Genomic DNA, 128859 nt, shown 5'->3' with positions numbered 1-128859 from the left:
AGTGCAGTGTGCGATCTGGTTTTCTTTCTGTCTGTCGTTATACTTGCAGTTGAACACATTCATCGTATGACGTGTGAAGGGATACACCTTCGTCCTTCGTACGCAAGAGGAACCAAAAGCAAAACAAGTAAGTATAATGGAAGGTATGGTGCTTAAAACGCATTAGATCTCGACCGCAAGAAAGCGCTGACTATTTTTTTTGTGTGTGTGTGTGGCTAACAAATTGTTGGTAATTATAATGTGTGGCTTTACGTCGATAACACCATGCAGTCATCGTGAGCAGGTCCCTAAACTGATTAATTACGAGTAACCCAATTGCTGTTATAAATTACATTGCCAGCAATTCGTTACTTTCGACATTATGTAAGTGTAATTGTTATGCAGTTGTGTGTTGTAAAGTAAGTAAGGGTAATGTAAAGCAAGCTATATGTATGCGTATTGTAAAGGAACTGTAAGTGTAACTTGAGTTTCTTTTTTATTGACTATGTTTGGATTAATTATTTTTTCAATTAACATTTCTATATTTGTGCTACACGCCTCTGGGAAGACGAATAACGTTAACGGCATTAGCAATGCGTGTTGAAATGAATATAACCTGGCCTAACTCATTCCAGATGTAGCCGTAACTGTAATTAGGTTAAAACTGTCATTTTGTAATTGTAATTGTTTATTGTCGTAATTGTAGTTCAGTTACTTCTGAAAAGGAATTTTTATAGGTCTGATCATGAGTGACGTCACCGTGTTCGGTCCGTGAATTATTTTGTGCACCTTGTAGGTTCTTATAGGAGCTCTAGAGCAGAAGCAAGAGCAAAGGGCTCTACGACAAATACCATGCGTTCTTATAGATCAGCAATGATTTTTTTTTTCTTTTTTTTTGCTTCCGTGTTAGCGAACAACATGAAAAATGATCATGGGTGGCTACGCTGGTAACGCGCGAGTTTGATCCAGAGCATTGATCCCGGCGCGCTGTATAAACATCCTCACCACCACCAGAGAGCCAGTAAGAGAATGAGTGTAGTTGACGTCATTTCGCTTGATGCAGCTCTGACGTCGCACTGTGCGTCCTACGTCATGGCAACGGATCGGGTCGCGATTCGAAGTTCACGCCGCTCCGCACGAAAGCTTATTTTTGAGCAAATTGAATTACGCAGTGATAAGGCAAAAATCACGAAGTGATCACTGAAAATATACTGGGTGATCGGTCCTGGTAGAGTACGTCATGAATTAAACGGTCATTCGAGCAACACTAAATGCCGTTTCCTTGCACCTATCAGGATTCATGAATGCGATTTAATATAGTGACAAAATTCCCTAAATTTACTGTGCAGATCTCCTACGTAAGTGCAATGCATCCTGCTCCCAACACAATTTCTTCCTAAACCTATTTGTACAGGATATTGGCTGGCAGCTTTGACTGATAACTTGTTTAGGCCAATGCAGCCTTCGTATTGTAACGGTGCAGCATCGAAATGGTACGCTGCAGCCTATGGCGAAATAGGCTTGGATCAAACCAGAAACCGAAAATCCACAAACCTCGGAGCGTCTCGCGAGTCACAATGAGACGCGAAAAAAAGAAAAAGCGAACTGAAAGGAGTGAAAGAAAAGCAAGAAAAGGAAGACGAACGGAAATGAAAAACGCTCCTTTTTCAAAGTAGGGAGTCAGGACAGACCACGCACGAATCACAATTGCAGAGATCACACTACCGCGGGACGCCGTCTCTAGTTTTCAAATGTCACCAGTCTGGCACACCGCGTCGGATTTAATGGCGGAAGTAGGCGAATAGAGTCTGGTTTTAAAAGAAGAGGAAAAAAAAAACTCATAACGCGCGTGTAAGTTTGCGCAATTGCGGCTCGGTGCAAACGGGTCGGTGAAAGTCGGGAGCGGTAATCGAGGTTAAAAGTGTCACGCTAGAATATATTCCCTTCTGGTGGCTCGCCACGTAGGCATTATGAATGGGAAATGATCCTGACGGATTACTACACGCAGCCAAGAACAATGAATATCGAAGATCCGCAAGGAAATGCCTGTCCTGCGGGGAGAGAACGCATATAGTCCTCACGCGCGTGGGTGAACAGCAACGGAAGCACGTCTCTCAAGGTTGATGACAGTTATGCGGATGGGGCGATGACGCAGGGATATACTGCCGGCAAATATACGAAAAGTGTGCGACAATGGGTGGGACAATGCGGTAATAATGATAACGACTGGTGGCGCCGCGAGACAGCCGTGACAATGAGCGACGCCACAGCGAACGGTCTGTGGATAAACTTGGCGCGCCAGAGGGTTCCAAGCAGGTCCCCCAAACTCACCTCAGAAAAGCGTGCAACGAAGAAGGCCGCCACTAGATACCCCACTGTTGCCGTTCCGGATCACTTCAGCGCGCTAAGTTTAGCGGGAAAATATTTTTGTTGTTTCTGCGAATGAATCTAGTCTTTATACGTCCAAATAAAACGCGTATAACAACTTTCTGTGTCGTGTTTCACTTTTTGGTCCCGTTTTTAAACATGTTGAGCGATCGGAAGGATCTAGTGCACGGCTGCGTGCATCACATAGCGTACCTGTCGTACCAGGCGCCGCAGGCGCAGTCGTCCATTTCTCCTTCGGTGACTTGGCCTGGCTTGGATTGTGCTTCAACTGGATCTTTAGTGCGCTACAATCAAACGCAAGCCAACGTCTGGTAACAATGGGGTATCTAAGGGCGACCTCCGGCATTGCACGCATCGGGATAGGAACAAATACATGGGAAAATGGCGACCTTGGGGGACCTGGTTCCAAGAGCGCAATCCTTGCCATGTTCAACGTCCCTCGCGGCAGCCAGCGTGTCAAAGCAGCTCGCATTCTGACACCTAGTTTCCGGCGTTCGCGTCCTTCATCGAATCCGCGGTCTTGATATATGGTAACGTGGTAGTGTCGGCGCACTGCAGTACCAGAATAATGGTGCACGGAATTTTCCACGAACATGAGTGGCATTGCCATAGTTGAAGGAGCCTGCGCTTGGGCAGTAGGAAGAACGACGGGGGTTACTCGTTTAGATCCCCGTGTGTGTGTGTCCACCACACACCACACCGTGTGGTGGAATGTATCCACCAGCTTGCCTGCACTTATCTGTGAATGACATGCCTTCGTCTATAACAACCAGTTAGGCTGATTTGCACGACCTGTACAGTTAAAATGAGCTTCATTGGGGTAAGCGCAATCAGTGAAACGAGGTTTTAAAGATCATCACGTAATCAGCGCTAGAGTTGCGGAGACGTTGAGAGATAATGGTTCGAAGTCACTCTCTTTTTTTTTTTTTTTTTGCAATTAAAGGAACAGTTCAATACCACTATGTGCAACCAGCAGTGCAATACCATGAGACGAGACTTTCCTGCAGAAGGCTGCACCTCTTCAGGCCTGGATGTCTGGATGTTCATGAACAAAGAACCAAGAAACCCACAAAAGGAACGCCACTCAGGGAAGCCAGTGGCAACGCAAGGAGACATGGCCGCGGTGGACTGTACCTAATGTAGCGCCTCGACCAGTTGACGTCACCCTGTGACGCGCGTGGGAGAGCCAATCAGTTGGCTTGTGGCATGACGTCAACAGGCTCAGTAGAAGCGGCCGGAGGTCATGTGGCCAGCGCCGCGCATTTTCAATGGCAAATGAGAACTCCTCTCTCTTCGACGTCACAGCAGCAGGACCGCGCGGCGGCCACCCGATTTTGCTGCTTCGCTCAGTCGACCCTCTGTGATAGAGAGAGAGAGAGAGAGAGAAATGTCGAAAGAACTCATTAGTCCGTGTCTCAGTGTATATGTCACACTATCCACCGACCCTTCTATTAATGGTCAGTGGGAAACATATAAAGCACTTCACGTGGATGAAATACGAGACCGCGGTGTTAATAGTGCTCGATATCATATAGAAGCCATGGATAGAGGTTTCTTTTTAGCATCGTCTGCAGTGTCGACATTCTTGTTAACTTCCCCCAAGAACTTCTTTAATAGTTTATTCTTCAACAAATAGTTTTTTTTCCCCGCGGCTATTGTACTGCGTCACTACGACATCATCTTGAAAAGAGGAAAGTACGAAGATGCAGTGAAGGCAGATCGATGCAAAAGCCTCCTGCCGGGAACCGTCGATATCTCGAACAAAGACTTATCTTCTTGTTCTTCTTACCGGGTATCCGCACGAGCGACATGTCGGCCAAAGCGAGCGACGAGAAAAACGCGCGCCAAGAAGATATCGAGGAAGAAGTGCATTAGTGGAGTCCTCGGTGGAAGAGAAACGGTGGACAACGTGTTGGAGAACACCATGGGGCGCTCCGCAGGCGATGCCGCTAGCAGACGACACAAGCAGACGACACAAGCAGACGAGCAGCGGTAGAAGGGGACATTCTGTTGTCGACGCACAAAATCTCGCGAGAAGACGTGACGTCAGGCTCCGATGGTCCGAGGTGCAATCTCGTTTCTCTCTACGCCGACGTCTCGGTGAAGGAGAAGCCATACAAGATGTGATTTCCATGAATTTGCCATTAGCATTTCCCATGTGGTTATCAAGTGTTTTGCCGTGACCGGTTATGATCGAAGCTACGTTCAGATTCGTTGTGCCCTAATGATTCCCGTTGCTAGCGTTACCGTGGCCGTTCCCCATTCCTGCCTTGAACTGTATGACGAGAGCATCAGGACAGACCTTTGTTCCAAGAGCAACGACCATCTGATTGTCGGCTGCAAAGATGTTTTTCCGGCGCTGCGGCTTTACTTCTTTTTTGGTCCCTGAAAGAATGGAATTATGCCATGAGACGTTCGAGATGCCTATAGAGGTGAAAGGGAACTTCGGAATGAAGGGCATGATTTTAGCGTACCCGATCAACGGGGTATACGCCGAACACAAATGAAGGCAACTTGAAATAGGGTATGGTTTCCGCGCTGCAACCCAAGACACCTTGCGTTTGCAGGAGCATTAAGAGATAGCCGCGTTCTTCATTTTTGTGCACGAACCTTATTTAAATTCAAAGGTACACATTTTGGTCCAAAATATCGTCATTGAATTTGTGTTACAGTAAACAGTGTGTGTCTCTTTTACATCTTGTCGTGGCTCTAGCTCAATTTCACTTTGGGGCGAATTTTAAAGACAAAAATGTAGAGGGTCCCTTTGTCTGATAAGACAAACAGAACTTCTAAGAGCTGAGTTACATGAGTACTTATATGTTTAATCTCATTAAAACCTCGGGTGGTATTCCCGTGGTATCACAGCAGTGCATGCAGCTCAGAACTTCAGAAAACCAGATCAACCCAGCTTTTTAACACTGAGATTAAGGTATAGACAACTCGTCACTCTTTAAAGTACGACCATTACAAAGATCGCGAGAACAGTAAGCCTATCTTTTGACGCCGCCCACATTCCCTAGTGGGTAAATACCGCACAATCGGTGAAACACCCAGGGTTAAAAAAAAAAAAGAAAAAAAGAAAGAAAATCCGGATATTTTTAGAAATATCCTCTCCAGGGGGCTCTTTATTTATTAATTTTTCTAATGAAACCGTTGATATTTTCGGATATTTTTGGCGAATACAGACAAGCCTATAAATGTGACCCAGAGTAAAAACTGTGTTCTGTAAAGACACAGAGTAAAAACATCTGTTTTGCCGTTCTTCTTGATTTCGGGTGACCTCTCATAGTTTCCGTTTATGAGTCTGTGCCAGCCCTTATGTGCCAGTAATATCGAATGAGATTCCATTGTTTTCCGAAAGGTAGAATCCCATGCACGCATAGATGAATGGTGTAGACGCTACACGAGTGGACTAGGTGGCGTACCTCAGTTACAATGCTGATTGATTGATTGATTGAAAGAAAGAAAAAAATGGGGACAGTTACAATGGGCTTCCAGGAAGCAGAAGAAAGCCTCTTCCTGAATGCGCAGAAGTAGAAGAAACGTGCAGAAGTTAAATCTGAAAAGTTCAAAAAGTCAAGTTAAAAAGCTACAAAGATTAAAAAAACGTCAGAAATCAATGTAATTAACTTGGGCTTTTGTAAACAGCCAACAACTACAATAAAATACGTCTGGAGTTTTCCGTGTGACGTTGAATTAAGATTGTCTTTCACGCCGCATGTGAACAAAATCTTAAAAAACAACTGGATTAAATTGTGTGAATAAAATCAAAAAAATCCACCGGATAAAATGCATGTGGATTAAATCCAACCCTCCCATTCATGTAGTACTTGTTGTTGTTGTTGTTGCACGACAAAGAGTTTCGTATCTACATCGATTGCTTATTCAGTCCAACTGGCGTGGTGTATACTTGCCTCGACCGAATAATTTCTGGCTCCGCTACGCATATGTAGATGTAAATATTATGAAACGTGTACACAACTTGTGAATGGGTCAGCAGCTCTAACGGGAAAATAAAAAACAAACAAACAAAAAAAGAAGAAGCGTGGCGGTGCATGTACGATGGATGAGCATATCAACCTGTTGACGCAATCGCGGTCATCAGTTTCTCAAGCGGCTGCTTAGGTGTTACATGAGCAAGGTGAGTGGTATACGCGAATAATTCGTTTCCTGTGGCAATTCGTGACGTCTGACCTCCGTCTTCCTCCGAATGTCCTTGTTCGTGAGCATAACGGAGATATAAACACGGACGGCGCTTCTGCGTTAAAGGGACTAGCTGACATCTCAATACACTTACCCGCGGCGCGCGTATCAGACATGCATACATGTCTGCATGCAGACATAACGGAATATGTCTCGACGCTAAGAAAAGATTCACTCTCGCATAAAATATCCTGTCATGCGTGCGCATAATTTTCTCCTGTCAAGAAAACGCAAGGCGCGTAGGGGGGACGGATATGTGTAATGCTCTGGAGCGTGTAAATAATGAAAAATAAAAAGTAGAGGAAGAACGCATATACTCGTAAGACAACTATTTTCATCCAGATATGCCGGGGAAAGCAGTAAAGATAGGGGGGTCGTCGTTGGGTAAATGGATGATGTGTTTGTTTTTAATTTACTCCTATTCCTTCTAAATTGCATTTTGTGGTGGCTGATGAAGCTGCTCCGCGCTGTCGGAGTCTTATTTTTACTGGATGAAGCGTGCTTAAAATGGGAAGTGATATCAGTGTGACTGTCCGTCCATCCGTCCGTTGCGGTCTCCTGTAAAGCGTGCTTTCGCTGCGTTGGCATAATGTGCGCAGGTGAAGCAACGCTCCGGTTAGCTGCAGGAGCCGCAGACGGAAAAGTACACTCTAAGAAAATAAAGTAGAATTTCCAACCCAAGCTGGTAGAACGACAGTTTCTCCTCTGCAGTTATACCCAAAAGGTGAAATTGGTTTGAGTAGAAATGTGGTTGCAATGCAGCTCAACCGGGATGGGTTGGAAAATTCTACCTTTTTTCCTTAGAGTGTAGTAAAGTCCTGTACCAAATCCCTCTAAGTGCTCATTACTGAAAGGGTACTATCTTGACAGACAACTCACACTCTTCAGCGCAACACAGCAGCACGCCGCGCATCTACTAAATCTGTTCGGTTTCTCCGATCTAGGCATCTACGAAAAATGACTCAGGTGTACCCTGGGGTGTCTACTGTGCTAAGGACGAGTACATCGTGCATTGCGTTGAAGGCCATTCGTGTATGTAGTATACGGTCATTTGAAATATTGTCACTTTAACTGGACTCGTAGATGATGATGATGATGATGGTGGACCGAATGAAAAAAAAAAAAACTCATTCATTGGACTCATTCATTACACTGTAAAAAAACAGAAAGAAAAACTGTAACAAGTTGTTTGAAGTGCACACTGCACAACTCTCATAAGCGACAAGAAAGCCACTTACATTAAAGGGATATTCAGCTGTCAAAAACCCAGTCCGGAACTATGCAGTGTGCACTCCAAACGGATTTCGTGCAGCTTATAGGTTACGGCATATATGCCGCCAACAGAGTTAGCAGTAAGTTGTGCAGTAAAAGTACGTTTTGCTTTATTCTTTTTTATTTTTTTTGTTTGTTCAGTGTTGTTGGACCCTGCTTGTTCTTTGTTAAGTGTCTTGGTAGTCCTGGGGCTGCAGTTTGTTCTGTTTGTCTACTTTCCTTTCTATTCACGTGTTCTGGAGTAGACTGTACCCGAATTTGGTCAGTACTCACATCTTCGTTTTTTTTAAAATATTTTTCTGTTATTCAATCAGTATAAATAGTAGTTAAGTTAGATACCAAATAATGACATTTTAAAAATATTTCACGTGGTAGTAAGACACCAAGTTTTATCCAAAAGCATTCGAGATAGAGAAACTTAAGAGTATTTATGGTACGTGCAAGTCTGCTCTGAAGTGCATGCATTGCTCGTAATCGTTTGCGTTATACGATGTCTGGTAGAAAAAGATGCTATGTGTGTGTCCCGAGTACGTGTAAGGGGGTCATCATTGCAACAACGAAGTATTAGCGTGAGCGTTGCTGGAATTTTTACTAACCAAATAGTTTTACCCCTTTTGCCACGTTTTGGGAGCTCCTTTCTGAATTTCGAATTCAGTTTTAAATCATGACGAATATCAGTGACATAAATCGCGATCAAAATCCTTCCAGTTGTCGGGAATTCGCGTCACGACTCCTTCGGCGTCCAAAGTGCACGGAGAAGAGCTAGAAGACGCTTGCAAAAAAAAGAAATAGAAAGAAAAGAAAAATAAAGGGGGATGAGGCAGTTGAATTTTATGTAGATTGATTTTAGTCTTTCGCGGTTGAATATCTGAGTGAGGAGGAATACATTGCGCATAAGAAGATTTGGTGGGGACGTCCAGATGTCGTCGGAAAATTTTCCAGATATACGGTTTTTCCATTACGGTAAGCCTTTTTGGTCTTCTGCCTGTCTCGTTCCTGCGGCCACGTCGTCGTCTCGCTGCCACCGTTGTTTATTTACTTATTTACGATATACAACAGACTGTCTTTAGTAATCCAAGTAGGAAAAACATTCCATCACGTACACATAAGAGCTATTACGCAAACAAAAATGAAGGTACACTGCAAGAAGGGACATTTTGCTTCGAGAATTTTCAAGAAGAGGAACATTGTATCGCATGATCAAGTCCTCTTATCGGGATCATACAAGTCGCGTACGTGCAGAAAAAAAGAGTAAAAAAAAAAAGCAACAACAACGAACATGTTGCGTGGAAGTCCATAAAGGATTTACTGTGGTTGTGCCTGGGGAATCGCGCCGTTCTATAGACGATATGTAAAGCTCGGGCGGTATTGATAGCCCATTTATTTATAAGGAGGTAAGAAGTTTAAGTCGGAAATTTTTTGCTTTTCCTTTTTTCTTTTTGCGTGGGGAGTAAGATTCTAAGTTAACATTTAGGGCGGTGCGTTGCTGAGTCTCGGGAGTTGTACTGATTACAAATGAAACGAAGAAGAAGCATATATGAACAGATTCGGTTTCATAAATGTTTGAGTGTGCATGAAAGGGAGTCATTTACCACCCTCACGTACTTCTGAGATGGCGCGAATCTTGGACTTACTAGGAGTTAGCTTTACAGATGAATTTGGCGAAACGTAAGCAGGTTCGAAGCTCCCACAGCGTTCCTTGTGCCCTTCGAACAGTATAAAGCTGGTATGGTTATTCTAACGCGAATTGTCTTCCCTCTAACACGATGGATGACAAGAATGGAATAGACCCAATTACATGGATTTTTGTACGAGTCACTGTCATGCACTTACAGCTCTGTCGCACGGGCACGAGAAATGACATTAAGAGCTTGATGAGTTGTGATGTCATTTGTGCGGTGCCAGACGGACACTGTGCATGTTTTGGATTCGGCGCTGGGTTCGCAAGTGTACGTTGACTGGCCATGTTATTCAAACGCATTAGAACTGCTCCGCATGAAAACTCACTTGATATTATTTTATTTCAGAATTCTGCGTGTATTTGCAACATGTTTAGCTGGGCTGAATGCTTTCAAAGGAGCACAACTTATATTTTACTCAGTGAGTGGGCCGTATTGACATCGTGGCGTTAATGTGAATACGACTGGCGAAAATGACAGTGTGCCACGATATTCGGAATTAATGTCATTCGAGACCCGAATGCCATTAGTCGAAAATGCCATTTTTCGTGTCCGTGTTTCTATACAGTGAACCCTCGTTATTATGACCATGGTCGTTCCCGAAAATTTTGGTCATAATGCGGAATTGTCATATTAACGGGGGGGTCAGGTTATCGGGGGTCACATTAATGAGGGTTCACTTTACTTGTTGTCTGTAGTGTTGTGCGCGGCTCATGAAGATATCCGTGTTAGGGGTTCAGCTATTTTTTTAAAAATCGTAACATAAAAAGTATTTCCTGCGATATATGTAAGTTACGTGATTATTTCTGTCTCTTTAACTACTATCAATCTGAGGGTAAAAGGTCGAGCAAAAATAAAACCCGATGCATAAAGGAAATTGACGCAGTATCTCTAATTCGGCATACGTGGCGCTGTTAAGGGTCTTTTATTACCATTAGCTTGAAGCGGAGCGACTAATCTTTGAGGTAAGCACCTTACGCAACCACGCGACCCGACGGCTCTAACTTTGTGTCCTCGAATGATAACGGTGATGTCAACGATGAAACCGATCGCTTAAACTTGACTTTGTTATACAGAAATTATTGCCTTCCGTTTCGCAACACATATAGGGCATCATTAGTGTCTATAAGCTATTTTCTCGACGCATATAGCGCTTAACGGGATTGTCTCGCACGTGCGGGTCCCGATCTTCAACTTGTCGTTATCCCATAACGTGCGTTAAAACGCACCACTTCGGCCGTGATTCGCCCCGAGCTCTTGCGCGAGCCTATCAAAGCCGCTTTGGGGTGCGCGAACTTTATATATAACGATGACGATCGCTATATTGTGAAAGTTGAAGATCGGGCCCCGGGGATGGACGAGAGGAAATCCAGAACGGTCTTCTTTTTCTACGTGTTCTTCGGTATACCGTAAACGAATTGTCTCTATATATGGGATTGCTGTCTTTTCCCATACTTTCCTCTATGGTGATTTTTATCCGCGGCTTCAGAAAGACGTCGCTGGGAGAACTGGATGTTTATTACATTTGATTTGCGAATTTTAGGCGTTTTGTAGATAGATGATGTGATTTCGGTACTGCAGTTAGTATTTCGCATAAATGTCTGCCAGAAAGAAATCTCCTCCCGACAGGCGAAATGTTTACACCACCTTACACTTTATTAATCGCATAAGACTTAACCTCATTGGATCGGATTGAATTGGATCTTTGATACCATTAAAAGTCCTTAAAGTACTTAAGTGCCCTCTTTTTGTAGTAGAACTTATGCCTTCCCGGTCATTTATGCGATTGACACTTAAACGTATAGGCCTAAATTCATTAAGTTCGGCGATATATTGATTTAAATAATGAAATGAAACATTAAAATCGCGTCCCTGAAGTAAATTTTACTCCCAGAGCATTGCGGACCTCTTCATCGGAGAAAGCCCCGTGATTATTTACTTTTTATTTTCGTTTTGAAGGCGGGCGATAAATTATACCTCCGCTGGCAAATGTTTTCCAATCGTGAACATCGTTTGCGTAGTGAACACAAGGCTCTTATAATACCTAATATGAGAGCACCTGTATCGTGTATTGTACCACGGGGGACGCTAACGGCTTCCGTCACCTTGTATTCACGAATAATGACCGTAATGACAAATAATTACGCCTTAGAATTGATCCCCGCGCTCAAAGTACGGACTGCGTCGTAAATAGAGCAGTCGGACGTTACTGCACACTCTGCATACGGCATTCCGTGGCAACTTTCGCAATACGGGGCATCACGTTGCGTGGAAAGATGGCAAGGCGATGCGCCGCCGAGAGAGCGTATATGCACACATAGCCCATTGTTCCATGCAGAGCAGTGGATCCCGCTTCGGACGGTCTCTCAAGGCGAGCAACTCCTGGCCCGTGGTCATTCCAACGTGGAAGAATAGGCCGGCTGTCCTTCGGAGACTGGACAGCCGTGATGGGGAAGAATAACGGCTACGTTTTACTTTTATTCCTGTTTATATCGACGAAGCAATCGGTTTGACAGCAGCGTCGTATGGGGTGTTGGAATTAAGAACGATGAGATGTGCACAGCTGCGTTAAGTACGCGTAGCGATACTACTAGATCGATAAATGCCCGTTCTTCCCAAGTAATGGGAAGAGAATTTGTCAAGGGGGGGTGCTTTCCGGAAGTGCTGACACTATATACTGTCGCGGGAAGACATTTGCTGTATTTTTGTCCGTGTAGTGAGGAGAGTAAGTCTTGTTTATCCTTGTGGAAATCGTTAATGTGCTTCTAACCGCTCTTTTGTTGAACTGCGATGAACTTTGTAGCGCGGTAACGATTTTACGTTTTAACCTTAGTTTGAGGTTAGCTCGGTTAAATGTTCATCCATTGTGAAGTTCGTCTGAGCCTCCGCAAGCAGCACAGTGTACTGAAAATACGAGTGCATAGAGCTTTGCTGTGGCTGTATCCCAAAAACCCTCCCGTTTCGGTTTCGGTGATGCAAAACAAGTGAAAATAATCTAAGGCTAATAAAAGCAGTTTTGACATGCTCAGAGATGGGTACGATGACCCAGAAAGTGTTTTTTTTTTCAGCGTTTATTCCTGTCCCACTTTTGTCCCGATTTTAGTAATATTTTTGTTCCCGCGCTAATCCCAGCTCTACACATCACCACTCACTTCACAGATCACAGGCAGTACCCGTCAATCTAAAGTCCGTTCTCTAATTTTTTTTTTTTTTTCGCGGGCAGACCTCGGGGAGGTGGGTGGGGGCGACCCAATGAAGCGTCGCTCAGGTTGGTTGATTCGGTTTGGTGTAACGCCCCAGTCACACGGGGAGTCTTCCATGATCATTGCAACCAATGGCCATTGAACATGCGCGTAGCGCCATCTAGCGTGTAACGTGACCCCTTCTCAAAGAGCATTAAATCCAATGGCATCTGAGAAGTTGACACGTTGCCCGCTTGGTGGCGCAACGCACATGTTCATTGGCCATTGCTTGTAATGATAATTGAAGACTGCCGTGTGACAGAGGCATAAAATACCAAGACCCATCCATTCCCATGCACTTTAATTTTCGGTACACTGTTGAGTTTCGGTTATAGTATCTGAATCGATTCTGCTATTTTTGTGCGCGCTACCCCTTGTGTAAGGCTTTATATGTTCCAGCTTTGCGCTGTGCACTGTCAACACCACCTATATAGAGGAAGCCTGCTTACTCGTCGACGTGACGTAACAACTAAAAGTCAGCCAATCAGGATCGTGTTGGAGGCGGAGGTACGTTGTATAGAGACCGAAACGAAATGGATGGACACAACGAGCATCTTTCCTTGCTTGTTCCGTCTGGAAACAACAACTGGAATGGACCTCTTTCACATACGCGTCGTATCCTAGCGACTTTCCAACGAAACACACTCGGCGCGCGCCAAAACAAATCCACGTGCGTAGCCCAAAGGACCAAAACTGGTACGGAGTGGGACCGACGACCTCGCGCCGTTCGTGCGGTCTCCCCGCTGGTCCCCATTTCCGTCGTCCGCCTACTGCGCCATCTACTGAAGACGGAGATAACCCTCTCCTGCGCCTGCGCGTAGGCCCTTGTGAAAGAGGTCCATTCGCCGCGAATAACTTTCCGCTGCCACCGTTACCAGTCGTATTGCATTGCGTTGCATGCTACAGTTACGTGGGCGGGGGGGGGGGGGGGACTGTTAGGCCAATCAAAGTGTTGACACAGAAAACTTGCAGCAGAGTCGTACTGCAAAGTAACCCAAATTTCGTAGGCGTCACAATTCGCAAAACATTGACCCCCTGAGTAGCCCGCTGAACAGTGCTGCACACAATGATGAAGCAGGAGGTCAGCGTCGCACTCAAATTCTGGAGACATGTTTTGAACGTTTTGCGACAGGTGTACAATGTATAAAGACCAATAACGAGTGGGAATACCAAGACACACACACGGATATGTGCTGTACCTTAGTATTGTCAGGCAACTGAAGTACCACCTTTGTATTTCTCCATTCATCATAAATGCCCAGTACTAATTTTGGTGCACGAGAGAAAAGGTCACCAAGTAGCCACCCCCCGGAGTATTGGGGGTATTGCACAACTTGTCCTTGTGTTGCGCTGTACACTCTTAAAAAAAAGTAACTCCCTTTTGGGGAGTACACCCATTCCACATATATCAATCCCTTTGGAGTGTACAATTACTCTCCCGTAGGGAGTTAAAGGGTCCCCTCACTCTCTCTCAAAGGGTGTAGTGGTAGGAGAATAACATGTTCGCGCAAGCGGCACTGACATTGACAGGAGCCAGATGCGCCACGTGGACCAGTGTCTTCTCAAAGTAGAACCTTGTTGGAAACCAATTATGGGACGCTTGCCACGTTCTTGCCACTTAGCCCTGTTATATTGACTGCAGACCGTCGCTGACCGTAACTGTCCTGGCAGAATTTTATGAAGGGCACAGCCAATTTTTAGATCTACTTCCTTTCTTTCTCTTCTTTTCGGAACACCCAGTAATGTGATTTTACTGATGAAGTGAACTATAATGGCGTTGAAACGTCTCGGCCTGTTAGCTGAAGTGCATCCAGAAGTTGCTGGATGTAGCCTCTAGCGGTTTAACTGCGCTTTATCAACACAGGGCACGTATTCGGGGTGACGGCGACCTGACCTAGTGATGGCCAGAAAACGAAAGTAGTCAGTAACCTAGTGTGTGTAGTCAGCTAAAAAGGTTGTCCTTTGGCTGCAGCTTTGACGCTGCAGTTTTGGAGCAAAACAAATAAATGAACCAACCAAATACACCAACTTTCCCCACCCACTTTGTTTCTTTCTTTTTTTTTTCTGCAAGAGCAGTTAGGAGAAGTTTTAGATAATTATCAACATTTCTGTTGATTGAGATATTCCTTCGGGTGACCCGCTACACTACGTGCCCTGCAATCCGTAATATGTATTCGTAATGTGGCCACCGTTCATGTAGTGTACTTTGTCTGCTGAGAAGTCTGTTTTATAATTACAGTTGGGTCCTGAGCAGAAGCGAAGTTAGTCATACACGTTAGAAAGTTACAGTATATACACACCCCCTAAGATGACACATTGATTCGTGCTCAAGATCCACAGCGAGTTTCCTCCCTTCTGACCTGCATGATAGGTGCAAAGGTGTGGGCGTTATACTAGAGCCCAGCTGCTCTGAGTATTTAAGGAGTTTCACTCATGCCGATTAGCTTTCCTTACTGTTCGCATACTGACGTGTCTCCCATGTCGGTGCTATCGTGTCAAGGCTCTGCCACGATCAAAGTCACGAAGTCACTCTTCTTCTTTCTCTCCATTTTGTTTTTTACAACCGCTCTCATTTCTAGTGCAAATAGTTGATATTTTATTTGACTATGACCCGTACACAAACGGCGAATGCACGGCGAAAGCATGAAAAAAAAAGGGAGAGGGTGAGGAAGTCATAAGTTTGCAAGTGTGTGTTGATCTCTTGGTACTAGGTCGAGGAGCGCGGCCTCACGGGATGGACGTTCTCGTGTCCTTGCAAAACGGACCGTGTTGCCTGTGCGAGAAGTAGTGCGGGATCTTGAATTGAATTGAATTGAATTGTGTGAAAAGAAAAAAAAGTAAGAAAGAGAAGGTAATCGGGGTTGTCTCTCACATCTCTGGATATTTTCGTTGAACACGGCTGAATAGCCTATCGCCAGTGCGTACAACCAACAGGCGTACATCACAAGTCCACGAATTCGAACAAACGATGGCTGCGAGGAGGAGGAGGCCAAGAAAGCCAAAGGTCTGATCGTGTTGAACCCAACGTTTAAGCCCCGCCCTACGCTTTTCTCATTGGCTACAATAGCTAGCCGCATCACTCTACGTCGCGACAAGTAGTCCGCCGACACCTAAACTGCAGGCGGCACCAGGTGGCGCTGCAGTGTAATTTCTCCGGCGGAGTAACTCTGTTAGGGTCGGCGGACTACATTTCGTGCAGTTCTTAGCTATTTAAACTGGATAAACGTTACCACTGGGCACCGCAATGCATACAGCTCGCGCACGACTCGCGCACAGGGAACTGATCAACGCGTGTATATAGTTCGCGCGCCTCAATCCTGGTGACGTCGACTTTTGGAAAGGGTCTGTTCCCCTTGCCGAAAGCATGCTTTCTCTATCCCTGTGTGCAATAAATCCCTTTAACTATCCCTGTGTGCAATAAACATGCGTAATAAATACACTGGTCCAAAGGAAACCCTTTGGGGGAATTGTCGTCGTTGCCATGGCCTACAGAATTTCTCAGATATAACAAGACGTTTTATTGTTCTGGTTCGCCCGAAGAACGTGAATGGGATTTCATGTGAGCAGCAATGTTTTGAAAAATGCACGCACGGCTCACTGGATACCGAACTCAGTCAAGCGAAATTGTTTCTCTCTATCTTTCTAAAACCATGGAGGGACGAAATCGGAAACAAGGATTTTGTTGGTCCGCAGCTCTTGATTGTCCTTTCTCCCTCTCCGTTATGTTGTTCCGTGGCTCTCAGCTTTTGTTTTTGTTGTTGTCGTTGTTTTTTTTTTCTCTTTGTCTCTATGTGCACATTGCTGTGTCGTGGCAACCCTCTACTTGTGTAAAAATCAATATGTTTTCAGAAGCCACTGGCACGCCTACAGCCTTCGTTAATATCGTGTAAGAACAGATGCGAAGCAAACACATAGCAAAACTGCGTCCTTTGTTCGCTGCTCCGCTGTATCCTCCCTGATATAAAAAAGAAAAGGAAAAGAGAGAGAGAGAAAAAAAAAACGACGAATAAACGCGGATGGAAGCGAGCTAATGAGTGAAGGTTTGACAGCAAGCTGAGCACGGTGTGATAGATGAGCGTTCGGTGATCAGCGTTCCTGATCCCGTACCCAGATAATGAAATATTCGTGAACCGGGTTACACGTAATCGACTACTGTGGAGAGGAGGAATTAAGTTGCTCCGTCCGACGCCTGTTGTATAGTCGGGCCGTGCCTGGCCCATTTCTTTGAAGTCGAGCTGACACGGATGACGCCCCGGTGTGTCCCCCTGAAATCCTGTCGAAAATCCTTCACTTCCATCAATTCGCTCTGCCGGAAGCGCCTCGTGAAGGCTACTATGCGAGCCGGGATGGAAAAGAAAAAAAAAGAGGAACGAACTATTTTCGAAGTGAGTGATGATCGGAGCGATGCTCAGGCGTATAATCTGCGAGAAAAAGGTATCTGAGCAAGCCAGTTTGCACACCGTAGTGTCGGCAGGGTTTACTCAGAAGTGTGCGTTGGACTTCACTCTATTAGGATGGACTTCACTGGACTTCACTGTCCGGTAATTGACTACGTGAACCGGTGATTTTGGGTTTTGGCCGATAGTTATCGCGAAAGTGTGTGTGTGTGTGTGGGGGGGGTTCTCTTTTATATATATATATATATTTTTTTCACCTTTGAGGGAGGGTGGGGTCTGTTTTTGGGAGTAGCTGAAATTCTCGTGTGACGAATTCAACCTCTCCCTAGTATTTTTCTTCCATCAACATCAACAACATCGGCAGGGTGCTCTTCTAACATTAACACGTCACGTGATGTATTATTACTGTATGGGCCAAAACATTGATCGACCACCCGAACTTGGGAGTTGATATAAAGAACAGGACAAAAAGAACCGCCCGCAGTTCCGTTTGGATTCCTTCGGATTTCTTGCCATACGGATCTGTCATTCTGAGGCGTACCACTCTGCACCGATTCGCTATTGGCGTCGAATGCCATGAGTCTCCAGGCGTCCACGGGCGAAATATCTTGCGCTTCTTCAATCTTGAGCAAAACGTCAGAGGAACCTTGTTCTCCTCTGCATTTTTATTGTTCTGAACATTGCCGAATTGGAAAAGGGACTCAAAAGGGAAGAGAAAATTTGAAGAACTTTATGCAGTTGGGCACGAACAAGTGAAGAAAGTTGGACAGTCTTGTAATGGAATCGCCGCGAAAAGAGAGAGCAAATCGGAAGAAGAACAGCCTGCCTTTTATGTATACTTTTCTTTCTTTCTTTGTCTTTTGAAATGAATGGAAGGAACGCCAGCCTGGGGACGACATAGGATCTGTGCAATGTTCTCCTCTTTTGCGATTGCAAGATCCCGATGACAAAAGGAGCATAATAACTTTGCCCGCATTTGCATCGAAGTCTCATTGCCCTCGTGGATGTTTAAACTCAATCGCGCAATAACATTTCTCCGAACTTCCCCCAGTTAAGCTGCAATAGCTAGCCGTATCACTCTACGTCTCTACAATTAGTGCGCCGACACTGAAACTAAAACGATAGGAGTCTCAAGGGTGCATTTGGTGGCGCTGCAGTGTAATTTCTCTGGCGGAGCTACTCTGTTAGACTCTGATGGACTACATTTCATGCAGTTCTTAGGCTGAACACGAGAAAAGTAGTTCGCACTTGGCAACTGTTAAGAAACGACGCTCGTTATTTCATTCCCCACTTTCCCACCAGCAATGGGGTCGAGTATCGCCTGTGGCGATGAACCTCCCCACTCTCCAAAGCCAAAATAATGTTGTTGTTGTTGTTCAGAAACGAGCGAAACCCCCGCTTCAAGCTTGTAAATAATAAGGGACTCACGAAGCACTCGTGACCAGCCGGCATCGTAGTACTAATAAAAGGTACGCTTATGTATCCTTGTTACGTATGAATCGGTATTTGAAATTCCCTCTTGACGACAACAACAATAATTTACGCCATTGTTCGCGAGATGGGGTTGCGTTCGCGCAAGTCTGTCGGCGTCGCTGGGACGACGGCGCGCTCTGTATTCAGATGGAAGTACTTGTTCACGCGCGTGTTTCAAACGATTTAGCGCAGCACAATGACAGCACTTCTATAATTTATTGTTGGACGTTAGTGTAAAGAAATGCATCTTTTTCCTTGTATATATAAAATACCGCAAAACGATATGTCTGACAATACGAATGCACGAGGACCTGCCGGTTACATTCATTGCGTGATCGGAAACCAACCCTCACACAACCACGTTTGACGTCGCCCATTGACGAAAACTTTCATTCACCCTGAAGTCCCTGCTCGGAATCGGTGGATGCACGTCTTCTTCATGGGGTCCTCTGTACGCAATCGTGACTGGTGGGCCCCTTCTGCTTCCTTTTCCGTCCATAAGCGTTTTGACTTCTATCGGGGGCTTACCGAAGGTCACTGGTGGTACGTCTATCTCTATGTCCTCTTGGCTCCCTTGTGCTGCTGGTAAGGCGACTTCTTCGCGGCTGCTGCTCTGCCCTAGGATATTTGGATGCCCCCTGCCACGTCGTGCCTCCCTGTGCAGTGAATAGCTGCCCTTTCCAAGTTCATTCGCGTGCTTAAAACTTCCATGCGAACTGCCAACATCCTCTTCAGAACCGTAATGTCCTTCGTGCTTGTAGTTTTCCTTGGTACCGTGGTTGCTCTCGTCATCATTGCCTTCTCCGTGCTGATGAATTTGCTCGAACCGCTCCACAAGCCTGTGGTGCGTCTCTGTAAACCCTTTGCTTCCCATTTTTCCTGACGGCTTTCCTTTGCTGGATTTACGAAACTTGAGATCAATCACGTATTGGGAAGGCATGAAGTCCTGGTCGTCCTCGTAGCTGCCGCTCTTGTACCGCGTGTGCTTCAGTTTCGACGGTTTCACGTCCAGATCTTGTGTCGAGGTTTTTCGAGATTTATGCGCCGGGGGCTGAACCGAAAAAATTTTTTCCCGGTGTTGGTGCTCGTGATCCGGGATTTCGTGATCGTGAGGAACACGATGCGAGTAATGTCTCGGGCTCCCGGGCCTCTCAGAAATGGGATGCATTTGCAGAGGTACGCTTCCATACTGATCCATGAACGATTTGGCGAGCAAGCGTTTCGGAATTGTTCTCGGAACTTCCATCGATTCTCCTTCACTATATTTAGTACCACGTTCCCCTTCGTCTCCTGGCGGGTACTGTACTCGACTCTTACTAGTGTGCCGAATACCATTCGAGACGCTGTCGATTGGCACGCGTCGTGGTACGGGCCGTCGGCTGTTAATAAATCCCGGTGCACGCACTTTCATCGGCTGGGTTATTTGATAAAATATGCTCGGCTTTGTGGGGAGCCCGGGTACGGGTACCGGGCTTTCAAAATGCCTCGCCGCGTCTAACGCGTTGCTCTCTTCTTGGCTGTACGATTGGAAGACGTACTGCGGTCGAATGTTGGCGTTGAACCTTCTGTAGGTGTCGCTGTACGGGGCGCTGGAAAGCACAACAAGATCGTCCGGTCTTCTTGCAGGAACGTGGAAAACTGGCATAGTACCGAATAACAAAGCCGGAGGCCTCGGCGGTAAGTTCTCGTTGTTTCCGTGGTTTGTCCAGGTAAGAAATGAGTTGAAGTTTGGCACCGGTAGAGGTACGAAAGGGTTTGACCAGGTAAACGGCAAGTGGGTCGCGTTGAACGTGGGCTGGCTTGGTGAGAGCCTAAGGAACGGCAGTAGTTCCAAGGCATCCGCAGCGGCGAATTTCAGCAGGAGTGATGCCCTTATCAACTGAAAATAATAATAATAAATAAATAAATAAATAAATAAATAAATAAATAAATAAATAAATAAATAAATAAATAAATAAATAAATAAATAAATAAATAAATAAATAAATAAATAAATAAATAAATAAATAAATAAATAAATAAATAAATAAATAAATAAATAAAAATACACAATTCAATAAAAATGCACTCAATTTATTTATTTATTTAGTATTTTTGTTTAGAATACTTCTGACATTGAAAATGTCATAGAAGGGGTAGCATGCAAAGTATAGCAGGTAACACACTGAACCACTGAACAGTGAGACTACATAGTTGTAGTTGCAATTTGATTAGTAAAGTTATAAAAATTCGCGCACATCAAACAAAATTCAACACAAAACACTTTGAACAAGGTCAATAAATGATGCTAGTGAGTTACAATCAACAGCTTGCTGTGGCAAACAATTCCTGGTGGTGATCATAAGAGGGGGGGGGATATATTTATTAGACGAAAAGGAAAAAAAAAAACGGGGGAAAGGTCAACCAAACGAGACTTCGGCTTGCTATTCCAGAAATAAATAAATAAATAAAATTAAGAAATCCAAAATAAAGAGGAAAAAGCGAGTTCTTCGAATGAAAACGATAAGGCTCAATGAATATTTATTTATTTATTTATGATTGTACCTCAAGTGCCCTCGCGGGGCGTTACATGAGGGGGGAACAAACTCACACATGAACAAGCAAGAACATGCTAAATTTAGTGTGTGTGTCTCGAGAGCTTAGTCTATTCGTGATTCTATAGTGTATAAGGATGAATACCTCCTGACTGCCCTCCAAGTGCATTGCAATTGCGATGCGCGGTTATATGCAGTATTCAGTAGGTTAGCCCTGTGGACTTGCTAACGATACTTAACTTCAGTACTGGTGCGTTGCGCATTTCCCTTGTGACATTCAAGCGCTGCATCTCATTTCACGCAAGTTATCACAACCATCTGCACTTACGCAGCTCTGTTGAAATCACTTTCCCGCCTACGTTGCCCGTAAACAAACTGCGCTTGACGTTTCGTGGCATGTTTGTAGGTGTACCGCACGTCGCTGAAATTTATTCAACTGCAGAAGCGCGCGCACGGCGCATTTGGCAGCGCAACGTAATCTCGAACGCCATCCCCGATTGCAAATTTTAACCCAACATTTCTTATGTATATGTTACGATCTGGAACGAGTTCCGAGGGGGTTAAGTCACAAACACAGCTGTATTAGTAAGATGTAATTACGTTGGACGACTTACAGTTACCGAAAACGAAATGTGCTTTAGTTCAATTAAAAGCACTTGTGAAACGTAATTCAGTCACTCTTGAGTTGCTCCAGGCGATAAATTGACAACGGAATCGTTAAATTGTAGCGGAATGTAACTGCGTCTCGAATAAAGGTAAAATGTAAATAAATTACAGTTACAGTTGCGCAGTTTTGAAAGTATTTACATGCCGCAACTTAATTACTTGTAATTAGAAACCTCACAGCTCTGATTACGAATACGCTTCTAAATAGGACAGTAGGAATATTCGCTTCTTTCGAACATACCGAAACGAAGAACTGTATAATCAATCCGAATTCCGAATCGAATATCGATTTGTGTATTCGAATTTCGATCCGGAGCGGTGTCTCTTCGAAACCGAATATAGTCAAAGAGGTCCGAATAGTTCCTGTGCTCGTAGTCCTAACTATACCAGAAGAGCAGGTATAAAACGAAGTGAGTGCTGCAGCATACACGAATCCGTAGGCATATATACCGCTACGTATAACACATATCCGTATACGACCAACTCGGTTCGCTTATATAACCAATTCGCTAACTTGAGTTTTTAACTACGAGCTAAGTAAGCTACTACTAGCTCCTACTACTACTCACTACCGCTAGGTCCTACTACTACTACAACTTACTACTAGCTACTACTACTACTTACTGCTACTAGCTAAGTAAGTTACAAGTTAACTGTTCGCACATGCTTATACTAACATTCCTTCATTCACAAGAACAGTCATGCACAAGTGTCAAGTTCAACTCACAAGAGAAGCTGCGGCGTATCCGTGGTGCATTGCTCTGCTTCTGCTGCTCCTCTGTGCTGAGAGCGGGCATTATCTGTCCCTACGGGGTCGGGTTTGCGGTCCATTTAGCTCTTTTCGTTGCGCTTCGCATACGGCGAGGGTCGGCACGCTATTGTACTTTTTTTTAGCACCTAAGTTTTTCTTTGTCAAGCCAGCAGTTGTCACCTCCAATGCTGTTATGTTCTTTTGAAGAAGAGAACATCCCTCGACTCGAAAAGTGGTCCCTGCTGTAACGACGGGAATTGTCTCATTGTTTACTCCATTAACGCCGTTCCACTTCGGCGGTCCTTTCGTCTTGAATGCGTACTGAACCCTTCTCTGCTCCTCTGCTTATCATCATTGTTTCGCTATGTGATTTAATGCTCTTATCTGGAGCACTAAAATAGATAGATTAAATAAACAACAACAACAACAACATGAAAAAGGCAGTTGCACCGACGCTGTCAGAACTAAAATAGAAAATGGGGACTATAAATTTAATATGCGATGTTATCATATGGCGATGATGGGTTGCTTGTCGACGCTCAGCGTATAACGTGTTGTTTCTTTCAAGTAGTTTTGTGTTATATAAAAGTACGGAGGGGGATATGTAAAGTTTAAAAAAAAAGTGTCATTGTTAGTTAAAGTGTCCTGCGTAACTCTGTTGATAAATTCGACATAGTGTGCGACAGGCGTGTGTTATGGTGGCTGACTAACAGTAACGGCAAATAAAAATATATAATTTCGTACGCTCGCCAGTGGTATGGGGAGTAAGGCGAAACATGTTTCAAACGGCTTCGATACACTTTGTATCGTGCACCCACTAGGTGGCGAACGCAATGGTCTGGCGCCTGCTATCACTAGCCAAGGGCTTTGCACCGCCACAGGCAAGCGTTTTGTCACGGCAGTGTATTTTTAAAGACGACATCTACACAGTCTCAGTTTTCAGGATGCCCTAGACAGGGGTAACCTGGTGGACGACACCCATGAAGGCGGCATCCTGAGCTTGGGCGGCAAACACGGAAAAAGGACGACACTGATGAGAGCTCAAGCCGGCAAAATGATTTATTCAATAAGAAACACCAAGTTCATATAGCACACGAGCACCGTCAAAAAGACAGAGTTACAAGAACAAGGCACGAAAAGAAACGTTTTGACTCTTTCTTTCTCTTTTTCCTTTTTCTCTCTTTTTTTTATTACAAAAGCGCATGAGAAACAGGTCAACTCGAGTCTATACCAGACGCTTCAAGGGTGGCTGGTCCGTGTCGTCTTACTTCTGCTGTGTTTGCTGCCCAAACTCAGGCTGCTTTCGTCATAGAAAACAAGGAGATGATTTAGAAGCAATACATTTCGACCTGGCGCGAACCTGACACCACTCGGTCATAGCAGAATATTCGAAAGGGTGCAACAATAATATTAAGAGCCTGTGGTGATTCATGTCCGTAAGGTCACCAAAGCGGTGTCGGCAAACACGTAATGGCGAGCCGTGATGGTGGGTTTCGTTCGCTAGTTGATAGAGGACATCTGTTTTGACCCCAAGCTCCTGCAACGCTTAATAACGGCAGTCTCCAGAAAAGGGCGATGCACAAAAAGACAGCATCTTGTAGTTCCTTACTCAAGATAAAAAGCACGACGGAACGGCCACCTTAGAGTCCGAGGTATCTGTCTATAGGTGGAAGCCTCATGTGGTTCCACCAGTGAGCGTCGCATGCTAATTGTATTTCAGAATCTATACGCTCTTCACCGCATAAAACGTTGAGGCCAAGTACCATTCACGAGGAAGGCGAGCACCTTTCTTCTAACATTTCGCATGCACGCGAAGTGTTATATAAATGGGAGTACTCATCCTCTCTTCAGCGAATACGCAGAGGCAGAGATTTATATCATTCTGAATGCTGGCCGACTCTGAGCGTTTTATTCCATAGAGCTCCTGTGTTAGAGTACGAGGCGCTAGAGGGCGTACCCTTCCTTGGGTATATAGAAGTATACCTTGACAAAAAGGAATGGCTATCCGAAGACGTAAGATGCAGGCGGAATTCTGCATTCGCAAAAGAGAGAGAGAAAAAAAAAGAAATAAGCCCTCCTTTGAGGCAAGAGGTGCCGACGGCCATGGCCAAGACGTGTCACTTAGACGAACTGGATAAACCCTGTTACGTGCTCGCCGAAGCGTCACGACTCGCTCCGACCATGACAGCTACCAACCGACGAAGCATGACGCCGACAAGGCAATACCGTAGACCTGCGAAAGTTTTCTCCAACAGTGTGACCGCTAATGGCTTCTTCATGGGGTAACTCGGGCAATCATCTTGACGTGTACCGTGGTACGGAGAGCATCCCTACGAAGGCTACTGAGGAGAATGCTCGCATTTTCCCTGTGGCGGGTAATTCTGCAGGACTGCCCGAATCCCCGAGCAAGAGGGACTGAGCACCCCTCCCTCTGCTGTACCACCATCGTCTTTCCCCTCCCTCTTTTGCTCTCCCCTTTCCCCCCTTCTCCCCTTGGTGCACCGAGCCACCAGTTCAGAGCAGTCTGACCACATCTTCCCCATCATTTATTGTGAATGAGCGCCTATGGACGACACGGCACTGAGCAAAAGCAGGACGGCTTCTCGAAGTTTGACACATATACTTCGTGCTGAAGTTACTGTCTCTATAGTGCATTTGCTCCAGCGGCATGGCAAAGTGGATATAACATTCGCTCTTTCCACCAAGGCTATTCTGGAGTCTCGGAGGTGCTGGGTTCGAATCCTTGCACCGGTTGTACTGTCTCAGGTTCCCGACATGCTTTCTAGTCTGATACGGTTCCCCTTGAAGTCGTCCCAGGAAGCACGTGCACCTTTCCCTCTCCCATTCCTTCTTGCTGCCCTCTCTTAATCTGTTCATGTCTGTACGCTGCTCATAGCACAAGTTGCATCGCGGAGTCCGCACAGAACAAAAAAAAGTCCGTTTGTCAGGAACACTATGACATGCGTACGTCGTAGCCTGTACGCAGAAGCAACGTACACACAAGCACGTGTCTCGTCCGTCTCTCTTTCGGATTGGATTGGATTGGATATGAAAGAAAAATATGGAGAGGTCTCTCTTTTAGTTCCCCTGCACTGGGGTGCTTTATCGATTTTGATATGTCAGACCAAACAGCCCGATTTCTCAACCTTTTTAGCACTTGTGTCAGCACTTTGTTCCTTTGCACGGGCTACGCAAATTTCTTCTTTAAGATGGAGTCACTGCTCGAGGCATTCTGCCACGATCTCCTCAACGGCGTCGAACACTTCCGGCATTGAATTACTCGAAATGCGATGAGAAACGCCGCACGTGCGCTATTTTCGCAAGAGTGTAAGACGAGTCGTCCGCGAGTGCAAGCACGGGCTCTAAGTAGCCCGGAATTTGAGCGTGGCGAGGCTGGGAACGTACGAATGGTACCACAAAAGGAGAACGTTGGTCCCTACCGATGGTCCCTAGTCCTTTGGAAATCTCGTGCAAATATGTATAAGCAACGGTAGCTGTCTCATCAACCATTGACGACAACAACACCTATGCCACCCTCAGCAGCTCCCGCGAGCATCCGAACTACTTCCACGTGACCTTTACTTCAGTTCAGTAAAACGTTTACCACCAGGTCTGCAGTTTGTCTCGTCTGCCATAGCTCCTCATAATTAGTGACCCGATGACACGCAGCTATTTTTTCACATTAAGTCATACCATATTGACGTTGTGTTGCCTCGCATAATTTGGTGGAGGTGTTGTTGATCGGTCCCTCTCAATCCTCCTACAAGCCTTCTGAGTACAACATCTTTTGTATTACCGGTTGTATCCTCGGCTATTATTGAGTGTGTCTCACGGCCCCAACGCTGTCGCAACGGACGCCCTACTCGGCACACATGGCGGGGCAGCCGCTATAGACCTAACCTCTTCAGCCCTGTGGATAAACGGAGCCCCAGGACAGCAGCGTGCAGTGGCGTTCACAAACGGCATGGGTGATGAAGGGTGGAGATGCGTAGAGGGTGCGTGAGTCCGTCGGGAAGTGCAAAGTGTTAGAGGGGTCGTTGGGCAAAACCCGCCTCCTGCAGAAAGAGAACGAGGTTTTCCCTCCACAATCAGTACATCGTCCAATCGTTCGCCCTATACCATCCACGTGAGGTCACGTGGTGTTCGGGACGTCACGCGTTTAGAGGAGGGGGTAATTTAATATTGACGACGATGACGATGGTGGCGTGACACGCCTCTATCGCCATCGTGGGTTATTATTAGAATGTGGTGGGGTCTACAAGTGGACTGAAGTGGTCTAGTTGGTGCAGGTACATACTACAATTACCATTACATACAGAAATAATAAACTGCAGCAAAAAAATAGTACATGCGGGTTGAAGACTGCAATCGACAGACACAAACCTAAAAAAATTGAGGGTGATTAATTTAATTACTGCGATGACAGTGCATTAGCATTAGACGTTGCTTCTTATTACTATTACTATTCAGCTTCTAATTAACCTTTTAATTATCGAATTACTACTAGCATCACATATGCCTAATAATTAATTTTAGTTTACCTTGAATTCTTTTCATTTGGCTTCATTAGCCTTCCGACTGACTGATTGCTACTGCTTATTAACTGTAACTAACACTATTATCATTTACATATTACTGTTATATATTACATATACCTTAAGACTGTCCATCTACTACATATCCTCTTACACTCCTGTACACGGACACCATACACACCCGGCTTTACGACGCCGACTTTTCTTCACAATGGGGATTCAAATGCTAACACATTGGAATAGTGAATGGATAACACGACATCTGTGGGGCGTATTGTCTGTGCACAAAGTACATCATCGAACAATGTTTCCATCAGCTTTTATTGAACGCGACATAGAAATCCCAGAAAACTCTGTAGCTATGCATTCCAGTAAAGCGGAAGAGCAAGACAAATAAATAAATAACTAAAGTCGAGCATGGAAAAACGTATTCCAAACAGACAAAGGAAGCACGCTCTTACCAAGAAGTGGCATCGCTCTGCATAAAATACGGGCTTTAACTTTACCAACAGCCATGATGCCCGATGAGTAGAAAACATTGTAGACCGTCTATGTTTGCGTACGCCTGTGTCAGTCTAGCGCAGAATTCAGTGGTATAGGATCTTATCGGATTTTAGCCGACATCCAGCAACGCCATTGTACACCTCCAACAAGAGCTTGAATGCACGCCCATGACAAAGAAAGGGAAGTGCATGCAGCTCGCTTGTCTGATCTACACTCTAATGCGAATTCGATGTTTCAAAAACGCCGAAGGTTTGTAGTCAAGCTATATATACGAATGACATTTCAGGACATTTTCTCCTCTGATTCAGTTAATTAAAGCGCAGCGTCCCTCGTGTATTCTCATGAATGTAAGACTTGTAACGAAAGGAAAGTTAGGTAGCAAGCGAGCTGATGGTGAGACTTGTGTTGCAGCTCATTTTATTATTTCAGAATTCCATTAGGTGTCCGGGTTTTTTTTTCTTTTCTTTTTAATGCTCAGTTTCATTGGTATATGGTAATGAGATGCTTTACGGTTCATACGGGAACAAAAAAGCTCATAATAGCGCAGCCGTTTGAAGATTTATTACTACTAGCCTCACATGGTCAAATGAAGTTATATGCCTGCCATATTGCCGTGTATGTCAGCTTTACTCAGTAATAGACCTCTCCCTGTTTGTAAACAAATGACGTCATAGTGTTCGACAGCGCCACCTACGCTCGAAGCTAGAGGCGAACAAGGTCGCGCCCGAAAGCCACGGTCTTGAGGGGATTACGTTGATCCCTGAAAGGGACGTGACCTTCGGTCCTACTTTTCTTTCAATAAACCTCTACCCGAGAAACATCATCATGACGGTGGCAGACAGATTGAAACGGAAACAAATCGGAAGGGGGAGGGCTGGAAAAATAGAAAGAAGAAAAGTAGAAAGCTGAAAGAAGAAAAGTAGAAAGCTGAAAAGAAAAGTAGAACCAAACGTCTTGTTCCTTTCAGGGACCATCGTAATCCCCTCAGGACCATGGCCTTCGAGCGCGACCTTGTTCGCCTCTAGCTTCGAGCGTAGTTCAACTCTACCAAATTGGTGGCGCTGTCGAGCACTATGACGTCATTTGTTTACAAGCAGGGAGAGGTCCATAGGAGGCAGCGAGCAAGTGCCCATTCTTGGAACCCCGCACTCCCCTTCCGATTTGTTTCGGTTTCAGTCTGTCTACCAACGTCATGACGACGTTTCTCGGTTAGAGGTCTATTCAGCCGACTCGCATTTCAGCTTGGGAAGTGAATTTCAAACTGTATACTACATTCTTGCAAAATTATATACCAGATGACACTATATGGCAGTTAGAAACGTGCGATAGATTCTGGCGAATAGAGGATATAAAAAAGCGATGTCGAGTTACGTAGATGAGTTTTTATTAGTATATACGATATAGCCATCTTATGCACACAGTTTTCACCGACGAAGAGAGTTGCGCTGTGTGTTACGGGTGCAGACCACATTTCGGCATTATGAATCGTGTGACATGATACAATAAATAAGTACGCACGATTTATAAGATGCCACGAGTTGCGTAGTTGTATAGGGAGGAAGAGAAGAGAGTCTGGGACTCTGAAATGATCACTTGATTGACTTGATTGGGATTTAAGAACGGACCCTCTGTGCCCGCCTTCGAGGATGTCGCCACAGCGGTTGTACGTATGATAGCCGAAATTCAATAGGTGATAGCGAAATTCTACAATAACCGAAACCGTTTGATACTTGCTTGTCACATTTTGTTGTTGTCATAGAATTTTTTTTCTTCATGACAAGATACCACGACATGCGTACAAGGGCTTCGGCGGATCCTTCCACAGTAGCTTACCTTATTGATACCCGTTCCTCTGAATATGGAGTGGGCAGTGCTGCCAGGGTCGCAGCGTGACCTTTGACATGTAACCATGACCATGACCATGACATCACCATGAAATCATTCATGCGCTCGGCAGGTGCAGATTTCACTGAATAAATTTGTACGTTACGTAAAAGACGGATGAATATACAAACAAGCAAACATGTTACACCGCTCCAAATAGCTCTGAGCACACCCACTGCTCGCATTATCCGCCAACCCAACCAAAACCTGGCGGCCAGGAAGCATTACGATAATGTACGTGTGGAACATTCAATGTTCAATTCAATTCAATTCAATTCATGCTGTCGTCCATGACACCGTGTGCTGAAAATGCACGGAAGTGCACATGAACACGAGTAGTATAAAATTGTGTGTTTCTTTTTTTTTTTTTTTTTTCGTGTGAGTAAAATGAATCACCGTCACTTATGCACTTCAAGTGCACACCCTCGTGCACTTGAACTTTCAGCACATTCTGCTGTGTGATGCTGTTTGTCATTCTGACGGTGCGGAGCCTACTGTTTACTTAGTTCCACACTATCCATCAAGCTGGTCCACTGTTGCCGATCTATCGGCTGTTGCACGTTTCGTGTCACTTCGTTCTGATGTAGTCAATGATCGGATGATACGAAAAATTAATCTTCTTGGCGACGTCCCTCATCGTGGATGGCTCTTCCGTGGTGCTGCTGCCCGGAAAGTAGTTGGAGCCGTACGGTCTCTGTCGTAGCGTCTCAGAGAGCATAACGTCTTCCGGTGTTGATTCGTAGACGTCTGTCTCGTACTCTTCATCGCGTGTGGGCTTGCGCTTCTCAGCTTTGTGGCTCAAGCTGGCGTACCTTAGTGTGGGAAATGAATTCTGTAAGTGCACTTCATGCTCTAGTGTTGTTGATGCTTACACAGCTGAATATTTAAACATGACAGAAGTGAAGAAAGTACTGTATATAGGCGTAAGGCAGAATCCTTCACAATAGAGGTCTTCGTTTCGGCCGCGTTTGTCTGGTGCTCACATGCGCGTGCTGTAGAGCCCTCTCTGGTTTCTGACGTTTAGATGCTAGCACGATATGAGTGTTACGTTTACTACCTTTGACTAAACCTCACCCGTTGAGGTGGAAACAAAGAGCATGAGAGTCTCTTGACGACTTGCTCAAATTATGTTACGCGTCCTGCCTTTATGGTGTTGTAGTTCAGGCAGACTAACGTATGCTTCAACCAGCTCGTGTTCCAAATGCGGCATGGCGGCAAGCATTCATTACGTCCTCATCGACTGCCCTCTATACAGTTCGGAGAGAGCAATGCTCCAGTCCCAACTGACCCGTATAAACAACAAGTCGCTCAGCTCGCCGCAATCTTGGGTCCTTGTCCTAACCCTGTGCACCGTCAATGCCTGCACTCGTTCCATCTGTTCTCTTTCTAACTGTTCTTAACGTCTACTAGCCTGCTGACTCCTCTGACCTCATAGCTTTTACCATGAATGCGGTGATGTGATCTTCAGAGCACTACATCTCCTGTGGCGGAGCGGATGAACTACGATCACCATCAGTTACGACGCACCCGCGTGTGTCATATGTGTGTGTGGGAGTGTGTATGCCTCATCTTTTTTCATCGTCATCCCACTCATATATTAACCTACATGCACTGAGGTATGGTACCGCAATTGTTGTGGTGAATCACCCCATCCCATCGTCATTCGTGTAATTGTGTTGTTGCTGAGTACTATTCACACTTCTACTTCTGTGTACAGACGTAGCGTTGACCTAGCTACCGCACGAAACGCAGTTCAGGCGTATGCGTTCAGGGCACGGACGACGCTTGCGTTTGCGCTCATTGCCCTTTGTAATGAACGCTGTGCCAAGCACTCCGCGATTACAAGTAAGCTGGCCACTAGCACGCCTGCGCAAGGTAGCCTTGCTCATTGGTCAGCCGCATGGCTTAGTCTGCCCGACACCAGAAGGGGCTCGGTCGTTATACCAACTCGTGCGATCTCCTTGCGTAGCTATTCGCTACGGAGTACATAGTTGCATATGGCAGATGTAACGTCACATCCGTAACGCAAACCAGCGTGAACTAGGCATAAAACGTCTCCTTTCATGGTACATGAGCAGTGCGAACGAAATTTCTTGATGAAGCGCGCCATCCTCAGGGAGAACTTCATGATAACCTAGCCTAAGTACGGGCGCAGAAGAAAACAGCACAACACAACGAGCTCAAAACCTCCGTTTTCTTGTGTGTCCATGCTCAGTCTTGTTTGCCATGGAGTTCACCTACCAGCTAGCCTCCATTTACGCCATTTTATCTGTGCCTCAGGGAGATGTTTTTGTGTTAAGCCTAAACAGTCGAATACATTTATCGTCGTGTTTTATAGATACCTTAGACACCGTCGTATAGACACCGTATTTTATAGATCTGTAGTGAGCTATATTGTTTTCGTGCTCTATTGACTGAGTGCCTGTGAGAGTGTGAGGAATACCGCTGTGTTTTGTTTTGATTGCTGTGAGGATTTTGATTAAGAGGATGTAATAGTTATACAGCTCTTGCAATGGAGCAGGTAGCATCCATGGTGTGTTGCTGAAAGCTCCAAGGTTTACTTTATTTTACTAATTTACTAACTAACTAACTAACTGTCGTCGCGCCTTTATCAGCTTTATCAGCTTTTCAAAATGTGGAGCCCTATACCAAAAAGCGCGTCTGGGTGTCGCTAAATATGCTTCTCGCAATGTGCAAATAGCGGGGGATGACTCCCAAATCATGCCGTACCTTGAAATGAAGGCATCCTCTTCCGACGAATGATGCATAGGTAGATGGTTCATTGGTCGATGGTTGTCGTTTACGCCTTCTGCGAAATATTGTTCGGGAAGGCGGTCACGGTGGTACTGCTTCAAAGAAGAAGATCCGTGCGGCCGGTGATAGCCATTCGTCTCAAACTGAGTCCTGTAGTCCTCCAGGGAACTCTTGTCATTGAACTTCTCAGGAGGTTGAAGCCTGTTGGTCGTCGGGGATTGCGCCACTGTCTTCTTATCGTTTTTTCGTTCCATGCCAGTGAGAAGCTCCTTCAGCACCTCCTCCGGGTTTCCTTGAAGATCCAGCTGTGGGTGTTGCTGCACGTGTTGCAGCAGTTTCTCCTGGATTGTGAAACAGTTATTTGCTTTCATTCTTCACACATGCCCGTTTATAGTGATACGTTAATTAAAACCATCACTGCGTTAATCATGTTGGTTGACGCTGCAATGTACAAGGCGTACAGCGAGCGTGTCTTGCAGGTTTTAACGTGAGATCCAAAAAGCGTCATGGGACATTTGTTTGTGTCGTGTTCAGCATCCAAACAGAAACGGAGAAAATCGGTTTTCGGAGAGGCCTTGGAACTTTTCAACATTATTGGATATATTCAGTTTATTTTTCGTCAGACTAGTAGGACTGCATGGCCTAGATAGCCAACGGCTTTGTATCACGCACAGCGGGAAACATAAACACGATGGAAAGTAACCAAGCTGAAGTTAGCATACGAAATGGAATTTTGGAAGCACTCTATGCAAGTAAGTCGGCGTTTCGCGCAGCCCCTTAGCTTTCGCCACGTCAGTTTTCCCCTTTCCCTCGTGCGGGTAGAACGCCCTTATTGGATCGCTTTCAAATAAGGTACCAAGATAACCACACGTGAGGTCCACGGCTGCTGTCTGGGTAGACAGCCTGAAAAAAGAAAAAGCCTGAGTAGCCCAGTCGGTAACGTGTTGGCTTGCTGAGCTCAATGCAGGTTCAATCACAGCCGAAGACGGTAGCAATTGCTTTTTTTTTTTTGTCGGGGGGGGGGGGGGGAGGGGTAAACATTGCTTCCAGCACCGTGTGTCGGAGATTTCCGGTGCACGTCAGTGGAACCCCCAAGGTGGTAGAGATTATCCGAAGTACACACTACGCTTCGAAAGGCTCAAGATGAGATGCGAACCTTAGTAATTGGGTCCATGTCCTTGCGACTGGCTAATATGGCCCACAGTGTCTTGCTGATGTTGCTGTTACGGATGCGCATGTCATGTTCTTCAGGTATCCTGTGGTTCCTGTTGGCCAGGTAGTTATGGCTGGAGGCAGACTGCACAGGTCCTGATGAGTACTGCGCGACACCTTTAAGGTGGCACGAGCAGCCCGATGGGATCTTGAAGATGTCGACGTGCAGACCTTTGCCCTTTTCGAATGTTAGAAGACGTTGGTAACTGAAGACTTGATGACAGGTGCTGATGATTTTATCTTGGACGTACGTGCACGGACTGTTCGGGCTCCTGCACAAAACAGCACACTGTTATTCACGTTCCTGTGTCGACCATTGGAACACTAGATTTGGCAGAGCTGCATAGAGAAGAGAAGTCTTCTAAGACCTCTCCAACCAGATTGTTTCGTTGCACTGTGCTGCTTGTTCTATAGCAAGCTACTTTACGACAGTATCTTGCAGCTAATAACCAATGAGATAGAGATACATAGAGCTAGCAACCGCTCGGCGTTTCCCTTTGAACTTTGAAGCTTTAAGGAGACCTCTCGCTCTCCTTCGTTCAAGGCAAAAACGACCGAAGAGCGAACCGAAGGACCAATGAAACGCGAGTGCGCAACGGACGCTGAGTTGAAGCAGCCGTGGGACATGCACACTCGAGCCAGTGCAAATTTTTCTGCACGAAGACAGTAAGCTGAATTCGCCATACTGAAGCCGGTTCCTTAAATTGTTGGCGGCATTACGAAACCAATAAATGCCACGAAATTTTGGAAGAGTACGTGCGCAAAGACGCTCACCGCATGAGTCCCTAATGTCCGCCATTTTGGGGCAAGGCAAGGTGAGGTCAACATGGCGCCATCCAGAGTGGCTTCGAATATGGCTGCCGGTTTATCCCTCTGTTTCCCTCTCTATCTCGCTGCTAATAACTTGGAATCTTGAGCTAATGCCGAAATATATTTCACTTTATCTTAGAACTTGGTACATTTATCTTTTGATATGATTTATCTAATTGATGACATGATCTAGGGTTTACACGTGCAATACAGGAACACCGGCTATAGAGGTCAACAGTGTGACACAGGTTTACAATGAGAGCTCATGCAATAATTATGTACACAAGGAGAAATTGGCGAGATACACGCATCTTGATCGTGGGACGCAAGGCTCAGCAGAGAGGCTCGATTTCTGAATAAACACAGCATATGCACAGCATGGGTATGTCGCTACTCCATCAACCCATCTGCCTTGGTTCCTGCAACTGTGACTCCTGACAAGCAATGTGTATCGTTCCTGCAGTATTTCAGTACTTACAAACATTTCTCCAGGCGTATTGTTTGTTTGAACTCTCCGACGTTCACAATAACCTTCCAATCGCCTTTGTTGTTTCTGGCTCTTCTTGGCTTCCCGTAATGGATTTCCGATGGGCACATGAAGCCGCTCTCGCGACCGTAGTCTCTAGGAGGACTGGTCGGGTCCTTTCTCAAGCCAAAATAGTGTCGCATATCGTAAGATTCTTCCTCGCTTCTTGTCACCCCATCCACTTGGGAGGTCCTGTCCGTGACCTCTGCGTACATTGTGTCGAACTTGTGGCGCTGTCGGTAAATGGTATCCAATATGGCAGCCCTGAAAATAAGAAAGGGACATCACATTTAAAAAAAAGGGTGGGCAATAGAACACTTATCCTGTTGTAGGATATGCAATGTATCGAAACTCTTGTTTATTGTATGAACATTGCATCACGCCCGTCCCTTGCCGTTCCTTGCAGGTTGTATCTGAGCCGATTTAGGCTGGCAGGTGTCAAAGATAATATTGAAAGGTGAAAGCTCTGGGAAAACGCTGTTCTGTTCTATTTGTTAAGGTATAAACCCTTTGAGAAAGTAGTGGCGGAAAGTTAACAGTAATGTTTACATCGCGGTGGAAGCTCCGCCTTCTTGAACACGATGACAATGGTTTACAAGGCCTCTTAAATATTGTCACAGCGGCAACATTTAAAAGCGCCTGTGAACCATGATATCGTCCTTTGTCTTCTCTATATTTGTCACCAAGCTCATTTCCTACACTAACAGGCGGGAAAGAACTGAAATCCTAGCTACACGGCTGGGCTGCGACGATTTTTCTGTCCTGTAGGGGCGAGCTCGGTCTACGGCACGGCTTTGCAAACATAGAAATCTGTTATGAAGTATACGCTATGTGCACTGTCCTCAGACGGCTATATCGATCTCTGCACGGAAATGACGAACGGTCTACATTCACTTGTTTAAGTTGAGCAAGACCAACATGAAGGAACTCAATGTAGTGTACAGCTGTCTGTAGGGCCATCTGTGTTTTCTTACGCGGGGTACTCGAAGTCGTCTAGGCAAATATCCTCCGAGAAACGATCACACCGTGGTTCGTCGTGTTTGCCTCGAACCGGGAGCGGGTTGCCCTTCACGAACGGTTGAGTAAAAGGAGGTGGGATCGGTCTTCGGATGTGTTGTTGAATGTTGGCGGGAGCTGTGTGATAGGGTAGTTCCCATTTCGGTGGATGTCTTGGTAACGGTGGCCGGATGGGTACTGGAATTGGTGGACGGAAATGAATTGCGGAATGTCTGTCTCCTTCTTCCTGAGTGCTGTCCTCATAGGAAGTGAATCGTGGAGGCAACACTGGGAATGACGGAAAGAATCCTGAAAGAGAAGACGATAGATGAAAGCAGAGTAACCAACAAAGAAGCTAGCTGGACATTTCAAAGTAATTTCATCCGGGAATTTAGTAATTCGCATCAGTAATTTGTCGCCGCATGCAGAACAATGACACGTCCTAGGAAAACGATACGAAAAGTAGCCTGGACACGGAATCGCCAAGTTGCTCCATTACTTCGTTTTGTTTTTGTTCTTTCTTACTCATCGCTATCTGACCGAGAACCGGTCTGCAGCTTCGCCCTTGTTTGAAATCTGTCCATTCTTTCGGCATGGGCACATAACGGTTATGCAACTGTTAATAACCACGGAAAGGCCATCGCAGGGGGAGCAAACCCCTCAATTATTACTGCATTACGGAGACTGTATATTCTCTTGTCTGGGACGCCTATATGAAATTCAAGCTGTATAAGAGTCTCCGATAATAACGAGTTTTAGGAAAACGGAGAATTTTCACGATAACGTTTCTGAAAACATAATGAGCCAATCGCCAGATTCCGTTGAAGTGTCTGACGTCACGCTAGTGACATCCGATTGACGATTCTCTAAAACTCACGAATACTGAAAGATTAAAGAACGAAGTCATCATTTCCATCACTAATTTACTGGCAATCGTTGATTACTTACGCCTGTGAGGGACAAAAGCACCGTACCATCCCCCCGGTAGGCCTGTAAAGTCTGCACGCCTTGAAGCCACGCTTTTTACGCTGAGTGGTGCTGGGATAAGCCTTATTGCTGCCCTGGCTTCGTAGGAGTCCTCATTTCTGGCCTCTGGTTTTGGCACCTCAGCGTTATCAGAGTTTACAGCGCGCTTTTTGTCAATATGCGCAACTTTTCTCACATCGTGTCCCCCTGTCATATTTAGATTGTGTGCTGGGAGCACCATCAGCGTTTCCTTATCTGAACCTTGTGCAACGAGGTCGACCGTATGTATGTCACGCCTTAGTTGCAGGTGCGGCTTCCTTCGACGCTTCTTATTTAGTCCATTCGTTTTCCTTTCGTTCGGCACCACAGCTGGAGGCAAGTCTGTTGTGACAGGCTTCGTGGTCGTCGCAACAAGAGGTATCGTACGGTGAGATTGCTTTCGCTCGCCGAATCGGGGTGGCCTTGAAGCTGTCGATGTGGTCATGGGCGCTGACGTTGTAGTCGTGAACGTGACGGAAGCCGGGGCTACGGTAACGAAGTCTGTCTTTTGCGGTCGGGACTGTCTCTGAATTGGCCTCCGACGCCTGGCTCCATTCTCAGATTGATGATGTCTCGGTGGTTCGGTATTCTGAGCGTTTACTCTTACAAGCCGCACAGGTTGCTGATGTGTAGCCGGACGATCGTGGTGATCCGCTTCATCATTACGTCGAATAAACTTTTGTGTCTGGATCGACTCAGTCGGCCCTATGGACTCGTCTGGCTTGTGATACCTACTTCTATTTTCCACATCGTCTTTTCTTTGTGGCCCTGTTAGCCTTTGACGTCCTTCTGTACCTCCGGGACGTGTTCGTTGGTATGACGGCTGTTTAGATACGTGAGTGCTGTCTTCATGCGTTGATTGTGGATCCCTAAGGAGGTCTATAGAATCCATGCGCCTGATTGGTTCGGGAGGTAGATGATGTCTTCCTGGTGGTATGCCTTGGTGACGAATAGCTGGCCCGCCTGTGTTCATGTTTGAAAATGTTGCTATCTTCTCTGGCCTCCTTTCAGGGTCGTCTTGCATGGGTCGGCCAAATGAGTCTCTGTGAGGATTCCACCTCACTGGTACTGCGTCCGGAGCTTGCATTAGCCTGTGTGGTGGAGATAGACGTCTGGCGGGCCCTGTCTGCCCTGCATACCTCTGTGGTTCGATCTTCTGAAGTCGCATATCTGGCTCCTCGTGTTTAAGAAGTATTTGTTGTTGACGACGCCTCGGAGCATCTGAAGGATTACGGCGTGTTGCTGAACGCGTAGGGGAAGTATGCCTCATCAACGGTCCGCCTGGCTGAGGATACCTTTCCGGCTCCATGGTGTGAAGAGCGGTAGGTAGCGCTGCAGAGTTTGGCACAGCATGAGGCTGATGTTGCGGACGTCTTAAAAACCGTACAAAAGGTGGACGGTCTTCATGTCGTTGTCGAAGTCTCTTCACTGGCTCGCCGAGGTCATCGTGTCTCTCGGTTTCAGCACTTTTTAGTCGCTGTGGCGCTTCTAGAGGATAACGTTGTACTTGAGGCTGTGGTCGCCTTCCAACTTCAGCTGATCGTGTTGGGTTGGCTTGATTATGAGGCAGTAGTCGTCTCCTGGGAGTGACTGGTTGAGGACGGCTCTCCAGTTCGCTATTCCGAATTTGCGGCGCAGGCTCCTGCCCTTGAGGTCGTAGTTGATCTTGCCGATTTTGTTGAGTGCGTTTCCCAAACGCTACAGGCTGCCGAGGTTCTGTTTGAGGCGCTGGCAATGGGTGTTTTAATGGTTCGCCGTGTTGAGGATGATACCTCTCGGGCTCATCCTCCCGATGGCCCGCTGGCAGTTCATCTGTTTTGGGGAGGGTGTGCTGCTCAGACTGGTGATGCCTTATAGGCCGACCAGTTGTATAAGCCTTCGTATAAGTGGCAGGATCGAGATGCCTAACTGGCTTAGAAGACTGTCTCTGCGGGCTATGTGTGCGGTGTGGCGACACAGGCTTCACTGTACTCGAAGATCTTTGCGTCTGAGGTCGTCGTCGCCTCTTCGGCGTATGCGTTTGAGGCTGCTTTGTTGCAATGCGATGCCTGTCAAGCTCGGGTCGCTGAGTGGCATTCTGTTCTTCATTGTTGCTCGCTTGTACCACGGGCTCCCCCTCTTTAAGGCGCTCCTCTCGCTTAGGGAGAGGTCGAGGTTTTGGAACAAACGGCTTGCGACGTTTTGCTGTCTCCTTGAGTTGAGGAATTCTTACTCTGTTTTGGTGTGAGGGTCGCTGAAGGGGCCGCTCTGTACCTGTATCTACTGCGTCACTTGCTGTGTGGTAATCTAATTTCTCATGGATAGCAACTTCAGGCAATTCTGAGTTAGAGTCATTCTCTGGACGTTGCTTTCTCCGTGGTTTATTCTGACCGCGCCGTCCTTCCGGGCTGGCTGTTACGGCTTTTGTCGTTGGCGGAACTGTGGACGTGGTCCTGCTTCGTACTTCTGGCTTTTGCAATCTTCTGTGCCCTATCGGTTTTCGCACCGGTGGTGATGTGGGCTTTCTGAATACAGCCGTCGATTTAACTGCCGTTGGCAGCACTTTATTGAACGCTGCAGGACGCCTTCTGGTTGTTGTGGTAAGCCTTTCTGTGGTAGGTTGTGGCTTCAACGTCGTAGTACTTTGTGTGGTTGTCGTCGGGGCAAGGGTAGTTGTTGTAGTTGGCTTAGGCGTCGTCGTAGTCGTGGTGGATGTTGTGGTGGTGGTTGTTGTAGTAGTTGTGGTGGTGGTTGTAGGTGTGTTGAATGAAACAGATTGGGAAACGGAGTTGTCGTGTGGCTCCCATCCAGCAGGGCCCATAGGGTTTATGACACGTATAAAAGCGGGTGGAAGAACAGAGTCAGCGATATTTGACAAGTCCATAGGTGGTGCCTTCGTGCGTACGGCCACAGCACTTGATTCGCTTCTGTCAAGGACAACAGCCGCACCGTTGTGGGCACCGAGGTATTGCGGTTCTTCCGTCGGTGTGCTCCGTCCTAACCATGGGTTCGGTCTTGATCCATCCCAGTGGTACCCTTCGCCTGCCACTCTGGTGGTGAGTGCATACTGCAGCACGACCACTGTAATGAGTGAGACACCAGATGGTCGCGCCACCTAAAAGTTGAAAAGTAATTAATTTAGCAAGTACATAATTTTCGAAAAACAGCGTTACGCCAACAATGTAATCAATGTAACCATGTAATCATTGTTCAGTTATTATAGGTTAAAGGGCTGTCTTCCCGCAGCGCTATAACAGCCGTTCCGTTCGCGGAAACAGAACCAGAAGCGTAACGGAAACGAAATCGAAAGGCTGCGGTGTCAGTAACGGATAACGGAAATATTGCAGTAACGGAATTGGAAACTGAAACGACAATACGCCCGTTACCCTTCCATGGCCTTTAACATCTGCCACATCTTGTGCATTGTAAAGATGAGCATGGTGTCATATACAGCGTGCGTCATTAAAAAACTGAACATAATTTTTAAAAATACAAGCCGCAATTTTTCCTGCCCAAATTGTGGCGCCTGTATCTATTTCTTGCATGGCTTACTCAAAAATAGTTTTAATTGGGCTCATAGTGCCGTCATTAATGAGTTACCGTAATTAATTAGCTTAATTAATGGGAATTGGTGCCTCGTGTAAATTACAGAGTTGCAGTGCATAGTCGTTCGATGTGCTTTCCATCAAAGTTCAACTTCCAGATACGTTCTGTAAGGCAATAAAAATTATTGAAAAAAAAAAAAAAAACGAGCGCGCCGCATAATTTCGTATGACGTGAGCCCGCTTTTTTTGGGTTTCCCCTAGCACTGCTACCTCTCTCAGTGCTCCTGGCTGGCCGTGCCAAAATACGTGACCAGCCAGGCACCAATTCCCATTAATGAAGCTAATTAATTACGGTAACTCATTAATGGCGCTCACTATGAGCCGGATTAAAACTATTTATAGTACGCCATGCAAGAAATAGATACAGGCACCACAATTTGCGCAGGAAACAGTGCGGCTTGTACTTAAAAAATAAAAAATAAAACTGGTCAGTTTTTAATGCCGCACCCTGTATACTGGGTGTTTCACGAAGATCCCCAGACGAATAATTCTTAAACAGGTGATACTGCCGCAAAGCTTCCTTGAGACATCGTTCAAGAGCCGAGCAGTCAGCGGCTCATTTGCATACGCTCATTAACTAAATTAATGAAACTTCTCACTTTTAAATTTTACTTCGGACGCTTTCCGAACCGCTGTCTTTAGGGGACCTTCAGCGAAAAATATTCCCCGGAAAAACCCGCCTTCTCTGCCTTCTCAGCACAGTACAGCGCCTAAGCCATATTGTTCGCACGCACCCGTTCTTTCCGCGTCCTTTGATTCATACTTAACTGCATTACACGCCGAATGTCCCTGCACCGTTGTTCGGACTAAACTGCCCTTGTGACGCTGAGCTATATCCTTTAGCGATGTCACGCGTTTCTTTAAAAATTCCGAACAATGTGTTGAAAGTGTCATTGCTCCTTATCAACGAAGCGCCGTTCTCAGCGCGCCTGTCTTTCTGGACGTGCGAGCCGCGCTCCAGTGAGCTTTAGAAGCTTCCGCCTTACAAAAGGAACGGCGCTCCCACTCGCTGCTGAACAATTCCCTTGGGACCTTTCCGCGAGTTGTCGTTATTCAGATGAGTGCCTCGACTGCCAACTCCTATTTGTGAGCGTAGTCTTCTCCTCTGACGCTCTTTTGTCCGATTAGTGAAGGCTTCCAGTCGACAACGCCGTTGACATTCACACTATAATGACTTTGTAACGCTTTTGTTTGTCAGAAGCGATCCTGGAAGGTGTCCCGTTACGGGACCCTGCAGTCGTGCGTTTGAGGCTCGTTGAGTTGTGTCCCTTGCGGCAAGGTTACAGCAAGTACATGAGTTTGAAAGTGCTACTTGGTCCTTGGGCTAACTCATCGTTGCAGCGCTTGGCCGTCGAAGCTCGTTGGGCATTTGGTTACGAACAGAGGCTGATCTCTCGCGTCATATCGAGTGTACGTGCTGGTGCGGGGCATGTTGGTGAATTGCATCAACTAGGCGCCCCTGCTTTCATTTTTGGACATGGATTTTTCGTACACCTTTCGGATCGTCTACGTGTTCGTGGAACGTCTTGGCGTTACGATTTGGAGTATCTGCTTAAATTGGTACAATTCATTTAATTTTTGATTATTAGTCAGAAGAGTAATCGTTGACAATTTACATCATTGAAATTAATTGACGGAATTAAATTAAATTAAAAGTCACCCAAGTAAATTTTTCTCGCCCAAAACCTCACGGATTTCACGAACGAAGAGCGCCCCCGAAATTTTTGTACCACCTGGCTCACTTGTTAGCAGCCAACTACTCGCGAATGCCGAGCGGCAGGTCCTAATTTTTCGTGACCGATCTCTCTATTTTACACTTTCTTACGTGCGCCCCCCTGCTCGAGTTGTATTACTCTCATTACAAACACCAGGTACAAAGGAAGTAATGTCAAAATTACGGTTGAAATATGGCAAATGTTGCCAAGAGTGGCGCAACGCCGGCAATGGAGCTGGGCGTCTCTTCCGGACTGTATAGCAAGTGGGAATGCACGTCAAGCATTAATACGCGACTGTACGTTGCCCATCAACACCCCGTACGTGCTTTTCCCACGGTCATTTGTTCGCTCACTCTCCCCCGTTCTCTCAGTTTCCCGGTATGGATACGGAAGCCAACTCACGGTGCAACGTCCTGCCGTGTTGACTCGGACCTTCTTAACGTAGCACGGCGGCACGACGTGACTTCAAATGACTCCTGTAGTGTTTCTTCTGATCCATTGACCAGCTGTTTCTGACGAGGGTTCTCCAGCCAGAATACGTCTCGAGGGGCCAGCAATTATATTCTTGCAGACAGCGTCGGTCTTAGAAGGCCTTTCTCAAGTTAGAATGGGAGCCGTGCTTATGGACACCGCATATTCCTCTCACGACCGCGTTAGAGCAGGGAGACCTAATGTCCAACCTTATCAGCTCCAGACAGCAGGTCCCAGGAGATGATGAGGTTGGCCGATAAAGGGAGGGCTGAGTGAATTTTATCGATATAGTTTAGAATGGAGGATTTCAATGACACTTTTAATGACTTTTTTTTTCTATATAGCTTCGAGTCGCTGAACATTTATGCAATGAATGACTCATTATATGTATATGGCGTTTGAAAATATAAAGACCATCTGTGTAAATTCTCCGCCTCAAACGCCGGGGGCGGGCTATCTTTTCTCGTTTATATTTTGTATACGTTTTATATACCGTATATTATATATATATATATAAAAGTGAAATAATAAGACTTGGACTACAGATTACAGGAACGTTAACAAAAACTAATTTATTTAATGGGCAATTTAACATATAGATTAAAAAAAGAATGGTCGACGTTTCGACAGTGGCACTGTCTTCGTCAGGACACAAAGTCCTTTTGAAAGACTTTTGTCCTGACGAAGACAGTGCCACTGTCGAAACGTCGACCATTCTTTTTTTAATCTATGTGTTAAATTGCCCATTAAATAAATTAGTTTTGTTTAACGTTCCTCTAATCTGTAGTCCAAGTCTTATTATTTCACTTTTATTCAACTTCGTAGCCGTCTGATATATTAGCCTATTTGTTCTATATATATATATGCATTTATATCTAATACGTTTTATATATCGTAGATACATATGTTTTATCTCTAATACGTTTATCCTGCCGCAGATGGAATTTGGCCCGGCTCATTTCATCTGATGTTATTATGTTTACCTTCTTTTTTCTCTCCTTTCATTTCACTAAATTAAAAAGTCTCAAGCCGAGAAAGCGATAATTCAGAGAGGAAAAAAAAAAAAAAAAGAAAGAGGCTCTGATTGTTGGACTGTTTCACAGTAGATCGCATGAAAACTTCGGTAATTTTACTTCACAAAGTAGAAGTGATTTGAAATCGTTCAGGAAATGACCTCCATTTTTCGGCCTAGATCACTGGAACCGTTCGGTGTCGCACGTCAATCAATGGGAGTGACATATTATTGCACATTGACCTTACGACGTGGTTTCTTTGAAACGGCTAATGGGAGCGGCGATGTCAACAACAAACCTTGTTAAGGTTCATAGTCTCGTCCAACTTCTTTATCTTTTTTCTTGCTCCTCTAAGCGAGTGTGTTGAAACAACCCGCCCTCTCCACAAGAAGCAAATATCTCGTTCTATTCTGTATACGCGAAAGAAAAAAGAAAAAAAAAGAAAAGAAATGAAGGCGATATAAAAAAGATACACAACGGGAAAAGCAAACGTTTCTTTCTGCAAACTGTTTTACTGCGTTCCCTTCAGTCGCTGATTACAACATCTTCCATCCACCGTCTGCTGCTTATCATGCGAAGTTGTTTCTTATTTGCACATGCCCTTGATAAGTGGTTCGTTGCTAGAAAGTAGGCTAAGTCCTTGCCACTGAATGCGGGAGAGTTTCGTGAAAGCAACAGATGCAGAAGGCCTGCAGCCATCAGCGCATATGCGTAGTTAAGTATGCGCGCACACCCAACGTTGACGCTGCGTATTGGAGCGTATTGGACGTGATGAATATTCAGATAAATACGGGGAGATAAGAAAATTTGCACCCCTGGTGGCGGTACGCGAAGTTTCGAAGACCTTGCAGGCCACTGCCGTGCGCTCTGGTCAGACTGTTTTGAGGTTGGCGCTACAGATAAGGGACAACTGGCTTTGCGTTTGGCAGCCTTGTAGACAATACAACTTGAAAGTTGAAACACGTCCATTTCTTTGTTCTTCTGGAGTAAATTTGCATGAATGTTTCAGATTTAGACGGAAGTATTGAGTATTGCAAGTGCGGAAACTAAGCCGCATAAAAGTCCTACGATGTGCCATTTTTCTTTTCTTTTTCTTTTTCACTCACTCACGATGTGCAGTACTGTGTGCATATACAGAATGTGATATGGAGTGTGCTGACACGCAAAAAACTTGTAAAAACATAAAAAAAAACTGCAGTGACGAGAATCCCAAGTGAGTGACGACAATTCCAAAGGGTTTGCATTGCTTGAAAGATGCATAGTAATCGACTTATCAAACGAGATAGCTCAGTGAACTGAAACACAAAAAGCAACAGTCATGCTCGCACTAACAACTGTGGGGGGGGGGGGGGGGGGGGGGGCTCCTTCCGCGCAACCTGCACTTCTTGACGCTCTACAAAAGCGAAATTTTACCTTTCGTTTCTGAAGTATGAAAGCGCGTGTATACAACTGCGCATAGATGCTACGTAAATAGAGCAAAAATAAAGGGACGACATCCGAGGTGAAAAAAACCCAAATAACGGACTGTTGAGAATACGAGAATATGCACTCACGCACATCGATGAAACTAAAAGCATCGATGCCTTCAACGCATGAAGGTGCGCGGATTTATTTGGGTACCTGAACAACTCAAAGTTCAATGACATTACTGTATTTGTGTTGGCGAACAACAGAGTAAATAGTATTTTGGGCCGATTGGTGCACACTTTCCTTCATTTTGTTCAATCACGCATATTCCTTTTTTGCAATCTACATGACGGTGAAACGATGCTGTCGTTTTCCTCGTTTCACCACTGCGCGCCGTATTAAAACGGTTAAGGGAAGGAAGTGTGAGAAGGGGGACAGTGGAGAGATTATAGATTGACTCCCATTCGAAGGAAAATATGACGTTTAGATAACTGTGTAGGGCCGAAGCTGGTTCGTGCGCCTTCCGGGCGCTACCGAAGTGAAACGCGAAGGAAGCACAGCAACTCGTGAATTCGATTTGTACTAGCTCCCGTGACGTAGTGGTTAGGATGATCGCTTGCCACGCCGAGACTGGGAGGTGACACGGGTTCGAATCCTGTCACCAGCTGTGCTGTCTGAGGTTTTCCCTGGGTTTTCCGAACACTTTGCAGACGAATGTCGGCACAGTTCCCCCTGAAGTCGGCCCAGGACGCATACTAATCCCCCCGTCCCAAACTCCTTCCTACTGTCATCTCTCTATCTGTCCACGTCTGTATGCTGCTCATAGCCACAGTTGCTTCGCGGCGTTAACATGGAATTTAAAAAAAATTGATTTGAAAACATTGTTTGAGGTAAAGAAGCGCGCGATTTACAGCGGCGTACTTAGAGCTAATGCAAGAGTCTGGGCATCATCCTTGCCATACAGCAGGTTCCAGACACCCGGAAGAGGACCAAACAAGTCAATCGGGTCTTACTCAAAGGAGTGACGAGCAGATTTCATTGCATAGACCAAGGCTAGAGGGAACGGCTGGGTTTCTCTGCTGATACTTCAAGCAAGACTAACTACGGGAGAAGAAGCACCATACCGGTGACGAACCCGGTCGTAAACCTGCAGATGATGCGCGGGATGCGTTGGAGGTAATGCAGTGGAGGTCACATGATGGCGTACATACATAGGTACAGGACGCTGGCCATCAGCACAATTATCCTTTCTATACAAAACGCGTTCCCGATTTTCTGGCTTGCCGCCTTGAAACTATAGAAGTAGTAGCCTAGACATAGTTGCTGAATCTAGCAGTAGTCCTTGCGGAAAGCCGGACGCCTACTGTCGACATGGGATATCAAGGTAGAGAAGTGATGATCCTCCATCAGCGCGAGGCAGAGAGCAGATCCGAGGTCGTTAGTGGACAAATTAAATCCACGGGGACACCGTGTACTTCAGACATTAGGCAAATATCGCATTGAAGAAGTGGTACCCCTGACAGCGTAGCTGGAGTCACACATCGTGGCGCTTCGTTTTTTTTCTGCGACAGTGTCGGACCTGCTACTCCTATAGCCCTACATTTAGGTCCCCCCATTTCACCCTTGACTGATTGATTTGTAAAAGAAAAAAATGGAGACGTTAGTCCCGAGCCACTCGGGACTGGCTCCTCCAGGACGCGTTACTCAGAAAAGGAAGGGAAACTACAGAAATCTTACCCTTATTTTGCTATAATCATTATCGTTTTCTGGTCCCACCAATACGTACGAATATCCTTGACGCTGTATTATCTGATCTACAACATACTATACGCCAAGGGCTTTCAGTCCTCTTCTGTCTCTCACATAGCCGTTTTGCCTTGACGAAAAAAAAATGCAGTACCAACCAATCATGCAACATATACATTAGTAGCGTCCCGCGTCGACAATTATGAAAAGCCTTGTAGCATGCCATCAATGCTCCAGATAAAGAGGCGGAGGTCAGCGACAACACGGCGGCCTCATCTCTTGCCATTGAATTATCGGATCGTTACGTGTACCGCGACACTCCGTCGGCGACCAGAACTAGCTAGTGTCCAAGGGCTGCGCGCGACCAAGCGAGAGACGACACTCCGGGACAATGGATTATGCACTGGGCCAACGACACATGTGGCTACGCGTCCTCTAACATTGTGTATATCGCATTCACTGTGCCAATGACTTACTCCGCGCGTCTCACCCATGGGATTTCACGCGTCACTCGTGACGCGCTGAAGTAGGACTGTTCCTACGTGATTGTACTTGGATGAATGAAGCTCATCTAATGCGGCACCATGTAGTTTCCTAACGGTCTGCAACAAAAGATTTTTTTTTTCTTATAAGACGCAGTGAATATAACGTCTCCTCGCTTTTTCCGTTCGCGAGTGACATATTTTTTTCCTCCTCGGCCCATAACTGGACATGATGATGAACGCAAGGAAAAGGGATGAAACAACAGTTATCGCCAACGCGCTCTTCTCGTTTTATCGTTATACGACGCGGAGGCAGGACTTGAAAGAGACATGCAAACTAAGATCGCGGAGTGAAATGGATGAAGATTTTTTGCGGGTATCCGGAGATTGCGCATAATGTACACTCTAAGAAGAAGAAGAAGAAGAAGAAAATTAAAGTAAACTATAGAGAGCAAACAACGATTGTGTTATAAAAGATACTATAATGGTGCATCGCCCTGTGGAGTAAATCATATTTTCTGTATATGCCACCATCTTCTGACAAAATACCCGACTTTCTGGCTCAACTTCGTGGTCTAATCTAGAAATAGCAGAACTAGGAAGAGTGTAACTAACAACCTGAGGGAGCACATAGGCCTCAACATTCTAATTACTCTCCATTTTAGTCTCACGGCCCAGAAAATTTACTCCTCAGCACTACAAATAATCCCTAAACTTCCAATAAGCATTCGTGCACTTGGTCCAGAAAGGGAGTAATGGTTGTGGCAATATATCTCGGAAAGAAAGAAAGCCGAAAGCCGGAGTTTGAGTACCATGCGTGCGCAATCTCTTTGCGCACGCAAAGAAATATAGGATATATATATATAGCGAATGCATATACTCCGCACGCGCCGAACGTTGCTTCGCGCGGAGCGCGTGCGCAGAGTGAACACGCTATCTCCTTGTGTACGCAAAGCGACCGCGTACACTACAACTGTCTCAATACTGTCATTTTAGCAAAACGCGATATATCTACACTGGCCTTCAGAACGTAAAACGTTCAGCCTTCAGCCTTGTGTGCGACGATAAAACCTATGCAAACGCCAGCAGGCTTCGGAGGGCGAGATCCATTTTAATTTAGACAACCCGAGGGGGCTCTAAGTGGCACAGGAGAGGTTTACTTCTCTGGTATGTAACACGTCTAAACCTAAATGGCATATTTATTTATTGTGGTGCTCCAAGGGCCTTGCGGCATTACATGGAGAACGCATAACAGAAATGAAAATAATTACAAAACAGTAAAAAAAGGGGGGGGGGCACAAAATGAATTAACACTGGAAAAGTAGTACAGTGTCTCAAACAACTAGATATATGGTCAACAGCATATGGTCATGTCTCGCCCAATAGTCACGTTCTTAATATTCGCGTGCATTTCCGTGAACCATACGACAAATGATGAAAGATGAAAGTCACTGAAAAGGTTAGCCAGCTGTAGGGATCGAACCCACATCTTCTGGATTGCCGGTCCAGGGCTCTACCAATTGAGCTAAGCTAACACGCCTCTCCAGCGACTTTCGGGGTGCGTCATCTGAGGATGTATCTGTCCCTTCTATGTTGTTCCAACCTCAGAACATCAGTTTATCTCTTGTTCATACGACAAATGTCACGCGAAACGAGCCATGATTACTAATCGGCGTGATACAGTCATTAAGAGTCACGCCAATGACAGTGATGCTTTCGGTGGCCATTGTGTCATAGGAACGAGACGTCGTAAGCCATGGGCTGACGCTCGAAGCCACAGGCTTTATGTACTTCGAATCGTCTGCGACGCTTGGTTGTAGCGGACGACGGAGCACCTCTGATATCTACGTAGTGAAGGAAGGAGAGGTGGCCTTCTTTAGTGTATCAGGCCAGGAGGGGGAGAGGGGGGGGTGCATTGGTTTTTTACAAGTAACCTCCGAAGGATAAAAAAGAAGTAATTTGGGGAGTAAATACAGTTCCAGTTATTACAGCTAATTATAGCTAATTACAGTAGCTACTATACAGAATAATTACAGCTTCCAGTCCCCAAGATTGCAATTACTCACAATTTTAGCCTCATGAAATTTGCTCGCTCCCCCGCACTTCAAATATACGTATAGTTCCTAAACTTCTCATGAACTCTCGTGCATCTATTCCGGAAAGGCGAAATGTCCCACTTAGTCCCATTTACTCCTCTTTTTCCTCCTGTAGTTATGACAGCTGATGTGTTTAGTCCATTTTTCTTGCCACACCGATAATAGGTCGTTTTTTTTTGTTTTTTTTTTTATCGGACCACAGTGTACGGTAACTTGCTGTATAACAAATTGTCGAGTTCCAGTTCAGCAAACGCGACGCCGAGCCACTTCAAAGGAATAGCTTCGTCTAGCTTATCGTGTTTTCAAAACCCACCTCGCTAATGGCATGAAGAAGACCGAGACACGGACACAGAAGACGACACACGCAAGTTCTCTTCTATGTCCGTGTCTCTGGGTAGTCTTCGTGGATCTACACCACAGCTCCACAGCTAACCTGCACCCTTTTCCTTGTCTCACTCGCTAATAGCGTTTCCACTTTGCCAATCAACGCAAGCGAAAACATTAACCCTTCAGTGACGTCATAGAAACAGCGAACCATCGTAGACACATTGAATGGAACGGCTTTCGGCACAAAGCTTCATTTTAATGGTTGCTCTGCTTCCCAAGGCCGTCAAATTGAGCGTTTCCCCTGTGGGAGTTCTTTTTCATGGACGTGCAACCGTAGACGGCTGTCTGTTCACCTGCATACTTCTAATGACGCAATTTACAGTGCAGCGAACTTACGTAAGGGTGCTCGAGATTGAAAAGTGCACGCGATATAAGTATATTTTCCTGTTGCATCTATCTCAAGTGAGGGACATCGTCAGTTTTGTGCGGTGACTGGAAACGTTGCGTAATTTGTGCACTGTTGCTTGTAGCCGGCACTGGTGTACAGACTTGTTCATGTATGAGGCTGAAGACCGTTGAGAGCTGGACGGGTTGTTGAGAATATTAAAAATCGTTGAAAATCCCGTGCTATAGTGTACATGAAAGAGACACGGTGTGTGCGTTTCGTGCTTTCGTGTAGCACAGCGTGCAGTTTCTAGCGCTTTTAACATATAAGCTGACCTAACTGAGAGGACGTCGGCTAGCTGGTGAAGATTCATAGTGCAAGAAAACATTGAGCTTGAGGAACGTAAAAGGCGGCACACACACACACTTCCTTCGAGTGCCTTCGTGTGTGTATCGCCTTTTACATTCCTCAAGCTCCAGGTTTTCTTGCACTAAGGATTAAAATATGAAATATGAACGCTTCAAACCGAGTGTGGTGCTCTACCAGTTAGTAATATGCTGTTGTGCTAGTTGTAGGAAAATTCATATAGATAAAACGCACTCTCAAAGTCTAATCTCACACAATTCGCATATCGCTCATCTAATGTCTCAAGTCACATGTGACTGGTTAGGGTACTGCTCCTCAGTGGTGAGACATGGAATGTCATCATCATTGTCTAGATGATGATCTTGTTGAAAGGAAGACTGTGTGAAAACCAGGGACCGACTGGGATGAAAAATTTTAGATGAAAAAATGAAACTTCAGACTAGTCAACGGGGAAGGAGATCGGGTACCGTTCCGGCGTGGCCCGAGAACTTCTCAGTATGGCCTAGCGATGAAACTGCTCCCGATGAAAACTCATTGTTACGAAAGGAAAACTTTCATATTGTTCACATTTGTTTGACGAGGGTAATTGTGCGAGATTGTAATTAAACCAGTCACGACAAAGAACGTTGTCATGCACGGGAGAGCAGCTGATGTGTCACACACGGAGTACCAAAGTGCACAGTATTATCCGAGAACAGCAGTCGCCTTCAAGCGTTCTCAGGCTGTGAGATTATGCCATGACTCAATCCTTCCCCTTTTCCAGGGCGTCGCTCCATCTTTTACCTCGCGCCAGTGATTTTGATATTATTGTCGAACCTCGTTTTAGTGTAGCGAGTTACGTTTTAGTGGGAAAAAAGCTTTCAGCTAAGTGCGTTTCGGGAAGAACGCCGCTCTAACGAAATATTACGTTTTGGGTTCTAATGCAAAAGAGTTCTAGCAGTATGAAGCTGCGAACCGCCACGAAGGAAATAAAATAAAATATTACATTTTTTAATATAAGCATAAAGCAGACGGAGAACCACGCGTCACCTAAAAGAAAATAAGAGAAGAGCACCTTGACTTGACATTTACGTCAATACACTCGTCAATACAGGTAGTTGGGCATGTTGTCAGACATCATACGAACGAAGGCGCGCGGTAAACAGGATGCCGGACAGAAAAGCTTGTGCTTGTCGTCTCTTCGTTATCCCATGTTTTCTACCCCGCTATTCGTTCTAATGATGTCTTAACATTTAATGGTGCTTTATACCTGCATTCGGACGCGTTGTGAATGCGGAACAGAATCGAGTTAAAACAGAGGGAGGGAGAGAAAGAAAAATGTTGTGTATCGTTCGACTGAACACTACCCAGAAATAAAAAGGGCAGCAAACGTGCTCCTCTTCATCAGTCGGATACTCAAGCGCACTGGTAACACGGAGCTTCAACCGAATAACTATACTTCCGTTACATAAACTGATCAAAAAAAGCATATTCCGATCACCGAGTGAACCAGACCGCCGGAGGGAGAAACTACCACTCACCTCATTAAACATCTCGTATCCCGATATTGTGTGTCGCACGTGATCAATATCCAAGGGTCTGCCCTGCCATAAGAGGCATCATCTGCGATGTTTCCCAGGCACTCGCATGGCGGTGGTCTTCTTCGCTTTCTCCCAGAGAGTCTCAGTCGGCTGCTTATTGATATCTATAGCGACGCATGCACAGGAACACTTTCCAACGTTTATTTCCGCCTGGTTTAGCCGCGGTCCGCGTTTGACCCGATGAGCGGGACCTTCCTTACTGGAGTGGCTCAATCCGGTGGAACTTCGTGCGGCCAAAGACGTTCGCTCCTCCGCGCTGACTGACCCTCTTCTGGTAAGAATTGCGGGTGCGCTCAGCCGTGACACTGAAAACGGGACTTTGTGTCTCCTCCTCGCCGGCTCTTGCTTGCCGTGTAAGCAGTGTTACGTCTAACGCGCCTTCCACCTTTTCTATGTATTTGGTGCGCGATAGAATCTCTGAAAAATCACGTTTCCTCTTCGCGGCGTCCTGTTAGGCGACGGCGGTGAAGGGAGATTGTAGACTGTAGAAAAGAGAGAGAGAGGTCTCTTAAGATCCGTTCGCCCTGCCGGTGGTCATTGTTGTATGGACGTGCCCTGCTTTTCTCATTCAAACAAAAGCAAACAAACAAGATTTTGATGTACGTGCACGCTTAAAACAGAAATTTACTACACCGCGCTCTCAAAGACGACCGATTGTTCGCAATGGTACCGTTCGCCCCCCCCCCCCCCCCCCCCGGTTTTGCGGAAAGCGCCGCGCGTACGCAGTCTTGTGACAATTGCTGTGTATTCACATCCTAAAGGAAGATTCTAGTGGAAGATTCTAGTAGTTCCGTCCCGTGCTATGTCCAGCATTCGCACGGTGCGCGAATGTCAGGACTGGCGTACTGCGCACTTAGCAGACGACACTTAGCAGACGACACCGCCAGCGTCTTTCCCTGTTGTCAGCTACGGAACACCTTGTGGTTGTGTCGCAGGATATTCCCCACGTTTAGCAGTGTACCTGAAGACACAGCTTTGTGCGCTTGTGCTCACGTGACAGCAGAAAGCTATGACGTTTTTCGCATCGTCCGCTGACGTATTCTGGGGAATGGCCCTCGTGTGAATATACGGTTAATGTAATTGTATATGTGTCACAAGAAGATGTTGGCCTCCTGTTTTCAACAGATCAGAAGCAGGGACGGGATGATTGTTGATAGGCAGCATGTTATGTGGGGAAGTTCTGTGTTAAGAGAGTCATTTGCTTCGCGAAAAGAAAGAAAATTGCGTTTCAAAAAAGTCTTATAGTGCGCACCACGGTTGTAGCCAGCACTTTGGTTGGTGTTTCTTTTTGTCACTTAAAAGCTGCTGATCTCGGTCAAATGGGGCTTGAAAGGATGTGCTTTGCTATTCCATAGCCTGACCACTCACTACCATACCGTCATAATTTTCGTCTCAATTGCACTCATAGTTTTTAGAAAATTTAAATTGAACATCACGGGCAACACTGTGTCGAAGTAGTCGCCATCTGCGCGTTGCTTGGCAGAAAACTACATTGCATGCGGACAACACTGGGACCAAAACAAAAGATGTTGGCTACGTGTCAGCTACGTAGCCATGAGGACCGGCAAGTCAGTTGTTGTTGTTGACCGGCATTGACCGCGGATACACCTCAGGGAACGCACTGTTTTGAAGCATTCTTGACGCCTTTCCATCGCGATCTTGAAACTGCTAGAGTAGTTTAAAGATCCATGCATCTGATAATCAGGGTAAATTCTTACCTTTAATTCTCGAGAGAAGCTATGATCGTGAGTGACTGATGAGGGTTAATTTTGCACACCAGAGGGTTGTTTAACATCTGTCGAAATATGCCACACATCATATTCCAAAATAACAAAGACGTGTTTCGTGCAGCCTACTGCTCGAAAGTCTTGTTTTTTAATGTATATAGTAAATAGTTGATGCTCTTAACCGTCTTTGTTATTTTTGATTCTACATCGCCGGAAACTTGTACATTGTTTTTCTTCACGCTCTATCATATTCCAACAGAGAGAGAATATTTTTCGCATTATTGCCCGAGCCGTAAAAGCGTGGTAAACTGCTCCCATTTAGGGTCCTGCGCTTTCTCTATGGGTAATTGTTATTTCGTCACAAAATTGAGTTTAATTCAAAATAGAGCGTGCGTACAGTCCATCGAGCACACTTTACATTACAATCTCACATGTGCGAAGTGTATTTTATGGCATGAATAAAACAGCCACTCATTATCACCAGAATAAGGTTGCCGTTGTTGTAACATAGTTACTGTGTTCCCTCACTTCGTTCGAATAATGCGCTCGCCAGTAATCGCCGAACTAATCACTAATTGAGTGTGCTTAAACGTATTCCGTTACGTTCTTTCTACCTTCTGCCCATCGCATTTACCTCCGGGCTAGATCCACGTGGGCTGAAATAACCAGCCAGTGAACCTGCAAATGCGAGGAAAATAAACTTAATAAAAAAAAGAAAAAAAGAAACTACAGCCGCTGTAGCAGAAGCGGGAGCCGCTAATGAGCCAGGACAAACCGTGTATATAAGGAACCACCAGTAATCAGATTTGGTATGTCCATGCCACATCGTTGTATCCTATCCTCAAACGCTCGATCTGCTGTCCATGTTCTTTTTTCTTTGTTTTGTTTTTCTTCTCTTCTTATAACGGGATTGCGCGCAATGCAAGCGTTTACCGCCTATAGTGTTTACTTTGTTTTTTTAGCGCTCGGTGTTTGCTTTCGCGAGCGTAGTTACCACATTGAATGCAGGAATTCGCCGCGAGTTCCGCGTTATTTACGAGAGTAATATTAAAAAGGACGAACGGGCCTTCGCGTGCCCTCATTCTCGTCCACTTTGGAGTCCACTTAGAAAGGCAAAGGCAAACGTTAAAATTGATGCTAGCGTCGATTAGAAAGCAGGGAGTGGCCACCGTGTTTGTTCAGCGAAGTAAAAAAGTAAAATGAACACAGAAAAAAAAAAGCGTTATACAAAGAAAAAAAAAACGTGTTAAGGAGGCCTTTCTGCAACGACACGTTAATCGAAATCTTGACATAATGCGGTTGGGATACCTCGAAGCCAAGGTGAAGCATTCGACAAATTCTTTAGATTCGTTCGCGAGATGTTGAAAAGAAAGAAAAAAAAAGAGTATCTAGGAGCGGGAGAAGTTGATGTCGAAGAAGAAGAAGATGTCGTGGAAACATTCGAGTCCTCTATATGCGCATCGGGAAATTGTTGACATTCTTCGTCGTTGTCGTGTACGTTAGGAAGCTTGTCAGGCTTCCAATTTGAGCTCCTCTGAATGGCTGTTGACGTCTTCGTAAATGCTGCCTTTGTTGCACTTAGATTTGAGATTCTCGGGCGTCTGAAAGAAGTCTTCGATTGCTTTCAAAGAATGTTTTCTATGCTAGGAAAACGGGCTACGTGCTTGTTACGGTATCTTCCGTGCGATCACGCTGCATTGACCTAGATGTATTTGTCGATTTCTCTCTTCTTTTTTTTTTTTTTGCAGTAGTTAGTTAGTTAGTAAAGTAGTAAAATAAAGTAAACCTTGGAGCTATCAGCAGCCCACCATGGGTGCTACCTGCTCCATTGCAAGAGCTGTATAGCTATTACACACTCTGACTCAAAATACTCACAGCAATCAAAACAAATCACAGCGGGATCCCTCAAATATTCACAGACACTCCGTTTTTTTGTAGTGAGTAGAAATTTGTCGAGTAGGTCGGTTTTTTTTACCCTATCAACGTGTATCGCGTGTCAAATTTACTCAGGTCCATGATAATTGACACGGATATTGAGGACCTGTCCCATCCGAGAAAACACGTTGGAGCGTCCAGGACCTAAAGCTCGAGGAGTTTTCGTTTGTTTTGAGGTTTTGTTGCTTGAGGAGTTTTGAGGAGACTCGTTGTTAGTCCGATGAAAGACCAAACTCGGCCCACACTGTAATAGCAGAAAGAGATAAGACAGGCATGGCTTATCGCATCCGTCTGCCGCTGGGGTCATACGTTCCTTCTCCCAATTTCAAGAAGTGTCACTTTTTCTATTATCCCTCTGTGGTCTGGGTTTCCGACCTCATGACGCAAAGTATCTGCACTGTGGCTGGAACATACAAATGCAACTTCCTTTCGTCCGACTGACAACGATTGCGCTCAAAAAGTCGTCGAGCGCTATGCTCTTGGCGCTTCGAAAAGCATGACGTTCGGCGTTTTTTTTTTTTTTTTCGTTTTTTTTTTTTCGATGGGATAGTTCCTCAATATCCCTGTGAACGATCATGAACTTCTATAAATTCGACACGACTTTCATTTTGGGGGGTGAAAAAGCGACGTTTATTTGACAAATTTTCGAGTTCAGTTCGTAAGTATTGAGGTGGCAAAAACCAAGTAAAAACAATAGCCGTTGACCGCATGACTCGGGGTAGTCCTTTTATTGTTATTCAATGACACATTTTCTGGGATACCCCGTATAGGGCAAATTTACAGACAGAAAGGAAAAAAGCGTAGGATACTTCGCGACAGAACCCTGAAATGCAAAACAGAACTGACCTCAACAGCCACTGGGTATTCGTAATGTACTACCGTTATCTTGCCTCGAATAAAAGTGATACTTAAGATCGCCAGTCGTATTATAACCGTGGACGCCGACGTTTTCAAGATACGTCTTCTTCCTTAACAGCAGTTAAGGTAACCGTCAGACACTGAACAGAACTAAACAGGAATTGGGGTCCATTAAACTGTTTCAATAATAATCATAATAACAATAATAACAATACGAATATAATAATAATAACAAAACTGAGTTTCCCAGTTTTGCCATGCATGAGAGTCTTTCCTGGGAACCTGTTCTCGTAGGTCGGTGACCTCCGCTATACTGTCACTGAAGATTAATATGGTATTCCCGATATATAGCGCATATGAATAGGACGAACTAAACCCAAACATGCTTGCAAAAAGATATACGATGGCGCGTTCTATACTCCGCAGCTGTCACGCGGGAACCTCACCTCTTGCTAACGATTCGCGTTCGCCTGACGTTGCTTTCCAATGACGTTTGAAGGCTTGACCAGAGATACATAACGGGGCCGTGTATAAAAATAAACCCGGACTTTTGTGGAACATTCAATGTTTGCGTCTCCTAAATTCGTTTGGCAGCTCTTGAAACGCCTCGAGGGCTTTCATGCACTTCACGATTTTGGACGTGTCACCAAGCCACCTTGTTTGCCTTTGTCACAAAAGCGGGTGAAAGCTTGCGCTGCTATGGAAGCACTCGACGCGTATGATGCTCGGAATCACCGTGCGAAATATTTCAATAGACCTCTCCCTGTCTGTAAACAAATGACGTCATAGTGTTCAGCAGCGCCACTAGGGTGGTAGAGTTGAACTATATGCTCGAAGCTTGGGTCGCCCCCGAAAGCCATGGTCTCGAGGGGATTACGATGGACCCTGTGAGGGACGCGACCTTCGGTCCTACTTTCCTTTCAATAGACCTCTACCCGAGAAACGTCATCATGACGTTGGTAGACAGATTGAAACCGAGACAAATCGGAAGGGTAGGGTTGGGTTCCACGAATGGGCACTTGTTCGCTGCCTCCTATTGCAATAAAAGTAGGACTGAGGGTCACGTCCCTTTCAGGGACCACCGTAATCCCCTCAAGCCCGTGGCTTTCGGGCGACACCTTGTTCCCCTTTAGCTTCGAGCGTAGTTCAAATTTACCAAATGGGTGGGGCTATCAAACACTATGACGTCATTTGTTTACAAACAGAGTGAGGTCTATAAGAGGCAGCGAACAAGTGGCCATTCGTCGAACCCAGCTCTCCCCTTCCGATTTGTTTCGGTTTCATTCTGTCTACCAACGTCACGATGACGTTTGTCGGGTAGAGGTTTATTGAATTTACATCGAATTATTTAGAATTTTATCAGCCACTGCTTTCGCTACCAAGGCATCATTGTGAGTATAATATCGGTTTCCGCTCTGCCAAGCAATCAAGCCACTGATTCGAGACGCCGATATGCTTGCTGATTATTCTCAAAATAGGTCCGCGTTAGATAGATATCGTGTTTGAAAAAAAAAGACGGATCGAAATGAGCGGATAGTTACATGTAGCCTGTATCGTGAATCCTCACACATTCACTAGGGAAATCTGGTAATATAAGCCCCATATTCGCTTCCTCCTTCTTTTATTCACTCTTTTTTTTTTCTTTGTGGAATAGCAAGCCGGCGTCCCGTTTGGCTGACATTTTTTTTTTCCTTTTTGTTTCCCTTTGTTCTAATAAATCTAACACTTCGGAATTTCCTGTGCCGAGTTGGGTGTTTTGTAACATTCTTGATGCTGGCTGTCATATTTTCGTTATCTAATATGCTCAGTTTCTCGATAGAGGTTATTTCGTCTTGTCTTTATTCCCGTATAATATCCACAGGGATCTTTGGGGGGGGGGGGGGGATTTTTTGGCAGAAAAACAAAAAAAAAAGGAAAAGGGGGAGGGTCAGCCATCCAGCACGCCGGCTTGCTATTCCCTAAAGAAACAAAAAAGATAAAAGAGGAAGGAAACATAACTAAGCGCCAAATAAAGAAAGAAAAACAAGAAAAAATGAGAAAGAAACTCGGTTCTTTGGGGTACAACAACAACAACAACATAGATGAATGGATGATGATGATGTGGGATGTTTCCCTGCGTTGGGTGCAGGACCCTACCCCATTCCAAAGAGGTTCATATGAGAGGATGACGAGGAAGGGGGAAATCCCTACAGTTCGTGAAGGAGGCCGGTGGCCCTCAGAAAGGAAAGAAAAGGGCCAAGTGCACGGCACTGATGTCCAGGGTACGTTCACTACATAGTTCATTAAAAGGTAAGCTTTCAACCGCATTTAGGTCTGGTGCACTGCTGACGCTTGTGACGAGGTAGATCACGTCTCCGCAAAACAAAACAGGACGTGGAGCATATACTGTCCGTTTTTCTTCTGTATTTCAAAAACTACGGGGCAGCGTTGTTCTTTAGTTGAATTTTCGTTGTTTTTTTTGTGTGTGTGTGTTCTTGTTAACCAACAATCGAACTGCGGTCTTAACCAACTGTAATCTTAAAATAAGTCGACGGCCCGAGACTGTTCCTTTACAACGTGCCCACAAATGCGAAAATTTCTCGTCCCGGAATGAAATATTCTGTTACCTTGAGAGTAGTGCAAAAGGAACGGGATTCATGGGACGGAACGCTTTGTTTACGCTTTCCTTCATCTCTTTTTCTTCAAAACACGCGACGATATGCAGCCCCGTGCCATTGGTCACCTCAAACTATTTGTCCAATCATCGCGGGGGATCGTTCGTGGGGACCAGCGGGAGCCCGTAAGAGGGAAAGCATAACTGAACGGTTTCGTGCACGCATCAATTCCGAACGACGCAACCGATGGATCCCGTTCCTTTTATATTGCTGTCAACGTAACGTCATCATTCCAAGACGATCAACCTATGTCTACCGAATGTGCTATGTTTCTATGTTCACATCCAATCTAATCCAATGTTTCTCCATTTCTTGGTGCGCCGCTGTGGTATTCCTCATTAGTGCCTCGTTAGTCCTAGTGAGCGCTGCAGAGACGAATACAAATGGAGAGCACAGCAGGAAAGTAGGGCACAGGAACATGGGCCCGAACAAGACTCCAGTACAAACCACCCAATATCCGTGCAGAAATTCCGCCCGAAGGCCCTCGGAGAAATCATTAGACAATATATAGTGTCTGGCAGATCAATTTGCGCGCTTGACGTCTCGGCTTGCGGCGGGCACTGCAGTCAGCAGATCGCCTGCTTGGTGTGGGCGAAACACCAATCAACTGGAGTGATTGGAGTGATCGTTTTCACGCAATGTAGGCATGCCGCAAAGCCGTGTATCCTTCGGGAACACAACTCGATGGGGAAAAGCTGGCGAAATCACTGTTCGTTAATTTCCGCGCAACGTAGGACGAGGAAATCGTTTGATTGTCGGAACCGTTTGTGTGTGTGTTTGAACCGTTTTGGTCAGTTAAACGGAAAGATTCCCTGGCATCGTCTTTGTGAGATTCCCTGTGACGAAATGACGCTAACATGAATCGCTGGACGGTAGCCAATCAGCGCTGTCTTTCTGAGACCTCCCGATCAAACAGCGTTCGCCTAAGATGAAGTAATTGTGTGCTTCCTAGGGCTTGTACGCTTACACAGTATCAGCGGTCAACTGGCTCGGCGAAAATATTAGATAAACCACAATGCGACTGTGATCGGCGGCATGTTTTATGGCCTGTTTTCGATGTACAGCGCACAGGGATCGTCATTCTGTATAGCGTTCATCACAAACTTCGTCTTGTAGCGACACTTGTCACATTCCTTCGGAGCTCTAAATTATGGTATTGTAGACACAGTCAAGAGCGGTGTAGCAGTGCAACACAACCGATGTCGCACTTGCGGAAAGCACACGCGCGGCTGTGTTCATTATGTTTTGTCCATAGATTGAGAAGTTACCCTTCAAAAAGAACTCGTTACAAGTTAAGTTACCACGTGCAAAATGTAACTAAGCTAATAACGAAGTTCGTTATTAGCTTAGCGTTCGTTAAGTTGCGTTAATCAATACCAGACACTGGTAAGAATAAGGAACTAAATTTTTTGTCCGCTATGGTTACGAGGCAAAGACCGCCAGGATCTCGATTGCGTGTGATCCCACTCGCATGCGAGCAGCTTGAGTACCCGATATCAAAAACAACAACAACTTTACTTTGGCTTTGGAGAGTGGGGAGCTTCATTGCCAGTTCCCATGCCATGGTCAGCATCAACAATCATCATCATCAACATCATCAAATCCGCATCAACAATGCGGACATCTGTCCCAAGTTCGCGAACGCGGGATTACCCACTTGAGAGAAAGCTTGCAAAGTCGCAGCGCTGTCTATAGTTGGTTTATTCCTTCTGCCTCGGGTTATCGGCGGAGTGGGTTATTGACGTGTGAACGACACACTCGCCGAACCTTAGTAATACTCAACGTAACCGTTACGTCTATGATTGTCTGAACACGATATTTTCTTATAATTCACCACTTAAATGGCCAACTCGATCAGTCCCTGACCAGTGGTTTTAGGTGTACACATGGGTCCCAGGTGTGAAGTGCGGACGGCAAGGATCCCTCAAACGGGGTTGCGGTGATCATGATTGATCACCGATCTACATAGCATGCCCGACACTGCGTTTGGGGTGTCAGATTTGGGTTTCATGCGTAACGTAGTTAAATAATAGGTTTTCCCCATAACAAGGTAGCAGCATAATCCCCCTGTGAAGTGTGGTTGGAGAGTGCACGACGAGCTTAATGGGCGGAGGTTGATGCGGAGGATCGCCGTGGCTTATCTCATGCTTGGTTGCATCCCGTGGGAGTGACGGCCTTGAAACCTTTGATCCGTAACGGAATCGACGGACAATGATCGATTCACGCCCGTCAACTGAACTGCGCAAGTGGCTTCTGTTATGCCTCGAAGAAAAAAAAAAGAAGCTTCAGCTATGGTCGCTTTCGTAACAAATGCACACTATTGGGACTTGGCTGTACCGCCGTTGGCTATCGTCTTGCCTATCACTCCCTATCACGGCCACGACATGAAGGTGCTGTGCATAGTTGCGAGCCTAAAACAAGAACATAAAAGGACAATCTTCGCAATACATCCCAGGCGGCACGCCAGTATTGGTCCCAGATTGGCAGTTAGGGATACTAATATTGACCCAATTTTGTAAACGCAACGGGGCCCAATATTGGATCATTGTTGGCATGCCAATATTGCACTCCCATATTTCCTGTATTGGTAAGCTCATTTTGCCCATATTGTGCCAATTGTTCAATGATCGTGCCAACGATGTGTCGATGTAATAACGAAGTATTATCCGGTGTAATATCCACCCCCAAAACTGACATCAACAACAACAACAACTTTATTAGGAGATGATGGATCTCACCAAAAGTGAGATTACTGATTTCCTTTATTTCCTGTTTCTTTTTTTCTTTTTTTTTTTCTGCAGACCTTCTAATGGATCCATGTTCGCGTTACAGAAACAATGCTGCGTCGCCCTAAAAATGCCCGTTTATAGCCAACATAGGCCGGTAATTGGCAATGTTGGTCTAATATTTCTATGCTGATGCCATTATAAGCTGGTCAAATATTGGACTACTCCTTCCAATGGCCCAGTGCTGCCTGCAATTGTTCGTTATAAGTTTAGGTCAATAAAGTTCGTTATAAGTTTAGGTCGTTTAGGGGGGTATATTTATTAGACGAAAAGGAAGAAAAAACGGGGGAAAGATCAGCCAAACGAGACGTCGGCTGGCGCACAGATTCTGTGTGGAAAATATTGTTGAATGAAGCCGTGCAATTTTCTAGAAAATCGAACCAGATATTGACTTCCACTGTTGCTTTTGGTTTGGTGTGTGTGAGATTTTGGAGCGGGCGTCATTTTTCTTCCAGATGGACTTATCACCGATCGATGAAGATATCAATCAATTCACTGGAAAACCTAGGCAAAATCGATGCCTGCTTTTCGCGTAACAACACGAATGTGCACATCAGATCCCCATCATAACTTTATGACGTCAATGCCACGCCCACTTGCTTGTATAGCGTAAGGTATGGTTGGACGTGTAGAGCTTAATTGTTACTGGGCGGTCTTGAAGATGTTTTCGCAGATTGAGCGGAAATTCCAGCTAATAATTTATATTGCAGTATCGTTAAATCAGGCAATCTAAGCGGGGGTTTAAAACATTGTTTAAACCGACCCCAGCCTGTATTTAAACCATGAGTCGTGCCTATACTTATACCCCAGAGTACACGTTGACCGTTCAACGAGTTAAGCACAAATCGTAAGATAGCACAGCCAGATGTCATCACTAAAACACACTAATACAAAACATTTAAACGTTTCTTTATGCGATGAGCCATTCATTAAATGGAATGCCTGTTTCTTCTTACCTCAGTCTTCTTGTGCCTCTGTCATGGATGTTAGACACCATCATCCTCTTCTCTGTGGAGAGGAGTTGACGGCTCGCGACAGCTTGCGTGATTGTGTGTTTGGTTTCCACAAAAAAATAACTGCGTAATATAGCGTGCGATAGTCGACGGTTTAGGACAGCTTTATTTAGCCATTTCGTAGCGAGCTCCTGGCAGTATAGTGCTTAGAGTGCTTAGTGCTTAATGCTTAGAGTGCGTATTTAAAATCGCAAAATTTAAAACACAAAAGAAGTTGTGATCGTGTTATCGAACAGACAGTTGTCGTCGTATTCTATTGAGTTCGTCTCTCATCTTTATCCCCGCACTGACGGTTTTATGGATTTTACTGATGAGTCATCAGCACGCAAATGTTTTAACTCTTTTTCACTTTGAGTTTTTGTTTTTGGTCGCTTTCTCTTTTCAGACCAAAGTACTGCACGTGGGAAGGAATTGTGTACGTCAGTGGTGTCGCAAAGAAACCCTAAAATAAAATAAAAAAATACCACGTCATGCCCACTGTTCTGGGTTACCAGGAAGCCTCTGGCAGCTGACCCGAGGTTTCCCATAAATGCGCTTGCATGCGGGGTGAGCGATGTTTTCGATGCATCACACAGCCTCGCTTTCACGCGTGCTTTCACTTGTGCAGAGGACCAAAATCTACTACGTGAGGTCCACTCTACTACAACGAAATACCAGAGCGTCTGCGTCTATGGCGGCATGCACGGACGCCCCGCCTCCACGGTGCACCACGCGCAGTGGCAACACCACGTACCTATAGATAGAGAAGGCCTGCATACTCGTTGCCGTGACGTAACAACTAAGGATCGTCAGGATCGCCAATGAGGATCGCGTTTTCAACGGCTGTAGCCAATCGCGAGCGTTCTTTCGTCGATAGTAGCCATAGAGACGCGCCACAATCAGCTGGATTTGCAGCCACTGTCGCCTGCGAGTAATGAACGTCCCCGCGTACTAAATGAGAAAACAAAATAAAGAGCAAAATGGTCCCATATTTTTCTCAAGACTGATTTTCCATAAAGTGTGTTTCACTTTCAGTGTATAGGTATGAATTGGCGAAGCTAGCTTCAATCATTTGCGAGTCCTTGAACTGACAGAATGGCGAATCGCTGTAGCAGACGAATTCTGACTATATGTGCCCACGTAGGGAAGGAAAGAAAGGAGGCCTTCTGTGTCTAGGTGGCGTTGGCAGTGCGTGGGCGTCTTCTGGAATTAGAGCGGAGGCCAAAAACCGAAGAAAGCCGTTTCGCGTGCGTTATCGGTTAGCGAAGCGTGCAGTTGTGCAAGACTTTTTGGCCCACAGAACTCGCTCTGAGTGCAATAAAATGTCAGTGGATCGTTTTGGCTAACGTTCATACGCTGAGATCGGACCGTGTCGGGTGAAATCGGTGGGGCTACATTTTTATAGGCCGCGGGGCTGCGAGGTTTGGGAACTACTAGTCTACCTGCAACAGTGGAGTCACGTCTATGGGTACATGGAAGAATAAGTGCTAATAGAATATGAAATCTTTATCTTTCACCTCGTCCTATTGCAGGAGTATATTTGGGAGAGGTACGTTACCTTGCGCGGTTTTGGCTAATATCCTGTTAAATACAAGGCCTCTCATTCTTAAGAGCACGCAACCTTGTCCAGTTCCACGCCCCTGGAAATGATGGGTGTTTTGTCGCCCATTGTTGTGATATCGTACGACATGTCGTGAGGAAGCATCACCTCGGCGTGCTCTCTGACAAGACGTGAAAGTGGAAAAACGTGCTTTCGAGCGTATATTAGTGAGCCATTGTAGCAGAGGGCACGCATGATCATTAACTTGCATGCCACAAGCTACCGACTGAGCCTGTGTGCCATGGTTACAACGTTCTTACTCGAAACTACGGAAAGCGCGTAAGAATTACATTCTTGAGGTCGCAGACTGGTAAGGATAAAAGAGGTGATTGGGAGGTGGCGAGGGTGGTGTCCCTGCAATGACGCACATCGTTTGAATCTTTCATTTTGAGAACATTAACATACGTGAAGGGTGAACCGATCAGTTCCAGTAGCAATATTTTAGTCTCGCTTCCAACTTCATTTAATCGCTTCCTTCCCATTCTCATTTATGTGCGCGCGTCTACAAGAAGCTGAAGAACGCTGCAGTTACTCCACAGATTGTAATCTTACAGAACAGCAGTCTACGAACCCACGTGGCCAGAAGGTCAGGATTTCACTTGGGGTCGGTCTTTACTTCCCACTGTTGGTTTCCCAATTCTCGTAATGGCCCTCGAGAATGAACAGACCCAGTTGTCTTTAGCGCCTGTTCCAACGCCACCGCATGCCTTGACTCTCTACATGCACTTCGAACATTAAAAAAAAGAAGAAGAAGAAAAGCAGAAACTCGAGTGAAGTAGATTGGATTAATACGCAGTCTTACTCGTGATACCAGGAATCGTGATTGCTACTGCCGCTATAGAATAATGGTCAGCAGCATCGTATATACGTGGAAACAAGCGGCACATAAATCCATTACGTTCTCTTTAGCCGGGTGTATAGTTATCAACGAAAATATGGCAGCTTTTTGCGATTCTTAACAAAGCGTTATTACGCCATAGCAACCCAAGGGCAGGGATTCGCGGTGCACGACAGTGTTTTTCAGACTAGGTTTTCTATTTCTCTCTTTCCCTTTGTTTTCTCTCTTTTTCTCTGTTCTTTCTGTTTATCCCACTGATAATCATTCACGGAAATTCTACTCCAAGTCTCATTTATCACACACACACACACACACACACACACACACACACACACACACACGCGCGCGCGCACATAATGGGGAGGTGACGTGGTGGTTCATTCACCGAGGGTCATATATCACAATTGAATGTGCTGACAGGAAATACGGCAGTATTGTTTGAGTAATTTGACGACTATTTGCGTAAGACTTGCAACGATGGTAAATGGACGAGGAGCACCTTCCACCAAGAGCTTATGTAACGTTAGATATGTGCAGTAGCGTGCAACACGAGAACATGTCCCTGCTAGTTGCCGAATTAGCCTTGCTAGCAAAGACCTCGAGAAATAGTCCTTGATGGAAGACAAATATGACAATTGTTTCTCATAATTAAGTAGTTACACATATCGTGATGGCCATCTGATACGCCATCTATCTGTTTAAACGACGCCTTTCTTGCTTTTATAACCGCTTGAACTGATGGTGAACTAGTCCTCTAGTGAAGCAGTCTGTGGTGCATTACTTTTTTAATTTTTTAAAAAATTTTGTTGCTAATATAGGGATAATTTGCGTACTGATATACATGTGCGACTGCGGTCCTTATTGTTTAAACATCTGACATTCATGATAACGATGCTTGCCTTGACCGCAACCTGAGAGGTTTTTCTTCCAATCACCAACTGTTCCGTCAAAAATAAAACAAGGAAGTCACAGCATCCGGAACTATATACGTATGTGGCACATATAACACAGATCAATGAAATAGTTTATATTTCTTTTCGCATAATGTAATATTGTAGACATCGTGAATTGAAACCTATCAGCAAGTTGGACACCAATATAGAAACGCTGATAAATACATTGAACCTATCAGTTGCGCAGTATGTCAGGTAAGGTTCTCTTTCAATTTTACACACAAAAGTAGGCACCACAGCTTCATCCTCGTTCTTTACTCAGGTGCATCCTCAGAGAGGTCTGTGTGGCCATGGATGTTGGGAAATATGCGCTGTCTTCGAGTCTTCTCTTCAGGAAACACCTTACTCTCGACTTGAATTCAGCGCTGAACTTTTCCTGTAAAGGTATATCAACTATATCAATACCTGCACAGCGTCTAAACCCTACGAGAATAATATGGAGCTTCGCACTGAAACAAGTAAGCCACTAAGTTTTCTAAAAGTCTTATCGCCGCGCACACCTTTTCTGCATTTCCATAGCTAATGTGATCATAATACGCGCAAATATGGTTCCATGGCCTGCTTGATACTGCATAATAAATATACGGAATAACTAAGGAGGTCTTAAGCTAATTCCGCTACGTGTGGAGGGTACATTTCCTCTGCACGTAATTGAATAACGTGATTTACCGTGGATACTCATAATCAGTTGTGCTTGCCTGTGGAGGGTATACAGCTTTAGTCGTTTTAGATGTTCATTCGCTTGCGCTGTATTCTGTGCCGTTAAGGCCAACTTTATTGACCAATCAGTTTTATTGCCGCATTATCGACTGGTGTGCGTACAATGTTCCTTGTAGGTAAGGTTGTCGCAGCTAATTAAAGAGCAAGCCCGACGCACGGAATCATGGGCCTAGATGTGTATACAACTTCATACCATCCCTGCAAATGGATAAGTGGTCCCTGTCGTAAAAAGAAGAAGAAAGAAAAAACTCTCTGTAAGAAATACACGAGAGAGCCACCAACTTGCGACCTCGCGCTTGCTTTATGAGCTTGCCCGAATGCAGTTTTTACATATCTTTGTCTCACCGTGTCGCGCGTTGCTTTTATTCCCGTAATTTCGAAGGCACGCTGGTCTTTACACTCTTTAGTATAGAGCTGCAACTCGTACTGTGACTTCTATGCCTACGCACATTTACATTTTCTACCCATGAGGGCCCTATGCCATATCAAGGTGTCAGGGCAGGAACGGGGTAGTACCACTATTCTCTTCACCCATCGCCTCGCACTGGATAAACGTTCCTTTAACACTATGACGGCTTTGGGGACTCTTCTGCCCCCACTGCATAGACGAGGGGCGTGCTTGACCAGCAACGACAGCAACAACAACTTTATTTTATGATAAATTCGTTAGAGACCTTCATTTAAAAAAAAAATGCTATGAGAGCAGCAGAAATGACGTTTTTGTTGGTGGGTTATACGGCTATAGCTGGAGGGTATTCTCTCGAAGAGAATATGTACCTCCTACAGAAGACTAATTACCTGGAAATCGTTAAATTTTTAATTAGGGGCTTTCGAGCGAAAGTGAGCGGAACGGGAGACAATCCTTGTTGAAAGCCATTATATTTTTAGCTTCCAAAGTAATTAAAAGAAATGTATGTGGCAGGAGCCGGGTGACCCCAGACTATACTCTGAGCGTTTCTTCCCTCAATCTCAAGGAATATCATCATCTCCAGGTTATCCGCTTGCATCCTGCTTTTATGTTCGACAGTATCTTTGCTCTTGGAGTCATTTTGTCTCCACGGCCATCTTTCTACGCTTATTTATTATTTCGTTATTCCTCATTATACCTTTCATTTCTTAAGCGTCAGCCGCATCAACCATCCGAAAGACATACAAAAACAAACAAGACAACATACGTCAAAACCCCAAGACCAGGGAGCGTAGAAAGAACACACCGTGTTTTCTTTCTGCGTTCTCAGGTTTAGTATTATTTTTTCTTTTTGTCACGAATGTCATGTATTTTTTGTTGATGTTGTATATTTGTCGAAACATTTCTCTCGGCAACAAGACTTTACCAGACGAACAGTGTCAACCTTGAGTGGGGACTATACGATGTCGTTTGTGCGACGACGACACAATCATCAGGTCGCGGAAGCCGGAAGGTTCCCGTCCTTTGAGGAAAAGGACGGGTGTCATGTGAAAAGCGCCGCTGCACCCCTGCGTAATAACCCGAAACTTTTCTTTCGAGGATATCACGAGGAGGATGGGGTTATGATGATGGCGCAGCCCCAAAAATGTGTTCTTCTCTGCTCGCTGCTCGTCGTGCTCTCTGAAGCGTTAAAAGAAGACGGAGAGTTGGGGGGGTCACATCTCACGCGCTTCGAGGGTAATCAAAGTTGGCTTCCTTCCGTCAAGTTGTCTGTACGTAGTTTGCTCAAATGTGTCCCGGGAGAATGGAATGAAGCGTCCCGAAGGTTCGGCCTTAAAATGAGGAAGCGGCCGCCGAGAAAGACGTCGAGAATAGAAGATGGGCTACTAACCCGTCAACGCTACCGCGTTGAGGTCGTGCTCGCCGGTTCGTAATATTCGAGGTGCCAGGGTGATAGATGACTTTATGTTTACGAGCAATTGAAACGGGTTTACTGCCGCGCCGGGGCTACTTAAACGTGTTGCGGCACTTTGGGAGATGTGCTTCATTACATCATGTACGGTCGCGGTGAAGCGCAAAAGGACGTAATTCGTTGGTGTAATTCATTCGTGTAAGAATACAATTCATTGCTGGATAAGGCTGTGGAAGAGCGTCCTCTTGCGTTTCACTGCGACCAGTCACGAACAAAAACATGTAAACCGAAACCAATTAGAGCAACAAATGATCCGCTTCGGTGGCAGATTTTTCTCTAAAAGGTGTCCACTGAAGGTCCCAAAAGGGGTAGTACCCATTTTAATGCCGACAGCGCCCTGCTTTAGAAGTTACTATTTATTTTACGAACCCCATTTGAATTTTTATTTAAATAATAAGCCCCCCTCATTCACACGGTGCGCAGCTTGTATCGGACAGATACTTGTTAAAAAGAAAGTTCGTCGATTGGTGCACGTGTTTGCGAATTATTTAGCCCGGGGATTTAACTGAAACACCCAGTATAGCTTAGATACAGCATACAGGTGAGCGTTGCAGCTTGCAAATCCGATATGAACACTCAGACAAGTTCCCGTGACAACGGTTACGACCAGCAAAGTTGACACACTTACACTGTAGATGGCGTAGATGAATGGATTGTAACACGAATTGCTCATGGCTAGCCAGTGGCAGGAAAACCAAATAACATTGATGTACCGGTACCTAAAAAGAGAATAATAAGCAGATATGTACAACAGATTACGTTCTATTGATGTTTGGACGGGAAGATTAGCACGGACTAGAGAAATGCACAGCTGCAGTAAAGTCGACCTTAAGTTGTTTCTTCTGAAATATCCCATTCCCATACTTGCCATAAGCGAAGCGTACATTAAGGACGACTTTAGACTCAGCGGGTACAACGTATTTACATCTGGCAGCCAAGGCGTATCAAGGACTGTGCTTTGTGTCCGGAAGGACCTAACGGCTGCCCAATTACAGGAGCCGCATATTTCTTCCGCTGACCAAGTGAGATGCAAGGTTCGACTGGGCAACATTGTACTTACTGTTGTAAGTTTGTATCTCCCGCCCTCTATTACCTTGTCGCAGCAGAGCATACGGGACATATTTCTTGGGCTACCACCGCCGTTCCTGGTAGTGGGGGACATCAATGCCCACCATCCACGGTGGGGAAGTGCACGTACAGACAGGAGGGGTATAAGATGGGTTGACGTCATCGACGAAATGGACCTGTGTCTGCTCAATGATGGTTCACCAACGTTCCTGCGTCGAGATTTCTCAACTGACGTCCTGGACGTGTCCATCTGCTCAAAAGATGTTTCCAGGAGTCTCTCGTGGTCGACTGATGTCGATGGGAAAGGAAGTGACCATTTGCCCATCTACATTTCATGCGACAGGTATACTGGCCAACCCAGGACCAAATTTGTTAGGTTAATTAACTGGAAGGACTTTCGAACGTCTTGTTCAGAATTGGCGCAGCCGAACATGTCAGCAGAGCAGCTAACCGAAACGCTGACTACTTCTCTTCGATGCTGTTCGCGAACCGTAAAGGTCGCGACAGGACATATGGGAACAAATCCTCGCGTGGAACAACTACGAGCGCAAAGGCGGAGAGCTGAACGAAAGGCTAGACGATCGGGGCTGTTTCAAGACATCATAGAAGCCCGGCATACTGCCAGGGTAGTACAGAAGGAACTAAAGAATGTTGACAGAGAGCGCTGGCGTCAATTCTGCGCAACGCTGTCGCCTTTTACTCGCGCTGCCAGAGTGTGGAGCGTGGCCCGGAGTCTGAGAGAGACCCTCCCGCCCAAAAATCCTTTGGGAGTGCTAGCGCTTTCTCTCATGCGGTCCGAGAACTCTGTTGCGCTGGACTTCTGCAAGATTATATCCGCAAATTCGCAAGCTTCAAACACTGACGTATTCCGCGCTTCCACTTCCGAGATACAGGAGGCGATCTCACGAAGAGAACCAGTGGTGAACGAACAGATGGATATGGACTTCACATTGGGTGAATTCAGAGCCGCGGTGTGCCTGTCACGAGTACAATCGACGCCAGGTGGAGACGGAATCTCCTATCGAGCCATCCGAAACCTTAGCGACGGCTGTGTTTCCTGTGTGATCCATGTCTTCAATACATCATGGAGAAGCGGTGAAGTGCCGCAGTCTTGGAAAGATGCCGTAGTAGTCCCGCTGTTAAAGCCTGGCAAGCACCCATCTGACCTGTCATCCTTTCGTCCAGTTAGCCTGACGAGTTGTCTTGGTAAAGTCTTGGAGCGAATGGTCTTGCATAGACTGGAGTGGTGGCTTGAGGGTCATCGTACCTTCCCCGAAGACATGGCAGGCTTCCGTCGGAATCGTAGCTCCATAGACTCTGTTCTCGATCTCGTCACCACCGTCGAGCAAGCGAGGAGCCAGAAGAAAATAGTCATGGCAGTGTTCCTGGACGTCAAGAGAGCCTACGACACCGTCAGTCATGCCAACGTTCTGCATCTTTTGTTGCAAGCAGGCGTTCCCGACAGAATGTTCTTCTGGCTGGCTGATTTTTTGCGCCATAGAACACTCTCTGTTCGCACAAAAGAAGGAGTCACTTCGAAAGTTGTCTTGACTCAGGGCGTACCACAAGGCAGCGTTTTAAGTCCTATCCTTTTCAACCTTGTAATGGCAGGCCTAAAGTCCTGTATCGCCCCTAAAGTCAATATATCTATCTATGCTGATGACGTCTGCATTTGGACTGTTGGGAAATCGAGGCCTGCAATCCTACGCCGTCTTCAGCATTCCCTGGATAACATCTTGCGGTACCTAACGGAGGCAGGCATGGATATATCAACTGAGAAAACAGCAGTCATGGCTTTTACTCGGAAGCATATGCATCGGTATCAGCTCTTCCTTGGCGACACGCCTCTTAGGCTGGTAGCACACCATAGATTCCTGGGTGTCATCCTAGACTCCAACTTGTCCTGGAAGAAACACATCGATCACCTGGACACAAAGGCACACCGGTGGATTTCCGTCATTCGCCACTTTGCTGGGCCGAAGTGGGGAATGAATGAGAAGTCTCTTCTGGCCATCCACAAAGCCCTAGTCCGAGGAACTCTGCTATATAGCCTACCAGTCTTGCACGGAATTTCACAGACGCAAGAACATCGACTGCGGTGTATTCTAGCACGGAGCTTAAGGGTATGTCTTGGCGTCCCGAGAGCCGCGGAAACGCGGATGGTGATAGCAGAAGCCCGCGAAATACCCATTGAAGTCTTACGGCAGAGGGAGACCATTCGCCATTACTTGCGCCTCAGAGCACACCACCGCCGCCATCCATTAATAGCAAAAGTTTGTCGCCGGAAGCAATGTAACGCATACAACTGTTTCATGGAAGTGAAACCTAAGGTTCCCCCGTTTTCTGCAAGATCACTGGTGCCCACGACGCCTCCGTGGTCGCTTCCAGTACCATCGATCGCACTGTCAATTCCTGGTCTTAATGTCAAACGAAACCAAGTGCCTACATCAGTTCTGAAACAGCTTGCAGCGGATATGATGCACAATCGCTATTCTGACCACACTGCAGTTTTCACTGACGGATCCTCCAGTCATGAATGTTCATCGTCTGCATTTGTTATTCCAACTGACGGTGTGTCACATGGATACCGTCTCTCACACCGCACATCATCAACGTCGGCTGAGTTATATGCTATCCTGTTGTTTCTACGTAAGACGCCCTGTGACGATCCGCGGGCCTGGGTCATCTACTCAGATTCAAAGGCTGCTCTTCAATGCATAGCCAACATGGGAATACGTGGATCGCTCGCCCCAGTTGTCACTGATATCCTCCATCAGGTTCAGCTTCTAAGCGATCACGGTCATCATATATCCCTGCAGTGGGTCCCGGGTCACTGTGGTTTGAGCGGAAACGAAGAAGCCGACAGAGCGGCAACGGCTGCCCAACAGTCTCCGGCTGTTGTACCAACGGTGTTATCAAGAGGAGACAGGAGATCACTTCTGAATGAGCTCATTCAGCCACTAGCTCGCCAGCAGTGGAGTCGGGACATCACTGACAGGTCTCTCATGTATTCTGTGGATCCCACTATGTCCTTCTCAGTTCCTGACCGTTTACCACGCTATTTCACGTCCCTCCTGCACAGGCTTCGTCTCAACGTTGCCTTCACTCCCCAATTCAAGTGCCGAATCGGATACTGTGACAGCTGCCTATGCTCCAAATGTGGCGTTGAAGCGAACATTGAGCACGTCCTAATAGAATGTAAGCTCTACGAAACGGAGAGGCGGCAACTCTGTGCTCAGCTGAGTGGTGCTAGCCGACAGACGTTCAACCTGGCTGCAATTCTTGGCCCATGTCAGAGCCATGTCCAACACCGTCGAGGACTTCTGATGTTCTTGGAGTTCCTCTTGGCTACCGGCTTGCTCCAGACGCTGTAGGGTCCACCCCTGCATCTCAAGGACCATTGGCGCTTCTTTCATGTGCTTCTTCCTTTTGTGCGACGTATAGCGTTGCGCAACCAGACGACGGGAGTTCGAGTTGGACTTGCACATAACTTCATTTTCATATTTCACATCTCATGCTTCTCGTGTAATGGGGTAGGGTACTGCTCTCAAGCGGTGAATCACCCCAGGCCATAGTCATGATTTAGTTGTTGTTGTTGTTGTTTGCAGTAAAGTGTGGGGGGGGGGGGGATAAAAACTTGATCATTCAGAAGCCACAAATATTCCGCTACTGCATTCGGGTGCACTTGTCTTGTGCTCTGTCCTGGTTATCCTGGACACTAGCTAGGTGTTTCACATTTTGGTTTAGTTCGATCAAGCGTTAATGTCATAGTGGAGGTGGGAAGAATGAACACTAATAAAGTACTACTGAACGTTCTAGGACCTTCGTTCTAGGACCTAGCTAAACCTATCGAGCGATTATAGGATCTCCAGAAATATCATCTACCATGTCTACTAAGAAGACAAAATTCATATTTTTGAGCGAAAAATTCGACGTGAGGAGGTCGGAATGAAAGCGTGATCAAGGTGTCATTCAATGCGCCGTCTTCTTAGCAAGACGTAGCAAAAAAATCTCGGAGGTACTTTTTGTTAAACTCAAATAATATTTTTTTTTAACTTGAACGTAATTTCGCAAACGTGTATGCGCGCTGCGGCGCATCATAGCGAAGGAACAACTGGAGCGGATAAGTCACAAAACACTAGATGGAACAACAACAACAACAATAAAAAATAAAGAAGATGTGATGATGACATGAGATGTTTCCCCGTGGTCGCCACAGGACCATGCCCCACTTCACAGCGGCTAAAATGCGAGGATGAATTATGATGAAAACAGTTAGCAGTCGCATTATTGAACAGCAAATAACGATTGCAAGCACGTGTTTCCCTTCTTCGATACCCGACGGTTGTGCAGTGAGCGCTCATCAATCATCTTGTGCACCACGACGAAGCAAACTTCTAGGCAATTTGCGGTGCTGATAACTGACAGATAATGAAAGACAAGGGGGGGAGGGGGAGATAGGGTGTCAACTCAGGCTTTATCCGGCATCCGTCAGTCGAGTCGTTGACATGAGTTGAGTAATCACGACATGAACAGTGCTCCAGCACTACGTGCACCGAACACAAGCCGTGTACGCTTTTACTCAGTAGGTTCCTGGGACGTTCTTTGTTTCATGCTTTTTTCATGTGTGTGTTAGTGTTGTTTGAGAAAATTTATTAGACGACTCATACTATAGAGCACACTACGAGTACTAATACTATTATTGTTAATTACACACTACTACTACAATACAATACTATTAATATTAATACACACTAATACACTAGTTAGTGTTAGTGTTGCCTTCTCATGTGTGTGTGTGTGTGTGTTAACAAGAGGAGTGAGCTGCTAAAACGATGCTAATCTATCTCTAATGCAGGAATTAGTTAACACACACAATCGAAAAAAAAAAAGGGGGGGAAAGAAAGAATGGGCCACCCCAGGAACTTACTGAGTGAAAAGCATTCTCCGCTTGTGCCGCAATCTTGGATCTCTGTTCTAACTCTGTGCAGCACCGTCAATGCCTGCACTCATTCTTTCTGTTCTTGACGTCTGCTAGCCTGCTTGAACTCCTCTGGCCTCAGAGCTTTTGCCATGAACGCGGTGATGTGATCTTCACAGCACTGCATCTCCGGTGGCCGACCCGATGAATTTCTATCCCCATCAGTTACGACACACCCGCGCGTCTGATATCTCATTTGCGTGTGTCATGTGTGTGTGTGTGTGTGTGTTTGCCTCATCTTTTTCATCATTACCCCACTCATATATTATTCCACACGCACTCAGGTATGGTACCGCAATTGTTGCGGTGAAGCACGTCATCCCATCGCCATTCGTGTAGTCGTTGTTGTTTCCGCTGTGCTCGGTGCAGGTAATATACTTGATCACTGTTCATGTCGTGATTACTTTACTCACGTCAACGAGTCGGCTGACGGATGAAAGCAACCATATGCCACCATAAAGCCTGAATGGACTCCCTATCACTACCAGTACCCCTATTACCAGCAACGCGAGCTGGTTTTAAATATGAAAGATGGAAGTCACTGAAAAGGTTAGCCAGCTGTAGGTCTTGAGCTCACGTAGTCTGGATTACCGGTCCATGGCTCCACCAATTGAGCTGAGCTAACGCAGCTCCCCAGCGACTTCCAAGGGCGCGTCATCGGAAGGGACACATCGACCACTCTCTCTCACTCCCCCTCCCCCCTTTCACTCTTACATTTTTCTCACTCATACACACAATCATGCGACGGGACTGACGCAAGCGGCAACTGTGGAACATGAGAGAGTCCTAGAGAGAGAGAGAGAGTTTCTATGTTGTTCGAGCCTCAGAACATTTTGTGAGACTGTCTGATCCCTTGTTTGTGACAGGTGTTCCACTGTATAGTTCGGGATGTTTTTCTCCCGGCCCCCCAATTACTGGGTTTTCTTCTCCTTTTTATTTATTTCGACTAACTGCGGCTAAGTGGTCTGGGGTTTGAGTATGACTTTGACTTTAGGGTTTGGGGTCTGACTGGGGTTTGACAGTCTGACTTTGTCGCGACTGAAATCCCCCCTTTTTTTTACTTCTTTTTCTATCACAACACATCACAACATCAGTTGTCTCTGGTTTTAAAGTTTCATCGTAGTGCACAAGATGGCCAAATTGACGAGCGCTCACTGCGCAGCCGTCGGGTCTCGAAGGAGGGAAATACGTGTTTGCAATCTTTAATCGCTGTTCAACAATGAGACTGCGTAGTGCCTTATTTTCGTCGAGTGTTTCGTGTCTTCTCTGCTCCCGTTGTCTCTTCGCTACTATATGCACGGCGGCGCGCATACACGTTTGCGAAGTTACCTTGAACTTAAAAAAAATAAAATAAAAAAATAAAGTGAGTTAGTAAGTAAAAAGTACCTCCGGGATTTTATTTTTTGCTACGTCTTGCAAAGAAGATGGTGTATCGAATGAGATCTTGATGGTGCTTCTATTCCGACCTCCTCACACCGAATTTTTCTGTTAACCATGCGCATTTTGTGAATTTTTTTTTCATTCCTCATCTTAAAAATAGTCGTTTTTATTATTGTTGTCGAATCTTCACAAATTCCCTGATTTTTCACGACGACTTACAGTGCACCTGCGGGACTGAATTTTTTTGGTGCAAACTAGGATCGATATTCACCGAAAATTTCTTAGGAAAAAATTCCAGAATTTTACATTGCAAAAACAAATCGTAAGCTTACACAAACTTTGCAAAGTTCGTGCATGCCACAAGCGTCGAACCCGTTGAGCGCGATGGTGAAAATTGCTGAAATACGGTAAAATGGATTATCCCTTATCAAATAAGACGCTTTCTAACATGCTCTCTGCTTTACCGTGGTCGTAATCTCTGCTCAAACCGACATCGATTTTCTCAGAGCACTGCATCTTTGAGAGGCTCTGCATCCCATAAAGTTCAATTTCGTTACAAAAGAGAAATGTTTTGTTCCTTTCCCAGTCATAGGGAATCACCAAAAAAAGTTCACATAAAACTCTCGAGGGAGATCGAGCAGCATTTCTGGATCATTTGGCATGGGCCCACCAGTAAGACTAGCTTGATACATTTCTGATGAGAATATATTTAACATGCATTCATATTGGTCCACATGGCGTACCACGCGTATGTATATATGTACATATAATGCAAGTTTAAAGTATCTGAAAGCCGGGAGTTAATATTGTAGCGACCGGTGGCCAACGTCCACAAGACCATCGTCCTCTAGAATATAAAATAATCAATAAGTGAGCCAGAGACGGAAGTTTCATGAAAGGCAGTAAAACAGTTAGTAGTTTAATGCAATAATGAACATAAATATTTAGCTCTTAGATTTAAAACGTTACAAAAGCGCAGATAATCGACGTTTCGGAGGAAGCTCCTCCTGAAGAAGGAGGAGCGTGGTAGTAGGAGTACAGCTGCGAGTATTTTTCATTGTGTCTAATTAGTTAATCAGATCCAATATATAGTTAATCCAATCAGTTAAGGTTAATTAGATATCTTAAAATGCTATTAGTATATAGGGGCGGAGGTGTACATTGCAAAACTGCAGGGTGCGTACGAGAAACCCCCGACCTAGGTGTTTTCAACAAGGTATACAGTTTGTGTGAATTTGCGAAAAAGACACGTGACAAGGCCCTGTAATCTCATGATCTCGCGCATGATCACGTGCTATGCGCGACGAGGATACTACGACTCCTAAGAACATTCAGTTTACCTCATTCGCTGATAGCATTCCGTTTATAGTTGGGAAAACCTGCATGTAAAAGCACACGCATCACTCGGGCTGAGCACCGTTCGAAACATTAACAGCATAATAATAACAAAAGTAATAACAATAGCACGAACTCTGAGCTATGAGTAAACGGTGAAGAGTAATTTCAAAGCTCCGACCCTGTCGCTGCCTCGCGGGGAAGCAAATGACAGGGGAAGGACGCAGTGCCGACGCTAAGTGAAATATATCTGGTGGACCAACGACATGACCTCCGCGTATAATTAATTGACTTCGTCATTAATTGGATTTGCTTGTGGAGAGACGAGACGAGGGGACACAGATCCTTACTTATGATGGTAATCAAGTGAAGGTGAGGGGGGTTGACGTTCTGGAAAAGCTGAGGTGATGTCTGCCTGCTCAGAGTAGGTGAAGGTGAATGTGTTGCGGAAAGTGACCACTTGAGGGCGGTTACAAGGCAGCTGCTAGGCTGGGAGAAAGGGAGTGTTGGAATCCAGCGCCGATTTCGGCGGCGCTGGAATCTTAACCGGTCGTTTCCACTGCGAATTCGCGTTAATTCTTGCTAAGTAGTTATAGTCTGGATAACCAGCTTTAAGGCGTTAAATCTTGCTTATTTACTGTCGGAGAGGAGGGCTATACCAACTACGGACGTATCTACAGATCAGGTTTGTTTTCCCTTCCCATTCATCAGCCCTAGAAGAGTCATCATATAAGAAAACCTGGTCATGGTTCATTTGTGAACATGTAGATGGCGCTTCAAGGACGGTGGTCTGTAACGGTGGTCATTCCACTAGCTTTGTTCTAAGAAACATTACGACGCCTAACTACTAATTTGGACAGTTGCAGCTGGAAATAATAATACCTGTTCTACCTAATGAGGCAGTGATTTATTGTAGTATGCTATAATGAATTATGCAGTGCTGCTTGATGCACTAACAAGAGCAGCAATTTCTTTCCACTTCCAATTAGGAGTTCTAGAGTAGCCGGCAATCTTTTAGCTGCGCACCCTCAATTTTACCTTCGACCAAGCCAAATGGACCAGCTGCATAGAACGAGCAACGTGAATGGCGGAAGGCATCTACTGTAGGATAAAACGACGGGCTCGAACTGCGCAATGGACTCCAACAACGAAAAACAGGTTGCAAAGTATGCAAGCTGCGCCATGCGTGAAAGAAAAAAGCAAAATGGGAAATTTGAAAGTTCAGTGTTATCCATTAAGTCTAGGCTCTGAGCGAGGTTTGGTCTCTGTGTGCGAAACACCGCACAACATCGTCATCCCGCGTTTGTTGTTGGCCTTTATATGTTCCATTTGTTAACTGTACATCTGTTAACGCGCGTTGACTACGCTACTATTGTGCCGCTTCCCCGACAACACAGAATGTCCTCTGGATGTACGAACAATCATCTATCCCACACCTATCATGTGTACCTAAAGCTCAAAATAAAAATATTTTGATTTGATTTGATTTGATTTAACGAATTCGTACGTTCGATGGATATCCTCAGAATATCAGTCGGACTTACTCCTCCTACAGCGACAGCTCCTACAGCGACGGGCTCCTACAGCGACATTTTCCCTCATGCACATCACCGCTTTAAAAAAAATCAGTTTTAAATTGGAGTATATTGAGACATGCACTGGCGTATACCAACACGTGCCCGGCTGGTTTCGAGAGTTTCGTTTTCTTTCTTCGTTACGAGTCTGTATTCAGCCCGCCTGCCACCGCTCATCCTGTAGGATTAATCTTAAAACCCATCACATGAAGGTGCTGTAAACATTGCTTCCAGCACCGTGTCTGGGATATTTCCCGGCGCACGGTAAATGATTCCAGGTGGTCGATGTCATTCGCAGTCCATGTTTGTAGTGAGACGGTTTCAATAAATCCCGGTGCTCCTCGCGCACGCGTTGCATCCTGGGGGATTACTGTCAGGGAAAACGAAGAACAGTCCTTCATGTCTGGGATTTTCTGAAGTCCTCTACCGCGCGACACGTGCAGCATGTAGCTGCGCAAGTGTAGGGGGATTCAGCTTACGATCCACTCCGAATTGTGTACATGACATGTCTCTGATTGGACCGAACTGTCGCTAACACGGAATCGAATTGAATGGTCGCAGTTGAAATAAATAAATAAATAAAACAACGACAGCAACGTTAAGGAAGCGAAGCCGCCGCACGAGCCAACCAGATGTGTGTGTGTCGTCTCTGATTGGTCTATATTCTGATTCTACAGTACCAAACGTTTCTGCTCGTTGGCGAAGTACTACAGTTACGAGCCCTTTCATTAAAAAAATATTTCGTTAGGCGATTTGATCACCTATACCTCTTTGGCCTTTTACGCTCGTTGGAAACCTCAGGCTTTTGAATACGTCAGCGCAGCTGTATTTTGTGCACGTCTCTCCCGAAGCATATGCTAAAGCACGCTCATCTGTGCGACTTCTCAACAAGCAGGGTGCACTGAATGTCAGGGCGCATACTAACCCCTCTCTCCCCCACTCCTTCCTGCTGTCCTCTCTCCTAACTAAACACTGTACAAGCTAAAAGATAAAGCTACAAGAAGCTTAGCGTCAAGCATAATTATCTATGACACTTGAGAGCAAATAAATAATGCAAATTTTAAGCCCCAGTCCCTTTTTGTTTGCCATGACGAATATGATACGACTGTTTTAAAGCTTGGCTTCAGTACATTGGGCTACTTGGGTCGGTACAAAGAGTGCAAACTGACAAATATCTTATCTTTCTTTACTTTTTTTTTTACAATCAAAGTAAACTAAACACTGGAAACTAACAGGCAAAAATGGGAGAACTATAGCACTCGCGAGTGAATAAAATAAGTATTTAAAGAGATTGAAACAATTATTTTACTGAAAAACAAGCTTTCGAACGGAGTCCGTCCTTGATCAGGTGAGATTTTCGGACGGAAAGCTTGTTTTTCAGTAAAATAAATGTTTCAATCTCTTTAAATACTTATTTTAAACTAAACTCTGCTGCAACGGAAAATAGAAAGCTACAAGAAGCTTATAGCGTGAAGCTGAATTATCTAGACACGTGAGAGCAAATAAATAATACAAATTTTAAGTCCCAGTCCCTTTTTGTTTGCCATGGCGAATATGATACGACTGTTTTAAAGCTTGGCCGGTCGTGCCAGCTGAAAAGGCTTTGCGCTGTGTTTTGCCCAAGAGTAAACAGTGGGGCACACGTGCTGGGTAATTAGGGTTGGTTCGTTGGTTAGTCGGTTGGTGGCGTCGCAATTTCGTCGACGAAAAATTCTTGCTGGCATTTCTTGAGAGCGCCGCGGCTCGTTAGGCAGAGTCACAAACTTTAATGGAAGTTCTCCGCGCTGCCGGGTCTGAGCTCGTTGAGCCGTTTTCTGGTGGAGAAATAAATTTGACACTTTTCAGACCCCGTACAAGTGCGTTAAAATATTGCTCTGCTCGTTTTTCGTGTCTTGCGGGCGCGGAAGCTGTGGATTTTGGGGGTTCCGGCCGGACTTGTACGTAACGCGTTACAAGTAATTGCGTTACTTGTAATCAATTACTTTTAGAATAATTTTTCGAGTAATCAGTTACATTTTTGAACAAGTAATTTTTCAAGTAGTTGGATTACAATTTTGAGTAATCAATTGCTTTTGAAGCAGAGTCTGACTCAAAATAACAATGCTCTGTGACAAATTTCCTGTGTCTTTGTTGGGCTATTCAACTGTTGTAAGCGGAAAACTATTATTGCTACTCCTTACGCGCGGGTCTTTCGCGCTATTTTAGCTGCCCCAGTCACTTGGGAGTTCGGATCTTCATTTTTTTTTTTTCGAAGCACGTCGGGGCGGAAATTTTTGCATGAATTCAAAGTAACGGCCCGACTAACGCGTTACTTTTATACTCGTTACTCAATTAAATTTTGAGTCGAGTAATTTGTAACGGTAATCAATTACTTTAGCTAGAAGAGTAACGGTAATCAATTACTTTTTTTGAGTAACGGGCTGGTCTGGTGCCGGCTCGTGGTGACAAAAATTACTGGCGAAACGAAAAGTATCGAATAACAAACGGTGTTGGGCGATTGCGTGTAATCGTAAATCAATCCCCCGTCTTTTACGTTACCTACATATTTTATCATACATGTAGATTTTTGATGTTCGCGAGATAACCGGTGTACTTCGCTTGGAACGGATTCTTCGCTTGGAAGTCTGAGAGTCATGTAGAGTGTCTCTCTCTTGTTTTGTGATGTGGAGCAAGGTAAAAGGTCCTTCACAAAGCATTCGAGCGCGGCCTTCCTGTGTATCTACGAATGAAACAATGCCTGGAGACAATGAAAGTGCGCTGGCTTCAGTTAATTTTCCTGGGTATTGTGTCTAGATTGCAGAAATAAAATTCGCACCTGGTTGCCAAGACGTTTGCGGTGGCTGTAACAACAGCATCGTCGGGATGTGCACCGATAGTCAGCAGCAATCGACCGAAATCTCCCTGTACAAATTTCAAGACGTACTGTGCACAGTGAAATGCTCTAACACCTTTCGATGTGTAGAAGGAGAGTTCTGTAAACAAATGCCGTTTTTTTTTATTCCGCAGGTTCATTTGAAAGGTGTAATAAAATTGTCTTGATAAAGGTGTTTCGCAAACACCCATCTGAAACAGTGTTTTCAATCGAACAGACACTCCTGCACTGCACTATTTAATATTACAAAACAATTTAGAATTTCAATACATTATTTAGAAGTGTGTTTTACAAAACACGCTTCTGTATATAGTGTGAAACGGACATAGCTGTGTGCCATACGACAAGGCATTTACGAGCAACTTTCAGTACGAGAGCAACTTTTATGGTGAATACCAGTCAGCGACATGTGGTGAACGAACAACAACAACAAACAGATAAATTAATGGTGATGATGGTGAACGAAGATGCGACTGGGCTCTTAGGTAAAGAGGGCTTTCCAAAGCAACTGTAACTATAGACAGCTTTTCGTGTGAATCCCTAACCTCTACTTGTCACTTAAAACTGCCTTTTAGGCCTCTTGGTACATCATCGATATGGTTAAAAGCGCTACAAGAGAGGAAAGGGCTAACCGCAAAGACCGAGCGCCGCACTCTCTAACACTCAACTTGTCGCCTACTGGTTGGTTCTCATCGTGAAAGTTGCTATCTGAGGAAGTATGATTACTTACAGTTACTGGTCAATTGCTCATCAAGGGATTATATATATACGAATTCAAACAACTCTGGGAAAAAGAGCTGCTAACGCCAGGAATCGAACCTGGGTCTTCTGGTCTCCTCTTTTCCCTGAGTTGTGTGAATTCGTTAATTTCTGGGCGTTTGAGGCTTACGTGTCTGTGTCGATCGTCCTTAATTGTGGTCTGTCTCGGCTAACTCTCGTTGTCTACGTCAATTATACACAGGGCGTTTATTTTTATTCGTTACAGAATTTTTATTTAAAAAATCTAGCAGAGAAAAAAATTGATGCCGTTTTTGCAGTTGGGTTCTGCGGCCACGCTGCCATCCCGTCGAAGAGAGTATGCAACTACAAGATGACTAATTACCTAAACTTCATTAATTAACTCTTTAATTAGGGGATTTCGGGCAAAAGCGGGAGATCAGAATGAGAGACCATCCTAGTTGAAAGCCATTCCACGTTTTAGAAACATCCTGAAACAGGCACCTGCGTTAAGATATCCATCCCCGAATTTTGATGTGCAAATGAGTCGAAACTGAAAAAGCGCGCCTGAGAAGCACATCACCTTCGTTGATGGAGGCTTATCTGGGCGGGAAAGCGGTTTATCTGGCCCGCAGGTCGGCTCCTACTCCAATCATCTCCATCGCTCCAAATCACGTGGCCCTCTGATGCGAAACGAGGGCTGTACCCCCGCGTTCCAGGTCTCCGCAGTTTCAGTTTCAGGACTTTTAAAACGTGGAATGGCTTTCAACTAGGATGGTCTCTCATTCTGATCTCCCGCTTTTGCTCGAAATCTTCTAATTAAAGAGTTAATAAATGAGTTTTAGGTAATTAGTCATCTTGTGTAGTTGTATACTTTCTTCGAGGGGATGTCAGCCTGGCCTTAGAGCTCGACCGCATCATGTTCTGCTAGTTTTTAATAAAAATTCCGTAACGAATAAAAATAAACACCGTGTATATAGTTGTAGATGAGTTTCTTCCCAAGACAGCTGTGTACCAATGCTGGCGGCATTGATAATGAACGCAAACATTTTGCCGTTTTCGTGGCGAATCATTAATCAAATAATTAGATCTGTTCGCAGTGGAGGAATCGGTTGAAATTATTAGGAAGTGCCTTCCAAAAAATGGTTGCAACAACACGTTATCCTTTTCTGCCGGCTTAATTCTTGTTCGGTGTGAACCTGAAGAACGGTCTGGCGTAAATACTGTAAAAGCACAAATTTTCGCGAGTACTTAATTTTCGCGAATTTCGCGATCGAACTTTTTTCTTTTTTTTTTTGCGAAATTAAGGTTCCGCGAAATATAGGTGGTGGGGATGAAAAAGTATGCGCACTGGAATTCGCGACGATATGAGCTCCACCAAGACAAATCGACTTTTATTCTCACACTTTGTTCTGGTCAGACATTTCTATAATTGAAACGCCACATCAACATCAGTAGTTTTTCTCATAGTGTATCACTTGGCATTGCAGATACCTGCTTTCACAAAACCAGCACGTATGTCATTGTTACGGGATTCAAGGAGCTCACGGTAAGCCACTATAAGCCATCCGGCATGAAGAGGCTGGCATGTATAGAGGCCGACTAATTCTCGTTGTTTGCTGTCGGCAGTGTCATGAACCACCCTGATCCCGCGACTTCCGCTTCCGTCCGCTTCCTCTCGAGTTCGCGAAATTAAGGTCCGGCGAAATATTCCCGAAATGCACTCCCGCAAGAATTCGCCAATTAGTAAGGCCGCGAAATTAACCATTTTTACAGTAGACGGGCGACGTGGCCGAACGGACACTTGCCCGGAACAGACATTCCTTTCCCATATGAACTCAGCCACCAAGCGGCCAAATAAAGGGGGACGTGACAGCTACCATTGTTACAGGGAAGAGGGCGTCGCTTCCTTCAAATAGCTCTTTGCCATCTCAGAGCGCAGTGTGTGCTCAAGACGCTTTCTGCATCCGCCTGAAGGCAGGAGATACCGCAAACACGTCCATTCACGCTGACATTCAAATGATCCTATAGTTCAGTTGTTCAGTGTACTCTTCTTCGGTGATCACTGCAATTTTGAGGGCGTTTCTCACGGTCGTTCCAACCCGATCGTTACACAAAAGGACGCCCCCAGGATTTAGGGTTATGTATGCCTTTGTGCGTCGCGCGTCCTCCCTTCCTACATCTTCGTTGTTTTTCATTAACTGCTCCGCGAACTTATATGGGAAGTTGCGATCATATATCGTATATTGTCCGCTAAATGACCTGCCTCGGTCGTGGATCGAATGAAGTCCGTAATTCCTTCCGCTTAATCAAGGGCCCCCGTGTATTGACATTGAGTCTGAATTGCTGCGGATGTGACTTGGGTTTACGCAACTCCGGTTGCTTGAGCAAAGTCGGGGTCAGGCAGTCAAATAATGATGTGGCACACGTGTTTAATGGAGGAGACTAGAGCAACGGAGGCCAATTGCTGATATCGCTTGTGGCAGGTTATTACGCCAGAGGAATGTGGAAGAATAGCGATGTGGATTTGGAGATGAGTTCCCGAAAGTGGTGACATATAGAAACCTACTCACGTGTTGATTTCTGGATACAGATCACTGAGCAAGTTGTAAGATTGGTACGGTAGCCAGCACATGGCGAACGTGGTTACAAGCACAGCCATCATCTTGATAACCTGCGATGTGATAGAAATGAAAGAGGTTATATAGGAAATATAGATACGGCGCAGCATGTTGGATGCATCACAAAACAAAGCACCTATATTACTTCACTCTCGAACGCTGTACAAAGTGTACCAGGATAAAGTACCAGGTTTGCAATGGAAATGAAATGCAAAAAGAAAAAAAAGAGAAAAGAAGGAGCGAGGTAAATTATGCGTTAGAGAACGTAATGTGCGCTAAAATTTCGTATAAAAGTTCCTACGTGGTCCATTTCTTTGCTGATAAATTGTGCAAATTAAAAAAAAAAAAGAAAAGAAAGTGCCGCGCCCTCGTAACATATTCTTTTGGCCTGCTCTAAACTGTGTTTCGTCTCAGATGGTGGCATGATCGGATTCGGCGTTGGATTACAACGTGAATCCGATGCATATATCCTCACGTATGGTTCATATTATGCTATTTTTCTTTTTCGCAATTGAACTCCAATTTCATTTCACAGATTCTGGGAAGGGACGGTTTTATGTTTATCTCGCTCTACGTTCTGTCTTGTCGAATTTTTATGCGTGATAAGCGAGCACAACGGAGACTGGACAACACGGCACAGAAGACGCACTCACTTCCAACTGACGTTTTAATCCCGACGCAACGCCCGCTTACACAGACCGCGCACGGGCGTGTAGTGCAGGGCTGTTGAAACTTAACCTTTTAAAGTTTTACGCAGCACAGAGAGACAGAGAGGAAGAACCAGAGTGGAAGGAACTGATATATGACTTACTTATGACTTAAGGATATGACTTACCAACTAACCCGTTTCTCTACCTGTTGAAACTGTTTTGGATATGAGATTCGTTCGTTTCGCATTATAATTTATAACTTTGCACCGCCATGCTCAGTGACTTTGACATTTACCATCACTCTTAAAAAAAGGGTGTACTTTAACTCCTTTCCTTGCCACATATATAACACCCTTTTGGAGAGTACAATTACTCCCAAAACGGTGTCTCCTCACTCCCCTCAAGGGAGTAGCATAACACCTTTCTCCCTACTGGAGAGTAATATTATATAATAATATATAACTCCATTGAGGGAGTGAGGGGACACCCTTTTGAGAGTAATTGTACTCTCCAAAAGGGTGTTATATATGTGGCAAGAAAATCAGTTGAAGTGCACCCTTTTTTTTTTAAGAGTGGCAGGACCAGCGGCATGGCCGAGTGGATTAAGGCGTCCTGTTCGTTGCTGGTATATAGCCAAGGTCGTGCCGAAGACTGGGAGGTGCGGGGTTCGAATCCTACCACCGCGGCTGTGTTGTCTGAGGTTTTCCCTAGGTTTTCCGAAGACTTTCCAGACCCAATGTCGGCACAGTTCCCCCTGAAGTCGGCCCAGGACGCATACTAACCCCCCTGTTCCCCACTCCTTCCTACTGTCCTCTCTCCACTTGTCCACACCCGTATACGGCGCTCATAGTCACAGTTGCTTCGCGGCGCTAACACGGAGTAAATAAATAAATAAATAAACAAATTTGCCACGATTGAATGCCCTTCAGAACTTTTTTATGTAGAAAACCTGCATAGGGAGATTGCCGAACATGACATGCAGGCGCGTGAAGTCTTTTATAGACTAATACCCCTGTCACACAGGCAGTCTTCAATTATCATTGAAACCAATGGCAATTGAGCATGCGCTTAGCGCCACCAGGCGGGTAACTTGTTAACGTCTCAAACAGCGTTGCATCCAATGCTACTTGACAGGTTGACAGGTTACCCACTTGGTGGCGCTAAGCATATTTTCAATTGCCATTGGTTTCAATTATAATTGAAGACTGTCCGTGTGACAGGGATATAACACACTGTACATCCGCGAGTGACATTTTATAGGTTGTAGCCATTGTTGTTGTTGTAAAGGAGCTGTCTTTTTCTGTCTTTCTTAATTTTCTGTGTCGCTGTTTCTGCATCTTACTTTTTGTGCTTTTGGGAATAGCAAGCCTACATCATGGCTAACCTTTCCCTTCTTTTTCTTTCTATCAGCATTAATCATATCCCCCATTCTTTAGTGTTTGCTTTTGGGAATAGCAAGCCTACATCATGGCTAACCTTTCCCTTCTGTTTTTCCCTATCAGCATTAATCATATCCCCAATTCTTTGTGTTTGCTTTTGGGAATAGCAAGCCTACATCATGGCTAACCTTTCCCTTCTTTTTCTTTCTATCAGCATTAATCATATCCCCCCATTCTTTGTGTTTGCTTTTGGGAATAGCAAGCCTACATCATGGCTAACCTTTCCCTTCTGTTTCCCCCTATCTGCATTAATCATATCCCCCATTCTTTGTGTTTGCTTTTGGGAATAGCAAGCCTACATCATGGCTAACCTTTCCCTTCTTTTTTTTTTCTATCAGCATTAAACATACCCCCCACCCCTCATTCACTTCTCAAATACAACTTGGGTTGTGTTTCTGGACAAGGCCCCCCAGTGCCCCCACACAGTCCCTCTAAATCATCAGATGAGTAGTCATATATGATAAGGATCAATCATCGCAGGTAACGACACTAAATGATGGAGAAGCGATGATAATGTGGGATCATCGCAGATAAGATTGTCAAACGAGTGCTGTATCGCTGAACTCATTCGTGCTGACATGTGTGTTGTTGTTGCCGTCATCATTAGTGAGCCTCTCTAAAGGCTAAATAGCGTGAGAAAGTGCTATGACGTCTATTCTGGTGGAAGCACCCTGTTTACTCGGCAGTCGCCCTGAGGACGTTCAGGGGACCTGCAATTGCTGGATGATGTGAGCTACGGGCATTACTTATACTTTTGCTGTGCGCCCGAACACCGTGTATAAGCGAGCAGCGCTTAAGTTTTTTCTTAGTCGTTTTTAAGTTGTTACAAATGTTAGGATCGCGCAGACAGCGCACACGCTGAAATGTTGCATATTTTGCTGGGCTTCTCTTGCGTGCTCCGTTAAGAGATCCAAGACACGACACATATAGAAAGAAAGATTGTTCATGCGTTCGCCCGCTCTCCTACTTTTTTATTTTTATTTTTTAGGGCAGTGCAAATAGTCATTTTAATACGGTGTATCTTCGATCTTGCTTCTTAGTCATTTTATATTCGTGGAGGACACGAAGCGAATAGTTCTGTACCCGGAACACATGCGGTTACGTAACAGAACCAACCACATGCACGGATATACGTAAAATGTACGTGATACGTGCGTACACATGTTCGTATACGGAAGCACTTACACTATGTTTTATACGCCGGCCCTCTCTTCGCGTTTTTGTGCTTTATTACAACTCCAACTTTGGAACTATCTTAATTAGGCTTCGCTTCCATTCGAAATTTGAATATCAAATCCCCATATTCAATTCGAAATTCGAATTTAAAAAAAATACAGTTATTCACTTCTGTATTCGAAAAAAAAAGTAAAATCCGAATATACGCACAGTCCTAGTGTTTTTTTCCTTGGCATGAAACAACACCCTCCGAGGTTATATCCTCTAACACTGCCCTATAGCGCTGGAGTAATTGGCGGACATCCCGATCATCAATCTATGGTGCGTGAGGAGCTCAGGGAAGATCCATCGCAGCCAGTATAACCTGTGTTCATCGAAGGCTCTGTCGTCGGAGATTTTTTCAGCGCATCCCCCTAAGCCCGCAAAGGTCCAACAGTGCCCCCCTTTCCTCAAGCCAAAAGTACCTGCAGGAAACGGTCCAAAAAGCCTGAAAAGCCAGTGTCGTTAAACGTCGCGTCTCAAGATGAAAGCCCTGTGCAAATCCTCATATGTCTCCGAGTTCTGAGGTGTCAGGTATCTACGCGCTCTCTTTGTTCACACTTGCATTAGCGCTGAAACAGGAAAGGCATGAAAAAGGAAAGTCTAATACAGTGCATCTTCATTTTTGTTCGAACGACTTTCAACGGAATGCCTTCAGCATGTTTTTTTTTCTTCAAATTTTATTATTATTATTACTGCATCTGTGCCGCTATCAAATTTCACTGGAAGACAATCTGTCGCTTAGGGACTGCACGAAAACAAAATACTTTTGACTAATAGTCTTTTCCGAACGCTGCGTTCGTATCATATATCCTCACGTATAGTGAGCTCAAGTTTCGCTCTCGGTACCTCCGTGTTATTTTAGGAACACGTATGCCTTTCGCGTCGTTTCTCCTCTATTGTGAACAGGGAATAATGGTTTTTTAACTATGTCTCTCCGGGGGGGATCGAATAATGCCAGCGCGCGCACAACCGTGAATAACAGATTTTCATTTATTTATGTATCATTTGTTCATTCATTTGTATATTTGTTTATATATATATATATTATATTTTTATATTTGTTTGTATCGTTTGTTTATATAGAACATAAATGCTGCATGGTCATGTCGTGTCACCTGAGCTTACTGTGAAGGAAAAAAAAGGAAGGAAAAAAAAAACGAAAATAAGAAACAGTTTATGCAAAGAGGTAGAACTTTGTCGAAACCAGACTTTCATGTTTCTTCTTTTTTTTTTCTGGGGGGGGGGGGGGAAGCCTACGTGTATAGTTCCCGCTATGTTCTTCTGAATTGTTTTCCAACTCCCTACTCTACAGGGCGAAGTTTACACATTTTGACCGCGTTGTGAAAATAGACGATGACGTTTCTGCCGCTTCAAACTTTGCTGACTGATTGTCATTTACCTGAAGTTTTGTCGATATATATATATATATATATCCCGAGCGATGCGCAGCTACCCAGAGCTGACGAGCCGCAAACACGGCGAAACACGTGTCCTCTGGTGCTGTCGCATCGTTCCATGAGTATCTGTTTCACTGCGTGCAGCCATAGAAGCCATCTTAATATGTAATTTTGAATTTTGAATGAATGCAGGAAAAAAAGCCATTAAATAAACAAATAGATGACACTAGGCGTGTTTGAAATTCAAAATTACACATTAAGATGGCTTCTATGGCTGCACGCAGTGAAACAGATACTCATGGGACGATGCGACAGCACCAGAGGACACGTGTTTCGCCGTGTTTGCGGCTCGTCAGCTCTGGGTAGCTGCGCATCGTTCGGAATTGGCAAACCAGGGGTCACTCAGCGAGCGATCTACACCTGGGAGGGTGACTGAGCACTCCTCAATGCCACAGTGCAAGCCAGTGAAGGTATAATGCAGGGAAAAAAGCCATTAGATAAACAAGTAGATGACACTAGACGTGTTTGTTATTAATAATAAACACGTCTAGTGTCATCTACTTCTTTATTTAATGGCTTTTTTTCCCTGCGTATTTTTTTTTTTTTCAAATGCTGTCACTTTGTAGAAAAAAGTCACAAGTAAAGCAAGTGCCTACCCCCATGCATTTCTTATGGCCTATACCGTCTGCAAACCGCCATGTCTTCCCGTGTCGCTCACATTCCCACGTATAGGTGGCGCCGTCTCTTCTAGGCTAGGTGGCGCAAGCTACCGCCCGCTCCAAAGGAAAAAGCCACGACAGTATCCATCCATCCATCCATCCATCCATCTGGTCTTTGGTTGTTTCCTATGTTTTCGTTTTGCTTCGCGTGCAGGCAGCGCCACCTATACGTGGTGATGTGAACGTGAAGTAGGCGGAGGAAAAATGGCGCCTCTCCAACTACCTATAGAGGCGCTCGCGTCGTCCTCAAGATGGCGCAGAAAAGAATGATTGCCGCTAAACAAATTGCCCTGCTTCATGCCTTCTTCCACGAGACACGCTTCAAAAATTGTCCAAATAACATAACTCGCGCGTGGTTTCCTGCTGTCTTCGTTGTTTTCGTTCACGCCGCTCCTTTGATAGTATCTTTTTCCTCTTCCTCTTCCCGACATTGAATATTCTTCTCCGCAGTAGTTTTGCACCGCGAAATCGAGCAGTTCTGTTGCTGTTTGAGTTCTGTAAGCGGGGACACTCCACCACACACGAAGGGAAGTTGCGACAGTTTCGGGTCAGCGCGAAATATACCTGTCGTCTGCTGTTACTGTCATTCATTGAGTGCTTCTGCTGGGGTCCGCTAGGTGGCGAGCAGCCTGCTGGAGAGGCGATATTCGCCTCCCCAGCAGGCTGCTCGCCATAGGAAATGTATGGGGTGACAACTTGATTTGCTTCCAACTTTTTTTTTCTTCTACGAAGTGATAGCATTGGGGAAAAATATCGATAAGACTTCTGGCAAATGACTATCAGTCTGCAAAGTCTGAAGCGCCAGAGACATTATCTTGTCTTCTTACGGCCCGCTCGAAATGTGTAACCTTTGTTAAATTCACCATGTAAGATATAGCTCTAGCACTATGTTGTTGTGCAAAGTTTTTCTTCTGTTCTTTTTGGAAAGGCAACCAAACCCGAGCTGAGCTCCCGGAGGACACGCTAGCTTACAACAGCAACGTACGAAATATTGTTTTACTTTCGGCCTCACCCAGGCTTCGATGTATGATGCTCTGCTGCCACAATTTCGCGCATGAATGCTTCTTGGGGAGTTTGGGGTCCAAAAATAAATTATAACGACCAGCCCATAAAGTGCGAAAATAAGTCATTTCCAAGCTCCGCCTTATAAGCAGAGACGGCTGGATGGTTCAGTGATCAATACAAGCGCAAACTTTTCCTAGAGCAACAATCTAAGTTCTTGGAGCGGGAAAGTGATTGAAAGTGAGATAGCAACAATAACGAATTTTCTCATAATTCTCTTTGCCAATTTGCATAAACGAAACTGGCGGCGTGGTACGAAGTTGCCGGTGGCATGCTTTTTCTAGTTTTGGTTAGTGCCTGGCCTATTTTTGCGTCTCGTAGACTTTCCGTGTTTGGAGAATGCTATCCTATACCGACCAATTCGGAATGGGTCCTAACGGTCGTTATCGTTATTTTGTTACGTCCGCGCTCTCCAAACAGCACGCGAAAACCGCTTTAGTAGGCTAGCATTTTCAATATAAACGTTATGATTGGTGGATTGGCGGATGACCAGCGGCATGGCCGAGCAGGTTAAGGCTTCCCGTTCGTTCGTGGGAGCCAAGGTCGTGCCGAAGACTGGGAGGTGGTGGGTTCGAATCCTACCACCGGCTGTGCTGTCTGAGGTTTTCCCTGGGTTTTCCGAAGACTTCCCAGACGAATGTCGGCACAATTTCCCCTGAAGTCGGCCCAGGACGCATACTAACCCCCTATCGCCCACTCCTTCCTGCTGTCCTCTCTCCATCTGTCCACATCTGTACGCCGCTCATAGCAACAGTTGCTTCGCGGCGCTAACACGGAACTAAAACAAAATGGCGTGTGCAAACTCGCGCGTGTGGGCTCGTGACAAATCTCGGTGAAGCGATATGTATGTTTATCGACCGTAACGGAATAGCGAAGAGTTAAAAAAAAAAGTGAATGAAAACAATTATCTCTTTCTCTTTCTTTCGCTTTCACTCTCTCGCTCTCTTTCTCAAGAAACGCGATGATACGGTACGGCCTCGGATTGGTCCCGTCAAACGATCTCCGGCGATGATTGGACAAATCGTTTGAGGACCACCAATGGGAGCAAACTCAGCATGATGGTCAGCCTTCTTGAGAAGGATGGGGAGAGGGAAAGCGCCAATTGCGGTCTCTTTCGCTCTTCAATCACGAAGGACGCAGCGGATGAATCCTGTTCCTTATGTATCGGTTTCAAAGTAACGCCATCTTTCATTCGTCGTGGCGAAATTTTTGGAACCTTAGTGCTCCTTTAAGCATCGGGCCCCAGTTTCGTTGAAATTAGCCAGGTTGAAATTCGCCTGCAAAAAATTCTCATCTGATGTGGGGTAATGATAGTGAAAGAGAGAGAGAGAGAAACTGCATTATGTTCCCCTGAAAGCTTTTCTATAGGGCTACATGCCATCCATCGCCTACCAAAAGTACGTGGAACTCGAAATCCTGTAATTTGGGTCCGGATACAGTGACATTCCCTGAGATTGCCTCTATGGCCTTCGTCGCCTTTGCGCCAAAAAGACCCCAATCAATCAATCTGAGATTGCCAGATGATAACGGACGAACATGAAGTTGTCGTTCTCGTCCCTCAATCTCAAGGAATGTCACCGTGTCCAGATTATCAGCAGCTCGCTTGCATCTCATTTTTATGTTCAACCGGATCCAGATTTCTTCGTAGATCGTAAATAAGGTTTAACATTCCACAAACATCTCTTTCAGGTCACCGTCGGCTACAGTGTGTCCGTACCCACCATCTAAACAGTGCGTCAACGGTGTCCGAATTCTGTGGTAAGCACTACACTCTTAAAAATGAACTTCACCGCATAGCACGCTCCTAGCCAACCATTATCTCGAATGATATCGTTATCTGCCCTGATTTGTTGAAAACAGGGGGCGTACGCCTTTTCTGTGACAATTATGAACAGCATAAGTGTCACAGAAATGGCGTACGCCCCCCGTTTTCAACAAATCAGGGCAGATAATGATATCATTCGAGATAATGGTTGGCTAGGAGCGTGCTATGCGGTGAAGTTCATTTTTAAGAGTGTAGAAAGTTATTTACTGCTCGCTGCTCAGCCTAAGTCAATGCACTTTGTGCACGAAGAGTAAGAAAGCGCTTAAACCAAGCACTACAGGGGTACGTTTAACGAGTGAGCTGCACGTCGTCAGGGCAACCGAACGCAATAATTCCAGACTTCCTCTTGCCATCGCTACAGCCCGCAGCGGCTCCTGCGGTATATCCCGGTATAGCCATGTATCCTAACCAGGAAAGCTAGCTAATTAGGATAGGTAATGAAATGTTCTATTATTCATCCTGAATCCTTTCTCCCCAGTGTTGTATAAGGCAGACGTTCTGTCATTAGTTGGGGATTTGCATTGGTGGGGTTTAGCAACTTGCTTCCCAAGGAAGAGGGCTTTGTTACACGATTGGCGCACCACTTCATCTCATTGTCTCGCTTGACCGCGAACAGAGCATTAAAGGGACACCAAAGCGCAAAAATTTCTCCTCGTGTCATGAAATGTTCCCTTACATCGACCGAGAGTTACCGTTGACCATTACCTCGAAAGATGTCGTTCCTTTTGTATTGCTGTCAAAGTCCCATTTTGTCCCTTTTACGTGGTCGTGCGACCTCCGTCTTTATTTCGCCAACGTGCACGAGAGGAGGATTCTGACAATTTTTTTTGTGTGTGTGTACAGCTAGCACCAGGGTTAGCTTGAACGCCATTCCGGCTTGCGGACCCTAGTGGTACTCGGTAGAAATAACGTCAGAGGGTGTTCTGGGTCATCTCATTTCAGTCAGAGGGGTGATCATCGTTATGAAGGGGATGCTTTCTGCTAGGCAAAGCATGGTGCCTCTCTTCCTGCTTCCCATGCTGGAGCTGTGTTCAAGTTAACTTTGAAGTGAGCCGTACTATGTACTTCTCTATATCTCTCTATATCACCATGTTACACCCTGCGTTCAACGGGGTATAGAAGGTAATAGAGAGATAGACTGGCGGCCATATTTGAAGCCACCCTGGATGGCGCGCCATGTTGACCTCACCCTGCCTTGTTTGCAAATGGCGGACATTAGGGACTCGATCATGCGGTCTTTGCGCGCGTACCCTTGCGTGGCATTTATTGGTTCCGTAACGCCGCCAACAATTTTTCCGGAGCCTACAGATGAGATACTATATGATAGTCACATAACCAAACAATGTGGTAGCGTGATGTATGAACAAAAGACCGCCAGAGAAATCAGTGAGGCCGAAAGACAGCGGAGTTTGGAACGTCTTGTGTCAGCAACCCTGTCTTTGGCGCCGTCCGCTAACCCGCTTTATACAGCGAATTCAGCTGATTGTTTTTGTGCAGAAAAAGTTGCACTGGCTCGAGCGTGCATCTCCCACGGCCGCTTCAACCCAACTTGCGTTGCGCACTCGCGTTTCATTGGTCCTTCGGTTTGCTCTTCGTTCGTTTTTGCCTTGACAGAAGGAGTGCGAGAGAGAAAGGAGAGGGGTCGCCTGCTGGCATCAAAGCTTGGATCCTCGCCGAGGCGGTTGCACACTGTATTCCCTCTCTATTCTCGTTGCTTGCGCCCGGCTTGAGTCTGAAATATTAAGGCGTCCCTCTCGGCTAAGCTGACGCAAAAGAAAAACAATGGCGCAGGAAGTAAACGCGGATCAAAGGAGACGATGTCGTGTGATGTGATAGAAAAAGAGAAAACTGGGGATTTAAAAAGGAGAATAAATATTGTCAGAGGTATTGATTTTTCTACCGCTTCATGAGATTACTGTCGTGTGAAGGATCTTTATTCTGTGAGTTATCACAAAAGTGAACGAAGAGCGAAATGCAATTTATCGCCCATCTTCTGAGGCGTCGCCGAAAAGTTTCCAAGGCCAACGCCAAAAATCTAGATTCACGAAACAGATTTCGCTCAAATGGAACAATTCTCCCGGGCGTTGCGCGATATTGAAAATGTATGGGGTGTCGCATCTATAGGCTGGAATGTGTTGCGCAATTTTCATTCCATTTTCCCTCTGGCTGCTCTGTCGTAGCGCTACGTCAACAATGGAAATAGACAAATAGAAAATAGACACAAATAGAAATAGACAGTTGGAGCAGAGCGTGGAATAAGTACGCGTATAAGTAAGCGGTCCACTGCGTATATATCGACGCTTTCTCAATCTAGCAACATAGAACCAGGAGCATATAGGATATATTATCCCGTAAGAAAACGCTCGCATAAGTGTTTTATCGGGGTTGCATAAAAGTTACTCGTCGTAAATATACGTATCGATTTGTTTTATTAACGGTCTGGAGCCCATTCCCCTTACACTTTTAACGCGTAAACGTCTGTATGTTCGGTTGGTAGCCAGGTCAAAATTTACGATGCAACGAAATTATGCCGAATTTCATGACGCGATAACTCGGTGAGTAATAAACCGATAGCAACCGAACGGCTAAATCCTACACGTGTAAGACTCTGGCTAACAAGTTCATTGCGGCGGCTGGCGTAATCTCCGGGTGTGGTGGACGCGTGCGAGAGAGACAGAAATATAGGGGTACGCGTTCCTTGCGGGTAGTTTACCTCGCGAACGCGGGAAGCTAGTATATACGCCGATCTAGGTGTCATTGGAAAGCGCTTGAGAAGTTCTAGCGATATCGGCTTCAAGTCCTATAACCAAAAATTTTATAAATTTGCAAAGTTTAAATGTCAAAATGTTTTCAAAGAGAAACGATGAGAAGGAAGGGGGCAGAGAGAGAGAGAAATACATGATGACGATGATATGGGGATGACTTCCGCTCATTGAGCGGAATGCTACCCCATTGCTACTGGGGGAAAATGAGAAGATGGTGATGAGGATGATGCTGACGACGCTGACAGGGTTTTAGAGAGAGTCGATCAGGCCGGTAGTTTGCAGGAATTTGATGAAGGGTCGTAAGACAGACATCTGCTTTCGTGTGTCCCATGGTCCCAAAATGAGTCTGAGGTCAAGGGGTCGGCTGTCAATCCGCGCAAGGTCGTTTGCCAACAAGTGACGCTCCCTCCTATAGGTGGCACATGCGATGATCACATGGTCCGCGGGAAGGGGACAGAATTCTTGTCATTAAATGCACTTCTTCAGTTGTTCTGCATCGGGGATACACGCATGTTTTCAAACAGAAACGATGAGAAGGAAGGGGACTGAATTCTTGTCATTAAATGCACTTCTTCAGTTGTTCTCTATCGGGGATACACGCATGTTTTCAAACAGAAACGATGAGAAGGAAGGGGACTGAATTCTTGTCATTAAATGCACTTCTTCAGTTGTTCTCTATCGGGGATACACGCATGTTTTCAAACAGAAACGATGAGAAGGAAGGGGACTGAATTCTTGTCATTAAATGCACTTCTTCAGTTATTCCGAATTCAATTATTCAGAATGTTGGCATAGATGAAACTAAAATATAATGAGAGTCGAAGAAAACCGCGATCAGAAGAAAGGGTGGCTTGAGAGGAACCAAAAAAAAAAAAAAAAGCCCCCAAAGCCGAGTACTAAGCGGCCGAGAGAGTTACGGGGGCGCCGAAGAAGATTAGCGTCGGAGGCAAATAGGCGGCGGGAGGAGAACGAGTCTGGAGATAAGTGATTAAAGATCGAGACGTTTCATGCAAAACATTACGGATCGGACACGACTGTTCAAAATCGTGTAGCGCCGTAAGGAATCATTCACCTTATATGTCTTGTCTCGGAGATTTCGGTGGATGTGTGATGTGATGTGATGTGATGTGAATAAAGAAAAAAATGGGGATGTAAGTTTCGACGAAGTCAAACTGGCTACCCCAGTACACTTAATACAGAAAGTTCAATCTGATGATGAGATGATGAAAACGCAAAAGGATGATGTCCAGAGACGAACAGAGATGATAATTGAGTTCAACATGTAGGTCAAAAGTTCAAGAGCTGCGCCCAAGTTAGAGTAAAGTGGCGGAATCACCGGGGGCACACACAGGACACATCACACATTCACCGTGTCATAGGATGTCCATAAGCCCGGTTGCATGCAAAAAGTCTTCAAGTGCCCTTAGCGCCTTGTCGGACGAAGGAGGACCTAATAGTTTCGTGATGTCGAAGGCTCGGGAGTCCAAACGAGAGAGGCTTGTCTCTAATGCCCTTCGAGCATCGACGTACTTCTGACACCTGAGAAGGATGTGTTCAACATCCTCTACAACGCCACACTCACTACAGTTCGGAGAGTCTCGCTTTCCGATTTTGAAGAGGAGACGTGCGCTGTACGGTACATTGAGCCGTAGCCTATGTAGGACAGTTGTCGTTTGTCGCGTAAAGGAAGGTGGTACTCGAAAGCGTAACCCTGGGTCGACCTTATACAGAAGCGAATCCCGAGCCGATCCTGTTAACCAGGAGGTATTGCACATTCGTTGTTTGAACTCGTTCAGCATTCGCCCCGCGTCACCCTTGGTGAAATAAATGGGCAACACCTGGGCGCGCCTTAGTTGAAGAGCCCGGCGTGCAGCAGCGTCCACAGCCTCGTTACCTGCAATGCCACAGTGGCTAGGGATCCACTGCATTTGGATGTCATGACCTTTTAAAACTGCTGCATGGTGTGCGTGTAAGACATCTTGTGCTGGTGTCGCCAGAGATCCCGTAGTAAACATGGTAGCTAGGGTCTGTAACGCACATTTTGAGTCGCTATAGATGGTCCAGCGAGCAGCTGAAGATTGTGAGTTGATGAAACTTATTGCCAAGAGGACTCCATAAAGTTCAGCGGCCGTTGCAGAGGTGACGTGAGACAGCCGCACCGCTCTCTCAATATTCGCCTCCGGGATAACAAATGCACACGAGGAGCCGGATGATGTCGCAGAGGCATCCGTGAAAATCTGCATCCTGCCTGCGGAGCTGTTTAGTAGCTCAAGACTGAACTGACGAAGAACATGCGTTGGTATATCCTTCTTTCCCGGGAGTCCAGGCACACTAGTTCTTACGTCAGGAGGGTGCAGGACCCATGTTGGGATATCTGGTAATGCATGTGGCTTGTGTTTCGGAATAAGACCACGTTGTGTCTGGATTTCGGTGGAATCTAAGCAGTGTTGTATAGCCGTTACCGAAATATGGTATCGCGATACCGATACTGGTTACTGGAGTAAAAGGGATCGATATACCGATACCGATACTTCTTTTCTAAAGTAACGGAGTACCGCTACCGTCACTAGAAAAAGTAACGCGATCCGCACGCCGATACCGAAAAAAGTATCGATTACTGTAACTGCGTTACTTGTAAAGGCGTTACTTACGTACTAGACTGATTCTAAGCGCATAACGAGGATAGATTTTGTTACGAAACTTTTCTACTTACTACTCTTACTACCATACTGTTTAGAAGACGATGAAAAAAGAAAAATTATTTCCTGCTTCATTCACTCTTATATGATCGCTCGCAAAATAAAGACTCCCCAACCGAGAATTTTAGTCTCATTAAGGGCTAGAAAAATGTATTTCAGATACATATCCAACTGTATTTCGTCTATACATTGAGCAGTCTACCTCCCAACATGGCAGGGTACTAAAGTTAGCGACGAATTTTTTACCGCGTTTAAACATCACCAGATATCGTTCATGCGATCTCTCTCCCCCCCCCCCCCCCCACCGTTTACCTTCTGCACGGTTTTTCATCAGCTAAAGGGTTTGTCGACAAGACCTGCCAAGATTTTTCAAGCTAGGCGCAAGCTGTGCAAGGTTTCAAGCTATAGGTACAAGCTACATAACGCGTAACAAAGGTGGTAGCATAATCCCCCGTGGAGCGAATATAGTTAGAGAAACACGGATAGAGGGCGTGCGGCCACCTTAAGACATCTGCAGAGTTTAAAACATGCTGCCTTTATCGGTATCGCATCATGTTTAGACTTACTTTTGCGGTTGCTATACTCGATTTGTCATAACAAGTTACTCATTCGGTTACTATTGCGTTCGTATTCTTACCTTTCGCTTGTTTCTGAGTATGTTGGCATCCCTCACGATCTCTGTGTTGCCCGGCGCTCGGGACCTCCTCAGTCTTCTCAGGATTTTCCCGTACGTGTAACAGACCGCAATGAGCGGGAGAAAATATTGCACACACACAAGTCCGTGATTGTACACTTTCCACGCGAACGGGTCCCACAATGCATTGTGGCAGAACGGTCGGTCCACGTTGCCCGTATCTCCGTCCCTGATCATTGTCACCCTCAACGCTGCAGCATTGGGGGAGGCCGCCACGCAAGACACTATCCATATCAACAGAATGAGCATCTTCGCATTGAGTTTCGTGCAAGTCCGTGCCTTGAGGGGTGACATCACAGCACGATACCTATCCACAGCGATGGCAACGAGAGTAAAGATCGAGACGCTCACAGACAGCACTTGTACGTAAGGACAAAACGGGCACATGAAGTTCGGCAACAGCCAGCGCTGAAGAAGGGCGGCCTGGAACTGAAACGGAATCGCAAACGCACCGATGATAATATCGGCGACCGCCAAGTTGGCGATGAAGTAGTTAGTTACCGTTTGCATCCTCCTAGACGACGCGACGATATAAAGCACCATCATGTTACCCACAACGGACAATAGAGACACTGTACCATAGCAGAACGACAAGATGATGATAACATCCAACGGAACTTCGTAAAGGTCATCGTGTCTAAAGCCGGGTTCGTCCACAACGTTTCCGTGATGGTGACGGCTGAAGTTCGTGTCATTTGACGTTGGCCACGTGTCGTTCTCTGTATCGTTTATGTATCCGAGGAAGATCACTAGACGATCCATTATTGAAGTCTTTAAACCTCTTCAAGCGACGAGAAACGACAAAGAAACGGCGTTTGTATCCGAAGGTGCTCGATACGATCGCGGCAGTGGTTGGTACTTTGGTGAGTTAACGGCTGCAAAGTTCTGTGAGCGCCTCGAGGGCGGTGCGTCCGTGCAGCAGCGCGCATGGCGATCGAATGCGTCTTCACTGAAACTGCTTTGAGCCTCGCGGCTGATTCGCAACCGCGTTGGTTTGCGACGCTGGCGCTGTGCGCGGGGTCGTCGGCTTCGTCGCAAAGAGAGCGGAAAGCAATCTGTTCTCGATCTGTTCTTTTTTTTTTTTTTGCACGTCCCCGTATTCTTTGCATCTTGGTAGGTTTATTCGAGAATGAGGAACGCCCTTTTCGATTCCTAACATTCTGGCATTAGCAAGATAAGCTACTGCAAGTTGCATGTAGTTGCATTGCGTGACGTACAGACATTGCTTAGAAATGTTGTTTGTTACTTAAGGTAGAAGAACAGTGAGGCTAATGTCACCATGCATGCATTGTCGTCCTGTTAAGTTGAAAATAATAAATAAGAAAAGCACAAGAGCTAGGAAGCACTGGCTTTGTATCCATGGTTCCGGCGGTGTGTGTGTGGGGGGGGGGGGGAGGTCCCTGTAGCTAACAAGGTTAGGCAATAGACCTCTCCCTGTTTGTAAACAAATGACGTCATAGTGTTCTACAGCGCCACCAATTTGGTAGAGTTGAACTACGCTCGAAGCTAGAGGCGAACAAAGTCGCGCCTGAAAGCCACGGTCTTGAGGGGATTACGATGGTCCCTGAAAGGGACGCGACCTTCGGTCCTACTTTTCTTTCAATAGGGGGCAGCGAACAAGTGTCCATTCGTGGAATTCAGCCCTCCCCTTCAGATTCGTTTCGGTTTCAGTCTGTATACGAACCTCATGATGACGTTTCTCGGGTAGAGGTTTATAGAGTAAGCGCCGTGAAAATTTTTCGCTGTAGAATTTAGCACAAAACTCTTCCAGTGCACTTTTTACTATTTCACTTTTTAAAACTTGACATTTTTCCATACAATTTGAAAGTATACAACTTTTGAAATGCCACAACAGAAATTACCAGGTCATGTGTGTAGGATTTAACTAAGTACACACATTATTCTCTTAATGCCTTGTCACCTGGCTATTGAAGGGCAGTCGCTTTTAGAGAGTGCTTAATTCTGGACGGTGAGTGGTGTATGTTGTGGCCTGTCTTCCCGATCCGCCGAATCTCAATTGGCCGAATTCTTTGAAGACTGCATGGGAGGCCCCCTCAGGTTACCCGTAATCACTTGACCCGAAAGCATGGGCATCCCAACTGGCCGAATGGCTCGAAAGGTCAGTCTTCAGTTGACCGAATAGATAAGCGTTTGTTCAATAGGGCAAGACCTAGCGGTACGAAGATTACCGGTCCAGTCTCCGGCACCGTCTCGCTCATCTAGGCTCCCGAGAGCTGTGTTACTTGGCCCTATACTCAGCACGCTAAAGTCACGTCTGCGCGCTGACACGATTCCTTCGAGAATATAAACTCTTGGGCAGCCTCTGACACCTCCTATATGACCGGCTGCACAACGATTAGTGATGGAGCTGTGTTTTCCTGTATTTCTCAGTAATGTTGCGTCTGTGCTGATTTATCTTCCATTTGTTTGTTTGTTTGCTTGTGAGAATAGTAAGCCTACATCATGGCTAACCTTTCCCTTTCCTTCTTTTTTTCTATCAGCATTAACCATACCCCCCCTACACGCACACGCGCACACACACACACACACACACACACACACACACACACACACACACACACACACACACACACACGCACGCACACACACACACACACACACACACACACACCTAAGGTGCTTCGCAAACAGTTTCAGCCACTAAAATCTCCTGTTTGGTCATCGTCTCTTCATGGGTGAAAGTCTCATGATGGTCATTAACCGTCTAGTTCCGAAGCGTCTCTCGAAGGTGAATACCAGCAATGATGGTTTAGTCAAAAATGTCGCGCTACGGTCGAAAAAGTCAGTTCAAGAGTCAGGTCAGTTCTCGTGGCAGGTTTCCATCTACAAGATGAATACTAGTTGGGTACCAGATTCTGAAGCCATGGAAAACCTGGAAGGTGCGAGGCGCTTTCCAGGTGAGTGATTCGGCGCTGCCTCTTTCCAGGCGAGTGATTCGGCACTGGCTCCTCCACGGAAGTGCGGTCTAGCAACACTGGGTTTCACATCACCGGTATTCTTCACATGCGCCTTTCTCTAGGTTCTGTCCTATATACCAGTGGAGAGTATATTTTACAACGAAATCTAGGAAGCACATGACTCGTCATCCATGTCGCACGAAGAAGTTACCAAGCGCGTGCCCGAAACCAAGGAAACAGCCGACGGCGCGCGCGTGACTACCTGTGACGTCACACAGAGTCCAAGAGGCTGAAGAGGCGTCGCAGAGTTTCGGTTTCGATATAAGCTTCCCAGCAGCTGTTTTGGCAACTAACGAGTCCCCGACCACCCAACCAACTATGTTTCTCATTTCTGAAGAATGTACCAAACTTATTGCACCAAAATGTACCTTAGACTCTTATAGTGTCAAACTGTCCCGTGATCTCCCTTGAAGGAGACCTGTACATTTTTTTTCTTCTTAACTACTCCACCGCTCTGTACAACATTCACTGTAAATACACACATTCATTCATTTATTAAGCCTAGCACGTACATCTGTACTAGGAGACTAGTCTTGGTGTGAGCTTCACTTCGAGTCCTTCTAACGGCCGTAAAACCAGTTCCATGCACAACGTAAGGTTTTCCGTCCGAAGCTTTGACTCCACGTTAAAATGCCTCATGATGTGAGCCAAGATGATCTTCTCCTCTCTCTGAGCGAACTTTTGGCCTGAAATGAAAAAAAAAAAAGAGAAAAGAAAAGGAAAAGGTGAGCGCCATCAACTCTGTCGTAGACGTGAGTATCGGTAATGATAGCGGGTGATTGACATCACTCATCCCACTGATGTTACAATGTGGTCGAATGTGATGTATTGTAGTCGTAAGTTGTCTTCATCAAATAAAGGAACCACTATCACATTCAACGTACGGACAACAGGTGATGTGGAGTGTGTCGAACGGCGGATAGCTGGACTAAAAATCTCAACAAACGGCACCCCATGGACTCATCCAGAAAGACACGCACTTGAGAATTCGTTGTATACCAGTAAATCCGGTAGGCGTCTCTGCCAGACAGCAGTAAAGTACCGTATTAACGACCTTCAGTCGAATGACTGTTTCAATGACAATGTTGAAACTCAGTATATTTCGAGGACTATATACGGACGTGTTATTCTTCTTTAATTTTTTTTATTTCATGTATTTGTTGTTGTTTCTACATTTCGGAAGAAGTGCCACGTGCGAGCACTTGTGCATTTTATGCCTCACCTTCGACTACTTTGTTCACCTGATGACAGATGGCGCCACGTGGAATTCAGGGCTTGCGTATCTGCCGATCATAGTTGTCGCGCGACGTAGAGCTACTAATTACCACTAAGAAACAGTCAGCGCCGTAAGTAGGAAGGGAATTGCCTCAGGACGAGAGCCGCCGATATTTCGAACAGGGCACAGTCAACGCCGTAAGGTACTTCCCCGTTTACTATTTGCGTGAGGCTGCCGTCCAATATGAGGAACAGTTATAGTAATAGTTATTAACACGTATCACCGACTGACATGCTTGCTGTGGCCAATAATTGAGCACCTGTATGCAAGACAGAGCAGTAGTTATGGGGAAAATTGTACTTGAGCGTTTTACTAGCAATAGAAATCATCACTTCGATAAAACGGCAAGCACTAACGGGTGCGTGCGCGTCTAGCGACATCTATATGCCGTACAAGGAAGCTCGTGAACAATTCAGTTGACCGGTGCACGACAGAAAAATTTATGGACAGTTTTGGCAAGAGTTCAATTCAATTGGTACAACTTCCGGGTGCATGTTTGCGCCGCTTAGCAACTGTGGCCATGAGAGCGCTGATAAGACATTTGGTTCTGAATCCACAAATCAGCGTGTGGACAGTTTATGGTGAGACGTTTGTTACACGCGATGGCCTTGGACGTGCCTCGGAGGTGAACGAAGTGAATGAACCCTGGCGTTGACAGAATGCGATTGAGGTCCGCTATAAAGCTCTTGCTGTAAGAGTGAAGTTTTTTGACCGCTGCTACAACACTTGGCTATTGGAAGCACGTAATATTTCTAGTACATGTCATCAAAACTGACGGCGACTGCTATTTCATCGACGCAGACATTTTACGTCTCCGCGTTTCTTACCGATGCAATTCCTTGGACCACCAGCGAATGGCACGTAGAGGAAAGGATGTTTCCTCTGGCTGTCCATAAACCGTTCAGGAATGAACTCGTCAGGTTTTTCGTAGAACCTCGGGTGGCGCTGGAGGAAAAAGCATGCGGCCAGGGCCATGGTTCCCTTTGGTATGACGTACTTGCCTGCGCAGCGATAGAAGGAATGAAATTGTAGTTCTGAAGAAAATGCTATAGTTAAGGGGCTGTGTGCTCTAGTAGCTCAGAATGAATTACTTGTAAATAGTAGCGCGCCGGCCGGTATGCTTGATGAATATTAGAATATTTACGTGACTTTTTAAACAAAGCGTGAAAAGTATCAGTCTTACCGATTTCAATGTCTTCGTCGATTCTACGACCAACGATGGGCAGTGGTGGGTACAGCCGCATGGACTCCTGAAAAAGGGGCAAGTAGGATACATCTATAGAGAAGTTAAGGGAAGATCGGAAGCGCTAGATAACAGTGTGCCGGAAAGCACTGTACAAGAAGGCTGCACCCGATTTTAAAGTTCGCCCGTTAACCTCGGCAAGTAAGGTAGCACGTGTGGATAACTTGCCTTCTTGAAATTAAGGGTTCATGTTCGCCGCCAGCAATTGCGATAAGTCACGGGGCACATTCAACCCAAACACCCATCGCAGTATAACCACCCTTAAGTCAGATTCGTACTATTACCACCACAGTAAAGTGTACGATGTGCATTCGGTGATGTACTTATCCACCCTTTCACTGTTCACAAACAGAAGGCACAACCGGAAGTTGGCTAGGGTTCCCAACGTCAGCGGCTACATGTGGCGCCACTCCGTGTCGCTCATATGAATTAAACCCTTTCACTATTTGTAAGCAGTGAAAGAGTTTAACCGAAATGAGTGACACGGCATGGCGTCACATGTAGCCGCTGTACGCTGGGGACCCTAGACAACTTCCGATTGTGCCTTCTGTTTGTAAACAATGAAAGGGTGAATACATTGAACAACAAATTAGTTTCCATGAAACAAGCCTGAGAATGCATGGGCTAGCCCTCAGCGACTGGATGCCACCGGAAAAGTGTGTGTGTGTGTGGGGGGGGGGGGTTGTTAGGAAAGTTGCAAAAAAGCGGCAGGAAAGGGAAAATCGCCGACAAGTGGCCATGACGATGCAGCGAATCGTGAGTGCCGATCAGTCTGGTTGAGCGGCCACACCACGTCAACGCAGTTCGCGAATACGACAAGCTAAGAGGCAGGTATGTGAGGCAGCCACACTAATAAGTTACCTTTGATCAAGGAAAGACAAAAAAGATAAGGGTTATAAACGAGGAAAATATATCACGTCTCCCTACTGCAGGAAAAAAAGAAAATTGTGTGTTTGTAAGAAAAAGAATTGGTCCTCCATTACAATAAGGAGAAACATGTACAGTCCTCCCTCGTTAATATGGACACTTTCGTCACCGACCAAAATCGCCCATAAAGCGAATCGTCCATATGATCGAATACCAAGGAAATAACAAAAACAATGCTGAAGGTTTATTGAAAAGAATTTCCGAATTAGTGCTTGCTTGAAGGTATACTTCGTGGCGCACTAGAAAGACATCGGCAACATGGAGAGCCTGCTACTCATTGTCCTCAAAGAATTTAGGAGCCGTCTCTAGTCCCGCTAGAACCATAGCAGACGTGACCGTTCGTTTGGCGTTGCTCAAGTCGTCAATGCCAGTGCCTGACGACTTGCCTTGACAACTGTACCGCCTCTGTCCTCGTAAGCTGCCGAGCGACTGCACTATGTTTAACTAAAGGCACAACTCCTTGCACCAGGATCAATCGCCCGTGGACGTGTTTGGAAGAGCCATGACGTCATACAGGATTTTTCCATGCTCTTCATGTCCACAAATACCCCCTTTTCTCTTATAGTTCTTGTAGACGGTTGCGAAGGAAAGGGCATAGCTCCCTACGCAACGCAACGTCCTACTTTTAAAAAAAATTGTGGTGTAGAATGTGGAGAGAGGCTTGCCCTCCACACCGATACCGTGCATAATAACGAGACAAAAATACACGGACTACATATAGTTTGTACCGTGCCGGACCGTCCATTGTCCAAAAAGCGAGTTTACATATTAAGGAGACGAAAATGCATTGAAAAAGTTTGGTCCTCACAAAAATCGTCCATAATTCGAATTGTCCATATTAACGGGGTCCATATTAACGAGGCACAACTATATTCTGTTTGTTTGAACTCCATAAATGATCTGCATTATTCAATAAATGATCTGTTTTATACGTGATCTGTATCAAAATATAAGAACAGAAAAAGTTCCCTTTTATTTCGGTCAGAGAATTTGGAAAAACATCAGGGAATTTGGTGGTCTACAATTTTGTAGACTCCCTGACACACGCTTGCTGGTGCTGCGAATGATGGCACAACATAGTGACATCTCCAACAGCCATTGATTTTAACGATCAGCGATGAAAGATGAAAGTCACTGAAAAGGCTAGCCAGCTGTAGGGATCGAACCCACATCTTCTGGATTACCGTTCCACGGCTCTACCAATTGAGCTAAGCTAACACGCCTCTCCAGCGACTTTCGGGGTGCGTCATCTGAAGGGACGACAAACCAGCCACTCACTCTCACTCACCCTCCTTTTGAGGCTTTGTTTGTACCTGTCCCTTCTATGTTGTTCCAGCCTCAGAACATCAGTTTCTCTCTTAACGATCAGCGAGGTCTGCCGAACCGACTTTTATAATCTTGCGAGCGCAGAGAATTGTTTCCGGGAAATATAGCCAGTGACTGATGAAATGCTTACCGAGACTGCCCAGAATTCACGAACCACGTGCCAACCATTACCCAAGTGGCAATTCCCGCAAGTGCCACACGAATCTTCGCGGAGCTGTTTACGACGGCGGTACGTTTTGACATCCAGCTACGTTTCATCACTCCATCGTGCGTGAAACGTCGACACGTTTTTCGATCTCTCCCATCGTGCCGTAATGACAATGGAAAGCTTCATGCGTGACATTCTATATACGTGCGACCTTGCGTATCCCGCACAATTTATTCCCTCCGGAGCCCGGGTATTTACGTCTTATAACTTCAGATATTCAGCCATGTAAAAATCACAAAGAATGGGAAAAGTTCTGAAGTCGAAAGGTATATTCCTTCCGCAGGACAGCCATTGTCAAATAATTACCATCTGTTTATGGCCATTACCATACAACGCTTAGACAACATAGCAGCATCACCGTATGTCGACGTCATATTCCTCTAAGGTGACCACTCCGCGATGACGCGATGGTTACTGCCGTTACTGTGCATTCACGTGGGAGACATTCCTCAGAATACTCCAGCGGAATATTGCGCACAACGTCATAACTTTCTGCGACTACGATAGCGCCAGCGCGCTCAGTGTCGTGTCTTTCGAGCTTTCTAACCACGGTAAACATCGACTTAATCACAAGATATTCGGTTGCAGACGACAGTTCAAATAGCAGGGTTGCGGGGTTGCCACTCCGGAGTTGGAATGATTCCGAAATCATTCCAGATTTAGCAGAGCCCGGAATTGGAATGGAATGGCTGAAACTGTCGTAGGAATGGGAATGGAATGATCTGGGTGCCCCGGTGGCAGTTTTGGTTTCAACGTGCTGGTTTCTGCCCTCACGCCCCTTGCACCGCACCTACACACGGTCAAGAGTGAAATAACCTTGCTTTTGCGCTTTTTCCGTGCTTGGTAAAGTCAATCTCCTCTAGCACAGCTGGGCTTGCCAGTACAGTTAGCCGTCCTTTTCTTTTCTTGAGGGAATTAACGGAATGGAATTGGGTTGCCAAGCCATTCCAGGAGTGGGAATTCATCATAACTTTAATTTCATTCCGAGGAATTGAAAGGAATGGAATTACCACAAATTTCCATTCCACGGAATGGAATTGGAATGGAATGGGTGACCCCATACCGCAACTCTGGCAAATAGTGTCTGCGGCTAGGACTTTCCCGACATTCTACCTTGGGACGCCTTGGGAGTGCTCAGGGTGAGACGCGTTGGAACTCCTCCCCGCGAGCAGCGTTTTGCTTTCTCTCTCACTAGTATATACTCCGTGCTGATGTCGCCCGCGTGAAGACGCGGTTTGAGAACCTCGAGAGCTCTTTCGTTGTCGCATGATCCCATCTGGAAGCTACGACTAGGCAACTTTACGAGTAATGGCACTTTTGAAATTCTAAACCCAAACCCAACCGAATGGTCTAACCCCAAACCGAAATCAATGAGAAGCTGTCACATGCTTTCTTGTGTCACTTGCTTAGCCGGTGATATAGAGCTGAATTTTAGAGCCAGCGCTGCGTTGTCTTGATGTGACTTTCCGGTGTTGCTCCTGCCATGGAATCAACACTGTAGTTCGCGAAAAAAAAGTTCCCATTACGACTCGAAATAGTCCTCTATCACCGCTTTCTCTGCCGTGCATGGTGACATTCCCTGCCAAGGTGTGGTATCTGGTGCTTACGCTACCGTGAAATCCAAATCAAAAATGCTTTAGAACCCTAGTCTCAGAATCAGTGGATGACCCCAGACTGTCTCTTTAAGTCGTCACAGTGTGTTATTCTGATCCCGCGATCTCTCATTTGAATGAATGGCTGCCTACGTGTATTTGAATACGTATACGCTGCAGTCTTTGTGTTATTACTGACCTTTATGACGCATTCGAGGTAAGTGAGCTGCTTGAGATCGTCGACGGTGATGGGCCTGTCTCGGTCGTCACCAAAGATGGCATCGACCTCGTCGTGAACTTTGGCTTGAACGTCTGGGTGGTTACCGAGCAGGTGTAACGTGTATCCCATTGCCGTTCCCGTGGTGTCAAACCCCTGCAGAGCGTGAGACGTGGTGCAACTGTCAAGAACCAGTCAGAAGCGTGCTTTGTGGACTGTGTGGATAGCGAAGTTTTACCCCTATGAAGACGCTGGAAACTTCGTCCCTGATAGCGTCCAGAGACATGGTTCCGTCTTCAAAGTGAACTTTAAGCATGGCATCGAGAAAGGAATTCTTCCCTTCCGCCTGGCGGGCCTTGTAGTCTGCACTTCTTTCTCTCACAATCTGAAATATGCAACAAAAAACAAAAAAAAACAATAATAATAATAAACATAAAAAATGTGCCACACAGACAGTCTTCAATGATCGTTGAAACTAACGGTCATTGCACATGTGCGCAGCGCCACCGAGCGTGCAACTTGTCAACCTGTCAGGAAGCATGAGATCTAATGTTCTTTGAGAAGTTTACACGTTCCACGCTTGGTGGCGCATTCCGCGTGTTCAATGGCCATTTGTTTCAGTAATCATGGAACATGCATGCAGCGCCACCAAATTGTGTAACCTGTCAGGGAGTATTGGGTCCAACGCTGTTTGAGAAGTTCACACGCTGCACGCTTGGTGGCGCTATGCGCATGTTCAATGGCCATTTGTTTCAATGCTCATATTGCATCTTCAATGATGCAAGATGGACCGAAAGGAAGACGCATGGAAAGAAGATGGAAAAATCCAATGATGGACCGAACATGTTAAAATGTGGCAGCTCTATAGGGTCACCATTAGAGGTGAGTGCGGATGGGATTGACAAGATTCGCTCCCGTACGGTATCCGCGCATGTAAGATCCGCGACAGCGTCCGCGCTTATATTGAGTATACCATACATCCGCGGTCATTGCATTTGTAGGAAAGATATACATGACAAAAGTGTTACGTCACAAACGTTTTTACTTTCCAGCATACAGACTCTCTGAGGATCGTTATGCCATCAACAGAAATTGTCCAATAATAGCAGTTTAAGGAATAGCAATGCAAGGCATGGTGGACTTCGACACCATTTTTGGGTTCTCTACATGCTAACAATTATATCTCCCCCTCTAGGAGGCATCGGCAGAGACACTGAAGTGAAAGGCGGATATTCGCGGTGCGCGGCCATCCGCATTCTAGCCGCGCGGATTTCAAAATATTATTTCTACCCGCAAACCAGAATGCCGTGCAGACACTCCCGCGGACCCGCGGATACATGCCGCACCCGCACACCCCGCAAGCTATCGTTGCCACAAAAGTTTTGGCCACACCCTTTTTAAAACGGCATGCTTGAGCGGGAGCAGATAAGATACGCACCGAGTCATTGTAGTCCCGGATCACAGCCACGTGCTTGTAGAACTCCTTCGCCTTTGCCGTGAGGTTGTACGTGAAATCAGGCCAGTGGAAAAGATTGATCATTCGGTCGACGACGAAAGAACCGACGCTAGAACCAAAGAAAGAAATCGTTAAATACGAATGCATTGCATTTGCGCCCCCTAAACGCGATCAGTCGGTTTTCTTACTTGTCCATTGCAATGAAGAGTCCATTTTCCTGAGCCTCTTTGACATTAATGCGGCTTCCCAACGCAGTTTCTGCAGCAAGAAAAGAAGACAGCATATCATGGGCTAAGATTGCGTGCGTGGATTGCGTGCGGTCATGTACAGGATGTGTGCAGATAAACCTCACCGGCATTTGCTCACTTAGCTTGTTGTCTAAGTGACGAACTTCCGGTGGCGCACGATGGCGCATTTATGCGTGCGAAATCTACAGAAAAATCGTGGAAGCCATACTCAGCGTGAAAAATAAGCAGAGCGACGAAAACGTCGGCTTCCGAGCATTACAATTGCGTGCTCTTAGAGGGTTTCGTTTATCTGCACACACCCTGTACAGTATAGAACAGTCCCTTACCGAATAAAATGCCGAACGCTACCATACGCATGACGGGAAGCGCGTCAAAATATTTCCCTTCAAAGTTGTTGAGCACCGGGATGAGTTCCTCTCCCTTGCGGCTCATGGTGGGGACGTAGCTGTCAAGCACCTTGAAATGGAAGGCAGGCGTCATGGCTTTCCGACGGCTTTTCCAAACGTCCGTGTCGCTGCAGTGCCAATGGAAATGGAATTGTTAAACTCGGTGCATTGGAAGGTTACGTGCGATTAAAGAGTAAAGTAATTAATTACACTGAGCAGAGTTATGTGCTATAAGTTACACTGTGCGGTGCTACGAAAGTCGTACTAATCTGCATGCGACCTGGTGAAAAAAAAAATTAATGAAAAGAAAAAAGTGAAAAAATAAGTTAATGGCGTCTAAGGCGCAACAAAAATATGGGACAGCACACACACACGATTTTTCTTACATCTTTCATTGTATAAACGGGGTGTTTCCGTAAACAAACGTCCGCTTTTGCTCCGCAGGCACAACTGAAAGGTGTAATTACAGTGCTAAAAATAATTTGTTTGCTTGTAAGGAAAGCTGGAAATGGTGTTTGCAAAACACCCACATGCTTAATTGAAGCGGCGCTTTTTATAGAGTGGACGATCTATAGAAGAGTGTTTTCCCATTTCCTTTCTGTGTGAATAAACATATACCCCCCTCTCCTTTTCCCCTTTTTCCTTTATGCTTTCTCCTGCTTCACCCACTTTACCTGTTTCCTGTTTGTTTGTTTTCTTCTCTCTCTTTTCTTTTTCTGGCTCTGTTTTTCCACCCACAAACGCGTTTTGGAGTAGCCAGTTCTGACTCGGTCGGGACTAGCATCTCCATATTTTTCTTTCTTTTCCAGTTCCAGTTCCCATTCCAAAAGAGGGTTTCACAAATGATCTGTTTTACTTCTCGCCATACGTGTTTAGTATGGTGGGAAGGTCAGATGGCATAGGCACAGGTAAGCTGGTGGATGAGATCTATCAAGTAAACGGACTGAGCTTGGGCAGAACACAGGGAAAAGACGACAGCAACTTTTTCTGAGCTCGGGGTTTTTCTGTTCGGGCTTCTCTTTATGGTGTGAAAATTCACCACAAAGCTGCGCACCATAAAAAGACATTTACACCCGGTGAAATGTGTAACAAAATTTATTGTATAAAAACACGCGCTCATGGTTTCCTGGTAACCTAATCCCACATATATGGCGGCGATCGCTTTGTTAGAAATTTGTCGTATCCTATTTGTCAAGCTAAACTTCTTTATCTTTTACTTTCTTTATCTTTAACTTTTTGTATACTGCCAGTTATGCTGGCATGGTACTGTTCCCACCTTAGTCACAATTTATGGTGCTTTCTCTTCAATAACCTCAGCTTCTGGTAAACCCTCTACCGTAAATCTCAACTTGCGCTTGTCTACCTACCGCAGTATCAACTTTTGGTAATCTCTCAACAGTAACTTCGACTTGTGGTAATCTATCTACCACAGTATCAACCTGTGTTTGTCTCTCTACCGTAACTTCAGCTTGTGGTTGCCTATACCTTAATCTCAACTTTGGGTAGTCTCTCTGCCGTAATCTCAGCTTGTGGTGATCTCTCTACGATAACCACTAATTGTCGTAATCTCTACCGTGACCTCAGCTTGTGGTGTGGTCTGTTTACCGTAATCCCAGCTTGTGGTAATAGACGACCTGCAGCACTCCGCCATTGATTACGCACCGCCGCCGCGCAAGGCATGCTGGTTGCCAGTATCAGCTTCATCAACCAGTCAGCCGACCCGTTTTTTCCGGTTCTTGCCCACCACAGCAAGATATAACCTCACACCAGTCTTCTCCTGACGTCACATGTTTGTAAACAGAAACTCGTCTATGGCAGTCTTAGCAAACCGTTCGCAAGGTTATCGTGCCTACTGGAGCCAATCACAGGAGTGTTTGACTCAGAATCTTATCCACTGATTGGGAAGGTTGATACGGTTCGACGCAAACCCCGTTATCAACGGTTAGTTAGAACTCTCTAGTCTGTCTACCGTAACCTCGACTCGTCGGCTTCCTGGCTAACCTTTCCCTTTCCTTTTTTTTTTGTCAGCATTAAACATACCCCCTCTCCCCTCCACCCTGAGCTCGTGATAATAGGGAGTTTAAGGAAATCCCCAAGCAGCACAATCGACGCCATGTCGCTGTCGGTCGATCAGATATCAGCAACGTGATCCCAAGCAGCACAATGTACTGAAAGTCGAGTGCAGTGGGGTGGACGGGTAGGTGGAAGATCCTGAACAGACTTTTGACGGTAAGGAACATTGATAAGACACATACCGTCTACCCCTATTGCACTCGACTTTCAGTACATTGTGCTGCTTGGGATGTCAGCCGCCCCAAGGAAGCAGGCGGTTGGCTTATTCAAGTTTTCGGAAACGTTATCGTGAAACTTCTCCTAAAACTCCCTAATCTCTCTACCGTCAACTCAGCTTGTGGTAGTCTCTTTACCGCAATCTCAACTTGCGGTAATCTATTTTCCCGGCAAAGAAATATGAATTCAGATCTGTATAAAATATACCACATTCCAATACCATTAATGCCTAGCAGCACCAAAACAGCAGAATGTTCCTGCTGCGTGCCTGTGACCTACCTCAGTACTATTCCATTTCCTATGAAAGGCTGCATGAGGCGGTAGATGAAAGGCTTGTTCTGGTTACGTGGGTTACTAAATATTTTCTGCAAAGACACCAAGCTTTATTGCAGATAGAGCAGAAGTTGAAATTCGATTATGGCTGGTGATTAACATGAAAGAAGCTCAACACTGGACTCCCAAACAGGGACGTATACGCCCAAAGGGGAAAAAAAGGACGAAATTAGGGTAGTTATAGCATCTTCTAGTCTCTTATGACCCAGAAATTTGCTCTTCAGCTGAGCAAATTGTTCTTGAAGCCTGCATACACTTTCCTACAGTGAACCATTTCCGCGTTCGCACCGCCTCTAGCGAAGAGACGTCGAATGTCATTCCAGTAATCATGACGACCGTGCTGCAAACTTGAGAGAGAAGACAGGCAGAAAGAATAAAAGCACATTACGGGATTATGAGTATAAAGGATCGTCAGGTCTCGGCCTCAAACGATCACGTAACTTTGAAGCAGATGAGTTCCTGACATGAACATAGCGGCCGCCCGCAGGTTGCGCGCATACCCAGAAGAGTTCATTGGTCCACTAATCCGAACTTTTTTCGCATACGCCTCGTATCCTAGCGGATCTCCAGTGAATCACCCTCGGCGGGCACCAAATCAAACCCACGTGAGCAGTACAAAGGGCCGAAACCGGTCTTGCAGTGAGACGGACGAGTTCGCGCGGTGTCCTCACTGGTTCCCACTTCTGTCTTCCCCATCCGGCGCCATCTACTGAACACGGAAGTAACTTTGTCCGACGCACCCGCGACCTACTAAATTTTAACGACCATGTCACAGGCAACAGGTCAGCAAGCACACGATGTACAGAAGATGAGCTTACCTCCACGGTATCTGGTGTGACACCAAAGAGTAATGGCACAGGACCGTAGTAACAGGCTGTGACATCCTGATCAAGAATCGTTGGCATCATACTCCGAAGGTATTGAAACATTTCTGCATTATAGAAGAACAAAGTCTGGTTAGACAAGGATACAAGTCAGCCTTCTTTAAAGGCAGTGAAATACTGGCTGAAGCTTCGTATACTCTGAGGCAACGTAAGAGCATGGAGGAAGGAAACACGGCCGTTTCGAGCAGATTTCCGTGGGACCCCTCTGGCGGTCGCTCCTGTCAAAACCACCATTACTTCCTGTCCACCACGTGATCCTCTCTAAAGTTTCGGTTTGGCAACGCTTTGTTGCTCGCGCTGCTTTTCGTGCTTTTATGCTTTTCCAAAGTCACTTACTCTTAAAATGTGAGCACCACTGCGGAAACAATGTTTTGTTAACGTGTTCTTACCGCGGTTGCGGCTGTCGTTCAACAGAAAGCAGCTCTGTCACGGGAATAACGTTTCCTTCGTAATCACGTACTTGACCGGTTGTTTCGTACCCCTGTCTGTGAGAGAGTCATCTTGAATCGTTCCTTTGCAAGCTGGCGCTGTCCTACAGCTGCAGATTTGATTTCCTCCATCGTTGTACAAATTTGATTACTGGCATGCTTTACCACTTCAGCAGCAAACACACAAAACGCGGCCTCGTCGTCACACAAACATCGCTGCCGCGAATGATGTTTCTAGTCCTGCGTCGTTGTCCTGCATACCCTGACCGGTCTTGTAGTAGAAGGGTAAACCAAGAGTAAACCTCCGAACACACAAAAATAAAGCTGGACGCGCGGCGTTCGTCACAATGCAGATATCTGAACTGGAAGACAATCACGGCTGCCGTCGTCTGCTTTGGCAGCTGGCCTGCGCATGCTCTTGGGGTCACGTGAGCGGTCACATGGTAGACAGGAGCATCCCAGAATGCAGTGCGAAGCTGGCACGCCCGTCCCAATGGCAAAAAGTTGGAAGGGCCGCTCCTGTGTTTCCTTCCTCCATGCGTAAGAGCTGCAGTGGCGGAGGAATATCTCCAGGGAACATAGTCCGCACATTGAGAATTGAGCATATGCGAGAAGATATATCTGACGAAAGGCTGAAGCGGAAGCCGACTCACACGCTTTGTTATCGCGAATATTTTACGGCTCCAACGAGTGTTTTCGAAACATGATCAGTCTACGCACTATGTGTATGAAGCGGAGGCGTCATGCACTCGCGTAAGCCAATGAATGACGCATTTAGATTTGTGAGCGGAGTTGTCGTGTAGGAGTTAAGTTGTCTCGAAGCATAAAATCTGATTTGTACCTAAACTCGTGTCCCCCCTTCCTTTGTGGCATCATTCCCCTGACTCCAGTGCCGGATTTACAGTGGTGGAGGCCCCGGGGCACTGTTCTGTGGGGGCTCCATCGTGTATTCCATGTCTATCCAATGTGTTATTCGGGGTCGACATGCGTGGACAGAGGACAGATTCTTACCAAGTTTCCGTTTGAGGGACACGCTTCAGGCATGCAAAACAGATTTCCCTTGGATAAGACCTTTACTGGTGGGGGCCCCTTTGTGGTGAGGGCCCCGGGGCAAGTGCCCCGTCTGCCTTTCCCTAAATCCGGCACTGCCTGACTCGTAAGCATGTGACGCCGACACGAGATACGGTGTCTAAAGGAACACACAGGAAGATGAAGGCGACAGAGATCACCACTTTTGCGAGTTAATGAGAGGCAATGAAGCGGAACAGGTGCACTGTTTGGAGAATGCATATAAGAGTTAATTTTGATTTAGTCCGCCTACAGAAACATGTAAGAAAAAAAAAGTCTATATACTAAAAATATGCATGGGAGACGACCATCTCGGGCGTTAAGCAGCAGGCGTCGGGTTTTCGAGGTTGCAAAATACTCGGAAAAAACTCCTTCGTCAACCTGATGTCTGTAGAACATTCGGTTCTTGAACACTGTTTGGCCAAAATGTTCGATAGGTTTAATAACGCCACCTCGTCTGAAAAAGCACTCTTGCGTCTTTCCTGTTCAGAATATTTTATTAACATAATGATCTAATTTCATAAATCACTGGCCAGATTTTACTTTGCTTTTAACTAACACAAGCTTTCGTTACAAGTATGTCAAACTGCCAAAAATATGTACAGTCTACCATTCGTATAGTTACCAATCTACACCGTGTATCTAATGACCAGTGAACTTGTTATACTTCGATTTCAGAGGCACTCTAAAATCTTGCATACGCCACAGTGACGATTTATGCTGCCGTTTGCGTCTTTGCGAAATTAGTACCTCACTATCTCAAAAATATATCTCCATAAAATATAAACATCTGTAAAGTCTCTATTGAATATACCTCTCTATCTTTATAAAATCTATCAAAGCGGCTGTGGTTCCCGCGCGCGTGATGTGATATGATAGAAAAGGAGAGAGAGAGAGAGAGAGAGAGAAAAGGATTTAAGCCACGACGAAGTCAGACTGGCTACCGCAGACCACTTAGCCGCAGTTAGTCGAAATAAATAAAAAGAATGAGAAAATCCAGTAGTTGGGGCTCCCCGCGCGCGCCGGGGTAGATGCCCTTGATCCTCGCAGTCTGGTAATTTCAAGGCCGCAAAAAGACCGTGGAAATTCTGGCACCTCTTGCCGCTGAAACACAGAGCGAGGCGGATGCAATGCGTGCACTACGTGGCCATTTCACTTCCTTTCCCACACATTTACCGCGGGAATGACACTAAGGGCATTCCAACCTGACTAACTCGCGAAGCCATCGCGCGCGAGATCAAAATCGTTGTGTACTTTCGGACGCCTCGCGCAGGAACTTTCGTGATTAAAATATGTGTGCCATGTTTTCGAAATACCATTGTCGTTGTATTTGCGGCAAATTGTTTGTCTGGTGATGACGACATCGTAACCTCCTGCGACGACTTCGCAGTGAACTATGCCGACTTTTGTCTGGAGCCGTAAGAGCACGACACAAGAAGACACTGTTTCGGCGCAGCAGGGGTCGGATTCACAAACAAGTTCGTAAGATTCGCTACGATGTCGTAGTCTACAACCGTCGTAAGACATCGTCGCAAATCGCGGGGTTCAGTATTCACGAAAGGATCGTAAAGGAGAGGGAGTTTCGCGATGGGCAGAACGAGCAAGAAAGAGCAGCTGACGTGCTTCCTGAAATGTGACCGTGGGATTAATGAGCGATTGGGCCCGAGGTTAGGTTATTGTTATAGCAACGACGTCAGCTCAACCAATGGGGCCCGTTGTATCCTATGCCACATGCCACGGTGTTTGTCAACAAAATCGCTCGGTATTTTCAGAAGTGTGTTCTGAAGTTGATATAGAAGTCACTCATCGGGCCTCAAAGCGTGTCCACCGGCCGAATTTTACGGAGAGTGAGATAGAGACCCTCGTGGAAGGGTACAAAACAAACAAAAACGCTATCGACGCCAGTGGAGATGGAGCAGCAGGAGCTAAAGAGAAGTAAAAGGTCCCTAAGCACATCACTGCAGCCCTCTTCGCGGTTTCGGGAATTACACGGAACTTTGCAGAAGTAGAAGTGGACAGACTTTAAAAGTTCGAGCAAAAGAGAGGTATACGGTGTGGGTTCATTGGGAATTACAATAGTTGTTAGGGTGGATATTACAGAGAGGAAAGGAAAGGACGGCTATGAAATTTCATAACATTCACAAGTATATTAATTTCAAACGTCAGGAGCAAGTGTAGACCGCTGCGCGGCTAGTACCGGTGACGATACTGGAGGAAAGAGTGGTTGGGGCCATTGACCGAACTGCTGTACATGATATTCTTGGCAGTTTCGATATTGGTATGTGTGTGAGGGGGGATGAGTGCACCAAACACCCTCACCACAAACTTGTGTTAATTAATTCGCTGAGAATGCTGTGCTCAGCTCTGACTCAGCACAAGAACTCACCAATCCAGGCACATCCCATCGACCATGTCCAACGACGCCTCTTTCAGGGGCTACGTTTTCTGCCATGTGTACTTACCTTCAGAAAAAGTGACTGCGAATGATATCTATGTAGAGCCTGCTCAGCAGCCTCAGGCATCCGCCTCACGGTCAAGCAAGGACTCATGTTTGAGCAGGGGCATTCAGAGTAGAACCACGCACAGAACCACAAGCATACTGTACCTCCTCATGCTTCGTCACGTGCATTCACAGTGTACAGTCAATTGAGTCAATAATTATATGCCTGTCTTCTCAGATTAGTGTGTGCATGGCATTTCATGAAGGCGTCAAGATGACAGCCGCACTGGGGCAGAGGAAGTTTTGGAGACTCACAAGAAAACTGAGAAACATTTAGCAGGCCTGCTTGTCCTGCAATGCGAATGCTTGCCATATAGAGCAGCATAAGTATGGGGTGAACACATTGCCAGGTGGCAGCTTAAACCATGGCAACAGTGAATAGACTGCGTACATAAGAATGTGGAATCTTCATTTATTTAGTTGACTTCAGTTACAAAATTATTTAGGAGCGTATTCAGACATAAACGTGTTTTCTAAAACAACCACACTTTCCATCCCCCGGGCACTCCTCCTGCACAATTTCAGAATATGCACACGTTTACGGAATGTTCATAGAGAAGGACCTTGCTTACGCTACATTGCATGACAACTGCCTGGACATGACCAAACATAATTTACCCAGGGTGTTTTTTAGGAGTTCACTCGGTGTGCGAATGAACTTCATTTGAGCGTCCACATTGCACTTGTTACACCAACGACGATGCGGGAACAACTGCTTTGTTTCACGGCCGCCAAATCTCCAATCACCAACTGGAAGCTTCCACTTGAATAAAAACGAAACGCAAATATCACCTGCACGTCCCCGCGAATAGCGTGGCACCGATCAGTTGGTCACCTCAAGGAGGGAGCCAACACGTACGTCGCACAGGCTATACGAATCCCAGCACTTGACATCCTATGATAGCGTAGCAAGTGGCTCTCGGAGACGTCAAACAAGGTCACACGTTTCCAACAAGCCCTCTCACGTCGCAAGCCTCGTCGCGGTTCCAACTGTTCGAAATCCACACCGGCCAAAGTAGGCAGCCATGTTTGCTGTTGATTGACTTACGACAGCTAGGGGGCTCTCTTAGGATTTCGCCGCAACTTATGACGATCTTACGACGCCCGCGCTTCGTGAATCCGCACTTTATCGCAACGTTGTCTTACGACGGACTTGCGACAATTTTTGTCGTGCGAACTGTTTATGAATCCGGCCCCAGGCACGTAGTGATACGTAAAGTTTAAGTTCCAGCCCTACTGGAATAGGGATTTAGCGAATCTACGATATAGCCATCAGCTACATATCGCAAAAGCGAAATGAAAACGAAGTGGTACACACCACTCTTGCTCCGTACACACATTAATAAAGGATCGTCATCGTCCTGATTAACCTGCTTACAGGTCAGAGAAAGATGGAAGTATATATATATAGATAGATAGATAGATAGGGGGAAAAAAGACACCGGAGACTGAAGTAGGGAGTGGGGGAAAGTTATTTATTAAGCTGGCATTTAAACTAAGGGTCTGGGGAAGTCTACGTTTCGGCGGAAGCTCCGCCTTCTTCGGGACTGAGCAGAAGGCGGAGCTTCCGCCGAAACGTAGACTTCCACAGACCCTTAGTTTAAATGCCAGCTTAATAAACAACTTTCCCCCACTCCCTACTCAGTCTCTGGTGTCTTTTTTTCCCTATCTATATACAACATCCTGGTCGTTCGAACCTCCATTTTGGAGCGTATATATATATATATATATATATATATAGGGAAAAAACACACCAGAGACTGAAGTAGGGAGCGGGAAAAAGTTATTTATTAAACTGGCATTAAAACTAAGGGTCTGGGGAAGTCTACGTTTCGGCGAAGGCGGAGCCTACTACTACTATACTATGAGACCGTTCTTTTAAACGTTTCATTGCATATTACAATCCTTGTGTTAAATTACGCACTGAGCAAACTAGTTTTTGTTAACTTTCCTGTAATCTGTTGTCCACGTCTTATTATTTTACTTTCATTGAACTTCGCCGCCGTCTCATATATCAACCTCTTTAACACACACACACATATATACGCATATAGTACATATAAGTGACGATGTACTTACTGGCTGTCATCGGAATATTGGGATCCATCTTCGACATCTCCTGCCACATGTCCAGCACGAGAGAGAACGGCCACTTTTCTTTCGGATGCGGCACTCGCCGGAGATACCAGTACGCTCTCAACCATTCTCCCACGAACTTCACGCAAACCACAGCTACCAACAAAACGCACACCTGAACCAGAAAGGAACCCGCTGTTTTCCAGTGGAGCGCCGAGCTCCAATTTTCTCCCCAAAAACCAGCGACGGCGAGGCCTGACATTGCTCTGACTTTGGGATCGTCGTTCCGTACAAACCAGTAAGGAGAGCGGATCTCACGGTACTGACATCATTATTAACCCTCTCCGCGCGTGACGCAACATGATCTCGCATGCCGAAGGTCTACGCTGGTCTTTCCCCCACACTAGCCGCCTGTGGTTGCGTTCGCGCATTAATGATGATATCTTTCTAAATATCTGACTATACCATCTCTAAGTTTCGTTTACGTATTATTGTTTCACAGCGAGGGGGGGGGGGGGGGGTCGTCTCTGAGAAGTATTTTCCCCGAAACTGGTAGATTGTGACGCGCATAAGACGGGGACTACAGCTTTTCCCTCGCCACGTACGTACTTCGAAGGTCGTAAAGCTGTCTTATACCCAGATGATGGTTGAATTAGCGTACGCCGTGGTCTTTCCCCCACGTAGCTGCTGTGGTTGTGTTCGCACATTAATGATGATATCTCTCTAAATATCTGTCTATACCATCTCTGAGTTTCGTTTACGTATTATTGTTTCATAGGGGGGGGGGGGGGGGGGTTCTTCTCTGAGAAGTATTTTCCCCGAAACTGGTAGCTTGAGACGTGCATCAGACGGGGACTACAGCTTTTTCCCTCCTCAGCTGTCTCGCGACGTAAACTCCGAATTATTATTAGTATTAGCGTTTCCCTCGGCACGTACGTATTTCGAAGGTCGTAAAGCTGTCTTATACGCGGATGAAGGTTGAATTAACGTAAAACCCACTTCAATACGCAGCTCATCCGTGACGGCCAGAGCTCCGAAGTAATCAATTACGAGTAATAATTAAGTTGCCGCAACTAATTACTTATCAGTACCTAAATACTTTCTGAGATGAGCAAATGTGGCTGTAATTTAATTACGTTTTCGTCTTTAACCTGGACTCGAGGCATCGTTATATTTCTGCGGTGTCTCTATCGATGTAGCCGTAAATTTCTGCCTACAGTCCTCTCGCTTGACGCGCGTTCAATACGCAGCTCATCCGTGACGGCCAGGGCTCCGAAGTAATCAACTACGAGTAATAATTAAGTTACCGCAACTAATTACTTATCAGTACCTAAATACTTTCTGAGATGAGCAAATGTGGCTGTAATTTAATTACGTTTTCGTCTTTAACCTGGACTCGAGGCATCGTTATATTTCTGCTGTGTTTCTATCGATGTAGCCGTAAATTTCTGCCTACAGTCCTCTCGCTTGACGCGCGTTCAATACGCAGCTCATCCGTGACGGCCAGAGCTCCGAAGTAATCATCTACGAGTAATAATTAAGTTACCGCAACTAATTACTTATCAGTACCTAAATACTTTCTGAGATGAGCAAATGTGGCTGTAATTTAATTACGTTTTCGTCTTTAACCTGGACTCGAGGCATCGTTATATTTCTGCTGTGTCTCTATCGATGTAGCCGTAAATTTCTGCCTACAGTCCTCTCGCTTGTCGCTCGTTTTTCTACCGTGCATTCGCGTTTCCAATTTACTTGTAGGTGCTGTTTTATCAAGTAGTTTTTTTTATTTATTTAAAACGTAATATACTGAAACCAGGCGTGAACTTCGCACCTGGACGTTCATCTCACCTGATGAACGACGTAAACTTTTAACTCCTGTTTTCATAAATAAATTTAAATATTTTACGGTCTCTATGGAACGCCTTGAAGGTGCTGTAACGCAACAGGCAGGTAGTTTATGCTGATGGCGCCGTTGTTGGTCTGGGAAAATATAGGTTGAACGTACCTGCTCCCGTGGCATAGTGGTTAGGATGATCGCTTTCCACGCCGAGACTGGGAGATGACACGGGTTCGAATCCTGTCACCGCATGTGCTGTCTCAGGTTTTTCCCTGGGTTTTCCCAAGACTTTCCAGACAAATGTCGGCCTGAAGTCGGCCCAGGACGCATACTAACCCCTCTGTCCCCCACTCCTTCCTGCTGTCCTCTCTCCACCTGTCCACGTCTGTACGCCGCTTATAGCCGCAGTTGCTTCGCGGCGGTAACACGGAATTAAAAGAAAAATATTATGAACGTAATCCACAAGATGTACTCAACACAAACTACATAGATGGCAACACTAAGTGACTGTATACGACACGCAAAAACATAGGCACTATACAGGATATAACTATGTGCACTATATACTTCTAAAATGCATTAGTTATATAGTCTGTAGGCTATATGTCCAAGTCTGGCGCAGTTTAACACTGCTTGCACACCCTGCGCAACTCTATTCAGGCACGATAAGGTAAAAATAGGGTGCCTCAATACTAGCACCCTCTGCACAGGCTGAAGACAACCGCGCCGTCTGCTACAACTTTCAGCCATCTTACGCCCACGCACGGCTTACGATACGTTCACAAGCCCGAGAAGTTTGGGAGTCGCCCCCTGATGTTCACTGAACGAACCTTGTCGTAGGGATGTCCCCGGGCAGTATTCTCACATTGCATTGCGTATAAAGGCATTGCACGTGTTAGGGGCTGTACAGCATTGATATTTCCTGGTGATTCATGAAGAAAACGACATATGTGTTCCAAGTAAATCGCATTTTTATTCCAATATGGCAGTTTTTACTGTAAGTAACAGAAACGAAACCGAAACGGGGATCCCCACCAAGAGACGGCACAGTGGCTCCCCTAGTGAGGGTCTCGCCGCCAATAGACGACTCTCTGTTTACAAACGTGTGACGTCACGAGAAGACCGGTTCGAGGTTATATCGCGCCGTGATGGTCAAGAAGCGGGAAAAACGTGTCGGCTGATGAGCTGAGCTGATAATTCCCACCAGCATGCTTCGTGCGGCGGCATTACGTAATCAATGTCGTAGGGGGCTCAGGTCGTCCATATACGCTTAGCAACGCACTACATTTTAAAGTTTGGTAAATACGAGTACATAGCGGAGGAAGTTTGAAAAAGTGGGAGGAATCGGTACAAAGCATTCATGCATGGTAAGCGTGGGCGCAAACATGGCGGCTTTGCAGCATTCGCTTCTACAAATGGTGTCTTCACCCTACACACAGGGAGCGTCTATTCAGGCACCCTGAGATAAAACTGCTCGGTGCAACATCGGGTGGGAAATAATCCCCAAATCTTTAAGCAACAGTGATCTATGCTACCAAACGGCTTGCGGCTTTTGATGGCTACGAAGCGGACACGGAGCCACAACTCGCCAACTTCTTTCGTTTGAGACCAAATGTTGTCCGCATGTAATGTAGTGTGGTCCGCATGTAATTGACGGTGCCTCCCTCTAGTGCTAGTCAGTGGCTACTGTAGTTCCCGTGGCGGCCGCCGTCATCTATTGGCGCCCGAGAGGATAACCAGTCTAGAGTCACTGGAAGAACCCAGAGTACCGCAATAGGGGTACTGCAGAGAGAGCTGGCCGTTGTCGGCCTCACAGAGGTGGGCAACGTCACAACTAACGCTCTGGGGGGAATGTGCGTCCTGGGGCGACTTCTCATGGCACTGTGCCGGTTCCCCCTACAGTGTAGCGAGCCTGGTTTTAGAGAATAACGTTTTAGAGAAGAGATGTTACATTTTAGTGGATTACGTTTTAGCGAAAGGAAGGCTCGTTTCATCGCATTGCGTGTTAGGGATTAGGGGCCACGTTTTAGAGAACACCGTTCTCGCGAATGAAGTTTTGGTTTCGCTTTCAACGTATAGTAATCGAACCAGCAGTCTGTGTTCGACTGTAAATATTGAATAATCGAAAGTAAAGGTTCGAAGCAAAAAGCTAACATGTGTTTGGTATAATTCCTGTAACGGAGCACGTGAGCGTGTCCACAGCCTTCTTGTCAAGCGCTAGACAGACCAGTGACAATGAAGAATAGTAAGACATACGGTCAGTGAAGAAAGGGTGGGACACTAAAAAAGTATAGGTATCGGTAACGATACGGAGATCGTGTTACCATAAATTTGTAACGTAAATACTTTTCCCTAGCTATACGCTGCTAGGTCTCACAAAACATAGCCAGGTGACAAAGGCGCTTGTTCAGTTCCTGCGGATCTGTGGCCTTCTGGGTGAACTGTGATCAATTTCGTGTTTGTTTTCCATTTCGTTTGTCTGTCTTTTCGTCCTTTTTCGTCCCTTTTTTCCTTTTTTTTCTCTCTCTCTCTTTCCTGGAAATAGCAAACCCCCGTAGCGCAGGCTAACCTTTCACTCCGATTTTGTTTATATAATAAGCATATTCCCCCCTACTTTTTCGATACCGATTTAAAAAAAGTATCGCGATCGGCACTTCGATACCGGATAATGTGTCGATTGCGGTAATGACGTTACTTGTAACCGAGTTACGTACAACACTAATCAAAAATAACTTCATCCACCGAAACATCGCTTTAATTGGCGTTCAAGATAGTGTCTCAAAGGCTTTGAAGGGATAGTAGTGTGGATCACCTTGCTTTAGGGGATAACACCATTCGATTGCCCGTAACACTGGTCCCCGCTTCTGTCTTCCCCATCCAGCGCCATCTATTCAACACGGAGATAACATTGTCCGGCGCACCCAAGGTCATCGGTGGCGTAGCGCATGCGCGTAAGGAGTCTTGAAAAACGGTCCATCAGGCAATGGCAGAAGAGCCAAGGAGAATTGTCAAACGCTCTTCACAGGACAATGACTTCCGTTTAGAAACCAGAGATTACGCGCTCCATATAAATCAAAGTTACTCGGTTTCCCGTTTGGTTCGAACTTCTCTTACGTGTTAGGGCACCTTCGCGCGCGCTATGGTAAGTGGGAGTCAAGCGAGCCAGCCTATTTGTGTGGCGCGACATGTTGCACGTGCCACGCAGGGTAGGACTGCAGATAATTCGGACCAACCGCGGTTCGTTTGACGTACACCGCGAATATCCGACGCACGGTTCTGGAAGAAATGTTTACCGCCTCCACATTGCTACCGTTCTCGGCCGGGATCGAGCTATCGAGCTATAATGATCCGTGAAATTAATTCGTTCAGGGTATCTCTCTCTCTCTCTGCAAGCAGGCTTTTCCGCTTCCACAATCAATCTGTAACGCAAAAGCGAATGCCACGAGGCTGTTTCCTTCTGGAAGCGGGTCTTCCCCGTGTTCGTCGGATTGCAGACCGATGGATGCGTTCGTAGTGTAGTGCTTTCTGTAACATATTAGACGACCTTTTTGTCATAAACATAGCTCAGTGCGCGTATACGAGTCCGGGAAAAATTACAGAAGTCGGCTTTTCCTTCTTTCTTTCTTCTTGGAGACTATACGTATAGATCGCGTGGCTTGTATTTATAGCTCGCGTGTATTTCGAGGCAGAAACCATGAACGGACACCACGTGGTGAACCACTTTGTCCTATTGTAGATGGGTAGAAATCCAGCGAACCGGTAGAATGTAGGAAGGAGTTGCCTCAGGACAGAAGCCGCCGATATTTCGAACAGAGACTGTTCTTCTTCTGGGCACCGTCCTCATCATTGGCATGGTATTTAAAGGGTTAGGTGTGACGTGTTTAAAGGTTCATGCGAATTGTGGGTCAACAGCCCGGAGGGAAGAAAGGTTCCGTACGGGGTTTTACGGCCGGAGTGAATGGCTGCTTTGTTAGAGTGTGGAGGGGATTATGTGAACGTAGTGATCTAGGCTACAGACCGGTTACAGAAAAATGGAAGGTTCACCAACACGTGGACGAAACGGGACAACAGGCAAGAATTGGCAAGCATAGCGAAAGATAAGGAGGTTAGTGATTACGTGGGGAAAAATTCCAGAACCAGCAACGGTTTTTTTATATATATATATTTGTAATGCAAAGTTGTGGCATGCAATAAAGAAAGTAGAAATATTGTGTTCCTCGATATACGCACCTTGGTAGAAGGCTAACAAAAGAACGTATGGTGCAGTTAGAAATATGCCAAAAATACGCGGTTGTGTGCACCTTTTTAATAGCTGTTTTTTTTATGTTTTCTATATTGTTTTTTTTAAATATCAAGTAAACATGCGTGCACATGCTACCCCCGGGCAATGTTTGAACTTGAGTAGAATCCACATCGCTAACCATCATCGCCGTGTTCCATGCGGCCCCGCTGGAAGTGGCCCTGCTTGAAGTCGGTGTAGTGTGTGCGAGGAAAGTCCACCACCAAGGAAAATATGTTTGCTTCTCTATTGTGACCTCGCATACTCTGGTTTCCCTTGGACCTCACCTACCCGTGCCATTGGAAGGACCTTAGATGGTGAGCACACGTCATCCTACGAGGAAAACATGACAAGCTGAACTTCCGCCTGATTCTTTAATGCGTACGTGATGTGCAGCAGGTTTATGTTGAGTTCACTTCGTTGAAGCTGTCGTTGCAAGGTTGCCCGTTTTTTCCTGATTACTGACGTTTCCTTGTGCACTAAGGATATGCTGGAGGGCATCTTCAAAACCGACGTCAATAGACGCCGGTTGTCCACCCCGTTCCCAACGATGGCACGTGTGGATATTAAGGTTACGCAACGGTCATGGAAGCGTAAGGTGTGCCACGGAACAATTTTTCATCCCCTATATGTTCGGCACTGTGCCGCCCAATTCAGTTCACTTCTCTCAGTTTCCCCCACACAGGCGTATATACTGCGCATGAAGTGTTCGGTAACTTGACGCTGCCTCAAGACGAAACCTCGGATTATGTAATTCGCAATAAAAAGAAACGCGATCGTCGCTTCATCCGTTGCTACCCTTCTCCAATCGGGCGCTGATGGTGTATCCTGCCTATGCTGTGCGGAATTCGGTTCCCACAGCCACAAATATATACTTTCAGAACCAGTAAATAGATCGTGGACCATCTCTCTGAAGACCTATTATGGAAAGCTTCTCTGTTTTAACGAAGACAGGATGTTTCTTACGGCAGTATGATCATTCCTACTGTCCGGGCAGCCTGTGCTGAATCGTAAAACGGGTAGCGCTAAATTAAATGCAATGGATTCTCCAATCTCCAAGAGCAAGCAAGCGCTCACACACACACACACACACACACACACATAAATGGGATGATAATGTGGAGGGGTCATTCACCGCCGTTATGGCGGTACATCCTCCAGGCAAAACGACGCTTGTGCAAGCAATAACATGGCTTAGAGGGAGTGGAAACACTATGGACGGCATTTTATACCACATCTCGCATAGACGGAGCAAATAGAAAAATATTTCTACCAGACGTTGCATGTTCAGAATATATTTTAATAAATACTCAGATACACCATAGCACATCGTTCACTTGCGTTGCATTACGACACTATATGATACGAGC

The 128859-nt window shown here is 45.7% G+C and overlaps 3 protein-coding genes across 3 annotated transcripts; all 3 read right to left on the bottom strand.

The window, feature by feature from the left end:
* Window positions 1–28971: 28971 nt before the first annotated feature.
* On the bottom strand, window positions 28972–52220 carry LOC135368801 (uncharacterized). The gene is made up of 7 exons (XM_064602314.1): window positions 51923–52220; window positions 36754–39904; window positions 35784–36114; window positions 34762–35073; window positions 33418–33745; window positions 32238–32602; window positions 28972–30319 (listed from the first exon to the last, which is right to left on the bottom strand). Exons 1-7 carry the CDS (start codon window positions 51932–51934, stop codon window positions 30076–30078), a joined length of 4743 nt encoding a protein of 1580 aa, XP_064458384.1. The 5' UTR covers window positions 51935–52220; the 3' UTR covers window positions 28972–30075.
* Window positions 52221–66566: 14346 nt separating this feature from the next.
* Window positions 66567–100703, bottom strand: LOC135369474 (RYamide receptor-like). The gene is made up of 4 exons (XM_064603059.1): window positions 99885–100703; window positions 85426–85526; window positions 69554–69644; window positions 66567–66701 (listed from the first exon to the last, which is right to left on the bottom strand). Exons 1-4 carry the CDS (start codon window positions 100701–100703, stop codon window positions 66567–66569), a joined length of 1146 nt encoding a protein of 381 aa, XP_064459129.1.
* A 2691-nt stretch (window positions 100704–103394) lies between these two features.
* Window positions 103395–121676, bottom strand: LOC135368798 (cytochrome P450 4c3-like). Its single transcript, XM_064602312.1, has 11 exons — window positions 121380–121676; window positions 115239–115351; window positions 114367–114452; window positions 111739–111926; window positions 111353–111422; window positions 111147–111273; window positions 109947–110093; window positions 109691–109864; window positions 105379–105445; window positions 105023–105196; window positions 103395–103605 (listed from the first exon to the last, which is right to left on the bottom strand). The coding sequence occupies exons 1-11, from the start codon at window positions 121636–121638 to the stop codon at window positions 103439–103441; spliced, it is 1572 nt and encodes a 523-aa protein (XP_064458382.1). The 5' UTR covers window positions 121639–121676; the 3' UTR covers window positions 103395–103438.
* Window positions 121677–128859: the final 7183 nt, after the last annotated feature.

Source organism: Ornithodoros turicata, chromosome 9 (assembly GCF_037126465.1).
Source record: "Ornithodoros turicata isolate Travis chromosome 9, ASM3712646v1, whole genome shotgun sequence".
NCBI classification, from domain to species: Eukaryota; Metazoa; Arthropoda; class Arachnida; order Ixodida; family Argasidae; genus Ornithodoros; species Ornithodoros turicata.
Note: the sequence above shows the minus strand (reverse complement) of the source record. Positions and strands in the feature narration are given on the sequence as shown.

Excerpts from the sequence above, each read along its gene's own strand:
- LOC135369474 (XM_064603059.1), bottom strand. The coding sequence starts at position 100,703 with ATGGATCGTCTAGTGATCTTCCTCGGATACATAAACGATACAGAGAAC. Across the intron at positions 85,527-99,884 it reads TACTCAGAAACAAGCGAAAG|GTTATCAAGATGATGGCTGT; the intron begins GTAAGAATACGA and ends ATCACATCGCAG. Across the intron at positions 66,702-69,553 it reads TCATCTACGCCATCTACAGT|GAAAAGTTCAGCGCTGAATT; the intron begins GTAAGTGTGTCA and ends ATACCTTTACAG.
- LOC135368798 (XM_064602312.1), bottom strand. The coding sequence starts at position 121,638 with ATGTCAGGCCTCGCCGTCGCTGGTTTTTGGGGAGAAAATTGGAGCTCG. Across the intron at positions 114,453-115,238 it reads TCACACCAGATACCGTGGAG|AAAATATTTAGTAACCCACG; the intron begins GTAAGCTCATCT and ends GTGTCTTTGCAG. Across the intron at positions 105,446-109,690 it reads ACCTCGAATGCGTCATAAAG|GAGTCCATGCGGCTGTACCC; the intron begins GTCAGTAATAAC and ends CCCCTTTTTCAG.
- LOC135368801 (XM_064602314.1), bottom strand. Across the intron at positions 36,115-36,753 it reads TGCTTTTGTCCCTCACAGGC|GATTCTTTCCGTCATTCCCA; the intron begins GTAAGTAATCAA and ends CTTCTCTTTCAG. Across the intron at positions 35,074-35,783 it reads GACGACTTCGAGTACCCCGC|GGCTGCCATATTGGATACCA; the intron begins GTAAGAAAACAC and ends TCTTATTTTCAG.